This window comes from Embiotoca jacksoni, unplaced genomic scaffold (genome assembly GCF_022577435.1).
Source record: "Embiotoca jacksoni isolate LCO1_2020_lvr unplaced genomic scaffold, fEmbJac1.0.p SCAF_15, whole genome shotgun sequence".
Classification (NCBI taxonomy): Eukaryota; Metazoa; Chordata; class Actinopteri; family Embiotocidae; genus Embiotoca; species Embiotoca jacksoni.
The window spans coordinates 5,039,460-5,181,513 of record NW_027185285.1 but is presented as its reverse complement, the minus strand read 5'-3'; the positions used below and the strand labels follow the sequence as shown (position 1 = coordinate 5,181,513).

Below are 142,054 nucleotides of genomic sequence, written 5' to 3'. Positions count from 1 at the left end.
TTCAGCTCATCCTCGAGTCCAAGTGAAAGTTTGTGCCAAATTTGAAGAAATTCTGTCAAGGCAGAGTTTCTGCATTCATAAGAATTGGACAGACAACCCAACAACCCCAAAAACATAATGCCTCGGCTGTTACTGGCTTGGAGGCATAAAAATATATATTACATCAAGCTGGAACTGATCAAACTGTCAGAGTCCTTTATTTTAACAAAGAGCTTAATCTCGGAAGACTGATGGGAGACTGATATCCACTGCACACGAATGTCGCTAAAAGCAAATCATCACAACTCATAATCTAGCCTGAAAAGCTGACACATAAATCACAGGTTTAGTCATCCATGAAGGATACATGAGGCTGTGACACCATATATTTTCCTCTAACAATGGAAAGTGGCTCTTGATAGTATCATTAACTGTTTAGTCACAGAAAGACCCAAAACTTCAGTGTCTTGCTGCAAGGACGTCCCAAAGAAATTACATCAGCAAATATGTAAAAATTGTTGTTAAGGTAAAACATTTTCAGCTCCTATAAATCCTTCATTGAATATGTTCAACTCTTCCCTTCAAAAACATGGTTTCTTTTTAGAGAATTCTAACATTTTGAATAGTTAACACATCAGCAGTTTGGTTTTTACAGTATATGATAAGCACTAGCTCTTTTTTTTAGAGATAATGTTAGAAATTCAAATATCTGTTAAAGTTTCACTTTCAGGAGCTCATAAATATCATACACGTTACCTTCTCGGCCAAGAGACTCACTATTTTCCTTATCGTGAGTCTGCCTTGCAGGGCAGATGCAGCCATAGCGACTGCTGTCCATGGAGGAAATTAAAGTGAAATACATCTCCCTGCTTGACTCTTGCACCTCGCACACCCATAAAGCACTTCTCAGTGATTGTCATCTTTACAGCCTACATATGTTGCTATAAACATAATTTTTCATGTGACTGAATAAATCAGAGCTCAGATACTTGAGATCTGCCGAGCAACAACAATCAAGTGCAGACAGCATTGCTGACAATAAAAATAAATGTTTTTTGGGCAGCTAAACTGATTTATTTAAACCAGGCAGTGCTGAAAATGTTTTACCGTCAGCTTCTGAAAGTGCGTGCTCTTACATAACAAAATGTTAAACCTCAAGTTCATAAGTGTTTGTGTTTGAAGCTCAGGTTGGTAGGGACCAGCCAAGCACTGAAAGGACCTTTTCATCCATGACAGAACGAATCAGATGTATAATTTGGAGAGAGCTGCTGACAGAAAATCAGTTAAGAAAATATTTGGAATGTTGATACACTCTCGCAAACACATCACATGTTAAAAATACAGACAGTTCTGCACGTGCATGTGAGAGACAGGAGTCAGGGTGCCTGACCACCCTCTAGTCTCACTCTATCATCCCCACATGCTCTGTAAATATCCCATAATCCTCAGGTGGTGGAGACACTAATCAATGCCAGGAAAGTACCAAAATGATGGACAGATGTCTTACACTGTCACTCCATAATACCCCCACAACCAATACAAGAGACCGTCATTTTCATTCATCAGTGGGTGTGGATACATGAGAGAGTTAAGTTTATGAAGTTTGGACTATATGTTTAAATGGATTCAATGAACCCCTGTCATTTAAAGTATCAAAGGAATAATTGTCTGTAGAGACATATTATTGCAGATAAAAAAAAAAAAGTTATATTAAAATGTGATCTTATTAAATCACAATACAAACTAGTGGTTCAAATCTTAAGTGGTTCATTTCCTGAAATACATACAGGCACAACACTCTATAGTAACTGTAACCACAATTTTACTTGAATTGGCCAAACTGCAATTGCTACTCCCTAAACCAAGACCCCAAAGATATTTATATTGTACCAAGAAAGTTTTAAACCACTACAGTGAAAATCTGGGCTAAACATAAAGGGAAAAAAATATATACAGAGATTACACATTGGTTATATTTGAAATTAGGCATAATATGATATAAACATATGATGATAAAGAATTTCTTCTCATGACAACAAAGGAAACTAAATTGCTAGGTTTTTGTTCACTTGTTTGTTTTGTTTTGTCAAGTGACTATATCCTTTATGGCCTTTCTGATGTATTATTTGTTCATGATGCATAGAAAAGTGCATGCATGAATAAGTTCCTTGTGTGTACATGCATTTGAAGTTCAGCCAGTTATGGAAAAAAAAGTGTATAGAAATGCTTGTAAGTAATTATACTAAAAGGCCATTGATACGTATTCTATTCAATTTAATTTACATAACACCAAATCAACGCATAAGTCATCTCTGGGCACTTAACATAGGAAAGTCCTTACAAAAGAACCTTACAACATTATAGAGAGGAACCCAACAATTTAATAATCCCCACAGTTGGAAGGAAAAACTCCCTTTTTCCTTTTCTTTACGGATAAAAAATACAAGGGAGAAAAAGTATCCAGTAGGGTGTTTTCACTTTGAAAGTCTTAAGGATTAAAAATGACACGTCTGTAATTTACAACAGGATCATCAGAATATATTAAGTTTTTTTGTTTCATGTGCTGAAAGGAGCACAGTAAAAAACTGAAGCCAGAGATACAAACATTTGCATTTGCACAAGTCTGTTTTTTACTAACGCAGTGGGACTGTATACAGTAAGGCTGCCATGGTCCATAAATGTAAATCAACAGGGCTTTTCTGAGAAAGAAATATATGGTCTGGTTGTAGCAGAGGCCTCTGAGGACTAACCTTACTCTACAAGCATCCTCCAAGATGATGCAACATCCCAGGAGTCACATGCAGCTGGCTGTCCACTGCTCCACTGAGACCAAGGCCTGACATGATTAGAGAGAAATCTGGTTTTAAATCATTTCAAGTGGAACTTTAGTGTTGTTTGGTACCTACAGTAAAGTGCATTCTTACAGGGGCTCATTGGTTCCTGGCCCTCATGAGAGACACCCGTGAAGAGCTGTATCACAACCGTCTTTAATGCTTGAAATGCTCGAGGGAAAAACAAAAGCGCTCACAGTGGACCCACGACTGAATGAAATGAAGCAGAAATCTCAGAGTGCTTGTGTGTGCATGTACACGTGTGGTCATGTGCCTGTGCATTGACATGTTCATTTCTACATTTGATGAATATTATGTCTTTGTTGTCTCCTTCTAGAAATGTGAAATTACCACTATGAATGCAGACCCCAGGACAATATATATCATATGTTTACATATGCTGAGGTCATTATATTGTGAATTTGAAGGCCCAATGGCCTGAGTTGAAATCAGTGAAGTATTTGGAATCTAAGATCTGATAGTTATAGTTGGTGACACAGTTGCTGGCACGGCTTGAGCTCATGACTTACAGAAAACAATGTGTAACAACTCTGAATCTCTAAACACGGTGACTTTGTGCAAATGGACTGCAAACGTTCGAGATAGACATCACTCAGATACTGAACACATTTGCTGATCTGTGGATGAAATAGTCAGTTCAGCTATTAAGAAAACAGGGTACGTTTATGTGCTATTAAGGCCATTTATGTTCAAAGAGATGGAAACAACAAGCTGATTAGGTTGACATCGCACCGCCCTCGTTTCAATCTACAGTAAGAGCCTGTCTGTGTGTTCGGCCAAAGTGGGAGGAAAATATTCTTGCTTCAGATTGGATAATAACATTGCAAATCTGATAAATTCAATCTTACTCAGCTTATTAGATCTGGTGAATTTAACAGTGAATAATGGTCATTTAGTTTTGACCAGCCATTTTGGGTGCATTCAAAGGTTGTACATATTAGTTTAAAGGACAAATCCAAACTTATTTTCCATCACACATGCTGTATTTAGATTTTTTTTTTTTTTTTTTAACTTTCACTTTGCCTTTTAGTTATTTTAAAGCTGTTAATATTACATTACCATTACAACATGTTAGAAACCCAGTGCAAAACTAATAACACAGTGTTGTGTCTGAACTGTATGTCTGTTACTCTGTGACTATGTGTGTGTGTTTCTGTGTTCTTACAAATTCCTGAGGGATAATCCCATAATTAGAGCAGATAGCACAGGAAGTTTATTCAGGTGGGCTTCTTAAACAGGACTGTCTACCTTCTTTACTGTATGAGAGACAGCCAAACACAAAAGCTTCAAAATGAGACACTGTTTAGGTGCTTTCCACAAGTACAAGACGGTAAGATTATGCACAAGAATCCAATCAGAAAAAACTTTATTGTACTCAATGCCTGGAGGTTTATCATGTTATTTTCTTTGCAAATAACTATTGTTTGAATAGCTTTCATCAGTTTTATGATAGTATTACACACAAAAATGATACTCTAAATACAAAAGGTTTGAGCTCAATCTCCCACAAAATCAAGGCAGCTCTTTGGACCCCTAAAACAAACTTTCTGGGTTAGAGACAGGAAGCAGATGGCCTTCCTTCAACCTCCATGTGGGATCATATACCCTCCATAAGCCCATTAACACCTATGATACAGTAGCCACGCTGCCACGCTGCCACGCTGCGCATTAAACCACCGTTGCACATCTCTAATTCAGTGAAAGCTGTTGTCTTTCTTATTCAATACAAACAAATTCACACTGAGGCCGGGTGAAGCCATTAGTTGTAAACTTAAGAACAGTGTGAAAAACCCCATTGCAACCATGTGGTTTTAAACTGCCTCCTCCTCACCATGTTTTTGGAATCACTTCCAGCTGCTCCACAGCCACTAATGGCACCTTGGGCCCACACTGCTGTTTTAACACTGGCCAAGTCTCAGCCCCCTCCTGCCTGCTAGAAGCTAAGGAGGTTTTCAACTACTGTTGAACAAATGATTTTAGCCCATATTACGAGCAATAAAAAAGACATCCTGCTGAGTGTCCTGAACGTTGCGTTTATACACATGAGCACATCTTACAGTATAATTTTTTTTTCTTTTCGAAATTTGCTACCTCTATAAATTTGAGGAAATCCACAAAGATGTGCGGTAATCCAGTGGAAGTCTTTGATAATACTTTCAGAAATGTTGTAAATGTGCGATACAGTTTTATACTTTCCAAAATGACTCCACTCATCCATGTGGTTGAAGTAGATTGCATCCTCGACTTTAAGAGGGAGCTATGTAAATTCATGTTGAGTTTAGTTTTATTCACTAACGACTCTGTAACTGCCTCTGTTCAGGTCCAAAAATATGTACAGCTGTGCACACAGTCTATGCCAAAGTGTGCGAAAGACGTTCACTCAGTTAATAACCGTCAGACGCCCACTGTCTATCTGTGTGTTCCAGTATGCGGGCAGTAAGCAACTGTTACAGAATTACGTGTCCTGAACAATAAAGGGTTTTTATGTAGAAGGTCAGACAGTTTGGAGGAGCAAATGAGCTGCTAAAGGTTAACTATCCTGTGAAAGTATACTTTATGACAGTGGTGATCATAACCAGATACCGTTTAAGGGACAACTTCAGAAGCACGCAGCCCAAATACAAATACACGGGAAAGATCTACATAAACAGCCCTGGGGTGGAAGTGAACGGCAGGGACGTTGGTGCTCAGCTTGTGTTTATGTGGAAGGGACCTCACTCATTCGGTTAGAGGCTATCAATGACATCTGAGAGAGAGAGAGCTCTCCCTGATAAACTTTTTACCCCACACTGCTGTCAGTTATACAAACAGCCGGGGTTTACAACTGAGTGTGTGTGTGTGTGTGTGTGTGTGTGTGTGTGTGTGTGTGTGTGTGTGTGTGTGTGTGTGTGTGTGTGTGTGTGTGTGTGTGTGTGTGTGTGTGTGTGTGTGTGTGTGTGTGAGGTGGGGGGGGGGGGGAACTTGCACAGTGTAAAACAATCCAATTTACAGCACTGCAGAAATACTACCTTACTGAAAACTGTGTCCAAGGGATTTGTTTATTTGAGGCTGCGTTATGTTGGTTTGCATATTTCCTCATATAGGCTATGTTAAAGAGACTAAATCTGTTCTATTTATGTATATACTTTTATTTTGTAATAATTGAGGGAAAAAATATCTTACCAATTAGAGCCAGAGATACAGTATGTTTATCTTGGTCTTTGTATCTTGTGCATTAGTAAATGTAGCCAGGACTCCCGAGAAAACAGTACTGATTTAAAGTGGCTTGACAGACACACATCGTTTATCACAAGCGAAATAATTTTGGTTCACTTGGTACCCAGATTTTATTCATAGTCCCTCACTAATCGTAAATCACAATTTTCTGCATTGTTCTAATTGTCATTTTGGTTACTCAATGAAATCAGTGTGTATTAGTGAAACCTCCAAGCTTGACATATGAATACACACAGGTATGCTCACATGCATATGTGCATGTGTTAATGACTGCTTATAAACTACGTTGGCTGGTCAGATGGCCAATTAGTACTTGGACCTTTTTGCCCCGTCTGTAGAACAGGGGCAGGGCACATCTGGTGTCAATATATTTTAATAACTTATTGTAATAATCCTTTTCCTGGACTGAACATGCTGGGACAGAAGCTCTTTTAAAAACTTGTCAAGCAGCAGAAGTGAATGTGTTTGAATGGAGCCAGATTGCCATCACTAGATCAGCAAAGGTACTGCAGGGCAGAAAGCGCAACTTAATTTTGTTTTTATGTTTTTACTTCAAGTAGAGCACTTTGTATTTGTGCTTTACAAACAAACTTACCTCAACATGTTTAATGGTTGGCATTATTTTTTCTGTTGGTTTGAAGACAAGTTGAAGGTGAATGTTTGGCTTCATCGGCTTGAAAAAAAGGTGAGTTGTGGTGTCACTGTTTGGCACTGGGCTGCAATTTCCTAGATTATTTCTGCCTGTCTGGTTAACTCATCCCTGTAAGAAGAACAATACAAGTTGATTTCCCATCATCCCATCATAATGGACATGCTCTCTGAATTTTTTTTTTTAGTTTTCTGTGAAGTGTTTCAGTTATACTTTAACAATGCCATAAATGTTTTCTGGGCATACAGTGTTTACTTGCGCAAATCATTATTTCAACCTTAGAAAATCTCAATAACAATGGCTAAATGTGCAGCCAATACTTACACCAAGGTAAATTTTAACAGATGTTTCGGGAAAAAAGTGGAATACTTTCTGTCAGTGAAAGCTTTTGGAATTTCAAGGTCCATAGAAAATTAAGATCAAAACATCAGATAAACAGAAATATGCTGTGTAAGTTAGAAAAAATCTTGTATCTTTAGGGAGCTTAGAGAGGAAATTTATCCACCATGCAATTTACTGATCAGCCTTTTGGCTGGCCAATATGTTATGAAACTAGACAAATGTCTCATTCAGTCAAACATACTTATTTTAAGCAACCAAAACTATATAGTTTATGTGTCTTAACTTGGCTCTCTTGGATGTGACAGAGCATAATGCATGAATTTCAACAATCCTAGCAAAAACCAAACGGGCCATTTATAGTATCAAAGAGAAAACCAAATACTGACGTCAAAGATGCTGAAATTGCCGGATGCCAAAGGTAACGCCTGGGCAGAAATGAAAGTGGTTTAAACACGAGCAGAAAAGACCAAGAAATAGACCACAGTCGGTCTGTGACAGGGCCTCTCACTCGTTCTTGCCAAGCCCTAAAGGACAGAGCACAGGGAGGAGTTCCCCAGAGCACAGATTACCTCATGCTGTCCCATGCCGTGACAGCAGGCATGCCATCATCTCCTGGCACCCTACATCGTCCTCAGGATGTGATGATTAGGGAGGCTGACGTCTCTGGGATAAGACAGACATCCAGAATCACACTGCAGACCACTGGGTAATAGAGATGCTGTGTCAATATACCACTGGCAGTTTCCATGGCAAACACTGTGAAAATGCTATTACGGTAAGTGTTGCTGTGTCCACACCAGGTCCAATGGCCTGAAATAAGCCTCTGACTCAGTGGTAGATTTAGGTATGGTAGACATAGGCAGGAAACTACCGGCATGACATTTAAGCAATTGGTTTTCTATCACTCCTTTGCTTGTCAATAATATCCTGTCATGGTCAGTTAACCTGTCAGGGTGGGCCTGATTCTTGTTATTGAGGTAGACTGGCTACTGCCTGTCAAGGTTTCCGACTTAGTCACTTAGTGAGTCACTGGTTCACTGAATACCTCCCCTTCCTGTATTGTTTTCAAATGAAAAGCCCCCATTTCAAACTAAAACACCATCTGTGTTCCATGCATGAACCAAGCCATATACCAAGTTTTGACCCGGTCTTGTTCTCTTGTTTTTCTTCTTTTGGGCACTCTACAAACTAAAACTACCACTGCTCTGACTGCAGTACAGAGAGTTGAGCAATAATAAGCTTTGTAAAAGTACTTTACACCTTTCTGATCATTGTCACTGGGTTATGATTCACAATTTTTTTATTTTTTTATTTTGATCCATTTTACCGGTTTCATTGTCACATTAGTGTCATTTTCTTATGCGTATTAGTCTCGTTGTTTTACTGTTTGCGTTTTCTTATCACCAAATTTTTAGAGAACTCTAATTTGCATACAAATGTTGTTACATTGATTCAAGAAGCATATGAAATCATTGTAAGATTTATCTAAACATTGTTTTTAAACATTCCTTTTTTGCTTTTGTCACAGGACATTAGTGTGTCATAAATGCCACTGCAGTAATGCCATAAACTAAGCCAATCTATGTCTGCACCGTGGCCTGCGGTTCAGATACTGCCAATGCTTCTATTGGCTCACATATGCAAGTGTGTGCCCTTGCATGTACTGAATAACACCATGCTGTAAGTGTTAGAGTTATTTCTAGCCATTAATTGACAAAATATTCTGAGTGTTCCCAGTGAGCAGCCAACGACATTTGACATTGAATAGACCTGCTACGAGCTAAGCTAAGGGCCACAGATTTCACAGACTGAAGCTCAAGCTGCTGTTTCTGTGAGCTCAGCCAGTGCAGCAGATAATGTGGTAAAGTGGCCACTCCTAAACCACAAGTTTCAGCCATAGTACAAAAATGTGCTGAAAATCCAGAGATCCTTGTGGTTGACGCAGAGGAAGTCAAGTTGGCTTTCCAGCAACACGCCTTAATGGCATTCAGTAGTAACTTTTTCAGAGGACATAACACAAGAGTCCAGGAGCAGAGCCTCCACTTCCCGTGTCTCTCCTGTCGCCCGTGGCCCTTCATGCTCAAAGCTATTCAGCATCAAGAGAGGAATTTATCTGACATTTAAGTTGCAGCGCTGACAGACTCAGAGAAAACAGAGGGAGGGATACAGAGCTTCCTGCCACAGACATGAATCCCACCGCTCCACCATCAGGATACACATAAACACACAAACTCTCCCGGCAGCTGCTGAACACGTGCAGTTCCACGCAGCTCAGCTAAAGACATGGAGACAGTGACACATTCACACCTGTTAGCACCGGCAGCAACAGCCAAGCCTGACTGACAACTTCCCTTGGGCCATCATCACCTCTCAATCGCGGCAGCACTGTCCAAGCAAACAGTCTATCAGCGGCGCCTCGGAAGGCTCTGCCGTACAGCATTAGTATCAACAACCAGGCCACATCTCTGCTGATTACCACACAAAAGCCTCTGATTGTTAGAAGAAAGTTGTCTATTAGAATATGAGCAACTGGCTGGGAATAACTGTTTATGATATCAGACATAAAGTATTGCTGTGTGTGATGTTTGTGTGCAATATGGTGTTAATGTATGTAAAGTATGTACAGTTGATTATAATTGTCTGATAAAAGGGCTTAAGCATTTAAAGGAGGCAAACATTTGGCTCTGTGGGCAAAATATTGTTGTTGTTTTTTTTTTTTTTACAAATATTAAAAGTATAAATAAAATAGTATTACAAAACAATGTATGCTGCACAGATTTAAAGGAGAGGGATTATCAGTGATTATTTTCTTTAAAAAGTACTAATTCAACTGATTGCTAATCTTTATCATTAATAAATTAAAATCCACATCATTTTTATCATAACAGAACCACAAATATATAGTTTGTTTGTTTTCACGAGTAAAAGAAACCTGCAAAAACACTGAAATGTATTTGATATGCTGGGAGGACTGGGTCTTGTCATTGATAAGATATGAGGAGATAAACTGTTTGTTATCCTCGATCAAGGAGTGGACAGACAAGACATATGCACAGGTATAAATCTATGATAGGTCCTCTGAATCTCGGAGCCTCAGAGGTAAATGACAGATTTACAAGTTTGTAACGTAGAAACACATCAACAGAACCTCACTGTTCCGCAACACATGCCATGGTTAACGCACAGTAGTATATCCTATGTATCCCTGTCTCTCTTTATAACAGGTGATTAATTGTCAGCTCTTACTCTGCATCAAGGGAGTCAGTATGTTAAACGCCTCTCTGGCATGAACCCCGATCCCTCATTGTCTGCTTATCTGCACTAAAGACCTACAGATGGATGAGTCTAAGGGGGGACGGAGGCTGTGTGGTAAAGTCATCACGCAGTGATGTAAAGCAGGCACATGCCGAGGCTTCTCCACAAGTTCAAAAGGAAATGAAATACTTATGTGAGTTTTGATTCACCTTTTTTTCCCCGAGCCGCCTCCTTCCCTTCCATCCTGCCCATTACCAGATTTATTAATGTTATTCTAGAGTCATCTGTATAATGTGAATCAGAGATTTACATGGCTGACCAGATTTTGGCCAGGTGTCAAGGCACAGAGTAAGGCTGACTCAGAGAGGTGCTGAGGCCCGAGTTTGACCCACAAGATGTGAACTACTGATGTGTCTAAATGTCTTTAAAATGACAAACTGCTCGTCTCCTCTCTGTGAATCCTACTTGTTTTCAAAGCAGAGGTACACAATACTTAAAAACTCAATATATTACCCACTGATAATAACAACAGATAATACGGAACATTATAGGGGTTAAATAATAGCGTATGGATATTGTGTCTTTTGTATATACTTGTCAATTGTCAAGAAAGTGTATTCCTTGCTAAACGTTGTTTGCACTTGTTTCTATGGTACTTGGTTGAAAAGTGTTTTACAGGAGTTGCAGATTTAAATTGGCCATTTTTACAGACCAATTATCCTAAGAATTACATTTTTGCATGTTGCAATGTCAATATCTATTTCTGAGCAAAACAATTTACTATTTACGTGAGCAAAACAATCACATTATTTTTAGTGTTAAAGTTTCCACAGAGAGAAAATGCTTACATAAAAAACACTTTGCTAAAGCATATATCCCTTTGTTGTTTTGACAGTCCATTTTGATCTAAAATATTAGAGTGTGCATCATTTGTGGGTGAGATGGCGACTCTCCGCAATTTGCCTTCTATTGAAATAAATAGCAATCGATCTCCTTCAGTCAAAAAATATGTGAAGATGTGGACACGAGTCTGAGGATGGCATGAGCGGAAGCAGAATTACACAGAGCACATTAAGAGAGTGCATTTTTGTTTGTTCTATGTCATGAATTGTTGATTAAGTTGGGAAATAACTACACAAATTCATCTGTTGGCCTCAGTGCAGATGTTTAGTATTTCGTATTGGTACTACACTAATTTAAAGGCACAAAAACAACCCAGGCTTGACTTAATCACATAACAATCAGCCTCCATTTGAAGTTCCTCATTTTGCTTAAACAAGCACTTAAACAACAATTTGTCTTCCACAAGCTGAGCTGACCTTGGTTATCTCACAGTTAGGATACGGTTATGTGATATCTGCGTGGGCTGGAGGCCATCCCAGGTTATCACTTGCTCCTCCTCTGCGCATCCTCTCGGCCCAGTGAAGTTTAACTGTTTGCATGGAGTCCCAACACTACTGATAAAGTGTTTTTTGGTTCGCTTGGGGAAAAAAAACCAACACTCTAAACACTAGCACTGTATGAGGCTATGTGTTCAACATGAGTATGAAATCAGCTACTTTTATGAGCTCATAGTTGTTATCCTGTGTAGGACCTCTACAGAAAGACCCTGAGGTCAAGAGGCGAGCATGAACCTTCCTCCCATCTATGAGTGTACTCTGACACCGTAGGGCTGCTCTCCTGCTGGATCACAACAAATGCCTCCTTTCACAGCACAATACATGCAATCATAATGCTAAAGAGAGCAACAGCAGCATTTTCACCAACTCACTCCATCATCATGACTTTAAAAGTGCATGGAGTGCAAACACATATACTCTTATGCAATCCTGTCTGTTGGTTGATGGGCCCAGCTGCCTGTGGCCATTAATTCAGCTATTAGTTCTCTGTTGGCATAAAGCCCACACAACCGGCTGTGTTATCAACCAAGCCAACTTTCTGATGGACATAGCATACTGATGCTCAGCTGTGAGGATGAACCTCCTGCCCCTTAAAAACTTCAAGGCTTTTTGGGCCAGGTCCAATTGTTTTTTGTTACAGCTATAACTATAACTATACATATAAAACTAAAACCATAACTGCAACTATATATCAACATATAGAAATATGCAATAGTTATAAATAGTTACATATTGCCTGTAAACTGAGTGAAAGGTTTTTTTTGTGCCAGTTTCATTTGTTTTTGTTATAACTATATATAACTATTTCCATAACTATGAATATATATCAGTTATAGATAGTTGAAATGAGAAATGAGTTGTGGCTTGTTTAATTGGGGACGCGGTTGTCAAACTTACTAGGATTTCATAAGCATCCAGATGTGTAAAAATGTCACTGACTCCTTTAAATACATAACATTGTTAATATTTAATTCCACAAATAATATCAAACTGTTTCAGTTTGAATTTCCAGTTAAACAAATTGCCGTTGTGTGTTCAACACACAAAGAATGGAAGCTCATTTGGTTGGATGGTAATCGAGGCAGACATTGGCCCCACCAGACCGATGAATTCTACAAATCACATTCAGAAAGAAAGGTGGAGCTGATTTACTTTAGATACTGAACGTTCTAACAGCATTCATTTTAGTCAGTACACCCATTAATAACATTTAATTACATGTGACCTTCCTGTTATCACCAGCTAAACATCATGTAATTCAAGATACCTTGTAATTAGTCAGTATTGGTTGTGTAAGCTTTATGTATACAGTTTGGAAATCCATCCTATGGGGCATTGCAGGGTAGAGTAAACAGGCTATTTTTCAAAGCCAAGAGCACTTCTAGAGAATATTTATAAATGGTCCGATCCAAGCATTTCATAAATTTCATTATAAACTCGAGTTTTCTAAGACCCCAAACCTTCTTGAACCACAATCTTGATTTGCCTGGTAATATTGCTGCTGTCGACAAAAGAAAAATATACATGTTTCATTTTGGAAATCAGAGACAGAACATGAGCGGGCTGCCAGTGAGCAGCAGTAATAACGAAATGACTACCCCTGGCAGGAAATGACACGCATGTCGTTCCTGGGCATCACAGGGTGGTGCTGACTTGCCCAAACTAGGCCATGCCAGTAACAACAATATTACACACAGATCTCTCTATGTGTGTGCAAGTTAAAAAAGCAGGCGCTGGCAGCCGTTCCTTCCCCTCATTATTTCCATCTATTTCCCCTGTAGAAAATCCTCAGTCCTCTGATGCCATCTCTAATAGCCAAAGCAACCAACAAATCACAGACTACTCCTCGAAAAGGGCTCCAGTTTATACTGGATACTAGCTGACCAAAAATGAGATGGATAATCTGGAAGACAAACCAGGGGCCACAGTTTGAGGCAATAAGGTCTATAGGTAATGGGACACAAATACTCTCTGACTGGCCAAGTTAAATACTCTGTATGTACAAATATTGGCTTCTCACTAAAAGTATAAGCCATATTATGAGGCTCCTTCACATCAGGGTACATTAGCCTGACATCACGTAATAAAGAACTTGTAGCAGGATTATTTGGTTGCTGAGCATATATGAAGCAAATTTAGCATATGCTATTATGTCGCAAATTCATCACTTGAAGTACGGGAGTTACACATAAATGCATCCATTACATTCGAACGAGTTTCCACAATGCAGCTTAAACCTACCACCACCAGCGCTTAAAATATGTCCTCTATATTTCACAGTGTACAGAGTTTGTACATCTGGTGTCTGGTGAGACATTCACGCGCTTGTCAGATGATTGCGAACTTATTATGCTCCATCGACAAAGCATGCGTACCAAAGATTACCATCAGCAGAGATGGCTAATTCCCGGTGTAGCTTTACGGTAATTTTCTAGATTCTTGTTGGCTATTCAGTCCCTGATTTTTAGTTTACTGTCTTACTCTCAACTGTTCTTGAAAAAAAAAAAAAAAAAAAATTGGGCCCAGCAAAGTTAGACATAGTGGGGTGTTTAGCAACTCAAGAGCCATGCATTTCATGCAGGTGTTTGTAGATATCAAACAGAGAGTGAATATTGGACTCTGTAAATTTGCTATATAGACACAAACACAGCTCCATTTTGCCAGACAAGTAATTGTTTGCGAACAATTTAGTTCTGCCGCTGAAGTACAAAATGTCATTCAGAGGAGTCTTTACCAGCATCCCTGCTACAGCACCTTCATTTCTCATATCTGTACACATGTATTTGACAGATTTATGGCTTCGTGGCCTGTGGCATTCTCTTCACCTGAAGCCGTTAACATGTATCTTTGACATTGCCTAGTCTGAGAGGTTAATGCAGACGAGGCTGCGGCTAACAAGAAGCTGGACTGATTTATTTAAACTATGACCATTCCTCACATGCGACACTACTGTGTATTCTAGGTGGTTTCACATTTCACTATAGTAATGCATGCACTCATCACAAGGACAAATATACAACCAAGTGATTCTGCATTGCACTGGAGCTCTTAATGGCTACATTGCTTATTTTTGCCCCACTGCTGGAAAGAACATAAATTGTCTGGGGTTCACGAAGGAACCCACCTCAGCAAGGCCTAGTTGTGGGCTCAAGGCTGCTCTGCTTTGTCTGCTGCCACTGTACTCCACTCAAGAATCCATATCTGTGGAATTATAATTGAGGATAAATATTATCAAGTGCAATCGGAGAGGGTGTTGTGTATTTGTGCTGGGGCCAAGAAGTGAGGCGCTGTGAAACTGAACACCGGCATGGGACCTGACCACAGGAGAGCTTAGTCGGAGGCAGAGGAACCATCATCTCCCTCTTTGGGCCGCCATCGGCATCAGGGAATACCGAGGTGAAGGTCAAGGTAGAAAGTGACGTCATTTCCACGACCGAGTCTGTGTATCATGGACTACAGCTAACACAACTCAGAAGACCGAACAAGCCAGTGTTCATAAGAAATACAGGGGCTGGGGATTACTTTCACTCAGGACTGCTTGCTTCTCTGAGTCTTGGCATTGTGACGCTCAGTCTTTTCTTCTAGTCTCTCATCACCAGGTGGAGAAAAACAACCCATAATCCAACTTCTCTAATCTTGTACAGGATAACTGTCAGCACCTCCGTACACTGTGAAATGCTTCCCGGGCTTGTTACAACACTGGCACCAGTAGTAATCACTCTAATCCTGTTGTATCCATGGTAAACAAAACCTCTTGCACAGTCATTATCTATTCACAGCCAAAGGCCGTCAGATAACAAAGCATGTCAGGGAAAAAGAGAATGAACGAAAGGAGATGCAAAAAAGCTGGAGCGAAAGAGAGACGAGTGTGAGGGAAAGCAAACGGGAAGAACGTCAAGGAAACAAAGAGGAGAGAAAGAGAGAGAATAGTATTTAATTGTATTATATAACTCTCCGTGGTGTGCCAGGCAGCAACTGTTTTCTCTCTTTCAAAGGAGAGTTTTTCGGTTGAAAAGCTCCAGGCACTTCTCAGCCTTGATGTACATGGATACTCTGCTGTTTGATTTTAATGCAACAAAATCCAAACGCCTCCAAGAATGAAAACACTATGCTGTCAAATTTCTGGAAACCTTACATAATAACAAGTTAGTGACATTTATAGCTAAGCCATAAAAGTTTAATGATGGCAAGCAAGTTTTCAGCCCTTCTAAAGAACAGATATCCATCACCGAGCAGAAAAGAGAAACAGAGCCGGGGCTTTTGGGGACAAACCGACGCACACAATCGGAGTGGCGAGGCAAAGACTGAACCTGGGTGGGAATCCGAAAAGTCTGTTAAGTGCTCTTCTGTCAAGTTTTTTTTTGCCAAAGACCAGAAAGCAACGTGGCTCTAAACACCACAATAAATCCATTCCTCAGTGCAGTCTGCGCTGCTTCTTCTTGAGTTTGCTGGAAAACAAAAAGAAAAAATCTGAAATGTGGATGCTTCGCATACATCTTCAGCACAGAAGGTCTATACAATCACCAATGGTGTCACCAATTCAGTACCCGACCAAATGTGAGAAATGGTTACAATATTCCCTCTGTTCCCGAGTTGCAGCATCGCGCTCATAAAAATGGGATGGGCGTGAGGTCACAGCGAACTTGACTTTTGACCGCCAAAATCAAATCACTTCCTTCCTTCAAGTGAAGGTTTGTGCCAAACCTTAAGAAAATTCTTCAAAGCGCTCTTGAGATATTGCATTCACAAGAATGGGATGGTTGGAAGGGATGCAAGTGAGTGAGGTCACAGTGGCCGTGACCTTCGACCACCGGAATCTAATCAGTTCATCCTTTGACAATTTTGACTGTTCTTGAAATGTCGTATTCACATTTTTGTAACTTGCGCACAAACCAAAAACATAATGTCTTCAGCTACGGCTGTCACCAGCACAAAGGCATAAAAACGGTCCAAGATTTTCAAGGAAATGTGTGATCAGAAGTGCTGCAACCACACAAACAGTGATGTCATGGTGTCTCAATCCATGCCGACGTACATTTTTACATCGTGGCAGCGATATAAAAATAAAAAAATAAAAACTGGAGATGAGCAAAAACGATAATTATTTCATGTTAAGCTGCCCTTGAAGCAGGCATGTCGGTGTCAGATGCGCAGATTCAACAGGTTGAGGTGAGCAGCTCAGTACAAGTCGCTTTATCTTAGGAGGGCAATGAGGACGTTTTCACTCCCTTTGGTCGACTCCTCCTTTGGGGTGGACTTTCACGTCCCTGTGTGATATGAAATGAAGCCAAGGTGGGCCATTTTTGAGGCATTGCTCTTAGCAAGACTTACCATCAAGAAGCAGCATATCTCATATGGATGACTTCTATAGCTTCCAAAACACAGTTGTTCAGTTCTTGTCTTTCAGCCTCGATAGTGCTCCAATTTGTTACCCTTCAAACTAAAAGCATCCTCTGTCTTGACCTTTATGCAGCATCTTTCCTAAAAATATTTAATACTTTTTTTTTTTTTTTTTTTAAGTCAGTGAGAGCAGTAGGGGTCAACCATCACTAAACGTAACCCAGTACCTGACACATAACCCCCCCTATTGTTGCTTCTTGGTATTATTTAGGAAATGGCAGACATATTTCTTAGCTTCTCAAACACCCTCTCATCTTACCATAACAATCTAATTCAATATGTGCTGTTATTGTTATGGAACGCAGAGGCCGAGTTGTCTCGCCGCAGCAGACAGTTTGGTATTGAAATTCAAGCTTTAGTAACAAAACAGGTAAAGTTACGATTTCTCTGCCCGAGGTGACTTTTGTTACGGACTCATTACTGGGCAAAATCAGACATTTTCAAGTGAGGAAAGTCCGTAATTTTGCAGTTAAAGGATCTCTTTAAAGCCTTTAATTAAGTATTTTACACCAAACATATAGAAGAGGCAACATACATTTTAGCGGCAATCAAATGCTCTGTAATACTGTGGTCTGTTTGCTGCCTTCTGTTTGTGGTGCTGCTGGGAAACTGGTCCAAGTACATTGCAAAAAATTAAAAGTCTGAAATCCTAAAACGCTGTGCCTCTCGTAATCCCATGTGGTATGTTCCCACTTAACCAGTAATTGTATTTTCTCTTCACGTATTTAATAGAACAACATGGCAGCAGCTCTCTTAATTTCTTCCTTGTGCTTGGAGGACAACCCAAGTGTTGAGTGCAAGCAGAAGTGCACACAATTAGCTAATATAATTCACAGATGTGCTCACTGAGGTTTTTCTTTTTTCCTCTTTTCTGTTCTTCATCTCAGCAGCAGGCGGGGCAACCCAAGAGTTCGGACACGGTCTCTGCACTCACCCCATCGTGACCCACCCTGGCACATACATTTCAGATGACGTAGTAATTAAAATTCACTAATTTGATAATAATGCAATAACAGCAGCACCCTGAAGGGATAATATAAAGAAAACATTTCCCCAGACCGCCAGTAAAGCCTGATGCCCCCACAGAAAATACAGTAGCCTGTTGGTGTGCTTTGGAGGGTTTCGTGGGTATTTCAGAGTACTGAATTCATACCAAAGTCATTAAAATCGTAGCCGCCTTTTGGCTACGAGCGCCTGCCTGGCATCGGAGCTTGTGAATGATATTGGATGTCATAGGTGTAAACTTGATGAATTGCCTATCTGAGGCTGTTGTGCGAAGGGTTAAGTTAGAAACGTCTACAGATCCGGGCACAGTTCACATAGGACATCTCTGAGAGGTCAATAGATGCACAAGATTAACTCAGGACAAAAATGAAATGAGGGTTGATTTAGATTTAACATTTCTATGTTTCAAAAGATTATTTTGTGACATTTCTATCTTTTTTGAAATGTGGTTTTGTTTAAAATGTGGTTAAAAATAATATTAACTAATATTAAGATTTTTTTTTTTTTTTTATGGACAATTCTGATGCAATAATTACATTAATGATGCAGCGAAGCAATTCATTTGGAGACAAAATGTCCTCTACATGCCCATCGCTGTCAGGTTTTAGAAACCAAACCCAGTCTTCCCAAATGTCCATCAACCATCACTAAATGTGAGCCATGGTGAACAACAATTTTGCCCCCAATTCCTCCTCATCAGGAAACAAGGACAAAAAAACAAACAGCGAGCAGGGAAAATAATTTGGCCTCTTTGTCTCCTTCCCTTTGTTACCAAAGGCATTGTGGCTTTGAAGCCTACAGAACTGGAAGTGAAACTGATTGAACTTGCTCAGTGAAGCTTGTTCCCCAGGAACGAGTTGCGCAAATCACGCCTGTGACCCATTTGTGGGTGTGTTGACCCCATACAGTACTTGTACTAACTTGTAGAGTTTGCTAATGAGCAGCGAGGACACGGCTAGATAGGCCACGGTGTCAGCATCACTCGTTCCTCTTGAATTCTGCCAGCTGACAGCTCTGGCTCTCCACATGAAATGAAATACTTCACGAGTATTTGGTGATTAAATTCTTACATGCGTCATTATGAGAAAGTGTTGTTTGAGTGGAAAAGGTCGAAATTTAAAGTGTATGCCAGACTTGTCTTGTGGATATCTTTTACTGGCTGCAGCGGGTGGTCGCTGGCATGGTTTACTTTCACCAGGCAAACGCTTCCATTTGTCATTGTTATGCTAAACACTACTTTGGCATAGAGGAAATTGAATCAAGGAGCCGTCCAGCGGCATTCTTGCGGCTGTCTTGTCCTTATCATTTCCATCAGCCTGATCAGAAACACATTGAGCTCCCACCAACAAAGGGTCAAAAAGTCACAAAACCTTTGGCAGTCAGACGTTTCCTGAACACTGCATCATACGTGGCCTGTGCTGGCTTTTGGCAGTGATGTAACGTGTAAATAGGGAGTAATTAACTTGTGACCTACAGTATGAGGCTGCTGAAAATCTACCGCGTAACACCTACGTGCGAGTTGAACTCCATATAGATTCGATAGGAAGTTGCACAGAAATGTGTTAAATATGTATTTGGTAGACAGTCGATCCCGTCCGGTCATGTCTGTGGATCATTCAGATATTTGTGAACATTTCTACAGAGGCACTGCAGTTTAATTAATAGAACATGAGCTTATTAGCACCAATACTGAACTTTCATTCAACACAGCTGTATTGGGACATTAACAGAAATGGATATTTTCATAACCTGATTAAGTAAAACGAAACTATTTCTGTATGACTTTGTTTTGGCTGTTGTTTTTTTTTTGTACAGCATCCACATTTGTTGCCAAATACCTGCTGAGCAGAATATTCCACTATCACACTCAGTTAGGACAACAGCGTTTAAGACTAACCACAGTCTAATTTATAGCTGATTGAGGAAATTATCCAATTTGTGTACAATGGCAGGAAGAATCATTCACCACACATTAAAAGATATTGCCGTACCACGCTGACAAATAATGAAACAAATAAAGGGCATGAGTCAGCACTGAGACACAGCAGCATGAGTTGAATAAGATGTCACATTTGAAATATGTTATTATCTCAGAGTACACAAAATAAACATGAACAAGCACACACAGGTGATATTTATACTTCAGTGGAAGCTGTGCGTCTTACGAAGCACACATGGAAAAAAAAAGAAATATGAATTGGAATATTGAAATGATAACAGAAAGTACATTGTTTTTATGTGATAATGCTGAATAGCAATGAAAAGTCAAAGAAAATTAAATTAAAAAAATAAAATAAAATAAAAAACGAATGTAAGGCAACAAATTTGGAACTAGAAAAAAAGACAAGTCGGGCTTGTACTTAAGACACAACAGCAAAACACAGCTAAACGGTGATTAAAATGGGATGGAAATGAGAAAAACTGACCATTTAAGATAAGAAAGAGATTGTCTGAAAGACACATTATTCTTGATAAAGTGATTGAGGTCAGTTTCACTTTACTACACATTTTGTACCTGAGTAAATTCAGATTTCTTTCAAATTCACATTATCAGTAAAGGAGTACAGTGCAAGCGAGAAGACTTCAAATGTGCAGAAACTTTGTGCGTGTAGATTCTTAGGAAAATAGAAAGTAACACCAAAAAAGATACAACAGATAATCAAAAACCGTCTTCATAAAGATAAACTGTAAATGAGAACTGCACGCTTATTCTGTGGCACTATGAAGCTCAACATCAGTACTTTAAAAAAAGGCACATCTCTTCTGCATAAATATGTGTAAAGACATGATATATCAATACTGTCATTTCAAGATGTAAACTTCATCTGAGGGAATAAATGATATCAAATAAAGAAGGCAGTCAAAAAAAAAAACACAATCATCTGTTCTTCACTTTTTCTGACCGCGTTCCTGCTTGAAGACGACAATGAACTTCCAGGCTTCGACATAATGGGACAGATAGATCTCCTCTGGGAAGAGCTCCTCCACATCAGGGGGGATGTCCAGGTCTTTGCGCTCCATGTAAGACACCAGTGTGTCTTTCAAGCTTGAAGAGACGAACCAAGGACTTTAAATAAGATCTCGCAGTCATTCAAATCATAACACGAAATACATTTTTAAAATATGTAGCTAAAACACCTAAGATAGTGTTTTTGTTATATGTTTCCAAAAGTAAAATGGAGGGCAGAGCCTTCAGGCTTAAAACTTTCCTTGAAACTTTCCTCTTTGATAAAGCTTATATTTAAAGTGGGCTCAGGTGCCCCTGAGTCAACCCTTAGTCATGCTGTTCTAGGACTGGACTACTGGAGGACCTTCTATGACGCGCTGAGCTCTTCTCATCTCCCACTCTCTTTCACTCTCCATTCAATTTTTATCGAACCATTACATCTCATTAACTTCATGCATTCTCCCTCCCATAGTTTTATTTCCGGATTGTGGTCATTCAATGTAGTTTTGTGCATTTTTTTTTTTTTTTTTTTTTTTTTTTTTTAGGGTATCCCTGACACTGTAGCTGCATGTCTCTGCAGATGGCCGCCCACCTCTGAGTCTGGTTCTGCTGGAGGTTTTCATCCTGTTAAAAGGGAGTTTTTCCTTTCCAGCTGTCGCTCATGTGGGAACTGTTGTGATTTGGTGCAAAGTGTTTCAGCTTCAGGTTTTCATGAGAATATGAATTTTCTTTGTTCAAATAAAATGACATTTTTACAAAACAACATTTCTCTGTGGTTTTGCCTGAACAACCAACTTGCTTCACTAGTGAGCCACACTGACAGAATTTGACTTCAGTTTTGCGCGTGTTCAACACGATGTGGCTTAAAAGGGAAACTAAACTACATTCACCGTTTTTGTTTAGATCAACAATGTAACATGTGTTAAGTTACTTCCACCTTCATCACTTTTCTTTGTTACCCGTCATTTTAAAAGCCTGACCATAAAAAACAAAACAAAAAAAACTTTACTTCTCCAGTCTTTAGTCACCGTCACCCAATAATTCCTCTACTGTTTCAGACATGAGAATAATTTTAGACTTTATCTAGATTTTCTCGATTTTAGTGTGCACCTAACTAATAATTTAACAAATATTTGCCTTACCCCCAGTCGGGCCTGTAGGTATCAAGTGCGTTGGGCTTTTTGAGGACCAGCACCAGGAACTCGTGCATCTCCAGAATGAAAGTGTCAGCGCTGCTCTTGGTGAAGAAGCCAGTCAGCAGCCTGTGCTCGTCTTCACCCAGGGCCTGTTTGTACTTCATTGAAACTCCCACAAACGGATCCTGAAGAACAAAGAGAATAAAACAGGTGAAATAATTAGACATTTTTTTGAGTAATTTATAATATCAGAGATCACTAATACTACTACTAATATAAATAGCAATACCATTTCCACTTTTGAATCTGTACACTAGCACCAGAGTGTGGTTTCTTACCCTCTTGAGCCGCAGCATATTTTCTGATTTGAGTGAAGCCAGCAGCTGCCATAGTGCCACACAATGCTTCAGACAACACATGCCCAAGGCCTGTGGGCAAAACAGGGAGTACATTAGGTTTTATCTTTCTAGCACATAAACAACACATAAACTAATTAAGATCTTGTTTATTTAAATCCAATACTCTGAGAGTAAACATAAAGAATGGTATAATTTAAAGTCAGATAACAAAAAAAGCCACATTTGTTGTTCTGTGGAGGCGAGAGAGCGTGCAGCAGGATAAAATAACCGGTGTCTGAGATTGGCCGACCTTGAGGATATGCTGAGCCAGCTGGTTTCCCATCCGCAGCACCTCCTCCAGGTAGCAGGACAGCTGCATATGAGGCTCTCCCCCAGTCATGGCGAGGAAACCGAGGGCCACTTCCAGCGTGGACAAGGCTTCACACACCTCACTGTAGGAGTGCAGCTCACCAGCCACAGCAAAGAGGGTTAGATTCTGAAGAGGCTCCTGTGGGCACAATGAGGGATAACTTCAGCATCATGTATGCGTGATGAATAAAATGATAGATTCAGTGGGCCACTTAGTGTGTCACAACTTACTTGGCTGACTTTTGCTTTTACATCCTTAAGGATAATGTCATAGTTGCGGTCCTGTCTGTTCACTAGTGTTGGAATGCCCTGTGGTAAAAGAAATACAGACATGAGGGAAACCGTATTTTTGGGCAAAGCCGCTGTGCCTCTGCTTTTCATTTGCTCACATTGAGAGTGATGAGAGGTTTGCCCAGCAGGAAGTGGGAGATGATATGCTGCTGGATCTTGGGCAGGTTGTACTCATGAAGGGTCTCCTGGCCCCTCTCGATGCTGTACTGGGTGTTGGACAGAACCAGGGGGATCACGTCCCTCTCCATCTCATAACGAATCACATGCAGGTCAGTCAGATCTGCAGGGCTCACTTTGTAGCTGGGAGACAGATAAAAAGAAAAATCAGTCACCGGACAGTCAGTGTATTATGGGATGCTGGAAAGCTCTTTTCCGTCATCAGCTCTCTCCAGCTATGATGTTGACATTTAAATGTTACCTTTCAATCCTTCTATTATCTAATTGTGCTGTAAATCACGTGGTATGCATTTGTTTAAGAGGTTCACTGACTTGTCTTTTCACTGCCAAACTTGTTTAAGTGAGAAAAATGTGACATGAGCGCCCCCACCTGGTCTCCTCTCCGGTGTGCTTGTCAACACAGTAGACCAGGTCGTTATGCAGAGCAATGAGGTAGCTGACAAGGGCTGTGGAGCACAGGCCCGGGCCTTGTCGCCGTGGTAACAGCACCTTGAAGTCACTGTCAAGGTCCAGGTCCTTCTGGCAGAAGTCCGCTGGGATCTTAATCTCACCTGAACAACATTTTAATTTGTGTCAGATCATGAAGTTGGACTGGCCAGCGTTCGTGTAAAAGACAGGCTTGTATGAGCTGTTAGTGTTTGGATTTACCGTTGGTTGCCAGAGACACTCTGAGCTGATTCCAGGTTGTCAGAAAGACTCGTATGTAGTTCTCATACCAGGCTTTCAGCGAAACTGCGTACACGAAGAAAACCATTTTTTTTTGTGTGTTCAGATGTTAATCAGGGACAAGAATTGCAGCACACTGGATCAGCATATTAAAACATAGCTGTAAACATGAGTGGATCGTCTCTTTTAAGAATACTCAATCGTTGTCTCCTTTCAGGTTAAAACAACTCACTTCTTGGCAGGCAGGTCTTTAACATTGCCAGATAATTTACCATGACATTTCTGAGAAAGAGGTAATTAGGAGCTACGTGGAACTTTTTTTTTTTTATATCGTATGTTTGTGAGTCATAACCATTTAAAAGACTAAAAAACAGAGGTGTAGAAAGTTTCAATACCTGCTTTCTGACTGCGAAGAAATTCTGCAATGGTGCCATAAGTCAGCTCAGAGATGTTTTGACACTTCTTGACCAGATCCCTCTGCAGTGTGAGGATGTCAGGAAGGTGCTTCACCAGTCGGACCTCTGCTTCCTAAAACAAATTAATAACATCCGTGGTAGGGAGTTCACCTCAGCGCCTGTTAGATGCTCTTAAATTAAATTGGTAAAGCGTGTGAAAAATGAAAAATAAAATTTTTCTGAAAATTGTTGTGTAGCTGGGCTAGTCATACAGTTACATTTTTAAGCTTACTTGTTATATTTTCATATTTTAGTGCAATTGTTTGGCCATATACAAGTGATACATCATTTCTGGACATTGTGGAACCCTACATACAACTTCAACACTTTTTAACACTGCTGTAGGACCCCCAAAAGGAGTCCACTTAAAGTAGCTAATAATATAGAATAAACCAATGGACTTTGGTGTATAAATAGACGATAACGTATGACTCGCTGTTTTAGGAGCAATCTCAAAACCAATGGGCTATTGGTCTGATGATAATTAGCCTCTGTGAACAACGATAGCCAATGCATATCGGGGACAAGACTTCCTCTCCGTGAACAGGCTATTTACAGTCTAATGAACAACTGGAGAAACGATGCTAATAAAAAGCTAAATCGTTATCAGATGAACGTCAACGAGTCCCGAGATTAGACATTGGACAAAACATTCCTACCTGTATGGATCTAAAGCCCGCTTTAATGCAACTGCTCAATACTACTCAGACTACAAACTGAAACCAGAACACGAACGAAATGTCATCCTTCAGCAAACCCTTCTGTCTGTAGAGATTATTCTAAGAGAAACCAGCCATAAGTGGAAGACTAAGGTTGTTTTTTTTTTCGTTGAGTTTAAAAGTGGACTTGCATGTTCAGTCACTTTTTTCTTACCCTGTGCAGAAATCTCCAGAGGACAGGCAGGGTGTCTTTGCCATCATTCTGCTCTACAATGTGGGTGAGGCTCAGCAGAGACACTTTCTCCCTGCAGCTCCACACGGCAGAACTGTGGATCAGAGAATTTGGGGGAAGCGAAGCCAAGAAGAGATGAGGAGCGCCAAACATGAGCTTCATGATTGGGTTGGCAGAGATGCGCGAGTCAGCCCGGATGAATGTGTTCACATCCTTCAGCTGTCTGTCCAAGTGCTGTGGAAGACAAGGTAACAGAACAAACAACATGTTATGTAAGGATCTTGTCTTGTCTTATGAGGCGTAATTTGCTCCAAATATCTGACTCTGTGATGTATTTGTTCCCTTTTGGAAAACATACAGAGCTAAAATAATTCTACCTTTAGCTGAGGGGTGATGATGGCATTGCTCATTTCCATCTCCCATCCATTTCTAGCCTCTTTGCTGGTGAGCAGATTGTCGTAAGGAGCAGGCCCTGAAAGAAAAGCCCAGTTGTGTTTAACAGTGAAATTGAATCCAGTGAATCCAGCAATCACACATATTTTAGAGCTGTCTTACAAATGTAATCAAATTACTTCATCAATTTATAATAGATAGAAATACCACAGGATAATCCGGGCTAATAAAAACCTCCATTTACTGACTTGAATGACTTTAAATATCAAAACATAACTTAACATCTTCATACCTTCCCCATTACACATAAATAGTAAACTGGCACTATAACATGTTTGACCACTAGAGGTCCACCTTTCTCTGTTCTCTTGTGTCATTCTCCTGCAGGCTACAGTAAAGACAACAAAATATACAACAAGGGAGAATGGCTCAGTAATAACTAAATAGGAAGAAAAAAAAATAGCTGCATAGTTGGAACATACTGGACTACGACACACAGTCAGATTCAGATTCCTCATACTAGTGTTAGAGTACTGCAGCATTTGTTTTCTTACATTTCTGTTGCTGGTGGGGTTTCAGGAGGCTGTTGATGAGCAGGTGAACAGCACTGATTGTGTCATCTGTCCCTTTACCCAGAGATTCGATAAGATGCTTCATGTCCTTTCTCAAGTGAGCAAGTAGAAATGCTCCTGTGTCAGCGACTGGAGGCTTGATGATTGCAGAGATAGACTAGAAACATAAAAAAAAAAAAAAAACAGCGGATGGCTTAACAGACTTCCACCTCTTTGATGCAAACAGCAGAATAATAACACTGCTATGACGCACTGGGAATTTACGGATTTTAAACACTCAGTTCTGTCCAAGCCGCTGTACCTGTGGTTGGATGCAGGCACCGAGCAGCATGGCCATGTGAGTGAGCATGCGGACGATAGTGAAGGGAACAGGGGAAAGGTTCTTTGTGTCCAGCATGTCTGGATTGTCCCTGCGTCTGGGGTCACCGAGGACGTGGCCTGTCTGAGTGCGGTCACCCCTGTCAGAAGGCAATGAATAAATACATACCAATTAAAGAAAATACACATGAATCAAATTATAATTAATTATTTTCTTTTGCTTCAATTTGAATTTGAATTTTGTAGACAACTTACTGCAACGGAACAAATTGAAAATTTGGCACAGGAACGTGGTCTTTGCCTCCAATCACAGCACCACAGTCTACACATTTACTTGTTTCCATGGGCTGGCCGCACTAGAGAAATAGAAATAAGAAGCAAGAAACGTCACTCAAAACATGAGAAGGATACTCGAGAAAAAAAAAAAAAGAGTACTGAACATGACATACCTCGCCAATGGTGCAAGGATGACCATTTGGACAATCTGTGGAAAGAGTAAATCAAAAATGACTGTGAAAGTGTTTGGCATGGTTGGGCAACAACTTCAACTGACATATTTCTACGACGGACTATTAGGGCCACATTGAGAAAAAAAAAAAATTAGAAGAGGAAGACTATTTTGTATTTTGCATTTTGACAATAAAGTGGAAGTGACCAGAAAAAAGAGGAAAAGTGTCAAATAAAGATTAATTAGGTTTTTGCGAATAAAGTAAAAAAAAAAAAAAAAAGCGACAATAAAATTGAAATTATATTTCTAGAATGAAGTCAAAATGTTGCGAAGCAAAGGAAGCGCGTATGGATCTCTGTTGCGATGAAGCCTGCGCCTCAGACGCCGCGCTCAAGTGGGTTAAACACCTTCGGGATCAAACAGCTTGGTAATTTGTCTTATTGTGTCTTGTGATACAACAAATCCTCTTTGTGTTGCGCACAGGTGTAATCATCGATACCTTTGCATCTGTTAATTTACAGCTATTTTAGTTTGCACGAATATAGCCACTTCCTCCAAATTCAAGCGGTTTCTCCTTCTGAACAAGATTTTTGGCACAATCTCTTCAAATTCCTAATTACCAAACTGTGTTTATGAGCTAAAAGAGACATAATTTCCTCGTCACTAAAACCAATTTTGAAGCACAATTGTACAAGTTCGTCGACAGAAGGAATCATGCAGAACCACATGCACAAAGCAAGTAGTTTGATTTATTCTCAAAAGTTTGACTTTAATCTTGAAATGTAATTCTATTCTGGGAATATAACTTCAACTACATTCTCAACATTCTGACTTTTTTCTTGACATTTCAACTTTTTTCTCAAGAGCAAAATAAAAAAAAGGAATTCTCCTCCTTTTATTTTATTTTTTTATCCTTAATGTGGCCCAAATAATCCAAGTGCCACTCTTTTGTTTATTACTTACTGTACCACCGCAATGGACCCAGAGCTTGTTGAGCCGCAGCTAAAATGTCCTCCGGCATGGTGGGCAAGAAAGCTGCCTGTAGCAACAGATTGAAAAAAAAACACTCAATTCATTTCAGAGAAGAAGAGGCCCAGTTGCAGTCATTGATCATAGCTATTATACAAACCTGCATGTTGGCCGGCGCCAATGCTAGTTGCTGCAGGGGAGCTAAGATGCCCTGGTTTCCACAGAGCAACACAGCAGCCAGGTGAACAGTCAAGTCCACCGGCAGACACTGAGCACCTGAGGCCCCGGGATGGACAACCAGGGGCCCGAGTTGGTTGGTCACCAGTGCCTGAGCGAAGCCTTTTACCTCTTGACTGTGAAGGAATTTGGATTTCTGGATGTACGTCACCAGGGCTTCTAATTGCTGTTGGTACAAAATTATGTAAAAATATGAAAAATGTACAGACAAAAACTACTTAAAAATTGTTAGATTACCTCATATTTCAGTTTCTTAAAACAATAAAATAAGTAAATAAGCATGTGGATGTGTTAACACTGCAATAATTAACACTTACTTATGGCGATATAAGTTCGTAACGGATCTGATTTCTAAGTATAATTAACTGCTTGTTGTCAGATGATATACTGAAAAAAAACTCTCATATAAGAAACAAAACAAAATATTCTGTAAAATAGTGAAATTTTCAAATTAAAAGAAAAACAATCCCCCCTCATAGGTTAAGCAAAAATAACTTGGTAAGCTTTCTTAAAACTAGCATAATAATCTGGCTACTAAAAAAAAAACAAAAAAAAAAAACGTTCTAAAATGATCATTTAAAGACCCACCGTAGGCTTGGGATGGAAGCTAGGTTTGGTGTCTCTGTAGAGAGTAGTGACTTCTCTGTACAGCGCCAGCAAAAGGTAGACTGTGGTCCACTGTGGTAGGCATTTGCACCCCTGAGATGAAAAAGCAAAGGAGCTACGTAAACAAAGGCAGAGTCATGACCTGATTCTGAGTTACTAATACGAAAGTGATGTAACGTTACCTCACAAGTTTCATCCAGTCCGTCCAGTTTGCCTTCCATCATTCCCTTTGCCACAGCATTTCTGATAGTCTTGTAATCATCTCCACACACAAGATACTGGTCTATTGGTGTTGTTTCTTCATTCTGGGTGCAGTGATAATTAAAACCACGATATTTAATTACTGCTAGCGTGACATCTAAAAGTAAACATTGCCTTCATTTGGCCATTAGTGCTGAAAATCATACTGCTGATTACTGAACCTTTTGCAGAACTTCGTCAGGGAAGAGCCAAGACATTTGATCCACTCTGAGGAGTTTCAGGACGAACTCCACTCCATGTTGGCTGCAGATCTTCCGGATCAAATAGACTCGATACCAGTCGTTTCCACTGCGCTTACACAAGTTCACTACACTGGTGTGGAAGGCTGCGGTTCCACTTTGACCACCTTCCTGGGAGTCTGGTTTGAGATTAAAAGGAGAAAGAAGAATTACTTTTTTGTAAAATGTACATATTCTGAATGGGAAGCAAATTATGTTGACACACAATGAAGTGTATGTGTGCAATAGAATTACACACCTGTGGCTCTCAATCTTTCCACGATGAGACTAGCAGCCATATCCAGGTCCATTCGCACTCTGGCCACCTGCTGCAGGTACTCTACAGTGGCTGTTACAGCAGACTGATCATGTGGTCGAACGAAGTCAGTCAGGAAGGCACTTTCATCCTGCAAACAGGCCTGCTGATCTGCAGTGGACCTGAACTGCAACCTCTCAAACATGGAATCCTAGAAAAAAAGTTAGAAAGTAAACCGAAAACATTAAAAACCAGCTGTATCACAGTGCAACATACTGAAGTCCACATGTAGCTCGCATATTCATGTGTACCTCCAGGCAGTTGATGTACAAGCAGTAGAGTTCAGTTTTGTCAGTCTCCTCCAAGATGTTGCTCTGCTCTACTGCCACCAGATGCTGCTGCAGGTAATCTTTGACTTCATCAAAGCTTCAAAAACAGAGAAAATTAAACAAACACGATAAACACGGTTACAAATATTAGAAACATACACGAGTATGACATATACATGGTGTAACCGTAGCACCTCACCTGTACTTCAGCAGGAGTTTAAGCACTACCGATCGAACCACTGGATTTTTATCCACGGAGTCATCAAAGGGCGACAGCACCTTCGTCAGAATTTGTCGATTAACTGGCAAAAAAAACAACACAAAAGGGTCATCCGGAGATGATAAACAAAAAACTAGTACACACAGACATGGATGTAGTCAGCAGGGTGAGAAGACTTTAATACAGTACCCCTGAGAATGGGAACAGTGCTGGCCTCCACCATGAGAAAGGACAGCAAATGAAGAATGACAGCTGGACAGGGTGGAGCGTTGTCCTTGAAGCACACAGTAGACACCAGGTCGATGAAGAAAGCATTGCACTGCTTCCTAAACTGAGCGTGTTGGTTGATTAGAATCCTGCACAAAACAAAAGTTAAAACAGAGTTTAGTTCAAATGTGTTACAGGCCAGATTCACACGGTATGAATGTGCAAAGAACCTATGGAACTAATAACGTCCAAAAATGTGTGTTTGCGTGGAAGGAACTGCGTCATATCTTTGCTCGTAATGAGGATCAAAACACATTCAAGTTGATTTTTTTTTGGTAATCCACACACAAGTACAAACCTTATATCCTCTGAAGGGACCATGGGCAAGTCTTCGCTGACTGGCTGCATGCAGAGGGGACAGTACATCTGACCTGGAGCCAACCACTGTTTGATACAGGCTACACAGTAGATGTGTTCACAGGGCAGGCAGAGTGGATCTTGAGGGTCTCCCATACACACCGGGCACACTCTAAGACCAAACCTGAAAAAAACAAAACACGAAGGTCAATTGAAGACAAAGGGTTTGATTGTGGATTTCAAGAATTTTACATTATTTACCAAAATAAATCCAAAAGGTTTTTAATACCACATAGGACAACATTTTATGCCTTTTTTCGTGTCTGTAACAATTGAATCCCCAAATTACAGTAAATGGACATAATTCATATATTTATAATACTTCCCAACTGTATATAACCATGACTGCTTTTAAGATAAAAAACAATATGAACTGGGGCAAGAAATTGGATGAGTTAATCACAAATGTATAGGTTAATCTCTTTAATACTTTCTGAGGCCAATGTTTGAGGGAACTAATGCATTTTAAGATATTTCCAGCCCTGCAGATACCCTGTTATAAGTGCAATAAAGTAGCAGAGATTCTGATGAATTGCAACAGGTATAAAGTTGAATTTCTACCTGAAGATGCATTCGACGGCTCCATCTTTGCAGGTTTTGAGCAAACCAATTACTGCCTCAAATGACTGCTGGGTTTTGAGGTCTGAATTTGTTTCCAGTATCTGGATGGCAGAGCAGAGGTAATGCATTTTTATTATCGATGGAGAAATGATTGGGGTTTTGGTGAAGGCAGTTTTATGGTAATTCCCTGTATTGTGAAAATTGTGGTTAATATAAAGAACGCAAACCAACCTGGCAGAGCCCTCGTGTGTTCTCCAAAACTAAAGGTGTCAGCTTTCTCTCCAACTTCTCGATTCCCAACAACATGTGCTCCACAAACAGAGAGAGAGAAAATATACGATTCCATCCGGCTCTAAGAACAAAGACACCCAACAAATAACCATCCATGTTAATAAAGCTCAGTTAGTTACCTACAGACCTCAGACCTGAATCTTTTTAGATGAGCTTGACCTACTGGACTCTGATGACGATCATCTTGCTCCTCTCTCCGTAATGTCTCACGCTGTCCTCTGAGCAGATCAGCTCAATAGGAACCTGAAGTTTTTTCACCTGCCTGAGCCAGGCTTGTCTTTGGGCATCTGTGCCCAAGACTGTGGGCTCCAGGTACTCCACACATGCAAAAGCAGCATATGCATCCAGTACCTTAGAGACAGGGGGAATATGATCAATACACATTACAGGCCACTGAAAGGGCAACACAAATCATATCTAGTATTACATTAACGTTGTATGACGAATGTAAAAAAAAAAAACTTGAACAAAACAGGAAAAAAAAAACATAATAAATAATTAGTCAACTGAGGCTCACCAGTTCATCCCCGTCTTTGGCGTAAGGACTCTTCAGGAGGTTCTGGGTCACTTGGGGTTCGATGCAGATCATTCTGGAGAGGTTCTGCAGCCGGTTCTTGAACTCATGATAAGCAGCATGGACCAATGGCAGAGATGGTACTGTTTCAGTGTCATTTTGCTGAAGTCGCAGCTCACTGACACAACAGTTCAAGGCACCACACAGGAGCTAGAAAAGCACATAATATGCATTAGCATGTGAATGAACAGATGGATGAAAACCCTGAAATTTAAAGGCTTCAAGTGTTATAGAAAAACTACCTCGAGATCTTCCTGACAAGTGATGTTCATCGTCATGGAGACGAAATCCTGAAGGTAGCGGTGGAAATACTCTGTCTGCATCTCTGGATCTGCTTTTGCTATGTAGCGTCCCAGTGGTGTTTTCCCAAAGAACTCATCAAACTCGTGTTGAGTGTGACCTAACAGACATGAAATTCAAATTTAAAATCATAACTTCACAACATCCCTACAGCAGCATGTATATTATGGAGAGCACCTGATAACAAGTTAATACCTTCATGTTGAAGTGCATGAACCCAGAGTTCCTCCAGGTAGTCCTTAATCCTCCAGCTGAAGGGCATGCTGCACCTCATGTTCCTATCCTGAGCAATGTAGTTCTGAACAAGGATTGTTCTCGTCTCGGAGCTGTGAACAGTGTAATCAAAGTAGATAGTACGTTAAATATTACTAGCTGCGGGATTTCGGTGATACAAAGTGCAGAATTAGCCCCACTTGCCTGTGGCCCAGTGTGAGGTGGGAGATTTCCAGCAGCTTGTCATTGCCAAAGATGTCCAACCACAGCCTCTTAACAGCTTCATCACAGTTTCTATCAAGCAGGAGGTCCATGTTTTGGTCGCGGTCGATGACTGAAACCAGATGTGCTAAGACGGGGACAACCACAGCCTGAACACGCTTCCATAAGGTGTGCCTGTCATGAACATAAAAAAAAGTTAGCAGTGCTTTTAAAAAAAAAAAAAAAAAATAGGAACATATAGGCAAACAGAAATTTTGGTATTGTATTACATTGAGACTGAAGCACTTACCTGAAGGTCCCTCCTTCTTGCAAAGCATCAATGTTTGAGGCCTCCTTAAGGACCCAGTTGCTCTTGATGGATGAGAAGGTGTTGCCATCATGAGTCAGCAACAGTGAGTGAAGATGCCTCTTCACCGTTAGCAAAAATTCACCTGGCAACAGTGAAATAGACTGATGAGCAATGCAACTGCTGTTAGGATAAAAATGAATAACTGAAAAACTTTGCTTTTTATACCTTTTATTTTATCATCGTCACTCAGGAGTGTTAAAAGGATCTCAACTCTCTGAGTACTGCGTGGGCTACTTTTCACCTGGTCCCTGAGCATGCCGACTGCACTCTGCACACAGCTGCGCAGGAGTGCTGTGGTGTCCACAACGTTGCCCATGCCCTGCAGAAGGAGAACATACAGGTTCAAATCCAGTTTCAGAAGTAAGCCAGAACAAAATGACATGTCGTTGTTGTTAGAAAACAGCGTGCGGAGAGAGGTTAGCTGACATTCTAAAGTTAGATGTGTATGTTTAAAGTTATAAATGTGGATTTCCAGTATATTCTTTAGTAATGTACATCTTCACTCACACTTTCTTCTGATGCTTCCTCCTCCTGCTGAATGTCAGAGTACATGTCTTCTACCTCCATGGCTGTAAAAAGAGCTTTATAATGTAACGCTACCAAATAGTTTATCGTGAAGCCAATTTATAAAGAGGTAAATGTAATTTTCAATAAATAATTTATCAATCGGTTACCTTCTTCCCCTTCATCACGGCGATCCATGCTTGTTTCAAACATTTGACTGATTGTCATGTTTTGCAACGTTTTGATGTCTGAAACGATGTCTTTTGACCGCCTGAGGTCATCGATATGAACTGATCTCCAGGGTCCTGTAAAGATAACCATATCTCAACTTATTCTCTGTTCTTTACACCGTGTGAGAAGAAAAAAATCCGCATTTCGCATTGTTTTCACCTTACCTCCATGAAAGCCAATGTAGGAGGTCCCTCCTTCCATTCTTGGCAGTCTGGTGATGAAGTAGACCAACACCTGGCTTCCTGTTCTCTCCTGAGTTATCTTGTTGATCTCATTTATTGATGAATACCTGAAAGTGCACGGCAAATTCAGTAATGCAAAACCACACAGTGGATTGCCAGAAACAGAAAATGTTGGACCTACTTTGCAGATGCAATGAGATTGGCACTGTGTGAGGCTTCACCAAAATCACACTGAATGATGAGGACCCTGTTGCGTGGTCCAGCGTTTCTGCTCCAACTTTCGGCTGTGAGGAAGTTCCTATAAGACAACAGGGATTTGAGCTTGACACTTATCATTCCTTACCTCATACCCTAAGATCATAGCCAGTTATATTCCTATAACAATTCCGTTTTTTTGACCATACCATATTTACTTACAAACCTATTCTAGCAATACAAATGTCAAACTATCTGAATAATGGTAAAACAACCAAAATAAACAGTTGTGGTAAACATACCAGTGTTTACTGATACAGTACCTATTTCATAGCTTTGCCGATTGGAATTTAGTGTACGAGTTACTGTGTAAACCAACATGTTTCAGGTTACCTGCCCATAACCATTATGAACTATAAAAAAAAAAAAAAAAACATTACCCAGTCTGTCAACAAACCTGATCTTCTTCAAGAAGGAGTGCTCCGTGTCAAACTGCTGGAGTGAGAGTAGCTCAACACTATGCAACATTTGCTCCAGTGTTTCCAAGTCAAATGCAGTCAACAGTCTGGAGAATGTGGTCACCTGTGGTTTAAAAATACAATTACACCCTGTAAGCACTTATAACCGCAGGATATATTTGGAATTGGTATGAGAACTTTAAAGTTACCTCTGTGAAGGATGAGCTGCAGTGGATTTCCTGTTTTGTGTGAGCGAGAATGTAGTCAGCCAAACAGCTGTTATTCTGCTCCTCAAAGTAGATCCGGGCCAGATATTCACTCTCCACTTTTGGAAGACCTGTGCAGTCCAACCGCACCACTGAGTCTGGTGTAGCACATTTGAGCATTATGAGTTTAGCCTCATCAAGCACTCTCCTCTCAGAATCTGAGATTTCCAAACTTTCCCTTTGCTCCTCTATTACTTGAAGAACCACAGAAGCACATGTGTCCGAGTGGTAGCCAATGAAGACATCTGGGGGTTGGTACTTGTGTGTCTGAGCCACTGCTGCATGTTGATTGTTGAGCGATACAAAAAGTTTCACCCATCTCTCCAGTTCCTCCACCATCCTCTTCTGTTCAGTCTTGAGGACAGTGTGGATGTCCAGGTAATGTTTCTCCAGCCTGTTGATGAGAGGTATCGGGAACTGTTTGTAGACTACCTCTCTTTCTTCAATGACGATTAAGCGGAAGTTTTTGTGCACCCTGCATTTCACACGATGGGTTCCCAGTCCAAGGTCCACATATTTCTGCCCTCCCAAGTAGACGTAGTATTGGTTGAGGGCATCGTAGAGGCTTTCATAGAGGTTCTGCAAGTTTAGGAGCACGACCGTCTGGCCTGTCTCCATGCATATCTTTACCCTGTTGATGTTGCGGCAGATTTGTGTGTACTCTTGGTCTTTTGGGAAGCTGGATCCAAAGATTATTTCTGGTTGACCACTTTCTGAAAAGAAGGTTTGCTGCAGGATCTGAAGGGCTGCATAGTTTTTTGTGAGCACCAGGAGATAACGACTTTCTTCTTCCTGTCCAACTGCCTGAATGTTTTCTCTCACAAACTCAATGGCACTGATGTTTTCCAGGTTCGGCACAATATGCAGCCTTTTGGTAAAGTCACTAACTGCATTCACATCATCCCTGCCACTGAAATTTCTCAACACTGCCTTCACAGTCTCCTCTGCTGTGGGCTTCCGTTGAGAAGCTTTGGCCACTGCAAAGATCATCTTAATCAAGCTGTAATAGTCACGGAGACCAAAAAACCCTTTACCTTGTGTGTCGCAGATGTACAAGTAGGCTTTTGCAAAGGGTTGGAAGAAATGCCTGACCTTCTCCAAAACCATTGCATCAGATGAGCATATGCCTTTAGCACTCTCGATGAGTTCCTTCTCGTCAGGGTCACCACGGGAGACAAAAATACCTCTGTTCATCTTTGCAGGGTCGAGTGCCCAGTTGGAGATGCCAATGAATCCCACCTTTTTGTGCGGTAGTGGCTCGTCGTCAATGCATCCCTCCTCCAGCAATGGGTGAAGAGTTTTCAATGGCATCTTTGGAGAGTCCTCAGCCAGCCCGATCTCATCAAGTACCACAACTGAAATGTACTCGTCCAGGTTCTTTCCTTCTTGAAAGCGTCCACATTGCTTGAATGTATTGATGATGCCGTCCGGTGTTGAATGAGGGCTACATTGGAAGGACACCAAATGGACTTGCTTGAGCAGTTTGTAGAGGTCAGAGTGAGCAGCTTGGCCCTGCATTGCATCTGCCACCAGAGTTTTGGACAGAGATTTTGAACTTCCAGGTTTTCCAACTAAGAAGAGAGGGATTCTCAACTCAATACAGAGAACCATCATGAAGACATTCTCTTTGAGGGCATTGTTTCTTGCAATAGTATCTCCCATAGGCACACCACTCAGAAGTAGATCCTGCATGATTGAGATTTCCTGCAGTACCCTTGCTGGGCTGTATGCTGGGGGGAGCCTTTTGCTGATTTTCTGTCTGTATTTATCCTTATTTTCTAGGCAGGCATGGTAGCACACTCCAATGGCCATGACTAGGGACCAAAGGACAGGTTCCCTCAGCTCAGATTGTCTCTGATACCTTTCATTTCTGTCAGCATTCTGATTACTCTCAAATTCTTCAAGATTTGCAAAAAACCTCAAGTGGTTGTCAAAGAACCAAACAAAAGTCTGCATGCAGCGCTCTACATCTCTCAGGCTGACAAAGCTGCATTCATCGTTTCTTGTCCGCATGTACTGCTGTGAAGCTGAGAGGACGTCAGTGATGCACTTAATGTAACTTTGATTAATTGTTTTGTTTTCAACCACTCTTTGCACAATCTGCTGGATGTATATTTTCTCTGTGTGGTCATTTAACTGCCCAAAATCCCACACAAGCGGGATCATGCTTGGTGGCAATGCTTGAACTCTATACACCAACTGGCGGAGAGGAATAGACCCAAGCTTTTCATCTGTCTCTTCAGCTCGAACTCGGTAGCCAAGGCCTGCGGACTCTAACCTTCGAATCATCTCATCTGTGTGTTTTCGGTAAGGGTTGCATGCAGCAATAATCTGCAATCCACAGCTGAGTGTCAAGCTTTCCCCCTTCACCGTCTTGTCACAGAGGACCTCCTTGATACTGCTGATGGCCTCGGTAGTGTTGGCCTCATCAAAGAAGAGGACAGAGTCAAATCCATAGTCTTGTTTGTTGATAGATGCAATGTTTTCTGCCTCTCTGACTTTGGTGTAGATCATCTCTGAAGTTGTTCCTCCATGCACCTTGACCAGTTTCATGTTCTCAGTTGCCACTCCACTCCTCTGCAATTCACAAAGGAACTTGATGAGCCTTGTTTTACCACACCCTGTCTCCCCCATGATAATGACAGGGATGCCACACCTGAAGCGCATGTGGATTGCCAGCATCTTCAGTATGTTGTCAGTTGTAAGTTCATATGTTTCATCAGGGTCAAGAGGCCACTGGATGCCAAGGACATTGCAGATACGCTCTATTTTCTCTCCTCTGGGAAGACAATCAAAGTCAATGTTGAAAGGGACTCTCTGTAAGTTTAGGCCTTCGTACAATGCCCTTGTCATCACATTCTTTTTGATCACCCTTTTAGAGGTGGGGTCGATGGCATCAACAGAGTTCTGCTCATTGGGCTGCAGATGAAAACCAATAAAGGTCATGGACACATGGTCATCATTAAAGAAGATGTACGGATGTGGTTCTGTTTCCCATCCTTTTCTGATCATAAAAGGAGCTAAGTCTTCATCTCGGACACCAGTTAGATCGACTTGCATCCTGCCAGAACTCTGGTCAGAGATGCTGAGCGATGGAGTGGCAAAGTCCTTTGCCATCAGAATCATGAAGTCCACCACAAAGGTTTTGAAACCAGTTAGTGTGTCTCCAGTGAAAGTGGCATCACAAAACACAGACGTCTCACAATCTTTCAGCTGAAAGTTGAGGAACCGCGCAAAGTTTCTTAGTTCTGCCCAGGATGGGTCTATAGTGCCACAGTATAGGAGAAGCATCTGAAGACATTCCACGTGTGTCCCCTCAACACCCTGATAGGTGAACACATCTAGATCACTGTGGTTATGAAACCGTGTGAGATACTGGTATGGCCGCTGAAAGGCTTCACTCCTGAATTCTTCATCATCCATCAGAGGGTCATCTTTGCTCACAATGAGAGGATCTTCTCGCTCACTCATCTCTATCATTAGCACCTCTTTCGGTGGTCGGCAGAAAATATTTGGGAACACGTCTGTGAATGTGCTGTTCACTGTTTGAGCCTGTTCAGAAAATAGATATAAAAATACGTCAACTCAGCAAAGGTTTTAAATCATATGATAAATGATTAGCGCTTGTAAAAACTTCTTACCTGCCACGAAACATTTCTTGTTGACTTGACAGTGGGCTCCAAGATCTCTATGATATACAGCTGCTTGTCATTGCACTTCCACATCTTTCCCTCAGAGTCCATCAAATAGTGCAAAATCAACAGTTTGAAAAGGAACTCGTGAAGACCTTTCTGCACCTATTCAAGAAAAAAAATACAATCCATTAACACAATACTGCATGTAAGCTGTCAAGACATGTCCTATTAAAAATGCTATATAACACTAAGGAAAGCACTAAGTCCTTACCGATGATGTGACGTCAAAATGGAACATCGTGAGCTCTTTCCTTTTAGGGGTGTCCAACAGCGATTGCAGGATGACATTCTCATCAACCTTCGGTTCAATCAAGCGAATGCATTTCATCGTTGATGACTTTTTGGTCGAGTCCTTCAGTTTTTCATACAGCCTCTTGATGTAGAGAGATTTACCTGCAAATAAAAAAGGTCATTATGGAAGAACAATAATTTTCAGGGTAAAATATTGCCCATTAGTGAAATATATCACTTTGAAAGAATTTGTATACACACCAACACCAGCCCTTTTGGATGAGACGACACCAACGCAGAGTCTGTCTTTAAATGCAGCTGCAGCGCTGCACTGATCTTCTGGGACAGCATAGTGTTTGTGGAGGTACATCTGAATCTTCGCCAATGTCTCCTGAGGAACCATGTGCAATTTGTACTGGCTGAAAGCTGATGGAAGGTAGGCATGTTCTCTCTCTGAGCTGCAAATGATAACAAGTCTGTAGTCTTTCCTACTCTGCATTTTCATTCGCTGAAAAAAGTTCTCAACTTTAGAGCTCACATCATAAGAGAGGAGATCTCCGTACAGTAGAGAGTATATCTTCTGCCCTGCGTAGCCAGAGCTAAGACAGCGTCTGAGGAATAGCTCCACATGTTCGTATGGTGTCGAGGAGTTGCACAGGAGGACTTCATCATAGGTGGGAAGATTCACATCTTCGCTGCTCATGTAAATGGAGATGCAAGACGTCAAGACCTCATCATGCGGGCAAACAATGAGGTTTGGGTTTCCAGCAGCCAGACCTTTAGGTAGCTCTCTCGTTATGAAGTTCTCAGCAAAGTCATCCGAAATGTCTACGTCACTCTCATCCTCTTCATTCACATTATTTTTGTCGGCCAGTATTTCCAGCAGTCTTCCAAGACTTCTTATATCAAGAATGTGCAACAGAAAATTCTTCATGTCTTTCATATAAGCATTCCATATGTGGTCAAATGCTCGCAACCCATTTTCTTGTTCCACATGACTTGGTCGAGGATCCAATTCGCTGGTGAAGTCTGGGTCTTCCAGCTCACTTCTCGGCACTGCAACAAAAGTCTGAAAGTCAATGTCCTCGTTTTGCTCCTGTGGTTTGGTGATGATTTCGTACTGAAGTGCATGCCAGACTTCCCTCAAGTCTGAGGAGGTGCAATTGGGCTTGATGAAGGACAGCATCATGAGAACTTGATCCTCCACACTGGCCACCTTTTGCTGAGACAGCTTGCTGCATAGGTAGACAATCTGTTCTGCTGTGTAGTAGTTCAGATAGTAATGCTGGGATCTCTGTTTGTCCACAAAATCCATCCAGTAGTCCAAACATTTCTCCATTTTTCTACAGAGTTCAGGAAGTTGCTCTTCAATACTGCCCTCCACGATAACACTGGCAACGCTGTCCAAGTTGAAGTCCATCATAATGCTGTGTTGCTGACTACTTGAAGAGCAGTGGATTTGCACTTCCCAGTGTCTGAACAGAGGATTCCCAGCAGTGTAAAGAGCAATGAATGCCTCCGCTAGTCTTTGAACACTGTCAAAAACCTGGAAAACAGAAACCAACAGTATTTCATTTCACAATTACTATGCTTACTGAAACACTCAAAACTGGAAATGGTTTGATATCTAAGCCCTGATTTATGCTTTACCACAATTTTATTGCCGTTTTACATAATTCCTTGAACTTCCTGGCTTTGTGTTTGTCTTGATGTGCAGTGTAAAGTGCAGGGACTTATTAACAGAGGTGTGTATCTACATGTACAGTCAATTCAATTCGCAACAGGTAAACAGGTAGACTTTCATCAAATTTTAGCTACATCTCAAGGATAATTAAAGCAATTAGGTAGTACCTGACCTCAATTTAGTAAGCCACAACAAAAGGTCTGAATACTTGTGTAAATAAATATCTAAACTTATCAAAAATAGTAAAAAAAAAATAAAAAAATTTAAATTTAAAAAAAAAAGACTTAGATTTTTGGGTAAATTTGCAAAATAGTCTAAAACTGATTTTGACATTTCTCATTATAGGTTATTGTGCATTGAATGTATAGTGTAAATAATTGTATGACTTAACTAATTCTACAACACAACAAAGTGTGCAGAAAGTGAAGGGATCTGAATACTTTCTGAACCACTTGTACATGAAAAAATATACCTCTGCAAAGCGATCAACATCATTCTGCCCTTGATCCGCTTTGCCAGACATGAGCATGAGTTTGTTTTGAAGCTCTCTCAGGTCCTCCAGAGAATAGTAGCGCATCTGGCAACCCTCATCATGCTCCTCGGGAATCTGCAGCTTCAGGACGGTGTCAAGACTCAACTAGATTGAAATACAGAACACACATCATACATCATTTTGTAGGACCTTTGCTGTCAGAGTTAACGTCTGTTCTGCATTGACATAAAGATACAATAATCTTCGAATCGTTATTTACCTTTTGTGCAGTTTGTGCACTGATCAGGTAGATACCCTTGTTGTTGACGGCTGACGCTAACGAGAGAGATGACAGCTCCACTGAACCATGACTGTCCTTCACAGTCTTCAACCATTCCAAATGACGTGCACTGTCCCGCTGCAAGAGAACACACTCTTCTTAATTGTGCTGTGAAATACTCATTTCTTAGGGTTAACGCAAGTCGGCAAAATGTTATCAATACAGTGTGTTCCAGGTGGAAGCACAATGAGCTGCAAAAAGCGTGAGCTACCCCGGAAGTTGCACATAAAAGTGTGTGGATAAGTGTGTATGATACTTCAGTCATATGAATGTTCGTTGTTTATTTAGTATTTATTTTATTGATTATATATATATATGTATATATATATATGTATATGTATATATATATATATATATATATATATATATATATTTCTGGGGGGAATCCCCAGCAGACCAACAAAACATTAGCATTTTTTTGTGAATGACAGTAAAATAATCTCAACTTCTGCAGTCGTCCTGCTAATAACACTCTCTAAGAGCCCAGAAGAATGTTGTAAAGTAGAGAACCCCAAACATTGTCAGTGATTACCATTTATATTGTCTGCAATGACACAGCGGCCTAAACTAATCAATTCACAGCATCAACGATATTATCTTCAAATCAAAGGCTGACTTGTGATAATTTTATTGGAATCCTGATGATGATTTTATTTGCAGCACTAGGCGGTACTCTTACCAGTTTTTTTGGGAGGTTGCCGTCATTCTCCAAAGCTCTCCACAGCTTTTTGAGCACTTCTTTGAAGGCATGAAAACCGGAGTCTAGTTTGAGCTCATAAAGCATCGCAGAGTAGCCGCGGACCGCGTCATGGAAGCAAGCGACACGATCCACATCCATGTCATTCTCTCCCGCAGAGATGGAAGCCAGATCGACAAACACCTTCAACTCATTGATATCTAAAGAGAATCATTCAGAATATTATTTTTTTTTAACTACCATTAAATTAAACACGTGCTGAGACTAGATAATTACTGTACTTACCTTCAAGGGCATCCTTCACCCATTTTACAAAGCGTCCTCTGAGTCCCAGCTCCTGCAGACACAGTCTTCGGGGCTCGGTGATGTCCACCAGAACCATCTTTGCCTGCATCAAGTCATTGTCAATCCGATTGAGCTGCTCTTTCTGAAAGTCTGCATGATTCTGAGGAGAGTAAAGTCAAGTTAACTTTGCCGAAACAAATTTGAGAGATAATTATCATGATTGTCATCCATGAGGGTTTACTGTGATGTCTAAATTGTAATAATATTGGCCACTTACAACTTCTGTGAGCGTCTCCAGCACACTGAAGTCCCCCTGAAGACAAAGCGTCTCTTTGACCGTCATGATAATTTGAGCTGACACCACAGCGAGATGAAGTTCGTGATACTGCTCGATCTGTTGGACTCTGCTGTGGATCCACTGTTTGTCGGTAGATTTATCAACTTTGCACATGATGTCCAGGTCCAGTGCGAGCTCGTCATACTTGCCCTTAAAAGCTCCGAAGAGCAGATTGACCTCTTCAAGCCTTATGCTGCCATTCTTCAGACGAATGTAGATGTCTTTGTACTCAGTAAAACTATCCATGAAAATGTCCTCATTTATCATTGCTGGTGTTGCCATGATTTGAGCTACTTCGTGCTCAACAGGATCCTCGTTTTCCATCTCTTCAGCGGCCAGGAGTTTGGCCTGTTTCTCCCAACACGTTCTGAATACATAACTGTCTCTGAAGGTGTACAGGACCTCTGCCATCTTTCTGACTTCTTTATCCAGATCGAAGTAGGTGACAACACCAACCCTCGGAGAGGCTAGTTGATCAAATTGATGAACCTCCATGAAATGACGCAAGGTCATGCTCTCAATGTTTACTTGCTGTTTGTCTTCCATGTCAGCAACATCAACTATCATGGAAATTGAAGAGGCATGTGTTGAGTTTGCAGCAACCGTATAATGAAAACCACAGTGACAAAGTCTCCTGACATGTTCAACATACCTGTCATGTGTTCCTCAAGTTTGTGGCTCATTGTTAAGAGGACATCCACGAGCTCCTTTTCATGGTAAACAGCTTTGACTTCGTCCTGTCTGCACTGTAACAGCCTCTTCATTTTGGCATTGTCCTTGTATTGTTCATTCTCAGAGAGGCAGTCTGGTAATAACACACACAAACATCTTAATATTACGTTCACCGTTATACCAGTGTAAACCATTACATTTTAGTCTCAGCTGACTATTATACTGTGATTACCGATCTTCAGCAGTTCTAAGAAGGCGTCTCGCCGCTCCAAAATGATGCTGAGCAGGCTGATTTTAATGTTCCCTTGGACGAGTTGATTGTTCATGGCAGTGAACGATGATATGGCTATGGCGATTCTGTCTCTGGCATCTTGAGTGAGTTTCTCAATCAGCTGTTTTTCTGCACCTGCAGAAACAGAATTTACATTTCAGTGATTTATTTAAAACCACAGTACTGATTTACTTGAGTCAAAACGTGCCTGGTTACCTACTAATGGAGGGTTTTTTTCTCCTATAAATTAGAGATCACAACCAGGTGTAGCTTTTACCATTACTTTCCACATTCCTACACCACCAATTGTTTCTGTCAGGGTGTTAAACTTTTAGTGATTTAGTTTAAACTGAGGAGATACCGTGTAGTTTGAAAATGTCTTTGGCAGCTGTCCAGGAAAGGAGGTGCTGAAGGACCACCTCTTCGTCTTCATGATAATTTCCTTGACTGTTCCTTGGCCAGGATTTTTGGATAATGGCAGAGATGAGTTTCCCGAACCTCCAGTTGATCTTCAACCTCTCAAAAAGCTTGCCCTCCGACTTGGTCTGCATACAGATGATGTAGAATTTAAAAAAAACATGATGGTTAATCTTTAAAATAGATGCAGTGAACCTGTGACCTGTACAGAACCTTTTATTTCTACCAAAACATTCTTGTGAACACACTTTCTGATTTGTTGACCTCTTTTTTTGGGGATATAAGGTGGTATTGTTGTTAAATATGACTAGAACTGCCAAAAACTATGCCACAAATGTATGTAAATGTTAAAACAGAATGAAAAGTCTTCATACCTGGCACAAAGAAGTAACAGCCTCAAGAGCACACCTCTCAATACTAGCAGCAACATGTGGATGGGAGGCATTAAGTTCCTCTATCTTTGCACAGTAGAACTCAATTTGATCCAGAGCAGATTCCTAAAACGACACAGTCACATATGTAAATAAATGACCAAAAATCCAAACTGAAATCTCGAAAATATGTATCACCTACCTGTTTGTACTTGCCCTCAAAATCCATAGTGAATGTCTGCCTCCAGTCTTTCGTGCAGTCTTCATCTTTAAAATTGATGGACATTATGTTGTTCCACATCTGTAACACACATCAACATTTCAATTTAAGTCTTATTTTTCCAACACTCTCGACCCACGAGTGGTATCTGTCTGTATATTTTGTGTTTAATTTGAACAAATTAAACTGCTCACTTCAATCTCTTCTGTTGCCTTAACTTGGTAGAAGGATGTCAGACCCCGGCTGAGCAAACCCTGTCGAAAGGACCGAGTCATCCATTCTCTCATTACGACCATCGCCTGAGAGATCACCAGGTGTTTTGCATATTGTTTCTCTCCATTTCCTTCTTGAGTCTCCTATACGTAAAGTATTAGTACAGTACTTCAAGATCAGCAAGGATTAATTGTCAGTTGTTTCACAACATGTGCATACTTCACATACCTGTTGCTTTTTACACTGAACAAAGTCTGACACTGATGCGACCAAATTCATGCAGGCAACAGGAATATTAGGGTAGTTCTGGGTGTATGATTGCGGTTTGACACCTCTGCAGATCTTCTCCAACAGTCTCACTGCTGTTGCCAAGCACTCTTTCCTGTAAAGCTCTGTAAAATAACTATGCAAAACAAAAAAACAATGAAGGATACAAACATAAATACTTCCATACGTACAAATTTGCTTCCTAAATGAACACGTTGAAATATTCAAGGACAGTCACAGAAACAAACTCACAACACCTGACGTTAAAAGTATTAACATAGAAAGTTAATCTCGGTGCTTCTGCAATAAAAATTGTTTAAATAGCAAATATATTTGCGGCCATCTGAGCGCCCACTGTTGGTCTTAAGATGAGGTGTAATCAGGCATATTGTTGCCAGAGTGCTGTATTGTGGCAACTAAAAGGGATTGCACAATTGACCAAAACAAATCCTGTCTTAACTCAGTATTTTACTGTTATTTTATAGGTGTATCATTCATTTAATCTCTAACCTGCCTTAGATAGATGGTAGATGATTAGTTTGTTTCACGTTATGCCCAAAACACACCTTTGACTAATTAAGAGGCAACCCATTTGAACCATGTACCTTCCTTCCTTTACAGCTATCTAAATGACAGGGCAGTGCAACACACACAAAAAAACATGTAAAATGCATTGTGGTGTATTCAATGATAATTTCAACAGACAAGTACAACTTATGTGTTTTCAGACTTCATGTCTATGCTGTTCAATCAAAAACTGTAAATTACCTGTATTTTTCCTCAATGAGCTTCCCTTGAATATGTGAGAGAATGTCAGTCACTTCCTGAAAAAAAAAACAGAAAATCATGAACATTAATTCATTTCATAACATCATCACTAACAATTCTTGCTTCTCACTGGCTGCAGTTGCATATTTATCTCTAATAACTGGACAGTATGACCAATGATGCAACTATTTCCAGTTACAAAATAATGCTGACAGTCTATAATATGAAGAAATATGTGTTAGATTCCACTCACCTGAGCGTGGCTCGCAGAAATATCCTGCGGAGTCTTAATGGTGAAAACTTGGAGCATATCCAAAAGCTCATTGTTAATGTTGATGCTACACTCCATCAGATCACTCAGTGACATGAGGTATAAGCAGGATCGAGCTGAGAGTGCATCCACCTCCATCAAGTGACTGCGGTTTTTCATCACATTTATCAATGCTCTGAAAATACAAAAGCAATCAAAAGATGTTCAGTAATACAGATCTATTTTCAAATAAATGCTCATGTTTGTGGGCAAAGGCAGGTGGAATCTTACTTCTTGTCTTGACTGTTCATGTGTGATGAGCTGCCTATGTCAATGTCTTGCAAACCTGCCCAGGATGATAAGGACTTCATGTTTCCAGAAGTTGGTACTTCGAAGGGCTTTGTGGTGCCTTTGAGGAGGTGGAGAAGCGGCAACACCATAAGCCAACGAGGCGTTCCTGCTGCTTTCACAGTCTTTATCAGATACAGCAGCTTTTCTGGCAAACTACATCAAAAACAATTTGGGCATTTGAACAGAACATGTATTATTAGAGCAAATATAAACAGTAAAGTTATTACTCTTGAGTGAGTATATGATGAGAGGGATTACAATGTAATTATAATGTGTGATTCCAAGATGAGGTACTTACTGTTTGAGAATAGACACATCCTGAGAAAACTGTGTCCAGAACTGAAGGAACTCCTCCTTCTCGAGTTTGGGTAAACACAGCATAGGACAGAGCCGACCGAGCTCAGCCTCATCAAGTCTGATGCCATGCTGTCTGCATGCATGAAGCATGATCACAGCCGCTCTCATGCGGTCCTGAATGTAGAGACTCTTTCCGTCTCCATCCTTCAGAAGCTGAGGAATCACGTTTGTCAGCATGAATGTTTTCAGCATCCTCTTCACCTGAGAAATTAGAGACGCAGACGGGTGAGCTGAATCAACCGTACCTGAGGGTGTCTAGACGTTGTACACAAAGATTGTGAACTTACATCATTTTCTCCGTATTGTAAGGAGGACCACTTCTTTTGTTTATCTTCAAACACATAAGGGTCCTTATAAACCTCATAGAACTGATTTAGTTGCATCAGAAAACTTCTCAAGTTGGTTTCAGTCCAGCTCCTGAGAAGATCAAATATGCCCTCCAGCATTATATTCCCCGCGATCTCTCTGCCTTGAATCAGACTCTTCCTTTGATCAGGCCAGATTGTTTCCTTGATGCGTTTGAGCATGCTTTTTGATGGCTCAGCACAGATGATGTCATCATACTGATGCCAGTCCCCTTTCATAAAAAGGACACAAGACAAATTTAACAGTGAGCAACACAAATGTTAAATAAAATAGTAAAAAGAGTAGTATGCAGACAAATATAAATAGAGATTGACCAAATAAAAGTTTACCGTCATTGATAAGGTGCGGTTTCACAAACAAACATCTGTTGGTTGTCTGGTGTGTAGAATCCAGCTTGTATATGTACTCAAACTCATACGCCTGCTTTTTATTCCTATGCACCACATATTTGTACGGTATGGACTCAGATACAGCTTTATTTCTGAAGGTCGTCACACTGCCTTCGACCAGAAACCCATGTTCTCCAAGATTCCTGCGTGAAAAGGAGAAAAAAATTCAAATGTATGTGGTGCAAAATCAGTGACACAGGAGCCCTCCTTGTCCACATCACACATCAAAAGCTACAGCAATTTTTTCTATTTACGACCAGGTGAGGCAGCTTAACTCCGAGTTGGGGATTGTATATGTAGTCAGAGATAATTTGTCATCCAACAAGTAGCAGAGCATGTGTTTATACTTTACAAATATAGTACCAGGCAAAAGTTTTAGGCACTTTGCACGTTTAGATTGTGATCCGTCACAGAATACTATCAGTGATTGGCCCCACATTCATTCTGTAGCATGATAATGACCCAAGACATACAGCCAGAATCATACAGAAACTGTCCTCCGTGACAAGGAAAACGCAGAGCCCTGATAACAAGATTATCGAGTCACTGTGGGATCACGTCAAGAGGCAGCCGAACTCCACAGAAGATGCTCAGAACAACCCAACAAACCAGGACCTTACAAAACTTTGCGCACGAGTCCCTTGAAGACTTAGTGCGGTTTTAAAGGCAAAAGGATGCTAAACCAAATATTGATTTCATTTGTTGTTGTTGTTGTTTTTTTTTTGTTTTTTATATGTTGCACTTCATATGAAGTTGTGATAAATAAAAGTACCCTGAAGGTATTTTAATGTTTTAACCATTACATAGTAGTGTATATAAAAATGCATAAATAATATGGTAAATGGTCTGCACTTATATAGCGCGTTATCACCTGTCTCAAAGTGTTTTACAGTTTTCCTCCCAATCAAACTCGCATTCACACACCAATGGCGGCAGAGCTGCCATGCAAGGAGCTCGCCTGCCCTTGGGCCACTCTCTAAAACAGGAGAAACCAGGAAACCTCCAACTTTATGATTAGTTAGCAACCTGTGCTAATCAATGAGGCACAGCAAACCCTTAATATGAAATAAAATCTGAAGTTTACAGTTAAACAAGCATAAGCTGTACAACGTTGTTGTCCAAATGACAAGTGAGGTTTTTTTTGTTGTTTTATTTGATTTGATCATTTGATGTTTCCCCAGAAGAAGAGACCATCTAAACCTTGCTGACTATTAATTCAAGATTAAGTACCTGCTCACAAACAGCTCAACTAAATTGTCTTTCCATTCCCCAATGCAGGAGCCCGCCCTGACGAAGACACTGTCTTCATCTGGATCAAATTTGAAATCCTTCGAAAGAACAGCATGGAAGTGAATTGTGAGTCTGTCACGTGCAGCGATGGTGTTGTTCTTGGTTGGCCTAAAAGAAAAAAGGAATGAATACAAAAGTTGTGTTTTATATATAATGCACAGAAAAAAGGTTGAAAATGATGTAAAAGCAATGTAGACAATGATCTGAGAAAATATGATCACCTTTTGGGGGGCGAGCCTGTTTGTGTGTTGGATTGTGTGTTGGATTTTGTGTTGTCTTTACTGCCATCTTTACTTCCCTTGTCATCAGCTGAGGTCTGAGCCGAGTCTTGCCCGCTGTCAGACTGCTGAACCGCCATGTTCTCCTCTTTCACCTTTGGAGCCACACTGGAGCCAGTGCTGTCAGCCTGTAGCATTAAATGTGCACGCTAAATATCCACCTTCAACTCAAGTAACTCATCTCTGTATTAGAAGAACAACATGTTGGCTAATGTTTAGCAATAATCCTTATTATATATAAATATTAGTCAGCGTTACCTTTGAAGGTGTTTGAGGGCCAAAAACCATCTTTTGTCCAGCTTCTGCAGTCGCCTTCTGTGTCTGGTCCTGTTGGTTTTTTCCCTTCTGCTTGGTTTGTCCCGTCTGTTTTGCACTTGGATCCATTTTGGCGTTCTGTTGCGGCGTTGTTTGTTTGGCGATGTCCGCTTCTTTTTTGTTCTTGGAGTTCTTCCTCTCAGTCTTTTGATCTTTCGGGTTAGCGGTCATTGCCCCCTTATCTGATTCTGACAGAGAAGTTGCACTCTTGTTGTCCTCTGGGATGGGACGCTGAGTCGGAGTGTCAGCTGGTTCTGTCTCGAGTGTCTGATCCTGGGTGGATTTCTGTGCGTTTCCTTCTCCCTCCTTAGGTTTACCCGTGGCCTCCTCAGACCGCCCTGCTGTACTCGTCTCTACTGCGGCGGCTGTCTTTTCACTCTGATTGACTTCTGTGTCTTCAGACGAGGCAGCAGCACTGTTAGCCCTTAGAGAACTGGGCTGGCTTTCCATGGAGGAGAACCCATCTTGGAGTGAGTCTGGTGTTTCTTCTATCGCATTATCTGAGCTTTCACTGCCAGAGGAGTCTTGTCTGCCCTGTGTCTTCCTCTCCGGCTTATCATCCAGAGAAACATGTGACTGGTTAGACTGGTTCTGATCTTGGTCCAACGACACGTTGCCATCTTTCTTCTTTTTATTCTTCTTCCTCTTTTTTTTCTGTAAAGGCAAGAAAAGAAGACCGGAGGAGGCGCGCATGACATCAAGCCCATCACTATGACAATTGACTATTAGATGTTTTGGAAAAATTTCATAACGGTGTCTATTAAACTTTGCAATCATTTTGGAGGATGTACTACTACTTTTTGGTCCTAATATATTACTTTGCATTATACGTAGAGGTGTTTCTGTTGTTTAGTCGACGCAGTAAAGCAAATGTAAGGGCAGTCTCCAAAATGACCTTACAGAAGAATACACACCCCTCTTAAACAATTTTAAAGTAACTGATGATTATAACCTTCATGTAGGTAAAATGAATTGCAGCACTCATCTATTAGACTGAATTAGTGCCGATAGCAAAGTCATTGCAGACCAGGAGTAAGCAAGCAAAATAAAAGTTGGTGATTACACATAAACTTATATGAAGTTGTCCATGCAAAAAAATGAAAAGCAGGACAAGACAGTGATAGTCCTCCTCACCTTTTTCTTTGGATGGCTGAAGGCCTCATCATTTTGTCGTTTGGGGGATCTATTGGATTCTTTGTCGTCCTCAGAAGGGACGTTCTTCTGAGACACTGATTTCTCCAAGTCTGCTGCCAAGGATTTAGGCTGATCTCCTGCATCTGGAGTAAAGATAAAGTAAAGGTGGTTAAGACTGCATCCAAAGATGTGTAAAGACCACTGTGACAGATTTCAGCTGATTCCCAGAAGTGAGGGAGTTGTCAACATTAGTGTACCGTGCTGCTGTAGATTCATTTGCATTTGAACTGAAGCCTACTCACATCACCTGACCAGTGGAAGATATGCAGGAGGAAGCACTCAACACTAAAGATTTGTAAAGAATATATTTTTGACATCAATCTCCAAGTTAACGAACACAATCAAATAACAACCCATCTGGGCCTTTTAGTTGTTTTGTTTGTTTGTTTGTTTGTTTGTTTGTTTGTTTGTTTGTTTTACTTTGATTTTAAATATAAATTACAAACAACGCACCTTTGCTTGCTCACTAAATCAGTTTTTTTTACATAGTACATCCTGAAACTTCATCATCCTCAGAGTGTGAAAATGCTGTTTAATACCTTTTTACTTTCTGGCACAATGTGAACAGATAATACAGAAATACAGACATCATACACTTGACAGACATGTATTTGTACCTTGTAATTTTAATTTGATAATTGCGACATAATTCATGTAAATGCTCATGTCATGACAGATAGATAGATTACTTTACAAACGTACTTCCCTTATTTACATGTTTTTAGCATTATTCACTCAGGGAGAAGTGGCATTTAATTATGTCTCCAGATTTCTATGTTCAAACCAAAACACGACCATGAATCAATTTCTGTAAGCAGCTATATAACATTAGAGAACATGTCAGGACTTGTCTTCTTTACCGTGGGTGTTTGCAGCTTGGACAGACAGCTTCCGGCCACAGTGACTGCAGAACTTGGCTTCTTTCTCCAAAATATTATGGGCACACTCTGGGCACTTCATCTTCAGGCTTCAGTGATCTCTGCAAAGGAAGAGAACAAGTCTGAATCCTTTCACTTTCACTTCTGCCAATCCAGTTCTCATGAAACTGCGCAACAATCCCCCAGAACAAAGTAGGTCTCCCCCCTTCCTCTGAACTTTGAACAGTCTTACTCAACAAACCGGCATGCAAACATTTTATTCAGTGCCCCAATTGGGAATAACTTTGCTTGTGTACCAGTGACTGTAGGCCCACATTCAGTCCAGCAAAAAAAAAAACATCCAGTTATAAACTGGCTTCAGCCAAAGAGGGGAGAAAAATGAAGAGCTCTCACACCACACTAGAATATTACTCCCACCCACCCCCCCACAAAAATGATTCTACACTCAGGATTGAGAAAGATAACACTGATTAAAAGTAGGTCAAAAGAAGAAACATGTCCAGCTTCTCTTTTGTAGAAAGCATGAATTGTATAGTTGCCTTTACATAAAATAGTCACTGACAAAAGATGTTGCTGCACCAAATTACACCGGAAGGTGCTGTTAACATGCGGGACTCATAATGAGACAGGGTGACTTTCTTTCTTTTCCCGTCATCTAGACAGATGGCAGACATTACTTGCTCAGAAGCTGAAAACTTTTAAAACAATATAAGAAAGTAGTCACTCTAAACCCAAAATAATGTGAAGTCATGAATTCAAACAGGAGTTAAAATGATGATAATGGTTACAATAATGACATACTAACATATTATTCTTCGTTTAGTTTTGTTGTATTGGATGAAGCGTGTCAAATTGATTGGTGTGTTATACGTGTTGAGATTCATAAGTGGAAATGATATAAGATTCCGTGAGTCACATGCAGTGGTTCAGTTTCATTTGTTGATAATTCAGCTGGCGTCACTGCTGGCAACACCACGAGGCACCAATTAACTTTGGGAACTTTGAACCAGTGTTGAATCAGTTTTATGACTCGGTTATATGACTCAAGAGTTTAGCACTTCATTTTCATACAGGCAAAAACAAATAATCATCAGGGCCAGTGCAAAAGGACATCGACGTGTTTAAAGTCTATGACTCCCAGATCAATATTTTTTTTTTTTGTTTGATAATTTTTCTAATGTTAAAAAAAAAAAAAAAAAGGTTTTATATGTCTGCAAATGATTACTGTGATTAAGTTAGTATAGGAAAAACAAATGAAAATAAACTGAACATGTACGTATGTATATATTCATTTCCTCGTTGCTGGGAAAATTGGCAAACAAGAAGATCATTTATCGACTACAGAGTGATTCCTCTTCTTCGTGAAAATATCTCTGCCTGTATAGTTCGGCCAATCACGCGCTTCCGGAAGGGAAATCCTGGTTTTTTTAGGTCACTTCCTGCTTCGATCCAATCCCATAACCTCGTTTGACAGCCAAATTTAAGAACGCAAACAAAACGAGCGCTTGAGCGGCGGCGAATATCACGGCGGCGTCACGACGCATTTATCAAACACAGGAAAAAAAAAAAAAAAAAAAAAAAACCCGTAAAGACACACGAAAACCGGCGGTCTTGCTCAAATTAAGCGGCGGGTATGCTAACTCGGCGTGTAAAGCACGTTGCGCAGCAAACATTAGCTCCAGTACAGAAACAACAACAACAACAACAACAACAAAACGTCGACAATAATGTGTGCAGATGCGACAACAAATGTCGGGAGGTGTTGACTGCATTTTGAGGCAGACTCAAAATCAGACGCGTCCCGTGACAGCGACGTCTGATAGCTCATCCGGCTAATAAAATTAGTTTATTCCCACTTTTGTCATAACGTGAAATCCTGACGCTATCACCTCCTCCTCCTCCTCCACCTCATCCTCCGGCTTTACAAAACACCGACAAACATCTCGAGCGCGTTTACCTGAGCAGACAGCGGAGCGTCCTCTTCCTCTCTTCCGCCAAAGGGGAAAAAAAAACAGCCCGCAACTCGTCTCCTCCCGGTCCCGCCTGCTGCTGTGCCCGACCGGCGGAGAGTCGCATCCAAGCTGCTATCGTTTCATTTCCGCATCTCCCAAACTTTCGTTTTGTCAGAAATGGGCGTCAACTAATAAACGTTTTAACTTTCATAATTACTCGTATGACTAATTTTTCAAGAGAGGGAGGGGGGGGAGTTTTCATTCGCAGCTGTAACTGAAAAGGACTCCTGTTAAACAAGTGGTCGCTTTTCTAATGACACTCTGCAACAATCAGTGTTTACATTTTGTTGTTGTTGTTGTTGTTGTTGAAGAACTGACATACTGTTTACCTTTACTGTGGCACAATCTGTGGAACATTTGTTTTCCTTGTAATAAAAGGTCCCACAGCAGAAACATCACTGGATATGATTCATTATCCACCTGAGGGGGTTTATGAATGGTCTGATTTTCTTCTTTGTAGATTTGTGTTTTATTATTATTATTATTCCTGCCAAGCAAAGCAATGTCAGAAGAAGTATTTAGGTGTTTTGCTTCCGTAAAAAAAAACAAAAAAAAAACTGATACCGCACAGTGAATGGTACTCCATTACAAGTGAAAACGTTACCTAAGTAAATATGCAAGATTCATTTCAGCAAGATGTACTTAGAATATCAAAAGGAAAAGTACATATTATTTATTCTGCGATCTATGTCAGTGTTTCACTGTTATATAAGACATTTATGGATCAATATTACAGTTGCATTAGTGCACATTTTGATGATGCAGTTGGGCTGTGCTTATTTTAACTATGTATACTGTTGGTTAGTTTATTCAACAGTAATGTATCATTTTCTATGAGATTATCATATATTTGAACCGTCTCTGTTCTTATACGATTCACATCTCTAAAAAGTCAACAAGCACAGAGAAACAATCTATATTCACAGCAAATTCAAGTAGGTTTTAAAATGTATTCATTTTAAAAAAAAAAGTAGGAAAATATTCTGAAACCCTAAGGGACATCTAATCCCTAAATTTATTTAAAAAAAAAAAAAAAATCAACAAATTTGGAGATAAATGTTTCTTTTATGAAAAACAGTAGGCTACTATTCTGACCTTTAAGATAAGGCTATAGTAACTAAAGCTTTCAGACAAGTGGAATACAATGTCCCACATTGAGATTTAGTGGAGTCATTGTATAAAGTTGCATGCAAAAGAAATACTCAAGTGTAAATATCTCAAATTTGTACTGAAGTACAGTACTTGAGTGAATGTACTCAGTTACATTCCACCACTGCAAGCAATAAAGTCTGTATTGTACTCTCTTCAGAAGAGCTTTCCTAAAGAGTATTTGTCATTGAGTTTGATGGTTTGTGTTGCATAAAAACACAGTGTTTGCTGCAGTTATTATACATTTTTGTATTTTACATTTTTGCCATTTTCCAGATCTTTCTTTAACTTAACTAGGGTTGTGGGAAAAGTGAGAAAAAAACTATTCAACAATACATACAGAAATCCATTTAAACATTCATTGTTCAGTGCAATCACTAGTTAGACAGCATATTACATTTTACTTTACCTTTTACTTTGAGAAAACAGAGCGTTGTTCGGTAGCCAACAGCAGCACATCACTGTAGGCTACTGGAATTACCCTCATGACGTGTAAAAGTGAGGGACTAAGGCGTCTCTTTAAAAACCAATAAATGCAAGGAAAAGTAAAACACTGGCAAACTTGGACGGATGTGTGTATGACTCTTACAACAAAAAGAATGTGCAGTGAAACATGTGTTGTGTGGTTTCCTGTATAAAATTTGCCCTAAAAGGAGATCCACACCCTACTGTTCCTGTACATGTTCAACAAAGCGTAACACTCAACCTGCAGAAGTTTATTGTTGAGCATGACCTTTTAATCCTGTAATGAACTGTGCCTCTCTATAGCTCTCATACCACACCCACTCATCTACATGAGAGTTGTATTTTGCATTTATAAGAGCAATGGAGGCTCAATACTCATTCAAATTCAATGCCATGCTCTTCAATTTTCAACAGAGGGCAGCATAATCCAGAATTTGACCAAGTGTGTAACTATGTATCATTGGGTTGTTTTTTCTTTTTCTTTTTCTTTTTTTTACCAGCTGCTGTGGTCATTAAAAAAAAACCTCACCCAAGTTATCTTGCCAGAAACACCAATCTTGGGTGTCTCAGCAAGATAACTCCCCTTTGGCTTTTCAGTTTCACTCTGCAGGTAAATTACCATGGTAACCCGGACTGCCCCCCCCCCCCAAGTAAGGCTACATTCAGGCTCGCACATTCAATTGTATGAGAACCTGTCTTATGCAACTTGTATAAAATATTAAATAGTGGCCCTATTAGCAAATAATAATACTAATTTTAGAAAACATGCACTGAATAAACTGCATGTATTAATCAAGTTAAAAAAAATAAAACAACAGGAGTGAAAACTACTGAAAACAGAGGAGCAAAACTGTGGCAATTAGAGGTGCGCAGTAGAGCTGCTGCATCCCCTGGCGGATAGTAGAGGACCTGCAAGCCCACAACTATACATAAAAAAAAAGAAGCAATAATAATTTAAATGATGGTATTTATTTGTCCAAAAGAGCACTTCGTCGCCTTCATTAAATTAAGCTTTAAAAACATCAGGAAAAAAAAAAAATTGGTGGATACAGTAGGTAGTTGGGGGGCAGAGTGTCGGCCAGTTTTCTGCGCAAGCTGATTGGTTAAAATTAACCACAAGTATAGCCTACGCCCAATAGGAAGGAACTTCTCCAAACGATTCTCTATGGACCATGGCAGGACCCATATATTTACGAATAAAATTCACACCAGGCTAAGTGCAACATGGACAGGATGAAGATATCGCTAACATGGCAAGGTACGTTTATTTGTGTTGCACATTTAATACACAATTGCAATTCAAGGTTTACTTCAGGCATAAAGTGACATTTAACCCTCAGGTACCTCCCAGACCCTTCCCAATTCACACATAATGTGTCATCCCCATAACACCCCCACTAGAAACATGTTCCCTCAGCCATGAGGAGAGGGTGTTTGCAGGGTTTTTCTTCTTTTTTGAACTCTGATACAGACTATAAGAAGCATTGATAACACCATTATTCCGACTTGGTGAGGTGTTACACTGAGGAACTTGCACACATTCTTGCACATGCAACACTTATTTTGTTGCAGTTGTATGTTCTTGAAATTAATAATAAAATATCTCTAAATGTTTTCGTCCAGAATGTCATTATTACAGAAATACCCTGTAATATAGTGACATTATTTTCGGACCATGTTGCCCACCCCCTGTATCAAATCATGAATTGTTTGACCAGCATGTTGACGATTTGCATCACCTTTAAAGAACTAGCAGAAATAAAATGGGATCAGAGTTGAGGCCGATAACATACTTCCAAAAATTTGCTTTAAATCTCTTAATGTTTTTATTTCTATTAAAGTTTCAGTTATGTATCTTTAGTGCCAAAAAAAATAAAGGTCTTTTAAGATTCTGCTTAATTCTGTTATGGTCGGTAACTCTTGGTGGGTTTTTTGTCTTTAGAATAACAAGTATCACTGTTGAGGAATATATGTTTGTTGTTTTTGATATTTTTTATGTTTCCTGGCTTCCTGCATTATACTCGTTATCGTCACTGCAACGTGTGAACAATACATCTTACAGATTTGTAAAAAGGAAAAAAAATAAAACAGATATAACAACATGTAACAGATATGTCTTCAATTCAAATTCAAATCTACATTGTGTGTGTGTGTGTGTGTGTGTGTGTGTGTGTGTGTGTGTGTGTGTGTGTGTGTGTGTGTGTGTGTGTGTGTGCATTTATTATTGAGAAATGATATTGGTTGGTGTCTGAGGTTTAGGACATGAAGGGTTTCGCAGTTATTTCCTGAAAAAGAAAAAAAACAACGACATGTTTGCACTTTAGCTTATGTGAGCTATGAGAATATGTGTTATTCATAAAATATGTGGTTGTTGAACCTTACCTGCACACTGTGCTGTAAATCACACCGTCTTCATTCTTAGGGGAGTCCATCTGCTGCAGCCTGCAGGTGATCCAGTTTATGAGTGACTCTAATGCGGCATAAATTATTCTATGAAAAATATGTTACAGCTGTAAAAGTTTCTCACGTGTCTGACTTTCTGTTACTGTGGAAGTCAACAGTAGCATAGCAGAGTTCTTCTGATTGGCTGGCATCAAGCACGGGCCAGTTGAGGTATGGATTCTAGACACGATCATGAAAACATATAACAAGAGAAGAACATACTTCAATTTTGAGCAACTGCTTGGTGGTTTTAGCTACAACCCTGCAACAAAAACATCTGCCCTTCTATCTGATGTCAATAATATCAGAGAATCTGGATATGGCTTTTGTTTTGCTTCTGCTAACCTACTTAACAGAAAACCTCTAACAGCTTGATCCTGTTTTACAACAGCGACAATATTTGACTAACTGAAAGCAATAGAAGCAGAGTTACTTGAGGCAGTAACGATAGTACCACCTGTATGTCCCCCTCACAGTCGGTATCCAGTGACTGCGTCTCTTTTTTTCTGAGTCTGGAACATATAAACAGGCTTTGTAACATCATTACATGATTGTTGTGTATGAGATGTAACAGTGTAAATAAGGTTTACCTTCTGATGGGAACAACAGCGGCCAGAATAAGAAGCGTAGCAACAGAGAAGCCTATGATAAGTCCATCTCTGGTAGCTGTTGTCTGACGTGCTGAGGTTCAAAGGCACTGCATTAGCTTTGTTAGCGCACCGGGTTATTAGGATATTTTTAATGTCTCACTTCTTTTTAATCCAACTCAAAACATATAGCATAATATATTTGATTTTGCTTTATAAAAAGTGATCATTTCAAATGAACTTCTATGTTTCTGAGTGTTCACTTTATGATGAACATCTATACATTCAGATACAGTCCAATGCAGCTGTTCTCTTTCAGGATCTGCTTAAGAACTACTTTACGATGCCTTTAAAATATATATATATTTTTTTGTCATAAATATATCGATTCTTATCAAATGTATCAATTTAAGATATTACTTTTTTCTTTAACATTAAGGTCACAGTGATGCATTGCACTGGACTGCATCATATTCAAAGGCGTTTCTAATATTCTGCCCCTTGATTTATGTTAAAGATAAGAACAAAAATAAGATATAATCTGTACAACGCCACCATTTACTATGACCTTAGGAAAAACTACAAAAAAATAGAATTACATTTCCTACAATGGCAACAAAACTACCATTTCAATGCTATAAAAGTACACGTTATGGCCTATGTTTTGTATTAAATCACCATTGTGTTTAAACTATAAAACCAACGTTTCAAGCAACTTTCATAGTTGTCAAGTTTCATAGTTTAATCACTGAACAACTAGTAATATAAATATGTTAATGTTCCTGTTCAATACTCACATTCAACATCAATATGTACGACTCTAGAGGTAGTTCCTGTCTGTGATTTTAGAGAACACGTGTAGTTTCCAGAGTTTGTGGCGGACATGTTTCCTAAATAAAGCACAAGTCCTTCATCTACTGGTTCTCCATTCTTAAACCAGGTGAACGCAGATGAGAGGTTATCATGGTCACAGCTGTTCACGCAGGTAAGATTCACAGAGTCGCCTTCCTTCAGTGTTTCATTTCCATCAGGTTTGATCACTGAAATGTTCAAATCTAGAAGAGCAAAGAGCAACTAATGTCTCCAACTTTGCAGGTTAAAGTCCAGATAAGATTCACTCAATCCTGTTCATGGAAAAGAAAAAAACTTACCAACAATATTTATTGTTGAGCCAGAGATACCAGTCCATTTGCCACTCGTGTGGTTAGTTGTAAACCTGAAGGTGTATTTTCCTCTATCATTATGCTCCACTTGTTGCATGTTAAATGAACAGTTGTGATCTTTGTCACCAATGTACTGAAATCTTGAGGAGATATTATTAAATTGGCTGTCAAAAATAAAAGGACCATTATAAATATCAGAGCTTTCATGAGCCCACATGACCCTTTCTACTTTCCTGTCGCGTGGATGTAAAAATGAACAAAGAATGACAACAGAAGATCCTTTCACTGCACAGATGTGTTTCTGTTGATAGTCCACTCTCCACTCACTGCAGAGAACACCTGAAAAATATGTATTAATCTTTACTTCACGTCATTATTTTAACATTAGCTTAAAATGAGAGATTACTGTTGTACTCACCACACAGAAACATCAGCGTCAGTGTCCATTTCAGGTTTCTGTGTTTGCCGCACATGTTGAATTTCTGTTCAAAATACATTGAAAATAAGTTGAAGACAGATTTACTGTGACTTTTCTCGTCTTCCTCTACTAAGCACTGCTCTCTGTTAAGTTTTTGATCGTGCTGAAATGAGGTCGCACACACACACACACCACAGACTCAGGCTAAATTTGAATAAAGATTGTATACATGTGAAACCAAGCCCTGTTCACACGAAATGGTGTCGTTATTGTGTGGGTAACAGAGAATAGGAAATGTGGTGTTATGATGGGTTTTTTTTTCAATAACAACCAATTCTGTGTTCCAAATAGCTTGCTTTACCGACTACCGCTGAATATTTTGAGTGCATAGGTGCTTTCACACTGTCAAGTATGGAAACACGCAGCGCACTACAAGGACCCAGATGGTGTACTGAAGACAGGTTACTAACAGAGTGTGAGACAACGGAAACTTCTCACCCTCAATGGCCACCATTATGGTAACGTAGCGGAAACGGGGCAACCGCCGACCAAATATTATCAAATTAAGATGACTTAGTTGTTGCAGAACACAGCAAAAAAGTGTTTATTTTTTCGCTGTCCTATAAAACTGCTGCTGGACACGTTAATTTCTGGTTAAAATAATTCAAACCGGCAGATTTGTTTGTAGGTGATGGATTATAACGCCAGACTTATTTTCTGTAAGTGCACAACAACAGTGTGCAGTTTGATACAACACTTACCTGTCAAAATACAAGTACTACACAAGTATGTGCACTCACATGTAAGAGTGAGAGTGTTCTAAGGGAAGTACGTCATTTGAAATACAGCCTATGTGTTACTATAGCCACTATGGGGAGTAACCGTTGTTTAAGCTTATTTATGTCTTACTCATTTTCATATATAGATAAATAAGAAATGCTTTGTTTTTGGAAACATTGTAAGGACCTCAAGTTAAACCCATCACGGTTGCAGTCACAGCTTTATGTCTTAAAATACCCAAAGTCCCAGCAGTGCTGGTTGAGTAGCTCGTTCGTGACAGAGATGATGTGACTCCACCGTTCAGGGATGGTGAGTTGCCCACACGCTCCCTTAAGTCTGACGGTGGAAACAAAGACATCCGATGATGTGTCAGCGGAATCTCCAGCTCATCGTTGTCAGGACTGAATCAGGCGCGAGGAGAACAATTACTGGAAGTGTCGCCCTCTACGTAGAAGACGTGTTCATTATTCTCAAAGTCCACCAGCAGCAAAGTAGAATTATTGCAACCGTGGAGAAATGATGCATTTCAAAACATGTATTGCACATCTGGCATATTGAACTACATTTACCATGAGATCGTCTTTGACAGCTAACGGCGGGTTTTCTTTGATGTGCTCCAAAAAAATGTGTCAGTCCTCTTAATTTACATAAAATTTCCTGTTGATTTGTCCTTAAGATGATATAATAAATTGTCGACTGCAACCTTCAGCAGTCATTGAGACAGTGTTGATCTTTTTTTGGTGATTCTTAGTGGTGGCTTTTCTCTTGTGTCACAAATAACGCACATCAGAAATTATTTATGTTTACTGCATAGCATGATTGCTGTCAAATTAGGACATACTTTTTTTTTTTTTTAAATTAAACTGTACAAATTACATTAATATTCATGAATTGTGCAAGTGCTCTTTGAGCTTTACCTGCGCACCGTGCTGTAAATGACATCTTCATTTTGGGAGTCCTTCTGCTGCTCGCTGCAGGTGATATACAGTCTATTAGTATATGAGCCTCCAATGCAACATCAATTATTGTTTAAGATTTGAAAACAATCTTCAAATTATCTCACGTGTTTGACCTTCTTTGGCTGTGGAAGGAAATGGCTGCGTAGACGATTTCGGTGGTTAATCCCTCATCCTGATCTCTCTCGTTTGATTGGTTAGTGTCACACATGACCCAATTGACATAGTCTGTGTCCTGAATGAGAGAAATAACACAATAATGTCCTCCTCTTTTATTTCTATTACGAGCTTCTACACAATCCTGTTACCTGCAACCACACAACAAAAACAACGCCTGCGTTCTCTTATGTTACGGGCCCACTGTAGTATTTGGTTACCACTTAGATTAAGTTCAACATGCCGTTTAAACTCACTTGCCGATAACCTCCGTACATCTGACGGCCCTGACTGTAATATAGACTAGAGTATAGTTGTGTGCCACAAAACAAAGTCACGTAACGGAATGCGGAATTGAAATTTGAGAGTGCCACCTGCACGTCTTCCTCACGGTCTGACTCTGGTGCCTTCATCCTCTTTTTGCTCAGTCTGAAATAGATAAAACAGAATTACTTTAAGATGGTTGCGGTTTGACTGTTTTAAGACACAATCATAATCATTTATTTTGACAGTCACTGATGACATACAGTATATATACATACAGTACATACAGCTTACCTTCTGACAGCAAAGATAGGGGTCACAATTAGAATCACTGCAACGGCAGCGATGATGATAATTTCTCTTGGAAATGTTGCCCAGTATTCTGTGAAACAAAGGTAGTTTGTTGGAATTGGAAGAAAGTAGACCTTTAATGAACACTTTTTTTTTTTTTTTTTTTTTTAATCCATCTCAAAACATGGTTGATTTAGAAATGATTATTCTGGTTATTGTTACACATCGAGCAGTGGAACCCTGTATGCAACACAAAGCTATGAAACAACTGGTAATTGCACCCACACTAACCGACCTACCTTTGCTGTGTAAAGTGACCACAGAGGAGTTCTGACTCGCGTGTTTGTTGGTGGCACTGCATAAATACCGTCCAGCATCACCAGGGAGGAGCACAGGCTGATGTCCAACTTTTGTAATGTCACCAGCAGCTATTTTAAACCAGGTATAATTCTCCACTGGAGGGTTGGCATGACTCCTGCAGATCAGGGTGAGGTTGCTGCCAGCGTCTACTTCCACTGATGTGTTCTTGGGGCCATCTGCAAAAGCATTTTAGCATGTTAAGTTTTATCTCTGGAGTGCAAACATTTACAATGACAGTGGGGACTTTGGGATGAGAGAGAGAGGCTTATAATTTACTTCATATTTTACTAATATTTTACAGGCTCTGCCCTTGATTTGAAGAACAACCTGAAAACCTCTGTCCCCTAATATCCCCAAAAAAACATTTAATCATTTAATTGATTCAACTCTTTTAACCAAATGAGAAACGATAAGGCTTACAGATTTAAAATGATGTGGCCACTTTTTCATATTTAAAAATATGAAAAAGTGACGAGCAGTGACGAGCATCCTCGTCTCCAAAATTACTAAAATCACGTTCACTATAACTACATTTACCAATTTTGCTCAGGTGTGACGTAATCCACAGCTGGAGAATGTCAGGGGGCATTTTTTTTTTTTTTTTTTTTTTTGTAACTAACATTAATGAACTCCATTGGAGTCAATAGTTGGTGGTTGGGATTGATGATGGGCACACAAAACACACAACCCTTCCACAAAAGACTGAGGTTTAGATCTAGAATCCCATCTGTGGTTATCTTTAGGCAACAAAATCACTTCAAATAATGTTCGGAAAAAGATTGCTGTTTGATGAAATATTAATACATGCGCTTGATCTCAACTCAGATGAGAACTTTCTTCTGTATTAAACTGTGCTGTGAGTGTATAAACATAGCCATAAAAAAGCTAAATGATGCTGTAGTCACGAGTGAATATTGTACGGCAAGATCAGATACTTTGGCGAATGAAAATATTTTGCCGAGTAGGCTGAAATAAAACGCAAATACTCTGCGCACTTCTCTGATGCGCTCTTCCACAGTCACGCGGTCTCGATTTAGTCATGTAATGCATTTATCAATAAAAAAAAAAAGAGCACTCAGAGACCAACGAGGAGATTTCCTCTTCTACACCGAAGACAGTTTTCAGTTACTTTAAGGTATTGATCTTGTGTCCAGTACTCACATTCAACATCAATGTGTACGACTCTTGAGGTCGCTCCAGTGTGTGTTTTCAGAGAACACGTGTAGTTTCCAGAGTTTGTGGAGGACATGTTTCTTAAATAAAGCACAAGTCCTTCATCTACTGGTTCTCCATTCTTAAACCAGGTGAACGCAGATGAGAGGTTATCATGGTCACAGCTGTTCACGCAGGTAAGATTCACAGAGTCGCCTTCCTTCAGTGTTTCATTTCCATCAGGTTTGATCACTGAAATGTTCAAATCTAGAAGAACAAAGTGACACCTTAGTTTCAGTTGCTGACAGTTGCAGGTTTATAGCTGGGTAGATGTTAAAAAGAACTTACCAACAACCTGTAATGTCAGGACAACCCTAGGAAACAGTATGGCTTTTGTGTTGGGATTAATTCGGACAACGTATTTCCCTGAAAGATTGTGCTCCACTTGGTGTATTTTCAAAGAACAATTGTGACGCTTGTCTCCAATGTACTGAAATCTTCCGGAGACGTTTCCCACATTGCTGTAAGAAATGACCCGAGGCTTGATCTCATGAGGCTTGATGTGACCCCACAAGACTCTCTCCGCTCTTTTCTTGTCAGGATGGTCAAATGAGCAACCGATGACCACAGACGAGCCTTTCACCGCGCAGATAAGTCGCTGCTGATATTCCACTTTCCACGCCTGGCAGAGAGCAGCTGAAAGAGACGGATTCAGTCACATCCACTGAGATTTAGTACTTTAAATCCAAGTGCCACACGTACCTGCTAGAGTCAGTAGCATCAGTGTCCATGTCTGGTTTTTACGTTCAACACTCATATTAAAACTCTCTCTCCTCTTAGAGTCAAGCCAAATCTTCAAGGTAATTCCTTTTTAAATGCTTGTAAGGAGCAGTTTAGGCGGGCATTTGTTGTGTTCTACTAAAGCAATGAGTGAAGGAGCAGTTTCTCTCATCATCTGCTTTTTTTTTTTTTTTAAAATTTGCTTTCTGTAAGCACAGTTTCCTGTAATAAAAGAACAAGGACTGGGCGGCCCCGAACTATCTCGACCCCTAAAATCAGGTCACACCACAGATTCGATGTGCGCTTCGGTTCTTCCTATTTGAATGCGAGGCGCGGAAAGCCTACGTAGTGTGCATACGCTTTGCAAAGCGATACTGTATGCTGTGGTCACAGGAGAGCACTGTTTTTTTGTTGGTGTGACAAACGTGTTACTGCGCTTCATTGTTTTGCATATTAACCGCTGACTGATACTGGAAAATAAAGTCGGGGAGGAGGGGGTTAATGTTTAATGCGCGTTTGTTATTTAACTACGGTGTGTATTTGGCTGAGTTGACATGGTTCAGTTTACTAGATACCTGCCTTATTCTTAAAATTAAAAAAATAATAATAATAATAAATGTTGCAGTGGGATTTTTCAACCTTTTTTTTTTACTAAGATCTTACAGAGTTATATCCGTGTAACTTCCACGTTTATATCTCTAATGTTGAACATAAATATGTTTAAGCAAACGTCTCCAGAGACACAAACACGCGGACGCACAGGACGGGAAAGATCGCCCACCACGGAGCAGTTTTCGTTGACGAAACTGGGAGGATGATCACGGGTGCCCTATAAGTAGACTCCGGAAAGGGGGGTACGAGCAGTGAGCGGTGCCGAGACGAGCCGTCACCAGTCGCACAGGACCAAGCTTCGCCGCTCGACATGGAGATGCCCACTAAACTCGCGTTCCCTATCGTGGTGCTGTCCGTGCTGGTCGCCTGCAGTCCGACGCTGGCATGGTACAAGCAGGTAGCCGGTCCGAGCTACTACTCGGTGGGCAGGGCGTCCGGCTTGCTGTCCGGAATCCGGAGGTCACCGTACGCCAGGAGAGAGGAGCCGCAGCCGTCAGACGGCGGAGAGTCCGCAGCCAACAGCGTGCTTTCTGATTTGACTCCGTACAATTCCATCCTGAAGACGATGGTCAGTGCTCATCGATTATTTTTTTTTTATTTTATTTTATTTATTTTTTTTTAATCAACGTGGGATTGGCTTTATACGTGAATGGGCGCACGAGCGCAAATATATCCACTTAGCCTATTAAATCTGACTTCTTTTTTTTTTTTTTTTTTTTTTTAATGTCCCCTTTTTATGAACAATAGGATTATTGACAAGTTTAGAAAATAGGCTAATACACGTGACTAGAAAGAAGGGAACTAACTAAATTTTGAAGTTTAAAGTTATTTTTTTTTTAATGGACTCGTGGTCAGTTCAGTCAGGAAGGAGCGGTCCTTTCCTCATCACTGGGACTTTTTTACACTACCAGACTTTTTGAAAGGTGGTTAGATTAGAACAACGAATGGATTTCATGAATTGGGTTAAGATTATTGGGGAAAGACGTATTCACATCTTTTTATGTCAATGTCAAATGTAGGCTACAATGTAAAAAATATTACTGCATTAGAAGTCTTACCTACAAAGTGTAATTTAAATATATAAAGTAAAGCAGCAAATTGACCTGTGTCAGTTTCACAATGCATTGCTGGATTGTCATTACTGATGCACCATGAGTACAGCTGAATTTTAATATATTGTACACCTTTGGGCACATAAAACTTGATTTAGGTAATGCAATAATGCCTTCTTTTTTTTTGGTCAAACTTTTTAACCTGCATATTAAGAAGTTGTAGCTGAGGCAAAGTATTCTAAAATGCAGATAAGTTTCAAGAACAGTATTTACGTAAATTTACTCTGTAGAATCTGGCACTCTCTGGAGGAGATACAGATAATTAAAAAAAACATGATTGGGTCCATACTTTTCACCATGGATAGCCATTATTCTATGCAGAAGTATTTGTTGCAACATAAAACACGGTGCCTCTCACCGTTTCATTCAAGCTTACAGAATTATAAAGGCTGTACATTCTTGGCGCACCCACTGATGTAATGTCATGATTTGTCTTTTTCTTTCCAAACAGCCCGTGTGTATCAAGGATATTACACCAAACCTGCAGAGTTGTGAAATCTTCCAGGAAATCAAGGGTTCATTTAAGTGTAAAGCAGATGTCTTCCTTTCCCTGGACTCGTCAGACTGTGCAGGAGACTAGGCAGTCAAGACGAAAGCTGGGCTGGATGATGAAGTCTACTTCTTGAAGGAGTGACATTTTAAAAAGTGTACGTTTAACTTGAGAGGTGTTGTAATAGATGGAAGATTCTACGTTTTCATGTACCACTCACCAGATAAAACATTTTATGAAACCTGTCCTAAAACTTTAAGCTGTAAAAGTAATGTATTAATGTACATATTTGATCTGAGTTCTCATTAAATTAATCATATTGCAGCCCTTGTGGAAACTGCTAAATGCAGAACACTGTGATGTTTGTTTCTTCACTAAAATGAGTTTCTGCCTTTTTCTTTTTTCATGCAAGTATTTTGTCGTAATACCTTTGCTCATATATCAGAATGACAAATAAGTTATTGTTCTTTAAAATGCATTAAATGTTCCAAAAATGAAAACAAGACTTAAAACACTGAAAGTTTGTGTATTTTTTCCAAAGTTAATATGCTGGCATTAAAAGTATAGAGTACTTAATGCACTTTTCTAACTCGGAGGTTCTCAAGAGTGGAATTAGAGTAAAACAATAAATGCTATTAAAATGGATCATACTCAAATATTTTATTCAAAATGTTTTAAAACTAAAAGGACAAAATACATAGCTTGAACCTTATTTGCCAATTAAAAAGTATTTAAATGCTAAAAACTTATTTTAAATGCTAAAAACAAGGAAATATTTAAATAACATCAAATGACAAAAAACACACTAAGGAGTCTTTGGGAGACTTTTACAGCAGCTGGACAGCTGCGAGGTTCTTCTTGGTAATCTGATCAATGACCATTTGGAAGACCAGCTCTATGTTGGCCGTGTCTGTGGCATTGGTGAAGTGGTGGTACACCGGTTTGTCAAGACTACCGTTACATGTTGAGAACATGGCAGTGATGTGATGAGCTGCAGCATCCACATCACCATCTGCTCCTGGATGGGATCAAAAGAAGAAGAAAAAAAAAAAAGACAAATCAATTTGTGACGAGTCACTTCAAGTGAGAGACTATACAGAATCTGTCCAATTCATGAAATGTTAATAAAACAAGGCACTGACTGGTTTTAATTTTCAATCCCCAGATACACCGATACAGACTCAGCTCCTGTCAATGAGCTTGAAATATGTACAACCAGAGTGACTGGTATAAACAAAAGGCCTATATGTGAACACTGACGATCTCTGGCCAGAAAGAATCCTGATTACCCCAGAGACAAAAACAGCAAGAAGACAGGGGAAGAACACAAGTACGCCCTGTGGACAATATATAGAGTGCAACAGGTTTGGGATCATTGAGGCAGTTGTAATGTAAATGAGAGATCCCCAGGGCCAATGGATTGATACTGTATGTGTTGTTAAAGATTAACTAAATATGTTTTAAATGTATCCCTGTTTATGCAGCCATTTGAACTCCTTTAATTCACAAAAAACAGAAGGTAAAAGTAAAATTTGCATGAAAGTTTGGCCGTTTTAAGTGGCTTCAAACAAAGATATTTACACAAGAAAATAATTAAGTCGAAGGAAAAAAAAAAAAAAAACAGTCCCGTTTACCTTTATAGTTAGACAGGTAAAATCTCAAATGTCGCCCAGACTGCAGGATCTTCTGACGGAAAAGGTCGATTTTGTTCATGAACAGAATCTGAAGGAGAGAAATGAATAAATAGTAAAAACGACAAATATTAAACGATGATGATGTTTAAACAACCATCCAGGTGATGTGTTTAAGTTCAGTTTCTCACAACATGACTCGTGGGATCAAAAATGTATCTCAGCTCCATAGAAACATAAAACTTTATATTAAGTTCTCCATCCACATGAGGTGCATCGTTTTTAATCTGACAATTAAGTGCCATCTATTTAACTGCCTTGTAACATCAGTATTGTGACATGCTGTTTTACTTGTTGTTTATAGCATTATACAGCATCAGCCTCATGAATAAAACTATCTCCATACTGTGTATAAAACACTGAATGCATGCCAACACTTTCTAGTGAAATACATCTCCCTACTTAGAGGGGACACCCAAAACCAGTCAACACATTACACTGCACATCTACAGAGCCAACGCATACAAAGTCACTACATGCGTGTCAGACAAATTCAGTCAATAAAAGACAGATAATTTGGTTATACAGAACCGAGTGGTGGAGTTTACATTAGTGCATTAAAAATATGGCAAAGTTTTACAGGAAAGTAATCTCAACATGTGGCTTCTTCTTACCATTATTATTAGTAGTAGTATTGTGATTTGATATGGAAAAATTTCAAGGCATCCCCAGTTAATTTGCAATTCTGTCATTTGTAACCACCTGTACAAAATCTCTTCAAACTGCTGATAAACAAATGGCTTACCAACATTCAAAACAAGCATGTATAAATAATTGGAAAGGAAAAGGCTGGAATATAACCCTCGCCCCTATACGTGCTGGCTTAATTAAATCCATACTGACCAACAACAAGCGAGTATTTCGTGTCTATATAAAAAATAGTCCCCACACTGTCTGCATGAAAGAAAAACAAACCAATTACAGTGGTTGTTCATCAGTGCTCGCAGCCAACTTACTAAACAGAAATCACCTTCCCTACATCTCCGTTAGACTTTGTTTGCTGATTATGCGTGTCAGATGTAATCATAGCTCAGCTGCGCCCTGTTTGCTTGGCACGAATGATTACTAAAAAAAGATGCTCGGTGCCTCATTCAACATGCATATATTTAGATGCGCTTTAAACAGACAGCTGAGAGTCAGAGGTCTTAAAAACACAACAACAACAAAAAAGCCATTGTACGTTTGAGAATCAGATTGTTAAGAAATTTCCAACTCACCAGGGAGCTTTTCTTGAAGACTCTGTTGGTGCAGATTGATGAAAAAAGTTCAAGACTGTCCTGCAGTCGATTCTAATGAGGGAACATGTGAAAGAAAGTTAACGGCAAAGGAAACCAAACCCAGAGTCCATTCTGCAGAGTAGGAGAAAAAAGAAAAAAAAAAGGCATTACATTTGATAACAATCAGTCTTTAGCAACATACCACAGAGGAATACTCCAATAGTGACATATCATAGCTGCTGAGGGCCACAACAAACAACACGGCGTCAATACAATCGAAGCAGTTAAGCCACTTCTGCCTCTCAGTGTGCTGCCCTCCAACATCGTACAACCTGTCAAAAAAAACACCTCAGGATTTATCCATAATATTAGATGATGAGAAACTGCAGACAAGGAAGAAAAAAAACAACAACAACAAAAAAAACCACGATTCATTGCACCTAAAATTACAAATCTATCTATAAAGACATGGTATTCTTCTGTACCAAACTAGCAGGTGACTGGGCCCAAACAGTTCATATTTAGTTCTAGAAATGACATAACGCAACTTACAAGTTAAAGATATTCTATGGAAGGTAATAATTTCATTAAGTGTCATTACAGTTTATGCCAACATGCGAGGCCTTGTTCAATAAACTATAAGCCATCTTATTTGTGTAGCAGTGTGCTTCACATAAGGAGATAGCATTGCATTGACAAATTCACACCCATTTCAAATATGGCAATCTATTTCAAATTATGATCTGGCACGAAGTGAAGCCGAGGGTCTTGGTGACACTGGTAATGAGTTCCTGTTTGGGCCAGAGAGTCTCCAGGTGCATGATTGGAGGACTCATGTCAGAGGCAATGAAGCATTTATCCCCTGGGTCAGGAGTCAGTTTTAACAAGCTGGGGGACAATAAGTGTTTGACAGCAGCACTTTACAGAGTAGAGAAAAGAAAATCATTGCTCAGGGCCGCAAGAAGGCTTTTATGGCTTTTCTCGTGTAGTAAGAGAACAGGAACACACCTATAAGCTGATACTACTGGCATAAAAAAAATTAAAATAAATAAAGCTTTGAATTTAGTTTGGTACAAAAGATGTATCCCAAAAAATTATGAAATGGGAAACAAATTTATGAAATGCAAGGGCAAACGATAACGCACACACAAACATTGCAGTATTCAGACAACATATATTTGAATGCAGGGAAGATCATATCAGCTGGCATGAGAACATTGAGCTAATTCTTTTCACAGAATTGGTTAGTTTTTAGTCACCACTACATAGAAACGTTACAGTACAAAAGGTTTAGTAAAGACAAAAGGATTGGATCGCTGCAGTAACCAGAAACATAACGAAATGTATTTACATTTTCTATACTTTAAAAAGTGACGAATGTTGTTGGCAATCCTCAGAGAAGCTACAGTACATGCAAAATTGATGAGGTCTTGGTCTTTACGGATTCCGTTTCTTAGACTGACCCACACACACACACACACTGAATGGCGTCGTAGCACAGGAACAGTTGACAGCGTACATGAATAGTTGGCTACTCTGAAAACAACACATCAAACGGGGAGAGGGAGTTTCAGTGACTCATTCCTATGCTTTCTAGACATTTGCGTTAATATTCCTGGAATAACTAGGCGGAGTGAAGGCATTAATATTTCATATTTGATTCATCCCTGGAAGCTGCCTCCCTCAGATCAGAAGAGTTCAGCATTTGTTACAGAGAAGTAGAGTCTCCAGGGCCTCAACAGACTGATCTCTGATGACAGCAGTACATGTTATGTATTCAACTATTATTTATTGATAATACACTTCAGTTCTATTATTGATGAATTTCTTACCTTCTCAGTGGCAATCAGATTACATGAAAATTAAGAGTTGCGGTAGATACTCCAGCACAACCATTATTTGGTAAAATTTTCTTTTGTTAAGTTGCAATATTTTGTGCTAAAATCCTTGTAATTAGTTGTCTTCTGCGGGGTTTAGAGACATACTATGACCCGGCACCGTTCACACTTAAATTCCTCATGACATTTCCTCCTGCCTCTGCTCAAGACAAAGAAAAAAAAAAAAAAAAAAAAAAGCAGAACAATAATTTGTAGAAATGTTTTTTTATATTGACAACGGGCAGACTGTATCCTAATAAACTTTTTTTTTGTTTTATATTGACGTGTTGTGTCCAAGCGGCAACCGATACAGACGTCAACCATTGGGCGGTTTGACATCTCAAGTTCAGATTTTGGCCGTCACCTTCCTGTTATTTTGAGAGCCAGAAGTGACCATATTTGGACGAGCTGGGGAGGAGCGAGCGACGGATCCGATTGGAAACCCGGGGACACTACGCCCCTCGCTTACAATTGACTTTGTATTTAATGAGAGCTGTTGAATGGGAGTCTATAGAGCCGACCTCTAGCAGCACTCGGCGGTATTGCAGTTGAAGGCACTTCTGCGTCGGCCTCGTTTTCCAGACCCGGACGCTACATCCACTTTTATACACGGTCTTGTACATCTACATAATGAAACGTGTATTGTGTGCTATACAGTATAGCCTACAGCCTGTGTTTTCAAATAGATCTCGAGTCTTGTGTGAATGCGTTTTAAGTACATGTGGTTTTAGTATCCGTCTCTATTTGTACATATTGCAGTGAGAGCGTGTGTATGCACTGCAGTGATGTGTTCAATGCTACTTTCGGGTTTTAGATCCAGTTTATGACCAAGATTCCTTCAGTGGAATTGGAGAAGTGTTTCAGGGGAATATGATCAACACTTCAACATAACGACTGTTCATGTCAGTTAATCAAATGCAAAGAGTTCAACACTCCCTGGAAAGTGAAGGAAGGTGAAATATTGTTTTAATATTACTGCGTAAACAAAGGAATTAAACCGTGACTGACAATAAACGTTAAATGTAATACTTATTTTATTCAGAAAAACTTCAGTGGCCCAGTGTGAACCATTAAAGCACCTATCTTTATAAACTCAATACACAGCATTATGCTGGTGTTGCAGGTGCAGCTCTGTGTTGCCGAAATTAAATTATAATAAACCTTACCGATACAGCTTTTCATCAACTTCAAACTGCGTCTTGATGACTCCACAGGTTCTCACTCTGACTCTCAGAACATCTGTCTCGGTGGGGACATAGGTGGGTCCGATGATTCGACTCATGTTCTCAAAGAAACTGGAGAGGGAACAGGAGGAGAACAAGAGACTCATGAACTGATGAGAGTTTAACATCTCGATAGGCGAGTGATCTCACACACACACACACACACACACACACACACACACACACACACATCTCATCTCATCTCATCTCATCTCATCTCATCTCATCTCCTGTGATTCTCTATTCTGGATATCACTTCTAGTTTTTTTAACCAACATAAGACCAGACAGCCAGCTGCTACATTTTTGGGACAATATAAGCAATAGAAGAAATTAGGTTGAGAGGGAAAGTTATTGGGAACAAGCATCACTGGAGCTTCAGCCACACATACAACGGGGCATGGATATTTTTACTTGCAGGTTTGTTAAACGAGGCATACTGTAATAACACTATTTTCAACATTGATTTTACCCAATCAATACATGCGAAGGTGAAAATGTTTGCCAAGTTAGCTATTACAACGCGAGACATGTCTTGGGGCCAGTATAGACCGACTATAGTGTAGGTCTAACAAACGGTCAGACTTTAGATAAGACATCCAAATTCATCTGTTCAAATTCTGGGTAGATATAAACATGGCTGATTGAGCAAAAAAGTTCAAACAGAAAATATTTTCATCCTTGAAGTATTCAAGTGTTACAAGGAGATTTTAAAATGGGAAAACAAGCAGTGAATAGTGTAAAAATGGAAAGTATATTCAGCAGCAAAAAAAAACTTTGACAACGCAGACCTGTAGCATTACTTCCGTTAACATTGGAATAACGTTGGGTTATTGCAGAGTCTCTCCTTTCTCAATACTCACTCTGAATCATGGGCAAACCATAAGCCATTTTTTCATCATTTCATACAACTGCTTAGCAGGTGTCACCATTAAAACATGACTTCATGTACAGTAGAATCCGGATGTATGGTGGCCAAACGCAAAAATTTTATCCTGTCTGCGTGAATGTAAATGTGTTGCCTGGTATTTTCTCTGAAAAGACTTTATTCTTTTTTTTCCCCTTCAAACATATTTCAACATTAAATTTAAATTCACAATAATGTGCTGAACTCACGGAAAAATCATTTCCGTGTGATTCTACCTGCCGATTTCCATTTAAAAAAAAAAAAATTATACACCCCTCAACAGCTGTGACTTCACGTTATTAAAGCTACTTTAAGTAGAATGGATTTCTAAAACACACCATGTCAGACAAGTCATTTCACACGTCCGGGTGCCTTCAGGCTTCTGGGGAAGTCAAGTGTGTCACAACAGTCTAAGGCAACATTTCTGGAGGGAGAAATCAATGCAGGGTGCAGCGAAGTGAGAATACTGAACGATAGCAAGCTGGGTTTCATATCCCCCTGCAACTTTACCGAGTTCCAATAATGAAGCTGTCACATCTCCATCTTTCTCAGTCTGACCACCCGGAGTAAATTTTATCTCGACAGACCTCCTCCCCGTTGCCTCGAAGATAAGAACTTCTATTCAGACCGTTTATTCCACCTTCAAAGATAACTAGAATTACTGCCTCGTGGTTGTATGTTTCTGCCAAGCAATCAAGTTCCAGTTTACATCCATGTCTGTCCAACTCATGTAATGAAGACTTTGGCCAAGAAAGCGAAATCTGATCGAAGTATTTCATCATTAAGACCTAGTGGAGACCCAAGCTAAATTGTAAGAAATTCCCTCAAATTCCAAGAGATATCCCGTTTATGATAACGGGACGGAGGACAACCTGAAAACATAATGCATCCAGCATTCACTGGCACAGAAGCGTATAAAAAAAAAAAAAGGAACAACACTTTACTGCTGCACAAACTCTTATTGATAGTGCTGCATTATAACCACTAACTGGTGCAAATATTAACATCCCTGCCATGATCACCTTTCTGTGAAAAATCAAATGCAATTCAATGTGAAGAATCTAATGGGATCCAAAAAAAAACAACTGTTATGGTAAAAAGTTTCTTTGTATTGTATTGTTAAAAAAAAAATTGTTGACACCGACATAAAAAAGGGGTTAATTATTGGTTTTAGCACTGTGGGTATAGTTTGTGGTAGACTGAATTATATCTAAAAAGCTCGGTGTTCAATTATAACACCACATTTTTCTTATAATCAAATATAACTTTTTACAAAACATAGAAATACTGCATCTTAAAAAAAGAGAATTATGCAGGCTGTCCACAGAAATATCAAACAATCAGCAGATAATGTATTACCAGTTGTATCAGAAAGTGCAACATTTATGAGGGTGATATTTGAAAAAAAAAAAAAAAACCCTGCTTCATACAGTAAATGCAGTTGAAGGAAATTGTCAGCAAAAATAATAATAATGCCATTTATTGAAATTATTCCTCACTTCAGCTAACAACACTTCAGCTGATGATGCAACATGCACTCAATAAATGATCTATGCAGAGGAGGCAGGTGTGATTTCATGCAAGCTGCTTTCTTTTTAATGTACTATTGAAAGGGCACAGTAACATGGCTGAAGGACAGCAACTGGAAAAACAAGTTCTGCCCACATAAACATAATGTCCCACACAGTGATGTGGGGAAAACACACTTGTGCACTCTAATGACTTCTGTTTCATAATTTATGCACATCATTTGCGATCACATCTATTGTTTATGAAATCCAGCTCAACTATGAGGCTACAGATTCAATCAAACCGTGATATAGAATTTCAGCGGTATAACGCCGTTTGTTTTATCATTAAACAAGGAACTAAGTCTTTAATCGTGTTCGCTTCATCTGCTCCACCTTAAGTCCCATCCTCCTGAATATCTGCAAACACTGCTTTTTTTTATTTTTAAATGTGGTCCTAATTAAGCCTCCCATTCCACAAATGTCACAGAAATCATTTCCTGAGGGCGAGTTATTCTCAAAACTCCCTTTGCTGTTGCTCTGTATTGACGAGATGTGATTACACGTTTCTTACTGGGCAATTTCCCTTCACATTTCCACTGTCAGTCGTAATTAGGGTCGTTGTGCGAAGTAAAATCACTTAAGGTCAATCTACTCACTAGAGTGCAGAGTCGTTTAGTTCAAACTCGTAACCTCTGGCTGCAGCTGCTCGCACTCCTTGGTCGGCCCAGAGCGAACAGAAGGCATGAGCCACGAAGGGAAGCAGCTCCTGGTCGTCCCCCAAACACTGGCTGCAGGACAGGATGGAGCGGGCGTGCAGCTGATGAAACATAAGGCCGTGACACTTTGTAGATTTCAGATTAAATTAAATGAACACACCTGTGAAGCAATATCCTGCAGATTGTACGGTTGGAAGGTAGAAATGGATCGGCTGAATTTATTGGCCCCATTTACACCTTAACGTATGATCTGCAGCTGGATAATGATAGAGAACAATAAAAAGATTTACACCTGGTATTAAAATGTTTCGTTATTTCGATTGTGCCCACAATTTGATCTGATCTCAACACGCAAATCAGTCTGGCAGGGCTGTGGTCTGGCTGATGCCATCGTATTCCAGATGCGCTCTGCATGCATTTACCCCTGGGATTGATATTTCTTTACCCTTATTCCATTTAATTTTTTTAATTTTTTTTTTTAAAGTGCTAATGTGTAATCATGATCAGCCATCTGGACTGATGCGGTGTTATATATGGATGAAGACTGACCTCTAGTGTAATAAAGAGGGATTGCAATAAGAAGTCAACTACCAAGACCTCTACATCTCACCTTATTCTTCTTGTTAGCAAGGTTGATCCTCAGCATGCCCATTCCTGGTAGAACAGTCTTCATAGATGTCAGGAGGTTGTCAAATAATGCAGGCTGTGAAGAACACCAACATTTTGTGATTTATTTAATGTGCTTCCAGTGATGCTGAGAAAATTGTTTTGGCCTAGGATTTAATAATTAAGGGGAGAAGTAACTAACAATGCTCCAAATGTTTCACAAGTGTCCAGTACCTTGAAGCTAATGAGCTCCTGTTTGGAGAAGCCACAACTGTGCATTATCTTTATCTGCTTTATCACTGTACTTTTTCCACTCTCTGCTGCTCCTGACACATAAACCAAAGAAAACGTTTCAATTACAAATTCCAACACTTAAAGCGAAACAAAATGCCCCATTATAAAACATACCGAGCATAAGGACCGTGACCATGTTGCTCTCCGTCCTGGCATGTTCACAGAGGTCTTGTTCTATTTTAGAGCTCTGCAGTTTTGCCTTTTTGTCCTCCTTTGCAATGCCCTGGTGAAGGCACGTTCCCATGCAGATCTAAAGGAAAAAATTCACAGTTTTCACATTTAACCTGGATGCTTTGGGACTATATTAAAGCATGAACGGCCATTAGAACCACAGCTGATTAATTCCTATATTACAAATACTGTATCATACATGATTTAGGACGCAGTGAAGAGTTTTCAAATAGAACAACTGACAAGGGTCTGCAAAGGAAGAAGGTGTATTGTGGTAATCTGAACTGTCATGAGAACGATCTTCTTTTTTTTCTTTTTTAAATCAATGACAAAAGTCCATAATTAAAATAAGTCACAAAAGTTTTCCACAATGAAGAAGTAACAATGGTACGATTTTTAGGCAGTAGCTCAAATGGCCCAGGTAAATCTTAAGGTTTGTATTTTTTTTTTAATTTTAAAAAAAAAATAACTTTAAGAATTAATTAATGAATAAATTGGATTTCGGAGCAAACCTGTGGCCAAAACTTCCCGAGAGCTTATATGTACTATACCTTCACACAATCCTGCCCAGAATTTATATGCTTTTTTTTTTTCTTTTTTTTTTAGATTTAAATTAATTAATCCAATGATTGTACCTGCAGCGAGGATGGCAGTACATTTAGACAACAAAACATCTTGTTGCTGTTGCTCCTCTCGTCGTGTGTGTCGTTTGGTTCCCAGTAGAAACTGCTAACAAGTCGAAGGAAGTTTTTTTTGTTTTGGTTTTTTTTTTAGTCGTTTTCGTGACGGCACGAAACGCAGGAGCTCATTTATTTAATCAGGGACAGGTGACGTGTCTTTCAAAACCAAAGTTGCTTTCGGGACATTTCAAAGAGAGACACAAAGGGATGGGCAGACTTCATCCTTTCAAAATAAAACTCCAGTTAGAACTTGCGTTGACATCGAAAGCTATTTGAAAAGATACGAGACATATTCAGTTGAATCATTATTAATCATTATATAAAAAAAAAAATGTATGAAATGGTAGGAATTTTGCTGTGTGACTTCAATTTTAACAGATTTTAGCACACACACACGCACACTCTCTTCTGCTTAAGGAAAAACAAGAACACAAAAAGCTTTAGAATAAATTGTTATTATTATCAGCAATAACATACTGTAGTCCAATCATTTCCTACAGTATATGCCAACTGAGAATTGTCAATAACATAGAGATTATAGCCTACACAGAATACATTCCAACTTGACATACAGATATATTATTATGCTTTTGAAACGATATGAAACCATCTATACAGTAGTTAATGGAGAGGAGGTGAGTAAAATATACATCTACAAAAAATATATTATTTAATCCCATTTGATATTGAGACAGGTTAAATTGTTCAGGACTCAAGTGACAGTAAGAGGTCTAGTTTATGATCAACAACACTGAGCATCTGTCCTTTAGTTATAGTATGAAAACTAAAGGTAAAACAGTAGTTTTCTCTATTTTAGGATAAATCCAAGGAGTGTTAGTTTAAAAAAAAAAAAACACTATTGCACTCAAGATGCTGGACCTTCAGGTCTCTACAGTGTGCATTTTTTTTTAGTTAAAAAACAACTCAGTCAGTCAGAGCTGGTATGTACATGAGGTCCCGCTAGAGTCAGAGTAAGTTTCAACAACTTCTCACTTCTAACCCGGGTTAGAACAGAGAAGCGGTGATACACCTCCCTGGACTCTTTAGTGGTTTCAGCATCCTTCAGAGTCTGCAGTCACTTTATAATATATACATACAGTATACAGTATATACAAAGATTGATTAGTTGTGAGGCTGAGCCCATTGTTGGGCAAAAAGCAGCAACAGCCCCAGGGAAATGACAAATCAAATCACTTCCTTGTTATGTAATTAAATGCCAGACCGACATCTCAAGCCTCCATGCTTCCTATCCCCCAGAGCCCCATGATAAAAGTCAACATTTTTTAAGGCAAAAAAATAAACGTACTTGAGGAATTAAAAATATCCAAAGACACAAAATAGACATTTGAAGACTTCTGACTTCTTCTTTGTTTCGGGCTTATCATATATCTTATTATACATCTGTATGTGTAATTGCTGACTGACATGAACATGTATTTGCATATTCAGAATATATTAATACACATCCTCACCCTACGCACACATTTATAGTATACCTGATGATCATACAGCAGACTACTCCACCCTGGTTAAACAACGGGCCGCTGTAAAGACTACTGTTATTAGCCAGTATCATGTGTGGAGGGTGTCAGAACACTTACAAAAGGGTTGGTTTTACTGTACACGAGTTTATATTAATTGAGCTTGTCGGTGTTATGTTGACACTCGGTTGATGATGCCTACAGCACAGCTTGGGCTCTTTCTTTAGTCTTCTCCTCTTCTTTTCTCTTCATAGCCTGGATCACAGCGATCTCTTTGGCCTCCTTCTTCTGGTTCCTCGCTTCAAATAGCAGCCTAAATATAACAACAAATAGTGTAAATGGTATACAGGGAGCACTCAGATGAATCTTGTGTATTATTTCTGACAGAATTTCTTAAAAAATACTGAGAAGGATAGAGGACATTTTATGAATTTGTATCTATTTTTTTTTTTTTTACCTGTTTTTGATTATCCTTTGTACGATGCCATACGTAGTGAGGGTGTTCCCACTGTCGACAGTACGCAGGATTCCTTTCCTCCTGGGCTCCTGGGTGGCATGAAACAATTGTGAAACAAACCACCACTGCAGACTCACAAACAGATCTGTATAATGTGACAGTGATTGCATTCTTACAGCATAAGGGTCAGATCCATCTTTGTCTGGGTATATTTCTGTCTTTCCATGGCAAACAAGATCCACCTGTGGACACAAAGTCATGTGTAAGTCAGTTTATTAATCTCTGATTGTTACCTAGTAGTGAGAGATAGCTGTATTTATTGTAGTTACCTTGAAATGGTCCAGCAAATCTTTGGTGACAGCAAAGGGTGCACCGATCACCACTTCAGACACATACTGTAAAAAAAAAAAAAGAAACATAAAAATCAATCGTGGATATTAATACACCACAATAATACAGGCAATGTACTGTGTTGATTGATAAATTAAGAAGAAGTACACACTCGACAAGCAAGGACGCTGAGTGTTCTCTCGTGGACATTCATGATGGGGTAGTTTTTCCCTTTGTAACGGTTCACCTCCTGAAAACATGGACAGATAATACCAACGCTTAACTCAACAAGAAAGCAGTAAATGTGTCACACAGATAATAGAAGCACAAAAACACTCACCTGATCAAAGTGCAACCCCACTATAATGTATGGCTTTTCTGCAAGCTTATGTACTGCTTCCAGGAAGTCCACATGACCGATGTCTGACAAGACAGTCAAGGATGGCAGTGCATTTTATATACAGCGTAGCATTTTGTAGCAACAGTTCACAGAATAGTAATAATACAAACCATTCTGACTGTGACCCTGCGGCTATTATATAGACACTGCTCCCTTTACAAAACTGAGCATGCTTTTTGATTCAAACATTTACAAGTTTTCGGGGTTTTTTGTGAGGTTATAAAAGGATACGGAAAAGGTCAAAGGCTCCTGCAACATAGATGATAGTGTCTCCGGGTTGAGGCTCCTGGCCTGAGGCGAACTGGATGATCTTCTGAGAAGTCTGCAGGAACTGAGACACCCCTGTCCAGGGACTGTGGCCCTTCTGACCATGGGACCCCCGCAATCAAGAAACAGACAACATGAGTACAAAGTGATGGAGCAGCAATAAGACAGATGTAATTCAGTATAGATCAGTATAGATCTCCCATATGAGACCAGGATGAATCTTTCTGCAGCTCACTCAAAGCTGGCCCATAAATCCAGAATGCATTTATTCAACCCTCGCCAAAGTCGCAGCATTACTCTTCTTAATCTTACATGTTGAAATGTGAAGAAACCCTCCGCTGCTTTCACGCTACTTAGTGCCGCAGCATGTTGGCTCCGAGCTACTGTCCCTATTCGGGAACAGAAGTGGCATTGAGTGTTTACTGGCAAAGTCTACCACTTGATTAGAAAGTGGGTTCACAATATAACAAAAAAAGGCCATCATTTAATAAAGGCTGACATCTGGCCCATCAGTGACTTTTGCTACTCGAATGACAAAACAGTTCATGAAGAGGAAGCAAAAGAGCCCAGATTCGGCAGCAAGCTGAGCAAATTCAGCTGGAAACAGATTTGGTACTTACCTTTCCAAAGTTGTCTGTGTGCTGCTGATAGTCTGAACTGTCCTACAAAGAAGAGAGGAGAAAATTGCAGGCTTGCACTCTGAACTGAGGGCTTACAGAGAGAACCAGGCGATACTCACAATGTTGCTGTGGTGTGTTTTGGTCATCAGCAGCATCCTGCCAACCAGGTCTGTGGTGGAAACTCCCTGGGTTCTCTTACACTCTCTGTAACAAACAGGAGCCACTTTGTAACTTAACACACACACACACACACACACACACACACACACACACACACACACACACACACACACACATAACATCCCACCCTGACTGTCAGCATTATCTTCTGCATATTTCAAAAGGAGAGCTCACCTGTACCGGCCTGACTTCTTCACCTCTTCATATGTGTCTTTCCCATCTACAGTTAGTGTTATATCATCTGAAACGACAGCACACATGACATGCTTCCTCTCCAAAATCAGTCATATCGAATTATTTATGACTATTAATCCATTAATCCACAGACTCATTTGTAATTTCATCTAAATTTACAATTGAGTGTGTGGAGATGCCTCGACTATCATCTACAGGATTTCTGGGAATTTTTGTTGATGAGAATTTGAGTTGGAGAGAACATATTGACTGGGTTAGCAGACAAATAAATACATCTATTGGTATAATAAACTACATATTAGACTCCTTAATATATATTATTGTTTGTCTTTCATATTGTAATATAGTTTGGACAAGTACTTTTCCTACTATTCTCAACAAAATCTTGATCCCCAGAAATCTTTTGTTAGGATTGCAACCCGATCAGAGTCACACCTTTCATCTCTCCCTCTATTTCCAAAACTCCAGATTCTTACTAATTACGATATAAATATTTTTCAAATATGTGTTTATATTTATAAAATACACTCGTAAGAAGGAAATATTCCTTAAAAGTTCAAGATTTTATGCTACTTTAAAGTAAATTCACAGGTCCATTCTTACTTTTTAGATCTTCCCTCCCCTTAATTTCCCACCTGCGAATGTCAATTTTCAATGACAAACTATGGAATGACTTTTCCCATCTGGCAAAAGGCTGTTCCTCTATAAAAATTCTTTACAAAACATTTTACTGCTGGTTTGTAACTGTAACATACAAATCACAGGCTCATACTCACATTTTCTGCTTTTATATTGATATTATTGTTTATACATTTTGTTTTTATTTGTTTTCTATTTTTTTTTATGTAGTCATATTATTTCTGTATGCAGACTTTGCGTTTTCTATAACCTTGTGAGCTTTTAACATTATCTACGTGGGGGCTATATATAGGCCCAGTTGTTGTTGGTTTTTTTGCCTCCCCATGCACTGTACAGTATTCGTTATCTTTGTAAATTTTGTGTTTTCAAATATGTGCAAAAATAAAACAAAACAAATTTGTTTGTCTAAAAAAGGAGAAGAGGTGTCGATAGACTGTACCTCCGTGCACACAGAAGTCACAGTTGTACTTGTCCAGGGTCTCGAGGGTGGTGACGTAAGGAGCTCCTTCCACGATCTCGTCCACCCACTTTATGGCGCGCACCATCTTGTATCTTTCATCCTGAGTGAAGACCGGCGGACCCTTGTGCTTTGCAATCTCACCTTGAAAGCAAAAGAAAAAAAAACAAAACACGAAGATGACGCTGCTGCCACCGAAGGATAGCGTAGACGGAGATTAACAGAACAGACAAGACAGGAAGCCTTTACATAACAGTCTGATAAGCAGCCTTTGAGTGAGTGAATGCAGCATTGCCTCTGCCACCGAGGCGTCCTCTTATTATCACCTCAGTGGAGGGAAAGGTTGCTGATATCTGTGCCGGCCCTGACGGTGAAGTCACTCCGTGTTATCGCAGATTGTCCCAGTGGGCCACAGGAGGGTGAGGGACAGCTGCGTCGCCCCACGACTGTCACAACAACCCTTCCCAAGTGTGCAGTGGACGCAGCTGGTGCCTGACTGGTAATGACGGGACTGAGGAAACTATAAAAACCCTGCAGGTGCTGTACCTCCCCACACTCAGCAGGTAAAGGTAGGATGATGCATGGTAAAGAGTGATACAGGGGAGGGAGGGCAGAAAAAGTGGGGAATAGATGGCTTCTGTTGAAAATGCATGTGGAGGAGATGTCTGCACCGTAAGGGTCGTGGTTTTGATGCTTACTGTCTTTGTGTACTCCAACGATGAGGTAATCGCCCATGGCCTTGGCCTGCCGCAGCTGGTTGGAGTGGCCATAATGCACCATGTCGTAGCTGTGAAGGAAAAAACACAAGAAGAGAGAATATGAGGTACAGCAGCTGTGGCGATTGTTTTAAAAACTTACAAGATAAAGGATCACGTGAATTGCATCCCTTCTTCAAGTACAGTAATGCGGCAGCCGCTCACCAAACAGCTTCTCTCCAACATACCATTTGTGGCCATTGCAACATAGTCAGAACATTTGGTGAGTGAACTATGGTATATTGAATAACAGCTGTGTGACGTGTCTTCAGTTTGAAGCTTACACTGTTCTCACACTTAGGAATGGCACCCGGAGTGTTTGTCTGACCTTTGATCAAAGTCAATTATTGAAAAGCTATCACCTCCCCATAAGGAGGAGATCAAAAGATTTGTTACCATTGGTTAAAACATGCACTCCTTTCATATTTATAGTGTTCTGTTAATATCAAACCGTCAATACAACCCACACACACATTATGTGATCAGTCTCAACATAAAAAAAAAAAGGTCAGTGGTACAGAGTGTTTTCCTCTCCCCTCCTCTCTCCTCCCAGGCTATGATACCATCTGTAGATAATTAGATTAGCACAGATTTGAGACTTGAGATTGTAACACAGTAATCTAGCATGGTAATAGAGAACAGATGGGCTTTACCCCTCACTCGCTATCACTTCTGCCAACAGCTGACATCAGTCTGATATTCTTTTTTTTTTTCCTTTCTGATCCACTTTGAACATGATATTGGCAAAACGAGAAGGAACGCACAGCAGGTATCACCGAATAATGCACTGAGTTTAATAGGAACTGATCACAGATAGGCTGTCACAATTACTACATAATCACCTCATCCCAATTATTTGAGCTGACTGCAGTCATTTTGAATAATTGTTGCAATTTTTTCCATTCCTCCGTAAAAACTAAGAGAAATGTCTTAGTTTTACCGGTGCTCTTTAAGATCATATTTCATTGCACCCTCTTCTTCCGTCATGGTTTAATGGCACATGAGTGGAAAATTAGTGTCACCGTACTACAATGTTTATTTTGACTACAGATACCTATCATTGTCAGGCATTTGTTCATATTTGTGCATATTTCAGTAGTAGGCTTTGTACATAAGGGTTGATATTTATGTCATGGCTCAACCTGTGCAATTTTTGTTTACAAAGCCAAACAGTCAAACAGATATCAAATCTTTATATGTATATATGTTCCCATGTTCAAAGCTGGCTCTTCTTCATAAAGTGTATGTGTATTATTAAACTATGATAAGTGTTATACTATAATATTGGCCAAAAAAAACATTACCAAAAAAAACCCAACCACATTAATTTCACGTGTGCAAAAACTCATGATATTATGTGACCACGTGACACATATGATTGTGCACATGTGAAACACGTATTTTGCCCAATGGGAAACGTGGTTTTGGAACATTTTCGTGGTCCCTATGCAGATTCCCATGTTAAAAAATGTTCACATATTTGACCCGTTTTATCATTTGTTGCAACGTGTGCTGAACATCTGTCATACGTGGAAAACATGGAAAACTCATGTGTTTTTTTTCTGTAAAGGAATGAACAGTTAAAAGACAGATTGCAATTACGTTGTGTAACAATTCATCATCAACTAAACTTGCACATCTTCATCTGGTGACAGCCGCTACTATAACTGTCATCAATTCTGTGTCACAATAAAACACTAAATTGGCATCCGAGTCCTCTAATAGATTTATCGCTGCAAGTTTACACTCTGAGGAGTAAGCTGTGGAACAGCACTATGAATAGTATCTTGTGAGAATCAATACAAACACAGCACTACCACATGGACTCGCATACGGGGCAACAACAGTAACAGAATCCCTTTCTGTTTTCAGCCCTGCGGCTATGCTAATGAAAGACAGCACCTCACTGCAGTGTCACTAAACACAGCCGGGCTGCAAACGACCTCAGACGCATTTCAGCATTCAAATAAAACACATAAAGAACAAACTGCAAGTACCATTTACCAGTCAGATCACAACTCACTATCACCAAGTGCACTAGAGTAAGAGGGAGGCTGGTTGTCAAGGAGCTCATCACAAAGAGGTTGTGTGTCTGTGTGTGACTTGTGCTGTTAATCTGTTGAAATGGGATCCACGTGTGCAGGTTTTCAGGCGACAGATCGGGCCAAGAAGAACGTAACAAGGAGGAGCGTCTGTCAGTCTGTGAATGAGATGAGATGAAAACTCTGCGACCCGGACAGAGTTACATAAAACCGGGAGACTGCTGGAACTTCGGGTGTTATACTAGCTAGATGCCCAACATGTGACCGTATTCCCGTTGTTGTTGTTTTTTTTTTTAGCAGGGATGGATCGGGAGCGCACCACCGTGAGACGATGAAATATTAATTAGAGTAGCCTGTTAGCAGACACCCAAACAGCATCTGAGCTTCTCGAGCAAAAACTGACAGACATCAGTGCACATAGCGATAGGTCTTAATGGACATGTGAAGGAAACACCAGGAAAGACAAAAAAAATTGAAGGCAACAAGGAGCCCAAAACGTATAATCTTTTCATTTTGGTGAGGTTTGAATTGAATGCCATAATGTGTGAGAGATCATATTAAATCTAAAATACCTGGGAAAACAGTGTTAAACTTTTTTTTTTTTTTTCACTGATAAGTCAGTGGTTAACTTTCAGGACACCAGTCAGCCTGAAGTGAACGAACAACACACCGATACTTCACCGAGGCTTTCAAGAGCGGGTTCATAGTCTGTGTGTACATGCAAGTGCCTCAGCTGATAGCAGAAGTGGACTTTACACTCCTCCTTGATGATGCTTCCCTGAGAAGCAATCTTTAACTCCTGACATCACATGTGAGGGTGACAAACGAGAACAGAAAGCCCCCCCGGGTGCACGGGGAAGAAGGGGCGGGGTCACAAATGTCTCAACAATTGAACTCTTTCTTTGGAATTTTCCTCTGCTGACAAAGCAGGGTGTCAGTAAGAGCGCGGCGATGCCGAGTAGGGCTCCGGGGAACAATGTGCTCAGTGACGGTCACGGCCGCGCCAGCTACAGTGGCCTTAGCAGGTGTGGGCCGGAGGGGTTAGAGGGGTTAATGAGATGAGCTCTGTTGACATTGGCTCTCTTTGCATGCTCACCCCACCGGTTAATATTCCGGCATCCCAAATATTCTGCAACATGCCATCAAACCACAGATAGGCCAGCCTCACATAAATGGCAGGAATTTTTAATAGAGAAAGCCACCGTAATCCTGCCCTTCATACACAGAAATTCAAAACATCTCGCTGCAGCGCGGCGCCACCAGGGCTTGGTCATCCTCCCAGTGGAGATTATCAATTAATCTGATGATCTTTTTTTTTTTTTTTTTTTTTTTTTTTCTTCAATTAATTGGTTTAATTGTTGCATCTTTAAAAAAAAAAAGTTAAATACCTGCTGGAACTGCAAACAGCTGAAACAAGTGAACTAAAAAAAAAAATGTCTCAAACTGAATAATCAATTTCCTATTAATTGACTAATCTTTCAGTCCACCCAAATTCGGGAGATATCTGCTGCAGAAGAAACTGCCGTCAGCTCAATACAATAAGGGTGAACAAAGTTATACTTTTGATGAGCTTCAGACTTCAGTGTCAACAGATATTATTTTCTACCTTCACTGGAAAACACTCTGCTCACACAGAGGTCTGCGTGACATGAAATGAGGGGATGTTGTTGGGTTTTTCAAATGCCACGAATACCACTAACACAATTCCATTTGTGTCCATTGTTTTTTGGGGTGGAGGCAAAAGTCTGAGCCCAGGAGATGCCGAATAGAACCAAAACTTTCTGCATGGTTAAACGTACAGAAACCCTTTAACTCCACCTGAACCGGCCCATGAAACCTGTTCAGTGTGTTCATCTTCATTACATGAAGAGTGACAACAATTTACTGTGACTATCATGGCTCATAAAATAAACATGGTGAATACTGCTGCTGCTGCTCCTTCTGCTACTGTTGGGTGTCCAGCTAAGTGTTTTCCTTGGATATTGATGCGTCCCTCCTCCTCCTCCTCCCCCTCCTAAAATAACTTTGTTGGAATCTGTTTTTGATCAGCTCAACCCACTTCAGTCATTTTTATTGCAGCTAATTGGAACTGTCAAGCAGATATACTGAACAACACTGTCATTAAAACCTGTTTCACTGTAAATGTTTCATGAACTTGACATATTGATTTACTTATCTATATAATAAAGTATCAAAACTTGGCATGCCTGTATCAAGACACACAAAATATCGCAATAGTGTGCTTTATCTATGTGGTTTTCCTACTGTGACATGTCGAAATGTCTTCCATGAAAAAGTCTGTTCGAGGGACCAGTGAGAACACCATGCACTGGTCAGTCCAGTCAACATCTTTGTAGTTGGTTGGATTCCACAGAGGTACTCATACCTCACACCAGCAATTTGCAAACCGCCATTAATAGGATTATAGTAAAGTTGATCATTTTCTTATACAAAAGGAAGCCCAAGAGATAGCACAAAGGACAAATGCATGCCGTCTTTACACATTTATCAGAATTAATGATTGAGAAAACATGTTTCGTTAGAAGAAAAATGTGGGTTGCACAAGTCCAATAATTTTAGCCTGGAAAAGTCTTGCTTAGAAAATTGAAATAGCTGCACACATTTACCAATAAATAATACTAATTTGTTGTTTAACTTGAGCATATCACCTGTAACTTTAGTAAAACTCTGCATGAGTTGAAGCAGGAGCATTCATTTGGCAGACACTATGTTCAAAGCACCTATAATGAGGTTATTCTTCACTGGCTACCCTTGCTACGGAGTATACAAAGGTCTGGTCATGGTTAGAAGGCTCCACACAGCACTGACTTCTGATGGATTCCAGCAGCAAAGATCAAATCTACTCTGATGTAATTATGTAACAGTGTGTCTACTGAGATGGACATTTAAAAACCCCACAACGGTATAAAGTAAACAGGCGATAGTAGAATATACAATATGACAGAATATAGGCTTAAAGTTGAGCGTTTGCTGATGCCACTGGAGAATGAAGCAGCAGCTCTGTGAGAGTCCTGTAACCTGCACCAGGCCTGTTCCCTGAGGCAGGTGAAAGGTTCACGCATTCATAAACGTGCTCGATTCAAACGACGAAGACAGTGTTTGCGGTATCTTCATCACAAAATCCACCATGCGGGAAGTTACTCACCAGCCATCGCACCACACCCGGATTCTTCGCCTCCTCTTCTCGGGACTGCAAGCTGCAGCGCCGGGGGTCGTCCCTGCGTCTTTCCCGGCTGTTGTGTTCACTTGGTGATGGTGATGCCCGTTCTTGATCATCGCAGAGCTGCTGAATGATCTCTATTCATGTGCAAATTACAGCTACAGATTCGACTCTCTTCCGACAGAGGTGCTTGCCGGGCCGTGTCAGTTGTGCGCCCCGTCTCGGTTGCAGGACAGCCGGTTTCAGTGTCAGCGGCGGCAGCAGCAGCTGCGGCGGAGGCGGCGGCAGCAGTAGTAGTGCGATGCGCCAACGCCTCCTCTACCGGCGACGCAGCGACGCACGACGCACGTTCCGTCAAGCTGCTCAAAGCAAGCAGTTGAACCGCAAGGGAAGAGAGCACCCTTTATTAAAAACTCCATCCACCACATCGCTGTACACCGGTTTTATTTTGAAAAAAATGCAACCCGAGCTCCGTGTTTATTAAGATGTACTTGACGGAGTGTCGAGTCGTACGATGAAATGCCGCTGCCGACATGTTGTTACATAATAGCGGCGTTTTCCACTGTCATGTGACAATATCTGGATTCCCACAGAAAGAGCAGGCTATTTTGCCAGAGACTCTGGCTTTGATTACACTCCAGGTAGTGATCCACTTCCACTTTTCCAAGTTATCCCTGTAAAAAAAACAAAAACAAGAACGACCACTTATTTAGGCCCCCTTTTTTTAACAGTCAAAATGACAAGCAAAAAAAAAAAAAAAGGATGTAAAATTGTAATAGTTAATAATAACATTGGTATTATTATTAATATTATTATAAATAATAATACAATTAGCAAAAGCTTCAAGAAAAGAAAAAAAAAGTCATCGGACAAAAAAACTCCAGTTTCCTATGTATAAACAGAGGCACTAGCCAAATTGAATCTGAATTTATATATAAATCATATGGAAAATATAACATATTATATATAATGATATATATTGGACTATTAATGCACATTTGCAGTGACCAACATGGGGTGGTGCAGAGGGCTTATAACCAAGATTTAAAAAAAAAAAAAAAAAAAAAAAAAAAAAAAAAAAAAAAAAAAAATTCACTTTATTTATTTTGGGTATATCTTTAATCAATAACATATATGTCGTCCCAACAACCCTGCATTAAATATTTATGCTCTTAAACATTGTACCACTTAGTTATTGTTAGCATGGTATAAGCTTGTCTGTTTATTCCTATTTGAAGTCATTAAGTGGTGTGTCGATTGCATTAAATTAAAAGTTGTGTCTAATGACTTTTTCCATTTAATTATTGAAAGAGGGACAGTATATTACACATGTCAAAAACACCTCTTAATATAATGTAATATAACCAAATACAACAATATGCCCTCAAGCAGTACTTAATATCTTTCTCGTACAGAAATACTTACAGTATAGACCTAAAGATTTGCTGTAGAAGTCGAATTAGACTGTCCCTAATAAAGGAGTAAGTTACAGCAATGCATAGGGTCAGGTGTTGTACTATAACAACAATAACAACATAATGTGTGACCGCTTGACAGTCATTAATAAGCAGTGAGTTAAGTCCCCGGGATTCTCTTAAATACTGAATGAACTTGAGCAACCTTCCATAATGTCATTATTTCAACAGGTGAGGTGAAATCAGTAGTATGTTCTGCTCGGTAAAGGCGCAGCACTGTAGGGGGAAATCCTGGCGATCACAGAATGTGGTGTCATCTTGTGGAAAAACCCTTTTAAGTCACATAAAGGCTTTACACTACAGTGCCAGTAGAGGGAAACCCAAGCCCACATGTCGCCAAACAGGTACACCGTAACTTCCTGCCGACCGGTTTATATTGAATATCCTGTTATGTGTTGCTTTTAGCTCTTTAGTTTGCCCGAATCTTTCATGAGGGCAGGAATACGCTCTTGAGTTTGTTTATCTTATTGTTGTCATCATCCCTAACTCTCTTAAAAAAAAAATAAATAAATAAAAAAAAAAAATCATGGTATATCTGAAGAGAAGAATTTCTGTTGCTCCCTCACGTGCACCATCGCACTAAGTGATTCAAATAGTTGCTGATGTGAAGAAGAGGGAGACACACCTCAGCGTAGTATCTCTGAGGAAACAGACGTGTCCTGTGCCACGGTGACATTTGCAGAGCGGAGCCCCGCGCCAAGCTCCGGCGGTGCGGACGTGGCAAATGAGCGGCCTCGCTGATGGGGATGGCAACATTAATTGTACGGCGGGGGTTGTGGTCTGAGAACTGGGGCAGGCACCTGCTGCAGAAGTGGGTGAAGATGAAGAATGCCGTCCTAGATTGCCCACCAGCTCACCTTAACCCAACCCACCAAATTAATCAACTCTTCGGAGGGCCGCGCCGTTGTCTGGGGGCGGGCGTCCGAGGAGGGAGAGTAGGAGCCCGTTTTAAGGCACAGGTCACGCAAGACCTGTAGATTGCCTCTTTCATTTGAAGGGAAAGGGGAAAAGAACAATGCCGCGCCGCAGCCGTGCCGAGGCACTGGGGGGTTTACGCTCGCCCCGCAGGACGGAGCTGTAAGACGTGGCTCGTCTTCGGCCATCTGTCTCTCCCGTCTCTGCGTGTCCTCTCCCGAGATGCGTTTTTGAATTGTGCAGGGGTTGAAACGCTGCTGAGGAGGCTGATGTTTGATGAGGTGCGCCGAGACAGAAAGGGGGTGGGAGGGGGTTAGGAGCTCCGTAGGGAGCAGAGATGACTAACTCACTACTCCTCCTAATCTAGGACAAGCACACCTAGACATCCTTCATGACTCTAATGTTTTACTCGTGTCGGGCCAAAAATATGTCCGCTGAGGTTAGCCAAAGTGGGTCGCCCAACGGCTTTTTTTGGATCACAGAAAAAGAAATTGTGCCATCTAAATGATCGCTGTCTTCTAAAACCCACCCTGGACTGCAAAAAGCCTTCCCCGCCAGTTTATTTTTACAAGTATCAAACTGGGTCAATGACGCCACAGAATGTGACAAAACCCCATTTCAACAGTGTTTAAAAGAGCCCGAAATGACAAGAGGAGCCGCGCCTTACATCCTTTTCCAAAACATTTTATTGGTCTTATAGAAAATAAAGTAAGCTGTATCAACAAACATACAATATATACATCAATAACTTAGACACCTCAGAGAATCACGTTTAAATCCACAGTTGTTACTGTATATATGAATACATGGTACTTATCTACAGATTGCAAAAAGTACAATAATTTAATTTATAAATAGTTACAATTAACTACCGTTTGTTTTTCATACAAAGTACTGCAATATTTTTATTACAACCCATACAGAAAAATAACAAAACAAATTATTAACTTTGTATTACTCGCTTTAGTCAGATTTGTATACCTTTGAAACACAGACCCACTCCATAGAGCAAAAAACCTGCACAGTCAACCGTTTACAAAGCATAAGTTCATGAAAAAAAAAAAAAAAGCCAACGTCTTGAGAGCTATTAAATTCAACGGCCACACAAGTGGTGTTATGTATCCTCTCTAAACATGTCGCTTGTGTAAAAAAAACAACAACAACAAAAAAACAACAACAACAAAAAACAAACAAGAAAAAAAAAAAAAAAAAAAGCCATAACCAATTAAAAAGTAAATCTGCAGAACAAATTACAGTGTTAAGATCAATTTCAAATACACGCTCGACACATGATGAGTTCAGAAGTGCTGTGGGTGATGCTACAGCAAACAGCGAGCATTAATGACTGGTGTAGCAGCAGAGGAACCTCAATCGTACAAACACGCGCGCACGCACACACACACAGGTATACCAAAGGAAAAAAATAAAATAATAAAAAAAAAAAAAATATTGCAAGTGGCCCTTGCGACAGAATCTATTGCAGCATCCACTTCGCTCAGTGCGCAAACATCTATATGGTAGCGGTTACTTTCAGTCAATATCCAAGACCAATTTATGGATGTGTAATTCAGCTCATTTAAGAGCAGAGGAATTGAAGTAAGGCTTTGAGTGCAGCTGTCCCAGGATTCCTTTAAAAACGTTGTCCACTATTACAGTTTTGACACGTTTGCTACTATAAACAAGGGCCAATTGCTTTTCCACACAGGGGGGGGGAGGGGGAGGGAGGGAGGGGGGAACTAAAACATATCTCACAAAAAAAAAAACCCCAAAAAAAACAAAATCCCTACAAAACAGCAAGAATTATTAAATAACAGACCACAGTAACTTTGACAATATTGATTACTCTTACATCGACTCTTTCACACCTTTTTCCACTGAGTTGCATAATAAGGGTCACTTTTTCACAATGGTCATTAATACCTACCGTAGCTACATACTTATACACCTGTATGCGTGAGAAAGAGAGTCGCCATCTCTCGAGGAGAGATCGGTCAACAGTGCCGCTCGGAACACCTTTTAAAAAGACACGGGGGGGAAAAAAAAAAAAAAAAAAAAAAAAAAAAAAGATTCACTCCACAAGACTGCCACAGCAATACGGACGCCAACATCAATACTGGGCTATGTCAAGAGTCAGATATATATTATTCTTCTTTTTTTTTTTCTTCTTCTTCTTCCCACAGTCAATGCGGGATAGCGAAGCACGTCGACAAAGTGAGGACAGGATACTTGCGACACGGACGGCGGAACACCGGCAGCCCCGAGACCTCCGGCGCGGGGTGGGGGGTGTGGGGGTGGGTGGTTTTCGCCGAGGGCGCGGTTTTGAGAGCGGCTGCGGGGTTATAACGCCTCGCCCCGACACCGTTTGAGACGTCGCCGACCGGCGGGGAGAGCGAGAGCTGGGTGAATCTGTGCATTCTGTCGATGTCATTCCGCGACCGCTTTCACCTCGAGGTGTGGAGCTGCATCAGTGTTCAATTCCTTTCAGAGGACCGGGAGAGCGACGCAGCTCTCGGCACTGGGAGGAGCGCCGCTGGCAGCGGCTGTTGATTGTGACTCTACGTGGTCGTTTGCTTGCGTCTCTTTCCGACTGCGGATTGAAGCCCTTTGTGACATGCTTATTATATATATATATATATATATATAGAAAAACAAAAAAGAAAAATACAAATAATAATAATAATAGTAATAGTAAAACGGAGCTGCCATCCCTGCCTCCTCGCTTTTCATGTTTTAGTGACCTGTTTTGTCCTGAGCAAAACAAGCAGCAGTTTAGTGCATACAAACCCTCGGCCGGACCTCGCCGCGTCCGGTCCGACGAGCCGAAGACCGGCGGGGCCAATTTACAGGAGTGGATACCTTTCGCTGGTTAAAAAGTTCAAACGAGGCGATCTCGCCGAGAAACGGCGAGCAAGCGCGCGTCCAACGGGTAAAACTGTAAAAAAACAAAAACAAAAAAAAAACAACAACAACAACAACAACAACAACAAAAAAAAACGGTTCGATTTAAGACAAATTTTAAAGGGTCGTCCGTCCTCCTCCCGCGATCGAACTCAGACCGGGTGAGTCGGCCGGAACGAACGTGAACTCTTCCCCGTGAAGGAAGTCGTTTACTTCCGGGTTACCGGAGGATGTACTCGGGAAAGAGGAGGGGGGGGGGGGGGGGAGGGGGGAAGTCCGGCACCGGGCGCAAAAAAAAAAAAACCCCCCGTCGCTCGGCATCACCGCGAGCTTCAAGAGACTTCCGAGTCGACGTCCGCCGGACGCCGCTTCGCCGAACGCCGCCGACTCGCCACGACAATATGATTTGTAACTAACACCGAGGAAGCGGAGGATATCACAGACGCCCAATACGCACAAAAGACAATTGACCTTGTTTACACCATCTAGTTTAGCTCTACAGATTTGTTTTAAATAGCACAGCATTGACATCTATACAGTGCACGACACTGCCGACTTTTGTCACTTACACGTCACGTCACGCGCTACCCCACAGTACGCGCCTAGTCACTAGAAAAAGCTATCAGACTTCAATAGTAAGCCACTTTCGGTACAATTGCAAAAAAGATGTCACAGGATTTTTTTTTTTTTTTTTTTTTTTTTTGGACATTTTTTTTTTTTGTTGTTTTGAACGTTTTTTTTGTTTTTTTTTTCGTTTCTGTATTTCTATAAACAATGGAAGGTAACCTACCTAGTAATAAAATCGAAGAACTCAACATTAGACAAAGTTTTTCTACACCTTAACAATTCAAAACGGTAAAGCTTGTGTAAAGATTTTTCTTTTGGAAATATCTGACGGCCCCTGTTCACAAGTAATTACAAAAAAAAAAAAAAAAAAAAAAAATGCAATATATATCTTTTAAACAAAAAAAAACAACGTAGTTTCTCTATGAGCAAAAAAAAAAAAAATTAGGTTTCAAAATGTCTGTGGATTTCACTGTCCCCACAAAACACGAGGATATTACTGTAATAACATTCAGGTTTTCAGATATTGTAGAAGAATCTTGTCATATTGGAATGGCACTCAGCTCTGGAACGACAACATTAAGAACTGCTGATCATTTTTAACGTTTCCACTTAACCGCAAATACGCAAGACCTCTTTGTATTTTCAGTGCATACGTGTATTATTGCATCTACCGGTCGTACCGATTAACGACGAGTTCACTGAAGCCCGCCGCCGAGGCGTAGGCGAGAAACGGGCGCCGTCTCGGGCGGCGCCGTCTCGTGCTCACGCCGGGCGACGGGCGACCGACGGGAATCACAAATTGAACTAATTGACTAGTTTGTTTTTTTTTTTGTTTGTTTTTGTTTTTTTTTTTGGGGGGGGGGGGGGGGGGGGAGTCAGGTGGTTCCGGAGACATCTGTAGCATTGAGACCGAGAGTTTGTGACTATTTGTCATTTCCGACTAATTGAAGTCAGTGCATGATAACGAAGCGAAAACGGCTTCGCCGCGCGATGCGCGCTGGTCTCGAAGTCTGTTGGAGGGAGGGAGGGAGGGAGGGAGGGAGGGAGGGAGGGAGGGAGCGGTGAAAAATAGCTCCAATTTATTTGACCGGTTTTTTTTGGGGGGGGGGGGGGGGGGGGGGAACCTGCGAGATTGCGAATTCCAATTCTCGGGACGGAAAAGACTTGAGAGAGCTCGCTCTCAAGGAGACGGGACGCAGGCGGGTGTATCTCGTCGGGATCGGCGAGCGAAGCAACAGTGGGGGGGGGGGGAGTGGGAGGGTGGGGGGGGTCTGTTGCCGCGTCCTCCTTCCTTTTAGACTCCCCGAACGTTTGTTTGCGCGGCTCGGCGTTTCGACGTCGCCGAAACGCTTCCCCCTCGTTTAAGCGGCCGACCGCGATATCCTAAAATGGCGCCGACGCGTCGCCCCGCCCCCCCCCGCCCCGGCGGCGCCACCGAGCACCGACGCGTCTGTCGACGAGAGCGAGACGGCGGAGTCGCGCTTTCGAGGTGGAATTTGGGAAGCGTCCGGGCGTCGGCGCCGAGGGTACAAAGTGAGGACTTCCGCAGGTAAACCCGCGCCGTGTTAAAATGCACTGACCGGTTGTTTGTTTTGTTTTTTTTTGTTGTTTTTTTTTTGTTTAGTCTCGGTGAATGTTCTTCCCGCCCTTTCTGCTACTACGACCTGGCCCCCGTTTTGGATTTGACGATGGTGATGACGCTGGTGGCAGCTACTTTACCGGGGATGAGAGGCCCTATGACGGAGGCCATGGGCCCCCTTGCTGAGGTGACGGGGTTGCGGGCCACAGTCCTGGCGAAGCTCTGCAGGGCCTCGTACTTTGAGCGCAGAGCGTCCAGCTCCGCCTTCATGCTGGCGTTCTCCGTGGCCAGCTTGTCCACTTCCTGCTGCAGCTGAGCCTTTTGCTTTTCCAGCTCCTCCTTCTGGGTGACGCGCTTCACCCGGCAGCTCGCGGCGTAGCCCCGGTTCTTCAGGGTGCGCCGCCGCTGCTTCAGCTGCACGATTTCTTCTTTCGTCAGCCCCCGTAAATGCTGGTTCAGTTCCCGCACGGACATGGTCACCAGCTCGTCGTCTGTTAGGCTGGTGCCATTTTCCCCGGGCTCCCGCTTCACCTGCAGATAGAGATTACTTTAAGTGTTGGTCCTTCGATTCTTTTTTTTTTATTTTTTTTTTTTGCATATTAAAAGTCCGCGCGCTTTCTTTTGTCACGCCGGCCTGCGCTTTTACCTTCAAGGCCTTGTTTCCCTTGTTTGTGGTAGTCATGCCCCGAGAGCAGCGTCCGCCCGTACTGCTGGTTGGTCTGTGAAAAGAAAAGTCACCGGCAAAATATAAATGGAGGGGGGGGGGGGGGGAACTAAGAGCAGCTGTCGAACAAAACATTTCTGGGGAAAACAGGAAAAAAAAAAGAAAGAATATATTTTCTGGCAAAGAGGCTACGGCGTGACTAAATCCATAAAATATAAAGTGGGTCAAGGACAACAGACTCCCCTCTAAGTGACGCTAAATCTGCAGAACAAGTCGTACCTGGACCGTTACTGCACCTGTCACGCAAACAAAGAACTTTGCGGTACGACTTTCCGGCCCGCGCGGCGGGTAAAAGAGGCCGAGGAGGACCCGGCTTTTTGTTTTTGTGTGTGAAATAGATCTCCCGCTCCGCTCCTGAACTTGCATTTAAAAAAAAAAAAAAAAACGGCGGCGTGGCGAGTCGCGAGGGGAACGACATTTAATCGGCCGCCGGCGATTCGCGGCGATTTCTCGGATAACAAAACTAAAAAAAAAAAAAAAAAAAAAAAAAAAAAAAAAAGCGAAGTCGCCCCGATGCGGAAACGGCCCCCCGACGCTTCACGTCCGCCCTCGACTGAAACGCAAGTCGCGGGGGGGTGGGCGGGGAGGGGAGGGGGGGGCAGATTTTCACCGACTGCGAGCTGCCCGGTGTGCGATAATATACCTGTAATCCCCGCAGATCAGCGGAAGGAGGGGCGGTGGGGGGGGGGGGGGCGCTGCGCGGTGCAACTGCCGCGTGGCCTCGGTTGCCATCCAGAGCAACGAGGGCTGCGGTGCAGTTTTTGTTCACGTCGCGTCGGTGCCGAGGGAACGCCGAGAGGAGCCGGCGCAGGCGAGAAACCGAACCTACTGGTGTTGAGGCAGACAGGAGGTCGGGTGCCTTCCGCCTTGCGAGCTCCGTCACAGGATAAGTACGCAGACGCGCGCACACACAGTTGTGGCCCTGGGTGCTTTACACCGCACACAGCAAACGCTGTGTCAGCGACACAGGCACCCACCACAGTCAGCCCAGCCAGCACTTTGCCTCGGTAAGCTGATTTACGCAGCCCGGCAGCGCGCGTTCCTACCGAGCACATATACAAGTGCTATTTGGCTCGTATAGCTTTTTTTTTGTTTGTTTGTTTGTTTGTTTTTTTTAACATGAAAGCAGGAAACAAAAGCAACACAACCCCCCCCCCCCCCTTCCTCCACACACACACAAAACGACGACGACGACAAAAGATTTCTAAAATAAACTACCGTCAGTGGGTGAGTTTATAGCCTCCGCGGCCGTTGAGCTAGTTATCAGGTGCATGTTTGATGTGTGCAGAGAAGCTCGGCGAGGGAAGAAAACCGATGAGTCGTAGCTCTGAAGTGTACCAAGATGGCCAGGATATTTCCATGGCAACAAAAGGGTGCTACAGGTGGACCGGTCACCTGAGCCAAACCGGGAGAGACAGACGCTTGTTAAAAATGACCTAAATACGACACTATCACACAGGCTGGGGACATAACATGAGGTCAGATTGTGACTTGAATTCTTGATGCTTTCACTTCAACAAAAAAAACAAAAAAAAAAGTCCTCTGGCTCCTCATAAAGCAGCAATGTTTCTCTGTGGTGCAGATGCCCATGTAAAAAAATAAATAAATAAAAAAAAAAAAGCCTTTCACGTTCTGCGGAGGACTTTTTAAATGCGATACTTTCATCCCTGATGGGCCGGCTATGAATAGCTGTCTGATAGTAACACCTACCTTTCACCGGCCTTTGTGGTGACTCATTTCCAGTAAGCATTTGGACCACAGATGCAAAACATAATGGGATAATGGTCTGCCTGATGATGCACAGATAATGGACACATAGACAGGAAAGCACTACACTAATAGCTACCACGAAGCGAGTATACAAAAAAAAAAGAGAAAAAAAAAAAGGCTGCATCTTCCAAATTTGATATTAAGCCTATCATCCCCCTTCCCCTTTCCCCCTCCCCCTCCCCCTCGGCAGCCTAAATCCAACATTGTTCAAAAGACCAGTTGGAATCTTGGAAAAAAAAAAAAAACGCGGCGAGATGGCACATTGTCCGGGTTGAGGAGGCGTATTCTGTCACACAGCTGTGTAGGGTAACGTAGTGGGCACGGCTTGGCACGCTAAAGCCTCACCATATGACACTGTGGAAAGACCGTGGCCAGGCTGCAAGCCTCCAGCACGGGCTGCTGCCAACAGACGGCTACCAATGACAGGGCATGGCAGAACAACACAGACAAGGTCCAATGCACAGCTGCTCCCTTCCACTACCAGGCATGTCATACCTCACAGAGACAAAGAGGCATTCTCACGCAAACACACACAGACGAAAAGAAAGCGGCGGCAGCAGCAGCAGCAGCAGCAACAACAACAACAACAAAAACACACACCTATAATCCTCCATGAAGATGACAGGAAATTTACAACTTGCTGCGCCGATTTAATTGTCACAGAATGCCCTTGCATTTGACAACTTCCAACTGAAGCAGTCACAATCGAGGACAGCGGACAAAATGTGTCTCCCGTGCACTCGTATATTACCTCCTATTAATCATTTCAGGTCTTTTGGTGTGTGTCTAGCCGGAGGAGCACGAGGCGAAAAGCTGGAGCCCGGAGCACAGGGGCATTGGAGGTAGGGAGCAAGTGCAGGGACACAGACGTCTTTTGTAGATGCTTGCTGAATTTTTATGAATCGCCTGGAAGAACGCTGACAAATCAGAGCTGATTGCTTGTGGAGGAGAGACATCACACCCACAGGAAATGGAAAACGCTGAGTGTGGTCACCCAGAGAAAGGGAATAGTGAGAGACGGACAGAGAGGCAGAGACAGAGAGGGAAAGAGAGGGTGAGATGAAAAGAAAGAGAGAGAGAGAGAGAGAGAGAGAGAGAGAGAGAGCAAACAGCCTCGTGTAAAATGCACGATCGACACATTTAGAGGAGCTTGAGTAGAACAGGTTGAGAGAGGGGGGGGGAAGAAATAAATACTGATCTCAGCAAGGACCAAAACCAAGGTGCCAATTAGGAAGTTGTGAAGTTGAACTAACGCGACGAGAACAACCCAGCCAACCTTCAAAGCTGTCTTTGTTCATCTGAATCTATAGAGGGCAGCTCGCAAAGGTAGGGTCGACTTAGGTTGGATACTCAAGGGAGTGGGGAAAAAAAAACAAAAAAAAAAAAAAACCTCTGGTGCGATAAATGCTGATGTGACATGATAGGTCCGGCCTTGAGCCCGTGGCGTGCCTTAATGATCTCGTCCCCTCCATAGGATCTCTCCGGGGGGGGGGGGGGGGGGGGGGGGGGGATGCCAAGGATGGACACCATTAGCCAGGGGACTCTTTGTTGAGGGGTGGCGGGGGGGGGGGGGGGGGGGGGGGGGGGTGGCGAGGCTCCGGCTTCCACGCACTGCGTCCCCCCTGATGAATATTTATCACTGTCGTTCGCCGCCTAAGGTGGGGGGGGGGGAGGGGAGGAGGATATAGACGGGGCGGGGGCGGGAGGCTGAATAAAGATGCTCAGGAGGTTATTCTTCAAGGATACATCCAAGGGTCTTCCATCAACGGCTGTCTCAAAATGGCGGTGGGCTGGCGGCGGGGGCTGGGAGAAGGAGGAGGAGGAGGAGGAGGAGGAGAAGGAGGAGGGGTGGGTGGGAAAGGGGGGGGGGGGGTTGGATCGGTAGTACTGGAGGTGGCACGCATGGTGGTTCAGGGCTGCAGGGAGGGCCAGCTCCACTTGACAGCAGTGTAACAAGATTATCAGGGCCATAAGAGCAAACAAAAAAAAACAACAACAACAACAACAACAAAAAAAAAAACCAGCAACCTGCCTCGGAATCCAGATTACGACAGCGGCCGCTCTCTGCATACTAAACGCGGCCGGGAAGGACTAACAGGGTACAGGGTTTCTGAGACAGGACAGTGGACTGCACGTCACGCAGCCAGTCGCGCGCACGCGTGTCCACACAGAGACGGATTACCAAAACCGCACAAGCGCACATGAATTTAACGTGTCACGATCAATTGTTGAAAAGAAGCGTCCGAGCACTCGGCACCGGCAGCTCGCTAATGAAGTGAATAAAGCCCGACAGCGGAGGTGCATGCTGATGAAACGCCGCTTTCAGGAAAACACGGGGCAGCCTTACGGTCCCACAGCAGCAACTCGGTTCGGCGAAACCAACGGCCGAACGACGCGCCGCCGCGCCAGGCGGTGCTTTTAAACCGATCTCACTCGCGGACGCGCAAATGTGGCTCATTTTTTTTTTTTTTTTTTTTTAAACTCCCGCGGCCCGATAAAAACGTCTCCTGCGGTCGGTTCGGTTCACTTGTGCGAAGGGTCTGAGCGAGAGGACCCCGGAGCCCCGCGGCTGAAATGTAAACCGGGCCGTACGGGCGATCGGCGTGTTTGGCGCCGTTTTTGAATTGGTCGTCTTCGCGGAAAAAAAAAAAAAAAAAACAACAACAACAACAAAAAAAACACAACACAAATCTTAAAGACGATCAACTCGACGCAAAAGGAGAGCGCTGGATGCGAAGTCGGTACGAACCCCTCTTCAGTTTCCCCGATCAATAATGTATGAGGCTTGTAGCCTCTCGCTCTACTGCCACGACCGTTTAACAGGAAGTAGAATGATGATGACCGCAAAGATACTTAATAGCCACGTGGTTAAAAAAAAAAAAAAAAAGGGAAATGATTTGGCTCATCGCTTCCTACTTTGTGCTTATTTGTTGTCTTGTCCACTCGCTCTATCGCGGTTGAGATGCTTAACGCAGTCAGCCAACATCCCCCCCCCCCCCCCCCTCCTCCCCGTATACCCACGAACAGCCAACTCTCAACACTTCATGCCTGATCAGAGCCTCTACTTCCAAGTCCCTCCCTTCTAATTCGGAGTTGAAAAGATCGCCTGGATATTCAGATCTAATCATTCCTCCCGTCAGCTGAGCTAAGTCAATTATCAAGCAAGCTGCATGTGTCGGGCGCCATTTAACTGCAAATTAAAAAGCCGACTCGTCTGATAGCTCTGGAAGAGATCCTGGAAGGGAGGTGTAAAGTTGTGTACGGAGGAATAGCGGCGCGCGAGCGTGTCTTGTGTGGGAGAAAGGTATGACGGGAAGAGGGGAGGGAAGCTATTAACTACTAAGTATTCAGAGCGTGAAATAAGAGTGACAAAAAGAGGGAGAGGGGGAATCATTCAGCAGCTTTCAGAGGGAAATCTGATACGCTTGTAGTAGAGGGGAAATACTAAGGCAGTACTTTTGAGCAGTGGAGGTTCTGGGGCCAACCTCAAGTAGCAACAAACCAACCATTGATGTCGGTCTTCTTTTTCTTTTTCTTTTTTTTTTCTCCAGCACTGAACCCTCGAATGAACGGTTCAACAGTAGTTAGCGAAAGTCTGTAGATCATCCTCATATCGCACACGCTGCCACGCCAGAATAAATCCTGAACACGACCATTAATTGACACACGGGACGATCGAGGTTAATATAAACCGGCGAGGAGAAATGAAATGAAATATAGGAACGATGTTTTTATCCAAGGTTCACTTTTCCTTTTTCCATGCCGTGAGTGAAATTTATAAAAAAATAAATAAATAAATACTTTTTTTTTTTTTTTTTTTTAAAAGACAGCCTGAATTTTGACCTGCTCTCTATTAAAAGCAAGAAAATTTGAATGGCTGCTTCAGATTAGACTGTCGGCTTATTTATTTTTTGCACATAAACCTGGGCGAGTGGCTTTGGAAGCCTGCGTGTTTCTAATTTTACAAAGCATTGCATTTTACCCGGGACCGGGACAAATGCTACGTAATGCATGCGCTCTTATTCTTGTGTTTTCATGTAAATATTCGAAATTATTACGAAATAATAATAGAAAAAAAAAAAAGAAAAACACTGGTTGGTGTTTAAATTGAAAGAATCAGAGCGATAGAAGATGTAACTGGTCTTCCGGGATTAAGGCCAAATAACTTCAGGGCGATAATTATCCTGTATCTATTGTGTCTCAGGTGCTTGAGAGAATGATGACAATGTAGCGCAGATATTTTGTTTGTGAGAAAGAGGTAAACAAATACTGACGAAATCGTGCGTCATTAAATACAAATATACTGTGACTTTATATAGTTACCGGGTAAAAAAAAAAGGAAAAAAAATAAATAAATAAAAGTCACATGCAGAAGCTAGAAGGTTATACCATGCAGAAATGCATGTGGCACATTTATGTCTGGAGTTTGCATCCAGTTCATGTCTGTTAAAGTGAAAACATGAATCACAGCCCTCCAGGGACTTTGTATTTTTTTTGTTTTTGTCGTCACTGATAATGTGAGGCTTATTTAAAGGGACTCGGGTTAGACTGGTTTGCGTTAACCAATGTTTCGATACGTACAGAAGCTATTTCCATGCTCAGCAGCTGCTATTTACTCTGGTAGTACAAGCATTAGGACAGGAGGAGAGACTCCGCTGGCCGTCCACGGTCTCTGCCTGGAGGACCTGATTAAACAGGAAGAGAATAGCTCTTGATACTTCAGCCTTGCACTGGCAAAGGAAGTAAGGGTTGCAGGCAACCCACACACTGGCAAAATATCGAGGAGCTTTATTACACCGGTTGCATACATATTAAATGCATATTGCGCTGACCTGAGAAACACTGCAACGCAGCCGTTGCAGAACATGGGCTAAAAACAGCCGCTCGACGCATTTATAAGGAGACACGCTAGTGAAATGAGTTACTTCTTTCATTAGTGCCGCTGCACAGCTATGATTAAAGGTGGATTCTCTTCGATAGAAACACCCCTCTGAGATACGGCCATTAAACAAACAGAGCTGAGCAGCATCATCATATTCAAATGAAAAAGAAAACAAATGTGTCATCTTTTTTTTTTTTTTTTTTTTTTTCCCCCGCGTAGAGCTTTTTGATTCAAATGCAGTCAGTTAGCAGAGTTATTACCTGGAAATAGCAAAGATGCTAATTTCTATTAATAACGCTGACACGGCTCCCTTCGCATGAAGTGATTGATGATGTCTGCCTACGGGATATTTGATGGAGCCTCACACTCGTGTGATGTCCAGAATCTTTTTTTTTTGTGTGGATTATGTTACTCCAGAATACGCTGAATAAATAATAATGAATTTAGCGCGCCAAGAATTTCAAAGTCTAAGCTATCGTCGCGAAATCTGTGGTTTTTCCTTCATGAAACCCTCCTCTCATCTCATCTCGTCACATATTTCAACCTGAACTAAAGCTTAAAGTGCTGGAACAAATTACAACGTTGAATCACAGCCAAAGAGGCAAAGACGATTGTTAAACTATCTAATGGTCAAAAAGATGATTTAATTCGACGAAGATCCCAAGTTTGAGTCCCAAAACACAAAGGTTTGATGCAAAGGTGAGCTGAAATACTCTTTGGCGAGCAAGACACAGACCCCCTTCCTAGTCTGTATAGGACCGGAGCGTCAGCTAAAAAAAAAATAAACAAAAAAATTCAATAAATAACTGAATTCAACAACAGACACTGCCCAGCAGCGTGTTTTGTGTTGTATTTTTTTTTTTTTACCCTTTCCATTAGTTAATTAGGAATATTGTCTATAAACAAAGACATCACATTTATAAAATGAGCTCATTGTTATTTTGTCGACAGGTGTCATTTACAAGGTGCTGGCGTCACACGGCCACAAAATTAGTAAAACCTTAATCCTGGATCCAGCTGCATGTACAGCATCAATCAATCAGGTTCAGTAGATACTCATCCGAGAAACCCGCCATCATTCGCAAGGAATCTGTTCATCCTATCAGGAACTAATACAGGCAGCTGGAATGACAGTCGAACGATCTGCCCGAGCTCCTTTCTAATGTGGGTTATACACGCCGCGCATCTTGGAACAAGGTCCCACCGTAACCTCCTTTAAAAAAAAAAAAAAAAAAAAAAAAAAAGATACATATCCTGCCCAGAACATATCAGAACACGGTGGGAACAGACTAATTGTGTCTCCTAAAACTCTTGAAAATGCAAAGAGACTGACCCCGAGTGATTCACTACTTCCGTTTGGACCGAGCGTCTTACAGAAGTAAATCACTTGTTCTTAATGTCAGTTTACTGCTGATGTGTCCCACGCACAAATTAGCCAAGAGAAAAAAAAGAGAAAAAAAAAAAAAGAAAAGAAAAGAAAAAAGTAGGTTACAGGAAAACCAGCAGCCAGTGAACAGCTCTGGACTTACGCTCAACATGTTCTGTCCGATATTGACCGATCTAAATAATGAACAAACAGAGGTCAGTGATGGACGTGCCGAGTCTACTTCATGTTCCCGAACAGAATTCATCAAACGTACTTGTGCTTCTCCGTCTGGATGAAAGTATTACTTTGAGAAGTGGAGCGGGCATATCGCAACGCTAAGCAATCATAATCCGCACTACACTTGCAAGAGGTTTCATCACCGGCTCCCTCCCTATTGCTTAAAAAAAAAAAAAAAAAAAAAAGGGGGTAGGAGAGGGAGAGGGAGAGGGAGGGGGTAATATATTGATCTTTTTTCTCCCTTCCTTCCAGGCATTCCCATTTCCCTGTGCAGCTTAAGCAGAACTTTTGTGGACAAATCCCCCATTTGTGTTCCTTTCTGGAGGCGTTTAATTGTCCTGAATAGGCGTAACTGCTCCCAAGGCACGGCCGCGTTGGCCATACAGGAGGCGTCGGTGGCCAGACTGCACTCTGCGCCGCGCAAAGTCTTGCCCTGCGTTTCATCAACCTCGAAAATATCCCTTCCCGCCCTCCGCTGCCCGCCCGCCCGCCCGCCCGCCCGCCCGCCCGCCCGTTCCGAGCGACGCCCGCCGGGCGCGAGTCGTGCGCTCGGTTCACCTCTGTGGTATCCAGCCTCGTTTGATCTTCGCCGCCTCAATGAAAGACGCGATAAATCTAAAGAGCTGATCTCCACCACTCCCTGCCTCCACGCGCGCACGCCGTCGCCAGCCCCGTCGGGCTCTTGTAACGGACCCCCGTCATCCGCTCTCGTTACCTGCGGAGAAAGGCAGAGACGGGCATTACGCTTTATTGCAAAGCCGGGCTTGTGATGCGGAGCTGGTCTGTCTTGCTAAACACACTTCAGTGCCCCCCCCCCCCCCCGCTCGCATGAACGGAGATGATGAAACAAGTTGGGATATCTGAGCAAGAATGGGCAACTTCTATCTGTTTAGCCGCGCCGATGTACGCGCTCAACAGTTTCCAAGGTGACTTTTCAAATTGCACAGAGACTCTCCATGGATAATTCATTACCTGCGCCCTCCATAAGTGTGCACTCTAATAGGCAGCAAATTTCATCATGTCACACACAGGGAAACAAGAGCATCTGCCAACCCGGAATAAGAGAAATGAAGTGTTACGTTGCATTAAATGTCATAAGGAGGGCCAGTTCTCGCAGGTATTTAGCGACGATAGAGGGCATTTACAGCCAGCCAAATCTTTCAAAAAAACAATTTAGTATTTTTTTTTTTTTTTTTTTTACAATTACAACCTTAATCAACTGTTGCCTTTCACTTCCTATACATCCGATTATTACACATGACCCAATTTAAACATCCACTCATTACGACAACACATGCAGAATATCTGCTTATCATGCATTTTTAAAAGGATTTGACATCTCAGTTGACACCCAAAGCACTTAGTCTAAATGTACTCGCACGCTGTCTGTTGATGTAATTCATGACAGCGCTGCAATAAAAAAAAAAAAAAAAAAAAAAAAACGCACCTTCTCAGCTGAATGTAGATGAGGCTATTGATAAATGCATGATGGTCATCACTTGATGCTCACGGCTTGATGACTGACTTGCACGAAAGATCAGCGCCGTTCCGATCCATCTCTCTCCCTCCCTCCCTCCCTCCACTCCCCCCCCCCCCCCTCCACCCCCAAATAACGGCGGCTCGGTGATAAACATCGACCCTTATCCACCGAGCAGACCTTTGTCCGGTGGTGCCATGTTTCTGGGTGGATTCTGAGAACGTCTAAAATACATCATTGTGATGATTCAGCATGATAAAAAAAAAATTAAAAAAAATAAATAAATAAAAAAAATACACCGCTACTTGTTTTGTTGCCTCTGATTATAACGAATTACTGAGGCTTACTTGCACGGCTGTGATATTTAAAGCCAAGGACGGCGGGTTTGATTCGCCTCTGCCATTGTTGCAAATTTAACTAATATGTATTGTCACTTCAGGTGAAGCAATTCACGATGGCTTGAAAGCGTTTCCTGGAAGATATATACACACACACACACACACACACAAAAAAAAAGAAAAAAAAAAAAAAGAAATCCATGCAATTGCATAAAAGCTGCACACACACACACACACACACACACAAAAGACAACACATTGCTTCAGACGCAAAAGCATCGCGTTCGTCTTTGACCGAAATGTCACGAGGAGAATATCGCAACCAACCTGATCACCCGCTACACCGCCCGGCTCGGCTCGGCTCGGCTCGGCTCGCGCTCGCTCCCCTTTCACAAACGAGGTGATGAAGCAGCAGGTTTGAGCAGCAAGAAAAGCGCATGAGTTGACAAAGCACCGAGGAGCGCCGTGACACGGCGGACGCGCGGCACGTCCTGGCGAACTGTTCGTGGCAAAACCTCGCACAGGTTTCCACGGCTCTGACATTCCACGACTCCGGTCCGGTCTCCTTCTCCTTCTCCTTCTCCCCCTCTTCTTCTTCTTCTTCTTCTTCTCTTCTCTCTCTGCCTCCTCAACGCCCGCTCGCGAAAGTGGCAAACAACTCCCCGCCTACAAAAACAAGCGAGTGAGGAAATCCCCGAGCTCAGCCTGGACGCCAGAACTGCAGCGCAACACGCGGCCGAGCGGCCCGTCGACCCCGGGGAGGGAGGAGGAGAGGAGGGGAGGGAGGGAGGGAGGGAGGGAGAGGGGGGGGGGGACCGAAAACGTCAAAACGGCCGGCCGTCCGTGGAAAAAAAAAATATATATATATATATATTTATTTTTTTTTATCCACGGCGTGCGAGCGTGTTACAAAAGATTAGCCGCCAGCTCACCATAGTAGGAGCGCGACCTTTTGTCGGCTCCCCCCCCCCCCCCCCTCCCGACCACTTATCAAAAGCAATTCGGGTAGAAACTTTCAAAATAAACCCCTCGTTTTGCGAGCGCGTGTGCGCAGTAACGCTTCGAGTAATGCGGGCGCTTTTAGTTTGAAAACCATTCCTGGGTATAAATCAGGCTGACTTGACGAGGACGGAGATAGAAGAGGCTATGCTATGCTAAAAAAAAAAAAAAAAAAAAAAAAAAAAAAAAAAAACCTAGCCGCGGCCAGCTTGTCAGCGGCGAGGCGAAGGCATGCACACTCAGCATAACAACACCGCCTCTGTGTTTGCTTTACGGACCCACCTGACTTTAAAGAAAACGACGCTCTCCGAACTCGCAGCTGCCGAAGTCCTCTTCTTAATCCCGCATGCGTGCGACCAGACATTAAGAGGTGCAGTTGAATTTTCGTTTTCACCCGACAGAAGCGACGGCGCTTTCCACAAACGCCAAGCTCGTGCTCTCCTTGTTGATTCCTTTCTCTTGTATCGAAGCCAGACGTCATCGTGTTTGGTCACGTGCCTTCATTCATGAAAGATCTTCTTTCCTCACAATAATAAAAAAAAAAACACACACACACAAAAAAAAACACAGAACAATTCGGGTTTTTTTTATTTTTTTATTTTTTTATTTTAAACAAAAATACACCACCTATGGTTACTTTATAGCTGCTTATATTTGTTAGGCGGTACTGACAAAAGTATTTAGATCCTTAACTTTAATAAAAGTACTGTAAAAAAAAAAAAAAAAATACTCCCATTACATTAAAAATCTTACTATAGTAAAAGTACAGAGGTATTAGGAGAAATGTACTGGATCCGTCCGTCTGACTGATATATGATTAAAAATGTGACATCGTTAGAATATTAATAGTGAAGGGTCAATGTGTGAGCAGCTTTACTGTTGCAGCTTCTGCAGGTGGAACTAGTTTGAACAGTTTTATGTACAAGGACAGCAGATACATCTGAGGGGTTGTTAGATGATTACTGAGAAGAAAAACAATGTAAAACAAAGTTCCGATACATAAATCTTTTTAAGGTTTTTGTACTTGTTCTTAAATCTTAGATTTCTTCATAACGTATTAGATAATTTGAACATTTGTTGAAATGAAAACCATGTGAGAAGTTCAGAATAACTTTTTTTCAAACTCTGTTATATTAACCTTTGTGTCAAATCTTAATATTCAGACTAACTCAAGACATCAAATGAATCCCAAAAAACTACAATAGTTTCTTAGTGGAGTGGAATAAAGGGACTTCAAATTGTAATACTCAAGTAAAGTACAAGTATCACATAATTGTACTTAAATACAGTGCTTGAGAAAATGAACCACCACTGCTGTTAGGTAACTTGAAAACAGTACTGCTTGCATTTACTGAATCTAAAAAAAACTGCTGCCCATGTGCATTGGCACAAATAAATCACCATAAATTTTTTTTAAAAATATTTAATAATCAATGATTTTAAAAACATATTTCTATCAATGCATTTTAAAATACAGTATTTATATTTTCAGAAGAGTAAAATATTTGAACACCATGAATTTGGTATACAGTACAGTGTAAGTTGTACAGTTATACCACCACCAGAAAAACCCTAAAAACTAATTTCACATATATATATATAAATATAAATATAAATATATATGGAAAAGGTGGTGGAGAGGAGGACGCTGAGGAAACTATTATCCATATCGGATAATCCTGACCACCCTCTCCACCACCTGCTGCAGGGACAGCGGAGCACGTTCTCCAATAGACTCCTCCAGCTCCGCTGTCACAAGGACCGATACAGGAGATCATTCCTGCCCACTGCAATAAGACTGTACAATAACTCACCTCTGGCAAAATCCATCACACAAAAATAACACTGTTGGTTGTCTGTTTTCTTGTTTGTTTAACTCTTTGCACTATTGTTTAGTTAGTTTTAATTTAATTATTCTATCTTGTTGTATGTACTGTGCATTTTTATATTTAATATTTTTTTACTGTTGTTTTATTGCTTTCCTGTACCTATAATGCTGCTGTAGCAAAAAAAAAATTCCCCTTGTGGGATTAATAAAGTATCTATCTATCTATCTATCTATCTATCTATCTATCTATCTTCACACATTCACTGAACATCACAGAATCGGATTGATCATTAACTTTTTCATCAGAATGGAACACCTGGAAATAAGATTTAGAAATTCACATCAACTGCAGATACGGAAACTATTATTCTAACTTAAAATCCATGACCACAAGCAGATGACTCAGACCTTAAATTGGAAGGCCACCAGCTCCAAATATAAAACATTGCCTTGTGATGGAAAGGCATTTTCTTACAAAACTAAATTATTGCTCACTCAGTTGGTTTATTTTTCTACAAAATAATCCACTAGTTTAGCTTGTGTGCTTATGTAAACAATCAACTGCCAGTAGTGGTTTATTGACAGCCTATACTGCATTATCGTTGAGGTGAAACGTCACATTATAATTCAAAATTTCTCTGCCTAACAAAAAACGATCAGGTCTTCTTGGTCCTGGGGTTACTGCTGTTGAAGATACTGATCCCCCGAGATCTGACTCCAACAGCTCCAACAGTGACTCCAGGCTGCTGCAGCACTTTGTCCAGAGTTGTCTTCTTAATGGCAGCGGGGGAGATCTTTTCTTGGTCAGCCAAAAACTGAAGCTCCCTTTGGAAAGAAGGGCAGGAAGACGGAGACATTTACAACACTGTATGCAAAATACATATTTATAAACGCCATAATACACCAGCATTATAATTTTACAAGCACGTAATAATAAACATTACCAAATTATTTGCGTATAGCTCCATCTGCTGTCTGAATTATAAACCTCAACAAACATGACTGCATAGCACCCTTGGACCATTTAAGTAAAACACTTAACTTTTCTAATGGTGTCCCTGTGACAGCCTATATAATTTGTTTGTTTGTATGCATGACAACTCTTATCAACCCACCTGGTCCGAACACAAGAGGCCTCTACTGCATCGATGAGAAGGCTGCGGAAGCCACCGCTCTCCATAACATGTAGGGCGTGGATGGTGGCGCCCCCTGGTGAGCACACATTGTCCTTGAGCTGCCCAGGGTGTTGCTCCGAGTCCAACAACATCCGAGCGGCCCCCTTTGAAGAAACGCAAAGAAAGATCCGCTTGTGCGTCATATGCAGCAGCACACAGTTTACCTGCATCTTTATCCAGATACTGAATATCCAGATTGTGTCTAGAACCTGCCAAGATAGGCTGCAGGTCACATCTGGTAGAGTAGTATCAGGTTTATTTATTTTCAGATTTTCAGTGACAGAGCACATTCATCACCACTGGAATGTAAACTTGGGTGAGTCACGACAAAGACTACTTAAATGTCTGCAGTTTCTAGGCAGAATGTTAAAATGACCCTGTTTGAAAACATGAAACGATTTGAAATAAATCTAACTCGGCGCAAAAAAAAAAGAAAAATAGACTTTCTAACTACTTGTACCAACGGTAAGACAATAAAACTGGACAAAAATTCAACGGGCACCATCTTTCGATGCATGATTGGATCTTCAAGGACTTGTGTATGAAATGCGTACGAATTTGAACCAAATCAAGACAACTCGGAACATTTTATCTCCTCACGTCGTTCCAGGGTGCTCCGGCAAAACAACAGCCGTGTTCCTACCAGCAATGCTTGAGCTCCAAGGCGTACAGCTAGTCTCCTGGGGAGGCCCATTTTCACTCCACCATCAGCAAGAGCATCGACAGCTGTGAATGCCTGCAAAGCCGAGATCATCAAAATTATGACGACGGAGAGAAGGCTACAATTTTTTTTTTTTTTAAAAAGGACACATCTTTCACAATTACGAAGCCAGTATTGCAAAACGCACCCTTGGACACCATGTATAACTGACTCACGTAAGCAGGGCCACTGCCACTCAGGCCAGTGACGGCATCAATCAGGTCCTCTTCCACTTCCGTGCAGTAGCCAACACTGGCCATCAGCTGTTCCAGAAGCTTTCCGTCCTCCACGTCTGCGTAGGTGCCTGTGGCGTAGACGGTGGCCCCTTCACGCACCACCACTGGAGTGTTGGTCATGCAACGCATTACTTTTGGAGCGGTGCGATACTGCTGCAGCTTCTGCGAGGGGTGACAAAGCACTCGTTTCATGGACCGGTCGGGCAAAATTAGGAAGAAGCGATCATTAGTATTTATAATTTTGAAAGAGAACGTTTAGAATTGCTCGCGGTTCTCTGACAACAACAGACAGGTGCTCGTATAAACAGCGAAACAGTTTTTGCTTACTCAAATCAAACCTTGGCTTCATTTTAACCCCTTCCATCCCGGGGGTCCCTGTATTGATACCACGCTGTGTCTGTTGTAAAAACATAACCTCGCCATTTATTTTTTTTTGGAGGTTGTCGAGCAGTGGCATTTTAACTAAAGAAGCCGCCTACTACTATGACTAAAGTGGATGTTGCAGCGTTTGTTGTGCTTCATTTCTGTTGCATCAAATTTGATAAGAGTTGAGAATTTTTAGAACAGGTTCAAAAACTCAGTTAAGCTTTGCAGTTCTAGAGCTCTTACTTAATTTTAGGATGCTTTTTCAAGTTAAAAAAAAAAAAAGCCTTAGGCTTAAGGAGTTAATTAGTCAAATCAAGTTACTGTGTCCAAAAGTTATTCCTTTTGGTACAAAATTCACTCCTTGATTTATATCATGAATATTCCCTCTTCTCCTCAACAAAACTTAGCGCACAAATAAAGGAAAACACAAAGCTGGAATTCTGTGCTTAGAAGCAGCCTCATACATTTTGCATGAAAACATTTCAGGAGATTTTGTTTCCAATTTCTTACATTTAGAAGCACATTAAGAAGCGGTTATGAACTTGGAGAATGGTTAGAGCAAGAAAAAAAAAACCATAACTAGTCACTACCATTTGAGCAAACTGTCATGTTACAACATGAGACTGTTTTTGCCTGAGGGTATGCTGAGATCACCAGACCATTAAAAACACCGAGAGACAGTGTGAGCTACCATCATTTTGGATTTGAATTATCATAATGTTGTGCTAAACTACACTTTAAAAAAATAAGCTTCCCAGGCTTTACAGGCAGGATTAAAGTTAAGTGGTCCCGTTTTTATTTCACTTTTACAGCTAACAAATAATGGATGCATCCACTCGCAGCGTACACACTGCTGTTAATTCCTCTCAGACAACATGCCACCTATAAATAGATTTTAGGAGTTTGGTTAAATATGTGCAGCTGTCATTACCACTATTATTTTTCCCATCCCCGAACCACCAATGAAATGCACAGACCGAGGACCAAATGACTTGCCTTCTCTATGGAGCTGATGGTGACACCTGCAGCACAGGACACAATAAGGTGACGGTCTTCAATATCTGGTCCGATCTCATCAAGCACAAATGGAATGATGTGGGGCTTCACAGCCAGGAAAAGAACATCACTTTTGTTCACGGTTTCCTTGTTGCTGGTGGTGAAATGTACACCCCATTTCTGGACAAATGACAGAACTTGGTACTTCTCCACTCGGAATATGTTAAACGCATAAAAAGCATTTAAGAATAACAACAGATTATTCACACACACAAAAAAAAAATCACTGACGATACAACTGTCTACCCACCCGCAGTTGCTGCACTGTGGGGAGATCTGTGTCTGGAGAACTGGCTGTGATTCTGTGGGTGGCAATCACGCCTTGTGGAGGGGGGGGGGATGTCCAGAAATCATTGCAATGTCTGATTGCAATCTACATTGATGAACAATTGAAGTCAAATCAGTACGCACACTATGTTTCAAACCTCACCTGCAGCTGTGAAGCCTCTGACCAGAGCGTGGACCAGCTGGCCCGCTCCGATGAAACCCACACTCATTCTCCCTGTGAATACAAAACATTATTGGAGATGATATCAGCAGAGACAGATGATCTGCTGAGTAGTAACAAGAGGAGAGCGGCGTTGTCAGCTTCGTGGATCTGTCGCGCAGCAGTAGTAAACAAAGTCTCGCTTCCTGATATAACGAAGCCGAGGGATATTTTTTTTTGAACACACGATGGCAGCAGCCATATTCCTAAAAGCAAATACGTTTACGGAGAAAAACACTTACGATTAAGTAGAAGAATCTTTAAAATTACCAACTTACCGACCAGAAGAGCGAGCGCGCGCGCGCGTTTCCCAGAAACACCTGAAAATACTTCACTGCCAACGTGGCCCGACTGTCTCGCGCTTAACTGTACCTGCGGAGTTAACTTTGACTGACAGACGAGCGGGCCAATGAGCTTGCACCTTGAACCGGGGCGTGTATTTATTTATTTTTTTTCTACCAATCGCGTCACGTTAGTGGCGTTAACTTTCAGTCGGGTGCTGTAAACCTGTAAAGCCAGAAAGCTGGTTGCATCAGTTTGTGCCCCGGGCAGGAAACGCTGCAGCGGTGTTTTACTATCATCTACTGGCGAAAAGCTTGAAAAGCATGGTAGAGACCAGCTGGGAATGGAAACAGACATCTTACCCTGACCCAGACTGCCCGTGGGAGTCACCTCCCAGCATGATTAACAGCCTGAGGTAAGTGGCCTAGTTTGTTTTGGTGAAGACGAGGGAATTGGTCTTTCTCTCAGTCCTCTGCTTCCTTTGGCAAACCTTTATTTCAACGACTAACTGTAGGAAACTTTTGGCCACGTGTGAAAAAGAAAGCAGGTTTAAATTTGTCTTTTAAAGTATACCGAAAAAAAAAAAGATGACATACATAATTTCTCTGGTAACAGCAAGTCTGAAAGCTGAGACCAAATGTTCACTACTTAATTTCAAGAAATGGCAACAGAAATTAAAACCCACAATTTGGCATTTTATTGAACTTAGAAAATACTGCAAACATAGCAATAGAAGGATTTTCACACTCATGTTTGTGCTCAACATGTAGTGTACCAACAAAATAATACATTTTAATACTGTTTTCAAACGTTTGCCTTCAAAAATGTATGTATTAAATACATGTAACATTCAGGAACGGGAAAAGCTTGCTAATTTCTCACGTGTGGAATATAATACAAATTGGCAAAAAAAAAAAAGAAATACAGCAAAATGGCTAGAAATCCAAACAAAGTCGATGTTCAGTGCAAATTTTAGACTTAACATATACTAGCCTATACATCTTTATGAGATATATTTTCATCCTGTTTATTGTTGAAATACAATAAAATAAGTTGCTGACAACACTGTTCTAATAATTTAAACATCCCTCGCTCCCACAGGTCCGTCCTCTTACAGACCACCGCAGCAGCAGCATTTGGCGCGAGGATGGGCATGTTTCCCGGGGTCTTCTGGACAAAGTTGCTGGGATCAGCTCATTGATGCGCCTGGCGGCCTCTCAATGATAGGTCACTTGCAAAACTGGACAAATTCCTTTTAAGTTTGTAGCACGTGCACTACTGCCAACCACAGAGACTCAGCACTAGATACATACTGATGATAAAAAAAAAATGTCACACATATAGAACACCATGAAATTATGGATTCAAGGCAATTAGTCCTTCTTTACACACCTGAGTATGGAAAGCATGTTGGATGTGGCCTTATTTGGCTCTCAGGCTGAAAGGGGGTGGGGGATGTTTTTCACACGGCAGAGCTGGAGACGAAGCGAATCCTCTGGGAGTAAACGAGATCAACAAAATATAATACCAGGTTGACATTGGTGAACACCGTCACCACCAGCTTACTATCCCAGGGACACTCTCCTCGCGGGCAGTCCTCGGGACGAGTGGTGGTGCCATACTTTTTGTCAAAGCTGAAGATGGGCCAGATGAGTGCGCTGCTGAGGTAGAGGACCACAGCAAAGAAGGTGTAGACAACCACAAAGCGGTCAAACGGGAAGCGCAGAGCAGAGGTCCTGCCGGAGACTGTCAGTATGACCACTACTACGGTGACAGAGAAGCACAGGCTGTACACCACTACGCAGTACTGGGTCGCGATGTACAGGTTGTATTCGCTGTCATTAGCCAAGGCTCCGAAGATGATGCAGGCCGCAAAGCCCTGGACCACCTTGAGTAGACCAGACACTGTGGCCATGTAGCCCACCACGGCTCCAGGTTTAGCTCGCGTTAGAAAGACTTCGGCTCCGTAAGGGAAGCAGCAGACGCAGGAGCAGACAGTGACAGCGATGCGGTAGAATTGGACTTCGCAGCTCTCGTCAGGGCACTCTGTTTGGAGGAAGTAAACCGGGTAGACCACGGAGGCGGTGATGTACATGAGTGTTGCCAGCATGGCAAAGGCCACGGTGAAGTTATCCCAGGAAATCGGCATACAAGTGTGGAGCCGCGTAATGTCCAAGGTGAACACAACCAGTGTGACCGCAAAGCAGAAGCACCACACAAACATGCAGAAGGTTCCATAGGTGGCGCTGTAGCCTGCACTGTGGGAGACAAGGGCCATTATGGTGCAGCCAAGTAGTAGCTGGCACATTCGGGCTATGCCTAAAGGTGACAGCACAGCGTCTTTGTTAAGGTAGTGTCCTCCATGAGCGTCCATGTTGTGTCTTGTCCCCCAGAAGCAGCTGTTCCTCTTGTTGAGACTAGTTTTCTGTGTTGGTGTCCTTGTGGCCGACTCGTCTTTTTCACACAGACCTCACCCTGGTTTCCTTTTATAGATGGACCTTAATTACAAATGTCTGTAATTTCTTTCCTGAGCTTGCTTTGTAATTACAGCTGTGCTGAAGATCAGGTTACATTTGTACAACGTTGTGTAGAAGTTTGAACAGGCGCTTACAACACTGAAAGATATTCTGTTGGACGCCAAGAATAAGATATATTTTTGCTGTTTTGTTTGATCGATGTGCTTCTCGTTGGCTGCATAAGTCTATAAAATCTACACAATCATTTCTGTAAATCACGTAACGCTGGTATCAGTCCACTTATAATGTTTTCAAAAGAGTTTTTCTTTTGTAGAATAACAATATGATTCTGGTCTTACTCAAGACTGCGGTGTACGTCCTTTGAAATCTCAGTTGTCCAATGTGTCAAAAGTTGAAGTAAGGTCTTCTCCAAATAGCTTTCCTTTAAAAGTCGTATCCAGAGATCAATCTTGGATCAGTAACCCTCGGAAACAAACAGGTGAACAAGTTTGTTGTCCTCTCAGTCAAATTCCACACGTCATTGACTCAGTCCTTGGAATGTCTTCACTGCAGGCCGTCAAAACAGTTGGCTCTGTCTCTTGCTCTTTGTCTCACTGCTTCTGTCTTCTTCTGCCTCCCAGATTTGGTCTGCCACACTTCTGCACTCACAGAAGCACACCCTGCTCCTCCCGTGTGCGTCAGTGTGCACTCAGTGGATTGCCAGGGGTGGCTGTTTAAATGAAAGTTTGTGCCGAGCGCAGGGTTAAAGGCCTCGCCAGCTCTATAAATAGGGGGTCTATATTCCACAGAGGGGTGGGAGGCTTCATGTGGTGGCCAGTATGGGAGTCGTATTTCTAGGGAGCACCCAGAGAGGCTGATTCAGAGCTCCCTCTGTAAGAAACTGGCATTTAGACGCATAGTAATGACAGGGAGGGAGGTTCAGACTCGCATCAGAGGCAGAAATTGCATGCAGGTTGAGAGGGATGATTATACCCAAGTGATGGCAGATTTGCCCTAAGCATGAGAGAAGGAAATGGAAATGAATTGGCAGTTACTTAAAATACTTTAACCTGTGATATTAGTGTGCTGGGGTTTTTCCATTTACAGAGAAGGCGATAAGTACATGAAACCACAACCTAAAAGAGTTTGAAAAGTTGTTAAATGACACACTGTCCATACTGTGCACACATCTCTTCATATTCCATTTTTCAATCTCGTAGTGTTTTTTGTAAATAACCTATTGTGAGAAACATACAAGGACTGGATAGGAATGAAATAAGAATTGTCTCTAGCTTTGTATTTGTTAAATGAAGCCTTTTCGATCTTGTGGCTCAGGAGTAAGTTGCTCAAAATCGGATGAATTGCCTCAACGGATGTCACTTGAAATGGCGCCATTTGGTGCTGAAAACAAGGATATCTTGTCGGTGTGTAGTTAGAAAGAAGCTAGCTTAACATCCCCTATGTTTGAGGCTTGCAGCTTGAGGCTGCATTAGCTGCACTTAGCATAACAAAAACAAAATGCTGTGTCAACAGGTTGTATTTTGGGTAATGTAAGCACAAAGGAAAAAGAACGTGGAATAGAAATAAAGGATATCTATACTCCAGCATCATCGATTTTTATCCTTCCTCATCCCCAGCCTTCCATAGTGGGTTCACCCATGTTATAGGAGCGCTCTAAATCAGTGGTACTTAACATCCCTGAGTTGAATTACTGCGACTACAGGGTCTGATGTAGTTAGATTAAGGGTCTGGTATGTGATGGAGTCATCATGAGAGGCAAATGTCCAATCCCGCTGAAGAGAAGACCGGTGTGATCCTGACAAATGACGGATCATCTTACGGAGAGCTCGCTGTCTCGTAGCACGTTGCTGGCACTACCAACAGGCACAAACTGAGAGGCTGGCATACTTAGATCGGCAAAAAAAAAAAAAAAACGAGAACACGATAAAGGTCTAAAAAGATGCATAGAGAAGCAGGTGGAGAAGGTTCACTGGTCTGGTGCTCAACTCCCCGTACCCACGAGTTGAAATGCCCTCGAGACACAGAACACCAAATTATTCCTGATGTTTCGATCAGCCTCTTGCGTGGTGATTTGCTGCCATCAGTGTGTGTGTGTGTGTGTGTGTGTCTGAATGGGTGCATGAAATGAAGTGTGCAGTCCAGTTCACATAAATACTCTGACTGCACTTGACATAAATAAGGGACACAACTTAAGAATGTGGCCATTTACATGATGCGGGGGGGGGGGGGTCACTTTTCAATCGTTCGGACACATTTTCGTTCATGCGCCGCGGAGGCGGCTTGCTAAGCTGGTCAGACCTTCAGTACTGCAGAACCGGAAATGTATTGCGATTCAGTTATTTCATTATTCATCGTGCCTCAATTTCATTTACCTCCTCTTGTTTACTTATTTGAAGACGTCACCGCATTTCTGATCAAATATCTTGAACTGCCTTCGTGAATACACCAAGCATCATGCATATTATCAAGCATGTCAAGATAGTGACAAACTGTGGCGTGCCTATTCTACCACCACCACTACTGTTAATGTTAAGAATTATTATAATAGTAATAAAAACAAGACTGCACACAAATATTTACCTTGTAGTATATGTAATTTGTCTTTTCTTTTGGGTCTGTTACAAAGACATGCAATCAACACAAAGAAAAAAAAACAGCAATGTATTTACAATTTACAAAGAATCACTTCTCTGTGAAAATAGCACTTATAAATATGATTTACATAACAAAATAAATATGTAAATTACCAATGTAGCTTGAGTTTTTTTTCTGTTAAAAAATATGTTACAGAATAAAATTACAATTAGTAATACTTTCCTTTTCTGGTGTGATGCGAAATAGAGGTCCATCATTTATAAAGACATCATTACATACAGCATTGTCATTATATTAAAAAGTGATCTCTATTATGAAATATAAGAAGGGAGTTACAATAGTGAACACTTGCAAGAACCTATACAAATACTCAAAAAAAAAATATACAATACACAATATTTGTCTCCCTTTAAATGTTCATTGCATTGATTTGAGGATTGAGGTGACCTAACATGAATGTGTACCCTTTTATCAGGTTTGAACAGTCCGCCCATTACGACGTGGCCTGTTGAGAAAGAGGTATAGACGAGATGTAATGGCACTGTGGTGTGTGTATGTTAAGCGACTGATAGACGTTGAAGTGTGTCCAGGACCATTTTAGCACCGCCATTTCAGAACACGACAAAATTGGACATCGTGACGTCTTCACTAAAGTCAAAATCATCCAGTTCGATTGCATCACTGTCAGGAATAAGGGAGCTTTTCTCTTTTCATGTGATCAACACAATAATACAAAGTATGGAGGTTTGTCTGCCTGTGGCACAATTATTTTCTTTTTGACCTTTTTCATTTGAAAAGAATAACATCTGACATTTGTCTGTTTTTTTTTTTTGTTTTTTTTGCCTTCAATTTCAGTAGCCTAACTACAGTATGTAAAAAGTGTGTTTATTTCACCGGGCATTGTCTTATTCTATGAGTATCGGTGTCAGTTGTCTCTCTCTCTTGCTTTTGTTTTAGAGGTAAAACGTTTCGTTCCTGATCCAGTGCTTTTCTCCTCTTATCACATTTCCCTGTTTCTGCCTTGATGTCGGTGATTTTGTGACGAGATATCTGTAGAACCAGTTATAAACCAGTTTGGACAAAGTTGTACCGTTATCGACTCTATATGGGCTACTTAGCAATGACAGCATCCCAATGTAATTGTGGTGTTGCTTTTTTTTGTATTTTCTTTCTTTTACAACGACTAAATATAATCTATACCAAAGGATGAAAATTATAAAAACAAAACATCAATGAGCATCCTTAAAACTGGATTACATTCATGATATTTTTTTTCTTTTACAAAGCAAAGGATAATTTCAATGGAGAGTAGCAGAGAGTTGTGCCTTGTCGTGGTGCCCCTGTACTTGTCGCCGGTTTGGGACGAAAGGGATTGCGGGGCAAAATCGAAGCCACCTGTGTTGACTGAGGTTTGGACTAAAGTAAACAGGAGGTCAGAGGGGAAGAGATTATAGGTAGGGTGGGTTGTGAAGTGGGACAGGTAGTTGGAGGTATCAGGGTTGGGAGACTGGCCAGGGAGACCAGCCAGCTCTACTTGGGTTTAGCTTGGAGATACTGTGCATGCGTGTCCCTTTAGCTGCCGCTACTGAGCATGCCCAGTAGCTTGCTGGGGTCCATGCCCTGCTGCTGGGCCATCTTCTGCACATCGAAGCCCATATGCATGAGGAACTGAATGACGTTCATCTCTTGGCCCGTGAACTGGTCTCGGATAGTCGGGCAGGTGGGGTTGCAGTGTGGCCACGGGCAGCTGTCAATCAGATGCACGGGGCACCCTTTGGGCGGAGCCTTGTTGTTCCTGTTGTCGTGGAGGCTGCGGTCCCAGCAGTGCAGCGCTCGGGGCAAGGAGGTGCCTTTGACCTGCACGTCAATCCAGTAGCTAGAACAGGACACAAGAGGGCGCTTTAAGCTCACGGGTTGAAGGTCTCAAACACAACGTTTACCGGTGCACTGCAAAAGGGAAGCTTTGAAAATGAAATCAGACTCACTTTCTGGTGATAACTTCATGTGACAGGCATGCTGGAGCAAACATAGCCCTGAAGACAAAAACAAACATACATCAGCCTGAATCCAGGCAACAACCCTACTTCCATTGTTCTTCCTGAAATTCAGAAACACGGCCTTACGGGACATCTTTGAGTGTGTTCCTCAGCTCAATGCCCAGATTTTGGATGTAGCGCCACTGGCCTTCCTGCACGGGCTGGCCTGTTAGCTGGATGTTGTCCACTGTCAGCTGAGCCTCATCAAACAGCCACTGCACCACAAACACAGGGCCTGGGCAGGGAAGATGGAGGTGATGAATGTAAGAGTCTATTCAGGCTCATACATGCATCACATCAATGTGCAAATTGTAATTCACCAAAGTAGTTACCAAACTCACTTTTTATTGATGGGAAGACTCTGTACCCAAAGAAACAGTTCCACTCCTCTCCCTCATGGGTCTGCCTGCACCTCTCTGGGACCACTCCTCCCCAGTATCTGATATTACAGACATGATACGAATATTAGCAACCCTGTACAGCTCTATCTCGATAAATCATTTCCACCGTCCTGACTTTTATTATTGTCCCATACTTGATGCCTCTCTTGATGGTCTCAGTGGGGGCACAGCTTACAGTGTCCACACAGTCAGTGCAGTGGTACTGCTTGTTGTCCAGGAACCAGCCAGAATCAGAAAGGCCTCGCACCTGTATGCCAGTATGCCCCAGTCCCTCCAGCAGCTCTGCCACACGGTCCACGTTCAGGAGAACCCCAGTACCACCCGCACTGCACACAGACATACGGCACGTTCTTATAAATACACAACAATGGGAGGGGGGAGGGAGGAGGGAGAGGGGCGCAGAGGATTTTTGAATTTAACAACCCACATAAAATGTTTTACACGTGCACATACCTGCTTCCTGCTAAAAGGAGAACCTTGGCATTGTCCAGACCTTTGTTCAGCAGGTCTGTCACAACCTCCTGAATAATCAGTGAGCCCATAAAGGCATAACCACCTACACACAACAAAGAGACAGAAGAACTGTAGGACAACGACCTCTTTTTTAAGGACAGATACGATATGTAACGAATCGTGAGGATTTAGTGATCTCTTACTTTGCTCTGTTTTGGCTGTGACGCCGCTCCACACGTCACTGGAGCAGTAAGGAATAAACCTGCACAGCCAACACAAGAGTTCAAGTCGCCAGCGGGGATTAAAACAAAAATTGAGCATCAAATAAAAGCAAAACAATGCGAGTCAACTTACACCATGTTGGCATTCCACCAGTGAGGGTTTTCCTCAGGCAGTGGAGACAGGATCCCCGTGCCTGCAGAGACAGATCAGCATGTATCATTAGCCGTTCTGGCTCCCCCAGACACATCCTCTTCTTACTCATCATCATTACCACGTGGATTACAGTTATTACAGCGCAATGAGAGAGGGAGGCGTCTCCGTTCCTATAGCAGCGGGCGCCAGGTAGCCCCGCGCCGCAGCGACATTATAACCGGGTGTCGGTCTTAATAACACCGTAAATGAGCACAGGTACATCCGATCCTTTTAATCATTCAGGCATTAAAGGGGATGATCTGCGTGCGTTTTTGCACATCGTGATCGCGGTGTTGCTGAAGGCCACGGGGAGAGGGATGTTTGCGATGTTGGGAGGGCGGTGAACAAACTCGCTGAGGCCGACCTGTTTTTGTTTGGGGCCACTTGGATGAGCTCATCAATCTCCTCATGGTCTCGTATCGGCTGTCACAGTTCTCCTTGTTGAAGCAGTACCAGCCACCTGCACACAGATGTGGAAAAAAAAACAAAAAAAAACACAACAGATACTGTTATTTCTCACGTAAGTTCTTTATCATTCTTAATTTTGGCATGAAATGAGAAATATAATGAATTTAGTTCAATTCGTCTTAAATACCGACCCTCTAAAAATATCAGCCACCGTCTGCTGCCCCGAGATTCCTTTAGGTAATACCTGCAAGAGCCCAAAGAAACATACAACGAGCGCATTACAGCAGGCATGTAAATTATACTTGACTTGCAGGAAAATATTAAACATGCGTGAACATAATTCGAAATTCCTCAAGGTTTTTTTTTTTTGGTTTTTTTTGCACCACCTGCATGACAACGATGAGATACAGTCTCATTCCACAGCTTAGAAATGATGTAGTTTCTTACTTTGAGAAATGCGATAAAAACTGAGAGGTCATACCCTCATTGTTTCTGCATCAGTGATGGTACCCGGGCATGACATACAAACACACATTACATCATCGGTTCATTACAAACAAGGATGCGCTGTTACTTTGTTGATTGCGATCTCTGAAAGGTGACAGGAAACGGCAACACAGAAATTCTGCCAACAGACATTTGTGTCGCACACAGAAGGGTAAAACGAGCTTGTCTGTGATTTCTGCGAACTGATATCGTGATAAACATCCTTCTTTCCCCTATCGTGTCGGTCCTGCCGATGCCAGTATTCTACGAGCATAGGTGACGTACCATCATCTCTTCACCCTGAGCTCGTTTTCTTCAGCCGCTACCCACAGGGTGGATAAAATCAAGACTCCTTATCGAAGCAATGATGCAAGAGAACTAAAACAACTATATTTTGCAGGTATAGATGTCAACACATTTGTGTAGGACCCACGTACGCCCAAGTTGAAGCCCTTTAAATGCACCCCGGGGTAATATGAAGTAAATTTAAGCTGTTTATTTTTTTTATTTCAGACTAACTACGTAGAGAAGTTACGCACGCAAGGATTTAAGAGGTCAGTGCTTTATGTCGTCAGTCCAGAAGAGGGCAATGCTATCTTGATTCTCCCGTTCTCATGACAAAAGCGTCATCATCCTTTGATCAACAGTGCTTTTATTCAATATCAATACTAGGAAAGGAAAAAAAACAAGGCAAATTAAAGATTTCTGGCTTTTAAAGTAGCTGTAACCACAGAAACAAGAGGCTTTTAAATGCGCCTCTGTGACGCTCAATGAATATCCACTCAACTTCGGCAATGACTCAACTTAAGAGACTGCCAATTACATGTCAGTGACTTTAAAGAAAACAGATTTGGCTTAAGCTCTGAGCTGCTTGCTCATGGACACTGAATCACACTTTGGCTGCAGTCGATGTTTGATGCTATTATTGCGAGCCACAGTCGGTGATGTGGGCTGAGGGCAGTGCACTTCCAAACAACAAAATTAAGGCAGACTTGGCAAGCTAAACAAGCCAAAAAGGAAAGGTGCTGCGTCCACCCACTCACTCAAGCAAGTGCAACTCCAGACGATGAATCACACGCTTTGACCATTCCTATCCAGTGAATGTATTTTTATTTATCTTTTTTTTTTCATATTTTATCCATATGTATGAATGTGTTATTGTGGCAATATCTCTCTGGAAAATAGTAGTGTTAGATGGATTAGCATTCTAACTGATGACTGCCAGAGTGAATGAAAAGGCCATCTGCCAGTAACTGTTCCCCGCGTGCGTCCTCATGCTGCGTCTCTAAAGAGCTTACTGCGCTTACAGACAGCTCTCATAGCTGGCACTTTGGGGTTTAGCAGGAATTAGACAGGACTCTAAATCCATAAAGAGACATGTATATCACACCCTATTTCTGTCAAGCCTATCCATCACCAAACTGCTCTCAGACTAGTTCGTATGCGCACAATGACGAACTGTCATCAAAATCTCCTGATACGGCATGGACGGCACTAATCGTATTTAAAACAATTTATATAATACTGAAAACTGCAACTGCGGTGCTTATATATTCAACAGTTGTTGTTGTTGTTGTTGTTGTTGTTTTCCAGTTTGACCGTATCGGACATGTAATTCAATGTGGTTTAGTTTGTATAAGATATGAAGATTTTATTCTTGTACTGCAGCATAATATGATGTCAGTATGAGACGCAGACATACACGAAAAGACACCTGAATGTGAGAACGTACACCTTTTACAGCTTCCCACCTGAGTCATCAGTATTATTTGAAGAATAATTATAATTTGACACCTTGCGACCAAATTAAAAGCGCAGACTATATACTTGAGCATTTTTGTATGCATTATACAATAGGACAGAATAGATGTGTAATGTTAATATTCTTTTAGGCCATGGCTTATCCCTCTTTAGTAGAGAAATCATGCCGGCTTTAATGCTTCCAAACGGATTTCTGCTTAACAACAGAGTCAACAGGAGGTAATTACTCACAAATGTGATCTATCTGTGTGCCCCCATGGGCCATAGACTAAAATCATCAAACTATAAAAAAAAAATGTTTGTTTAAATCAACTTAAAAAGATCATACCGTAAACGAACCTGGGTCGTTGACAGACAACTACATTTTACAGTTTGCCAAAAAGAAGAAAACTTGTTAAATTATTGTAATATCGCAAGTCAACAGTTTGAGCACTGTGCGCACTCGCATAGAGGGATGGGCGAGGGTCTGAAACCTTTAGAAATCTAAACTTTCTGCAGATAAAATCCTGCATTCTAATTTCAAGCAAAGGAAATGAAGCATAGCCCATGTGGCTATCCGCAAATTTCACGCTTCGCTGACGCAAAGCAGCTGTCTATCTCATCCCTGCTCAGCCATATTCAGTATTAGGACATCGTTCAATTTAGATTTTTACCGTTTTTGGCTGTTTTTTTTTTTATTTACATGTTTTTATTTCTTTTTTTCAACATTTAAACGGTTTATTATCGGAAATCAAACTTGGGACATTTGCAGATCAATAACTCGAATACTGCGAAACTCTTTTGTCCTCAGGCCAGATATGTGGGTTACTTCGGATAGCCAAGATGAGCAGCAGGACGGGGTGTGCCCGGTTGAAGTACTCTTTATGCAAAATACCAGTTTCTACTTGCACAGTGCACAGCTGACCCTGCTCTGACCTGCTGGTGATCCAGTCCCATGAGAATCTTTATCACACTGCACATGTTTATTCACATTTGGTACTCACCCCGCAGGACTTCCGTCGTTGCAGGTGACTGATGTGTTCTCCAAAAAGTTCAGCTTCATGTCGTAGTCAAGCTTCTGCGCCGAGCACGGGTAGAGGGACTGCGCAAGGTTCTTCACTTGTGTCATGAAGTTATCCATGTTCTCCTCCACCGCGGTGAAATCCAGAGGAAAGCTTTCCGTGGTATCACCCCGGTCCGCCCGGTATGTGGGAGGAGGTGATGAGCGTCGCGGTTGTGGGTTGCGGCCACCCCGGAACCTCCGTGCGCAAAGAACTCCGGACTGCATCAGCACCAGCAGCAACACTGATGAAACCATTCTGATCGCTGTCATCTTAGAGGTTAAACGTCCTCCTTACAGATGCAAAGTCTGGTCAGGGTTACAGAAAATGTTCCTGATGGAGCTGAGAAGCAATCGGCAATTACGCACGAGTTTAGAGACGCCACAATACTTGTTGTCCGCTCCCAAAAACACAAATTTAACTTCAGCTAAAATTCAAAAGTCCCCTGCAATCAACCGCAGTCATCCGTTGAAATTTCGGGATATATTTTTGAACTTCCAAAGAGTGCGCCTACAACTCTTTGCTCACCTACGTAGTGCAACTCACGCGCTTCTGGACCAAGCGCACAAGCTTGAACGACAACACTGGTGCCATGCTCTTGTATTTTATTCAAACTTTCCCCCCTTGTGTGTCCGTCCAGCCAATCGCTGGAGCGGGGCAGGACTCGGGGCATGATCAAGCGTGGCGGACTACCCCCCTTTTTAATTTATCGAGGGAAAAAATGTCCATGCGTTGGTTCTTTTGATCCGCAATGTTTTATTTGATGTGGTGGCTTTTATTGGCCTTGAAATGCCAATTTCCCATTCCACCACAAATTTATGAAGTGAGAATAGGCATCTTGTTACACACTTGAGCGAAAAACAAGTGGGGGAAAAAAACAAAACAAAACTGGTGCAAAGAGCCAACAATATTTAGCTAGGAAGACAGTATTGATTTTACACACTTTACCAGGCTATATTATTATCATAATTATTATAATTATTATTATTGACAGAAAACTGATATGTGATATTTATATTTTACTACTTAGTATTTTGTGTCGGTATCTGTGTTCTTTTAAAAATAGCTGAAAAGTAAATTAAATAATTCTTAGGAGAAACTTCCAGTATCATTACCCCCCTCGAAAACAGCGCTCCTCTTTTTAAGAATCAATTCCAGTTTGGACTCGTTGAGCTGCTCAAATTTGCTTAAGGTTTCTAAAAAGGGACTTTGACGCTTTTCTTTTCTTTTCTTTTTTTTTTTTTTTTTTTTTAATCCAGACAGGGCCTCCAAAGATCAAAGCAACCATCACTCTTTCTCCCCCCCCTTTTCGCCTCCTCCCTCCCACTTCAGTCTCTTCCAAACTTTCCTGCTCTACTGTATATTTTAAGTCGAGCAGAGCATCCTGATGTGAAGCCAGCTTTTTAACACAGGAATGCCTCGTTACGGTTGAGGTAGGCTTCCCTCGAACAACCTCTCATTTTAAGGACACATTTAAGTTAAAGTGCAGCCCACAGGGCAAAGGCGATCATTCGTCAAGGTAGCACTTCATGATGGTGTTTTGGTGACTTTTGTCTGACTTGAGCTCATTCTGACCATGTGAAACCGACTGACGCTGTAATTCAGTTTAGTTTTAAAGAACTGGACATTGTAGGGAAATCTGAAGTCCAAATGCATTTTTGATACTACTTTTGCACTCTTTATATTTATTTCCTTTGGATAGTATTTTTGTATTATGTTTCACGGGTTTAAGAGGATGACAGCAGTTCTGATGTGGACCTCGGCCTCAGGTAGCTTATTGAACAATGCTGTGTGGCAGCAAGATGAGCGAGAGCTGCGGGGATCCGATGTCATGACATCTAACCGAGCCCCGTGTCTTCACTGACACGGAAAACGGAAAATAGTTCAAATTTAGTGTGAAACATTGCTGGGAAAGGACTGCGACTGTCGCAGCGGATTGCAATCAATGTGAGAACAAATCGATCAGATTTCTTTTTCTTAAATAAAAAGACTTTGACGAGGACATTTTTTGATTTTCCTATCCTTAAGAAGTCATACTCTGGGGATATTGTTGGAAGGTTTGAAAACGTTTCTAGAACGTTATCACATTAGTTTGACTTCGACAGTTCAGACAAGCCCGCAACAAACGGCACCTGATGTCCTCAGGACAACCCTCCTACTGACTTTGTCCCACGGTTTATCAGTGTGCCTCAGGGATGTCAAACTATTTTGAGCCAGGTAAGATGGATATGAAGTCACCGGCAGGACTGATGGTATTCATTGGGAACTTCAAACAGATGCTTGTATAGATTAAAACATGTGGTAGGGCCCAGGAGGAGAGGCTTTGTCACAGATTGAGTCTAGTCACTTTGACCCACACTTCCCTGTTTTATCACACGTCATCCTCAAAAATGTAACCCTTAAATCACTCGCAGATGGACGCTGGCCTCTGACACTCACTGCCATGAAGACGTGCCCCGGCGGTGAGACGTCCTCTGACCGACCTGCAGATGCCCAGGCATCCTAATGTGTAGATTCAGAGAGATAATGTGATGGATTCTGTTTAAAAAAAAATGATCCAACAGCACGGCGCTGGAGATGAACTTCGAAACTCTGGTTAGCGCCGCCGCTACTGTTGATGCACAGTGGTTTGCTCTCTGAGCACTAAGCCTTTCTGGCTTTCACCAGCGCTTCTCTCTCACCCTTTTTCCTTGCCTCCCGCCCTCTTTGTGTAGCATAGACACAAATTTAACCATGCAAGTCTGAATGGATTATTCCTAGAATTAGGTCATTTGAAAATGACCCAGCTGTTCTGATGGCAGTCCCTCAGAAGTGCCCCCGTAGCCCCCACCCCCTCCAGGCCTCCTGTGAAAGTCAAAGCTTGTCTTTCATCTCCGATCAGTTGCATGTGCCCTCACAGATCCACAGGTTTTACTGCTTAAGTCTGGGCTGGCAGCATTGATCATGTGACCATCGCCTGCCTGGCGTTTAGACACATCATAGCTCCGTGAGCCCTCTCTGTCTGCGCAGTCTGCCAGTTCTGTTCACACATCCCCATCGTCCATCTCCCCATGCCTGTTAGTTTTGATTTGCACATGCTGTTGTCGAGGGTCCATCCGTGATCATCAAATCCTGCTAGTTGGAACTGTTAGGTCAGGTTACATCAAAGAGATCAGGAGGGATCAGCCTCTTGAAAGGGACAGGCTCTGGCTCACATCATCAGAAACAGGTGGAGGTCCTCATTGGAAGAACAAAGGAGAGATTACCATCTATAAAACTTTTATATTTCATAGAATGGTTTCTTTAAATTCCTTTAAATTGCCACCCTCTTCCACGCCGAGCACACACAGCACCAGCATAAAACATATGATGGCAGGTTAGAGATTGTGGGACTCAACCGCAGTACTAAATCCCATGAAGGTCACAACAGCAAAGCCCCGGACTTAGTGGTATTATGCCACAAAGTGTTTAAATGTGGAAATCTGCTAAAAGCCAGGACAGAAAGGGAACTGGAAATGTATGGGATACAACTCGGGTGTTACGAATTAGATGAAAAGTTTTTCAGTCCTTCAGAGGTTTTGTGTATATCGGAGTAATCACTCTTAATGTATCCTGTGGCAAACATTTCTCTGCCGTTTTTTTCAATAAAAAGATTAAAAAAAATGATTGTTGGTGTCGTTTATGCAAAAATATATCTATTTTAACGACAGTTTAATTTACAAGTTATTGTGACCGTTATGTCGGAGAGCTTTGACGTTTGAGGCAATCTGACCCTGCGGAAACGTTTTTAGCTTCAGCTTCTGTTCTGCATCACCTTGAGGCAAACCTCCGGAAGCAGGTCCCCTTAATTTCAGGTTGAAGCTATTGTTAAAAACCCAAAACAAACATGTACAGAGGGTTTCGGGTGTTAACACACAGTTGAGTTCCTTTCATGTTCCCTAACCACATGTTCCTGATACTGCCCAGAGAAATCGGTAAACAACCTTGATCCTGACTTAAGTCAAGAGGTGCCATCTTAGATGTGGATGTAAATGGGGAGCAAGAGAGAGTAAGAGAGGCAGGAGACATCTGTCGAGCAGGCTCTCATTTCGTAAGAGGAGGCCGTCTATTGGTTACAGATGATGCCCTGTTTGATAAAAAATGAACTCTTTCAAGATAGGACAGCTTGCATTAGGGGTCTCTCTGGCACCAAGAGGTAATCAAATAGTTGAGCTGACAGGTCAGCTGTTTGTTGTTGATCTTTTATCTGAATGATGGTCACAAAGTAGCTGCCGTTGCCTGTAAACAGTTGTGTCAAGTCATTCATACTAATCAAGATGGATGTTTGTGTCTGTCAGGGTGAGGGTGGAAGCGTGTTTTGTGCCTGCATGTGTGTAGGAATGTGTTGGTTGCACTGGAGGATGACTGAGGTGGACCAGGCTGTGGTGGAGGTACTGATGCGTGAGCGTGCGGGCCTTCCGCCAGGAGTTTTCCATTCATACGTAGTGCCTGAATCACCCTTTGCAATGCCCTCTATCAGGTAGCGGCGGAAGAGGGAACAGAGAGCAATTACCATTCAAGACCTGCTATTATTATCATCAGAGAGGCGGCAGCCCTCCTGTCCCTGCGCCTATTCTCATCTCCACCGAGACAGCGGGAGAATCAGTCTCCGAAATGTTTATTTATGCCACAGATTTGCCAAAGGACATGAAAAAGCCCTTATTACAGGTCATGACAGTAGAGCCACAACACATTATTCACTTTCTGTCCTTCAACCTGGTAGTGTCTGTGAGGGAAAATCTTTTGAAGTCCACACCCTGCTGTAAAACATGTTCATTATTCAATTACATGAGAGCTGTATTTGAGGCTGTTTTTAAGACTTTAAAGAGGTAAGATAGGAAGACTTGATGATCACCATTATTTGTGTGAAACAGTTGTCGGCATGAAACAACAGTCCTATTAAAAACTATCGGTGCCTGTTTTTAGGACACGGAATAGGACCAGCCCATCACTAAAGGTAAAATGTCCTCTAAAAACATCATAGTTTAAGACTACATCTCCCTTTCCTAGAATATCTGCCTGTACTGTTGTGAGTACACGGTATGCGCTTCAGTCCACTGAACCACTGGGACGCCATTAGCGCCGGGTATGTGCCTCATTATGTTTGACACTCTTTTAACACCGAGCAGCCGTTTTCTTTTATCCTCTCACCAAGAAGATGAGGCTACTGTAATCAAAGAAGACAATGATCAGTGCCAGCCTCTTGGCCTGGCCTGGTACCTGCTTTGATGTCATATTTTGGTGTATAGCGGGTTGCGGCCGATGCCAAAGAGCACCCATCGTCGCCAACTGTCTGACAGGCTGCCTTTCATCAAAATGACATCAGTCTGCTACTTGATTACTTTCCACGGGCTCTTCCAGGCCTGGGAATTTTCTCCCAGGAATCTGAAATCATCATCCCCGCCTTTACACCCTGAGTTTCAAACTGAAAGAAACACACATCTGAGACACACTTAAGCTTGTGTGGGATACACACAGTAGTTATAATCAAAGCTAAGATTTGTTTAGGCCGGCCAGGAGAAAAAGAGGCCTTTCTGATGACGAGTCAAGTTTGAATTTTGTCATGCTTGTGAAACCAGCTCATTAACTATTAACAGACAACACAAAATGTGGAAACTAAAAACGAGTGGTTCACACTACAATATTTCAACCGAACATTTCCCTTCCTTTGATTTTCCCCAAACGGGGGAAAGAGCAGTAATAAATTACAAGGTAGAATCTGGAGTGTTTGCTTTTGGAGGAACCTGAGGAAACTGCAGCGTGAGGTACATATTTCTAACCACCTTCTCCGGCGGCGGTGTTGCCTCTCTGCCCAGCGTCAGCTTCACAGGTCCGTAGTCTGTCTTCACCTGTGGCTCCGGAGCCGACCGAGGCCAACTCCCCACATCATACAGCCTCTCCTGTAGACGCCCCGGGGATCAAGACGTGTCAGCGCACCCCTGACCATCCTGTGACTGGAAACTAGAGTTTCAAAGGACGAGAAAGTGTTTGTTTATTCCCAGCGGAGAGGATGTAGAGAATGACTGCGTATCTTCGAGAGCCTGACAGTACATAACTCGTGCGGCTGCCAAGTCCACACTACTGTTTGATGTGTTCCGATGCAAGAGCTTGTATCGTCTTACAAACGCTGGTAAGTAGAAGTATCATTGTGTGAAACACGGACTGAGATCAAATAAGAAAAACAGTTTAAAGAGCTCCGTCCTACAGAGACGTCCATGCCGTTGGAATCTGTGCGTCATCCCGCAAAGATCTCATCTCTGGTCTTGAGGTCCCCTGTGGTTGGCCGGTAGAAACATTTATTCAAAACAAGGTAGAGTATCTGTTTGGGGATATACAACACCCACTTCCCTTTCTCCTGCGGCAGGAAGAAGGTGGTCATTTGTGGGAAGAAGAAAGTGTTACTCAGGCTTTACTCACCGTGTTCGAAAAAAGCCGTGGCTGGGAGACATCATGTTGTTTTTGTGATGACTAATGAGCAGATTGCTACCAGCACCACACTATGTCTGAAAAGTTTTGATCTCTTCATAACTCACATTCCTGCAATCTGGAGATGGAGGATCCTTCTGAACATTCCCCGACAAACAGCGAAGAAGGCAATAAATGTGGACGACACAGTCTGGATTGTTAGTTAGTCTTTTAATAATTCCATTTCAATTGTTGTTTTTATCTTCACTGTGGGTCTCGAAGCTGACAAAATGATGGATGTGCATAAAAAAAAAGTAGAACTCTAACTAAATAGTAGTTACTACCATTGTCAAGTAATGATCCTAAAGTAAGAGGTAGAAAAGCAATTAAGACAAAACATTCGGAGCACAAGATGAAATTCCATCAAAGCGAATGCCTTCACATCTGGAGGACAGGTGGAGTCCGGTTCTCGTGTGTCAGAAATTCTCCTTAATTTACTTATTTAAGAGTCCACAAAAGTGAGAGTGAAGTGGGTCTGTACCTCTGGATTTGATACGGGAGAGTCTCTGGGAAAGTAAAAGGCACGGTTATCCCTCCAAAAGGAAAGCGCGGCAGGCAGGTAGGGAGAGGACAACTGTAACGTGTCTGAAGCGTAACCTGTTCTCCGGCCCTCACTTTGAAACCAGATGAAGATCGGCTGTGGCCCTGAAGTCATTACACCTTCAAAGGTAATTAACACATGGCTTTTGTTTGGGCCCGATGAGCCCCAGATTATGTAGGTACAGATGGTCAGGGGGGCTGACGACAGATACCAAGAGCAAGGTGTGCTTGGATGTGCTTTCATGTCAGCAGGAAGTGCTTGACCCCTGGCCCCCTCTTGACCTCAAATCTAGGCTGTCAACACCACTTCCTTGAGTGCCCTGTAAAGATTAACATGTGGACGGAGACAGAAGGCCTTCGGACCCCTGCGCGATGAGCAAGCGGACCCAGCTGGCATCTCTGCCCCAGAACACCTTTTGCCAGTTATGCTAATGTGGAGTTATATAAGATCAAAGGCTTGTTTTTTTTTATCTATTTTTACTGAAGCCTTGTGTGAAGCTACGACATTAGAGTGTGGAGCGTGAGAGCTGAGATCAGAAATGCATTTCTAAATGTTTGTCATGGTGAACAGGTTTTTTTTGGTTTTTTTTCTTCCCCTGCTCTGCTTTCCTGCTTTGAGCTTGCGTCACCCCTTGACGTATCTCTCGAGGCGGTAAATAGCAGCACTTCCTCTAATGCCGTCAAAAAGAAGGAGGTGTTGCCTTGACCTTGATGCCCCACTAAGCTACATTTGGGGACCACTCAGATGAGCCACTTTTCCCTTCCGGTCCTCTGATCTCTGTCCCGGTGCAGATACCACAGGGATGTGTGTGCGTTTCATCATGTGTAGGAAGATATTTTGAGTCATCTAATACCGCCAAAGTTTTCATCTGTGATCAATTCTGCTATATTTACTGTGCATTTTAAGGGAATGTCTGATCTGTATGCATAGTATGACGGGACTTGGCTTTGCATAAAAACAGAAAAACAGCTTTCCAGAAAAACAGCGAGGCTAGCTCCGTCCAAAGGTAATCAAATCCAGCTAGCAGCACCTCTAAACTTAAACTAATTGACGCCTCTTTTGTTTGTTTATTCTGCACAATCAAATGACTATTTGCAATTTTACCTACGGCATTGGGCAATAGTATCAAGCTTTTCAAAATTTCCCAAAATCAAACCTTTCCTCTAAGGTGGTTTCTACTCTAAAGTTTTACTCAACATGATGAAGCACAAAGTCTACACTGGGAGCGGTAATGGCCTCGAACCACTGCGTAATGGCATCCTACGCATCCGGAATTGCACTGGTGCCACGATGCTTTGCTGGATTACTTCACTGTGAGCTTTTGATGCTGCGTGACAAAGAAATTGCAACTCCAGGGTCATTCAAATGAATGATTGATGCTAAACAAATAGCAGACTAACTTCTTGGCAGAATGTACACACTGTGAAACTCTGACAGCGTACAGAGGTATTATAAAATGGTAAGATTCAGATTCAGATTGCAGCAGTAAACTCCGCATGCTGTCAGTCGGGAGGATCAGACCGCCTCAGATCGACATTATCTGTGCGCCCGCAAGCATCAAACACACAGTGATCCCTACAGTATAATGTGAATTATCTCGAGCAGACACTTGGATCTGTAGGTCAGCAGCCTGTCTCAGGAGAGTGTTTGATGATGGCATTTTATTGTTCCAGAAGGTCAAGATCTTCAAAGCTCTCCTTCTGTTCTCCGCAGGGCACCCGGGCAGCAGCTGTCAGAATACACTCGGCTTTGTGTTTTTATACGAGAGAAGAGGTAGGTCAAACCCACTCTTACAGAAATGTTTTTACTGGAGGGGGGGGGGGGGGGGGGGGGCAGGCAGGCAGGCACTCAGCGGACACCACAATATTGTTGTTCCACCCTTTTGTGCCGAGGAGCGCGGAGCGTGTGAATCCTGTCGGATGGGACGTCACCTCTCATGGGTTTGACGCTGATCAAATAGCCCTTTTTTTGGCATGATTCAGCAGTATGAATGTGTGTGTGTGTGTGTGTGTGTGTGTGTTACAGGCAAAACAGACCACCACACAACTTGGGCTTGAGATCAAATGTCTCCTCTGTGCTCCTATAATGCACCGTGTAAGAGCTTTTACACTCAGTCTTGTAGGACCACAGTTATTTTTACAGGTTTCACAGGAGATTATTTGACCTGACTTTCTGATTGTGGTACCAAAAACACTTACGGATTTACATGTCAACCTCTTTACTGCCCTTGAAGCCGTTGTGGTTTAGATTACGGTTACTAATGATTTTTTTATTTATAATGCACACCTTAGTACAGTGATAAATGTGGATATGTGTTTGGGGCCCCTGCGCTGCGTGGACAAGTGAGGGTCTCTTTTAAAAGAATGGCTGAACTTGACCTGGCCGAAATAAAGGCTGGAGCGTCTTTAAATGCAGATAAGCCGTGGCAGAACTGAAGCCTGGCACCATTTTGTTTACACATAGTGCTGTTACACCACATACCGCAGTCAAAAAAAAAAGTTCTCCAGATTAATCGGTGGCGTCTGTGAGTTGCAACAGAAGGCCAACTGAGAAATGTTGGTGCTTTCTTCTACCGGCGATTCAGATTGAGAAAAAGCTCAAACTGAGAATAGACTAAATGTCGGTGGTTTAGATTTGTGATGAGGCTCGATGTCCGCCCACTTGTATGGAAACTGATAAGACCGGGGGTGATGTGGCCCGGTGTGTAATAGTTCCTGCACTGTTTTTCTGACCTCTTACACTCGCCGGTTGACCACCCTGAAATGCTGACTTTCCTTAAGGTCGCTGTGACGCTGCTCCACCCGCACCCTGCTCTCTTGACAGGATGTTCATGAAAGACTCCCTCCTGCCCCCCTCCACCTGTTTTCACATCCAGTAAGCTGAAGAGGCTCCTTTTCATGCTGCTGCTGCTACTGCTATTCATTTGAAGTGTCCAGTTGCTGAACACATACACTTGAGATGGTTTGCGGTTTATGCCTTTGATAGCTGGAATGCTGTTTTGGAGTTTCTTACGCAACCACGGGTCAAAATGCACCAACCCTCAGCCAGTTTATTTTCCACCTTTACAGACATGTAAAATAAGAATTGCTTTGTACGCCGGTATATCTCATCCCTGCGCTGTAAAGCCCACTGAAACAACAACAATGACAATTTGTTTCCACTTAACCCGCTGCAAATCATCACAAATTGAGATGATTAAAGAAGCGCCCACTCTCCTCCACAATGCATAAGTAGTCTGTCACAACTATCAGACAGTTTTCACCCAGGGTAAAATGAATGTGGTGTGAAGTAATTCCTACTCTACCCTAACAGAGCTGTTTTATGTTCCCCTCCGAAAGCCACGACTCAGTTTGCCATATTTTCTTTTGTATATCTGCAATTTCCAACATTTTTCTGGCTTTTTGTTTTTTTGCGGTGCCAAGAAATAAAACACAGATTGCGCACAGGGCGTTCGGATAAATTTATCAGTCTATCATCTTTGCAGGATCAGTAGAAAATGGAAAATAAACACTGCACCAGGCCAGACTTTTGTCGTATCACGTAGGGAAGCAACATCAGTGAACTTGCTGAGGAGCGGGACACAGTAGCAGAAAGGGATTAGCGCTCAAACAAAACGCTGTCACTTTGATCATTTCCTGCTGCTCTTTGATCTCGGCACTCTTGAAAGGGCTGATAATGATGTTTAATTGATTATGTAGAATGAACGAGCTTGGTTTGCCCTCATATCATTCATCCCTCCCCCTTTTCGTGTGTTCTCTCCAAAAGAAGATCGCTTGCACGCCATATTGCCCCTTCGCTTTCTTCTTCTAAAACAAATAAAGACGTCAAACATCAAAGCCGTTCTTGGTTAATAAAAGAAGACCTCAAATATTTTCCATTATGTTTAACATGGTTTTGAATTTCGCCATCCAGAGGAATAACAACAGGACCGAATAAAATGACGCTTTTTTTTTGTTGTTGTGCTCCATTTCTGTGTTACAGAGGTTAAGCAGACCAAACTTGAGCCTGTCCTTTGATCTTGTTGGCTCTAATTATTCAAAGGTAGTCTTTCTCTCTTCTACTTCTCTTCAGAGACATAAGTCCCCCCCCCCCCGCCGCCCAGCCCGCCACATACTCCTCTGCTCTCTCTTCTTACTGTCCCTTTCCACCCTCCTGATTATGATATCCAGAGTTCCCGGCTAAAACAACAGCCTGTCAGAGGATCACTTTCCTTTGAAGTTGACGTCAGTCAGTTGCGTTTGCGTCTTGGGCCAGAGCACTGACCCCTGACCTGCAGTGATTACTTCCGTGGCGCAGCCAAGCAGAGATAACTGTAAATGCAGGCCTTTGATATCTACTTGAGAGCAGGAGGTTGAGCCTGAAGGAAAATACAATGATGCTCTGGCCTCTTAGCATGTGTGTGCACGTGCTCACGCAGATAGACGAGGCTGCATAAGGCCGAGGCCCAAGGAACACGGGTAGCCCGTGACTTCCCGATGAAAGTCGTACCACAATGATATTTAAAGCTCAAATAAGATGGTGTCAGTCTTGGGCGATGATTTAAGAAAGCACTCGTGGTGATTTTAATGCGATGTCAACCTCAAAGCGCCTTCTAAAGTTTCACTTCATTTCAACAGTAAACTAGAAAATGCGCCGACGTAGGGGACAGTCATGTAGCTGCCACTGACACCTGTTGAGGACATTTTTTTATTTAATCATGCCATGTATTCTTTTTTTCTTTTCTTCTTGTACAAAATACCTCCATAGCACAATATTTACCATGTTATCCCTCATTTCTTTATTCCATATAAAAAAATTACCTGTAAAATGATACGTTTGTGTTAGTGGTTGGATCTTTTTTTCCTTTTAGCCAGAGGCGGGATAGCTTGGTTTCCCCGTTTTAAGTCCTCGTGCTAAGCTACGCTAACCAGCTGCTAGCAGTAGCTTACTATTTACGTCAGACATGAGAGTGGTATCGATCTTCATCTGTCGCTCAACAAGGAAGTGTAAATTTCCCAAAATGTCCCAAACTTAACCCGAAGCTCACATTTATAGGCATATTTGTTGCAACTATATGAATTAATGGTTGCTACAATGCTACTTCTACTCAGAAGATTTTGAACTTTTGCAACAATACTTTCAGTAAATTGCTTCATGACTGATATTGAAACGTGGAAACTGAAAACTGTTGACAATTGGTTAATACTTTCCTCGAAGGAGCCAGGGTGCAGAAGTTTATTAGAAAAAACATGGAATGAATCAAAGATAAGAATACTGACTTTAACAGCCATCATTCAACATGTGCATCAAAGAGCCTGTTTTTATTCTGTAGTTGTTTTTTTTTTCATGCAGATGCTTTTTTTTTTTTTTTTTTCTCCTGTGGATGCTCTTTTATCTTTGAGATGAGTATTCAGTCAATGTGACATTCTATTTTCATCTGTGTCCAGATGGCAGACTTAAAATCACATCCACAAAAATACATGGATAACATCCATTCTCACATGCATAAAAATCTAAACAATTGTAAATATTCAAGCCGCACGAGCCAAACCCGCTGTGATAGCTGGTTAACCCCTGGGGTGTTGCGTTGTAAAGCTTTTATAATCATGTTTTGTTTAAATCAACCTGAATGAGTGGATTTAAGTCTTCAGAGGACGCCATTAATGGCCCAACAGTCTGGCGTGGGCATATATAGTCATTACTGGAATGACTGCTGACATATTCTGCTAAACAAGACCGCGCTCTCATGTGAGGGACAAATGAAGATGAGCAGATGAGAGGTCTTGATGGAGACTCACTCTCTCTCTCTTCATCCTCAGCTATAATTATGGCCTTTCTTTTTTCACTCTGTACTTCCAGTCAGCTGTGGTATTTTTTTTTTTTTTTTTTTTTGTGAAGAAAAGAAAAGAGCCGAAAGACTAACATGCTGCTGAACTGAATGTCATGTTCAAGCTCAGAATAGTAAACACAAAGCCTTGTAATTTGCAGAATGCTTTTGTCATCTTTACCTCCTTTTTTTTTTTTTTCTTTCAGCACAGTGAGTGCCACATATGAAAAGCAGCAATCAAAGGAAGCTGTGGAATGCGTCAGGGTAAACAAAAATGAATGACGGTTGTTCAGACCGCTGGTCTTACTGTCACTGCGCTTTATTTCACATCCAAATGATATTCAGTTCGTGTAATCTTATAATAGATCTGTTCCAAGGATAGATTGATTTGCAGCAGACAAAAAGAAGACAGGCAAGATACAGATGGAGAAAAAGAGAACAGTAAAAAAGGCTGGCATTAAAAATACAGCGTGGAAATTTCATATGCACACAGTCCAACGCCAAAGTCTGAGCCGTAAGATTGTGTATTACACAGCTCTGACAGACATACTGTGTCTGCTTTGACCCCATGGTTGTTGTCGTGTGACCAACAAGAGTGAAAAGCAGCAACTCATGAATATATTGTAGAAAACTGACCCAACAAAAGGCTTTAAAACGATCACCCTTCATCTTTTTGATCTCAGTCATCCAGCTCACCTTTTTACACCACTGTGGTTCTCAGTTCTCACGAATTCATCTTCCGTCTATTATGGGACTGATTCACACCCGGACTCAGAATAAATGCATTTGGACTTTTAGTTAACTTTAACCCCTCCTCACCATCAGCTTGCAGCTACACGGCAGAAAAAGAAAACGGTAACGTCTGAGTCGAAAAACAGTTCCTGGTGTCGTGAAGTGTTTTCATTTCAACTTGTCACTCCAGCAGGTGATTTTGTACCCTCAGTTTTAAAGATAAATGATTTAGCATACCAACATACAGTAACTATAAGCATTGAAATCATCTGCCCATAGTTCGTGGTGAGATTGAAATCTGGTATATTCCTGCCTTTATGCACATTTGTTACATTTATTGAGATGAAACCTTCCCCAAGGACACTGACTAAACACTGTTCTGACAATCACTCCTGCAAGTCCCTGGCCAAGACTTTCATTTTTTGTGAACCTTAGAAGGACGAGGTGTGTCGAGCAGCTGTTGCTGTTTCCAACATCTACCTCAGGAGGGAGCTGCAGCTGCTCATGAGTCTGTTCTAATTTCAGCCACAACCATCCGACTGCAGGCTCCATCACCTTCTCTGCACGCCACCATCTTATTCCTCCTTGACGTACGCAATAGATGTGTTTGTAAAATACGAGAGACCTCCACGAAACATGTAGCCATAGACTCACTGGAACTGAAATGACAGCTGTGTGTCAGTGTTTGAGGTCTTCTTATCTCTCTCCTGTTGTGTCGATACTCTTCCTCTGATCTGTCCATGGTTTCCTTTGATGACGAGAGTTAGACAACGGCAGCCTTGTTCAGTGTCTTCCTCCAGGGGACAAATGATGATGTCAAAGTGTGGCAGTTTGTTTTCATCTTTTCATTCTTTCACATGCGTGTACCTCTATACCGCCCTCGTATTGTCTTCGTTTTCATATTCATCCTGTTGTGGTAAGTGAAGAGTTGATATAATGCACTTGTTTAGTTGACAGGGTAGGGCACCTCTTTCATGTCCCTTCTGTAATTACTTCAATTAGTCATGCGAGGGAGGATGGTTTCAGCTGCTGTCCCCGAGAATATAATTTACTCCCATGCCATGATAAAACTCCTCTGCCAACCGTGACATATTCATCATTTTAATTCCTGTCTTTTCATTTCAGGGGTAACAGGATGAAAGACACCCAAAAGTCATCCCCTCGTTCAGAGACATGATATTAGGTTGTTACTGTGTTTTATAAGTAGCGTCGTTTTAAAATGAAGGCCTGCTCTTTCCTCCTTCCTTACATTAACCCTGGCGTTTGTCCTCTGTCTTTGAAATGTAAATAATTTGACCGCTCCCATGGTAACACCTCCCATGTAAACAGCCTCAGCAGCACCAGCCCTCCGCAGATATGAACTTTGTTTAGGGGTAGAATCGGGTCAGAGAGAGGCGGCTACTCGAGGAGACTTAACTTTTAAAAAAATCCCTTTCATGTTGTGTAAAAGCGATGAACTTCTGTTGTAGTTTATTGCCGGTGTGATTTTTAAAAGCATCCCACTGGCGCTTTGAAGTGAGGATGGGTCTGTTTTTTCTCTGCAATGGTGTCACTATGTCACCACTCGTCTGTTTCTTGTCTGTGATTGGATCAGATGAAATCCTTTTTGAGTGTCCAAACTGGTCAGACTGTTCTACCAAAGAATTACAATTAAAAATGTAATTCTGTCAAACAGGTGTTTGAACAAATCTGGTGTCTTACCCAATCTGATATGAGGAGGATCACAGGAAGTGATTTGTTTGAGACTCTGCTGTTACTATAAAGTTTATTTCAACATTAGCAGATATAACCTTTGAAGTAGTTTGATCTTTTTTAAGAGTCGATAGCACTCCCATTTCTGAGTTTAGCTTAGCATAAAGATTGGAAACACGGGTGTGTGGGCTTCCAGTAAGTTTGTGCCACATTTCTGTGCATCTGTCCTGCACATAAACTGTATTATTCATCATTTTAATATGATTTCGATTTGAATGTCAGAAATCTATTTTGTCCTCACCTCAATGAAGTTGTCTGTTTGCTAGCATTCAAATAAGTGCACAAAGATAACCTCTTTCACTTAGTTTACTCATGTCCTCTCTCAGTGTTCCTACTTGGTTCTCGCAAACCCTTAAACACTCTCTCAGTAGTTGTCCCAAACCATCTCTGCCATGGATGTTTTCACTTGAACTGGATACCTCACTCAAAGATGGTGTTCGGTTCATTCCTATTA

General features: G+C 41.5%; 9 protein-coding genes across 15 annotated transcripts; 1 reads left to right on the top strand and 8 right to left on the bottom strand.

The window, feature by feature from the left end:
* Positions 1-20,152: 20,152 nt before the first annotated feature.
* rnf213a (ring finger protein 213a) lies at positions 20,153-53,904 on the bottom strand. Its single transcript, XM_069149065.1, has 67 exons — positions 53,731-53,904; positions 51,756-51,874; positions 50,836-50,978; positions 49,645-50,355; positions 49,330-49,514; positions 49,049-49,216; positions 47,759-47,961; positions 47,351-47,640; positions 47,005-47,264; positions 46,647-46,859; positions 46,359-46,551; positions 46,106-46,161; positions 45,299-45,473; positions 45,052-45,213; positions 44,840-44,938; positions 44,641-44,763; positions 44,211-44,394; positions 43,811-43,984; positions 43,559-43,711; positions 42,847-43,466; positions 42,570-42,729; positions 42,267-42,484; positions 41,528-41,665; positions 41,248-41,412; positions 39,353-40,637; positions 39,072-39,253; positions 38,807-38,962; positions 35,109-38,717; positions 34,899-35,023; positions 34,428-34,544; positions 34,229-34,353; positions 34,004-34,138; positions 33,837-33,898; positions 33,495-33,648; positions 33,270-33,411; positions 32,963-33,154; positions 32,741-32,871; positions 32,488-32,645; positions 32,189-32,395; positions 31,835-32,022; positions 31,612-31,732; positions 31,381-31,481; positions 30,761-30,943; positions 30,385-30,551; positions 30,175-30,277; positions 29,958-30,072; positions 29,650-29,857; positions 29,334-29,530; positions 29,094-29,216; positions 28,894-29,004; positions 28,229-28,471; positions 28,063-28,138; positions 27,101-27,135; positions 26,907-27,007; positions 26,635-26,791; positions 26,316-26,490; positions 25,746-25,840; positions 25,351-25,602; positions 24,418-24,550; positions 24,005-24,088; positions 23,727-23,907; positions 23,278-23,479; positions 23,120-23,197; positions 22,830-23,027; positions 22,520-22,609; positions 22,188-22,366; positions 20,153-21,144 (listed from the first exon to the last, which is right to left on the bottom strand). The coding sequence occupies exons 2-67, from the start codon at positions 51,853-51,855 to the stop codon at positions 20,988-20,990; spliced, it is 15,726 nt and encodes a 5,241-aa protein (XP_069005166.1). The 5' UTR covers positions 51,856-51,874; positions 53,731-53,904; the 3' UTR covers positions 20,153-20,987.
* Positions 53,905-59,907: 6,003 nt separating this feature from the next.
* On the bottom strand, positions 59,908-64,749 carry LOC138197715 (B-cell receptor CD22-like). Its single transcript, XM_069148576.1, has 10 exons — positions 64,731-64,749; positions 64,317-64,664; positions 63,978-64,235; positions 62,756-62,992; positions 62,460-62,547; positions 62,276-62,330; positions 61,853-61,980; positions 61,707-61,760; positions 60,010-60,073; positions 59,908-59,930 (listed from the first exon to the last, which is right to left on the bottom strand). The coding sequence occupies exons 1-9, from the start codon at positions 64,747-64,749 to the stop codon at positions 60,040-60,042; spliced, it is 1,221 nt and encodes a 406-aa protein (XP_069004677.1). The 3' UTR covers positions 59,908-59,930; positions 60,010-60,039.
* Positions 64,750-65,454: 705 nt separating this feature from the next.
* LOC138197660 (neuropeptide B-like) lies at positions 65,455-67,460 on the top strand. Its single transcript, XM_069148519.1, has 2 exons — positions 65,455-65,928; positions 66,924-67,460. Exons 1-2 carry the CDS (start codon positions 65,671-65,673, stop codon positions 67,050-67,052), a joined length of 387 nt encoding a protein of 128 aa, XP_069004620.1. The 5' UTR covers positions 65,455-65,670; the 3' UTR covers positions 67,053-67,460.
* Positions 67,461-67,789: 329 nt separating this feature from the next.
* On the bottom strand, positions 67,790-77,848 carry LOC138197659 (guanine nucleotide-binding protein G(o) subunit alpha-like). Its single transcript, XM_069148518.1, has 10 exons — positions 77,810-77,848; positions 77,118-77,253; positions 76,944-77,035; positions 76,714-76,806; positions 76,044-76,204; positions 72,914-73,042; positions 70,073-70,202; positions 69,871-69,942; positions 68,597-68,684; positions 67,790-67,980 (listed from the first exon to the last, which is right to left on the bottom strand). The coding sequence occupies exons 1-10, from the start codon at positions 77,846-77,848 to the stop codon at positions 67,790-67,792; spliced, it is 1,131 nt and encodes a 376-aa protein (XP_069004619.1).
* Positions 77,849-78,293: 445 nt separating this feature from the next.
* On the bottom strand, positions 78,294-89,156 carry LOC138197980 (ethanolamine-phosphate cytidylyltransferase-like). Of its 2 annotated transcripts, none has more exons than XM_069149064.1 (13): positions 88,844-89,156; positions 83,579-83,667; positions 82,863-83,024; positions 81,764-81,830; positions 81,529-81,613; positions 81,410-81,451; positions 80,754-80,886; positions 80,463-80,545; positions 80,295-80,372; positions 80,122-80,187; positions 79,969-80,034; positions 79,793-79,881; positions 78,294-79,648 (listed from the first exon to the last, which is right to left on the bottom strand). In XM_069149064.1, exons 1-13 carry the CDS (start codon positions 88,972-88,974, stop codon positions 79,534-79,536), a joined length of 1,206 nt encoding a protein of 401 aa, XP_069005165.1. In that variant the 5' UTR covers positions 88,975-89,156; the 3' UTR covers positions 78,294-79,533. The 2 variants fall into 2 exon arrangements, with proteins under 2 accessions (XP_069005165.1, XP_069005164.1); XM_069149063.1 differs by having other exon boundaries at positions 80,754-80,902; positions 81,411-81,451.
* Positions 89,157-91,916: 2,760 nt separating this feature from the next.
* On the bottom strand, positions 91,917-108,456 carry LOC138197979 (transcription factor MafG). 6 transcript variants are annotated; one of them, XM_069149060.1, is made up of 4 exons: positions 107,414-107,496; positions 105,830-105,986; positions 96,939-97,011; positions 91,917-96,823 (listed from the first exon to the last, which is right to left on the bottom strand). In XM_069149060.1, the coding sequence occupies exons 3-4, from the start codon at positions 96,972-96,974 to the stop codon at positions 96,371-96,373; spliced, it is 489 nt and encodes a 162-aa protein (XP_069005161.1). In that variant the 5' UTR covers positions 96,975-97,011; positions 105,830-105,986; positions 107,414-107,496; the 3' UTR covers positions 91,917-96,370. The 6 variants fall into 6 exon arrangements, with proteins under 6 accessions (XP_069005161.1, XP_069005160.1, XP_069005159.1 ...); XM_069149059.1 differs by lacking the exons at positions 105,830-105,986; positions 107,414-107,496 and adding an exon at positions 108,368-108,453; XM_069149058.1 differs by lacking the exon at positions 105,830-105,986 and having other exon boundaries at positions 107,414-107,504.
* A 241-nt stretch (positions 108,457-108,697) lies between these two features.
* Positions 108,698-114,317, bottom strand: pycr1a (pyrroline-5-carboxylate reductase 1a). Its single transcript, XM_069149056.1, has 8 exons — positions 114,212-114,317; positions 113,877-113,948; positions 113,697-113,767; positions 113,387-113,566; positions 111,965-112,186; positions 111,732-111,824; positions 111,029-111,192; positions 108,698-110,738 (listed from the first exon to the last, which is right to left on the bottom strand). The coding sequence occupies exons 2-8, from the start codon at positions 113,941-113,943 to the stop codon at positions 110,570-110,572; spliced, it is 966 nt and encodes a 321-aa protein (XP_069005157.1). The 5' UTR covers positions 113,944-113,948; positions 114,212-114,317; the 3' UTR covers positions 108,698-110,569.
* A 586-nt stretch (positions 114,318-114,903) lies between these two features.
* Positions 114,904-117,359, bottom strand: LOC138197658 (myeloid-associated differentiation marker-like protein 2). The gene has a single exon (XM_069148517.1). It carries the CDS (start codon positions 116,587-116,589, stop codon positions 115,678-115,680), a length of 912 nt encoding a protein of 303 aa, XP_069004618.1. The 5' UTR covers positions 116,590-117,359; the 3' UTR covers positions 114,904-115,677.
* A 1,920-nt stretch (positions 117,360-119,279) lies between these two features.
* Positions 119,280-126,843, bottom strand: notum1a (notum, palmitoleoyl-protein carboxylesterase a). Its single transcript, XM_069149054.1, has 11 exons — positions 126,230-126,843; positions 123,191-123,243; positions 122,956-123,051; positions 122,532-122,592; positions 122,381-122,439; positions 122,178-122,280; positions 121,859-122,050; positions 121,665-121,762; positions 121,411-121,558; positions 121,273-121,320; positions 119,280-121,163 (listed from the first exon to the last, which is right to left on the bottom strand). Exons 1-11 carry the CDS (start codon positions 126,556-126,558, stop codon positions 120,860-120,862), a joined length of 1,491 nt encoding a protein of 496 aa, XP_069005155.1. The 5' UTR covers positions 126,559-126,843; the 3' UTR covers positions 119,280-120,859.
* Between the last annotated feature and the right edge of the window lie 15,211 nt (positions 126,844-142,054).

Coding starts and splice junctions, on each gene's coding strand:
- pycr1a (XM_069149056.1), bottom strand. CDS start 113,943: ATGAGTGTGGGTTTCATCGGAGCGGGCCAGCTGGTCCACGCTCTGGTC. Junction 111,825..111,964: donor GTGGCAGTGGCCCTGCTTAC/GTGAGTCAGTTA, acceptor TCGGCTTTGCAG/GCATTCACAGCTGTCGATGC. Junction 110,739..111,028: donor GCCTCTTGTGTTCGGACCAG/GTGGGTTGATAA, acceptor TTCTTTCCAAAG/GGAGCTTCAGTTTTTGGCTG.
- LOC138197980 (XM_069149063.1), bottom strand. CDS start 88,974: ATGATCAAGAACGGGCATCACCATCACCAAGTGAACACAACAGCCGGG. Junction 83,025..83,578: donor CGTTGGAGTACACAAAGACA/GTAAGCATCAAA, acceptor TTTGCTTTCAAG/GTGAGATTGCAAAGCACAAG. Junction 80,188..80,294: donor TCAGCGTCCTTGCTTGTCGA/GTGTGTACTTCT, acceptor TTTTTTTTACAG/TATGTGTCTGAAGTGGTGAT.
- notum1a (XM_069149054.1), bottom strand. CDS start 126,558: ATGACAGCGATCAGAATGGTTTCATCAGTGTTGCTGCTGGTGCTGATG. Junction 122,440..122,531: donor TGGTGGAATGCCAACATGGT/GTAAGTTGACTC, acceptor TTGGCTGTGCAG/GTTTATTCCTTACTGCTCCA. Junction 121,559..121,664: donor AGTCTTCCCATCAATAAAAA/GTGAGTTTGGTA, acceptor TTCCCTGCCCAG/GCCCTGTGTTTGTGGTGCAG.
- LOC138197658 (XM_069148517.1), bottom strand. CDS start 116,589: ATGGACGCTCATGGAGGACACTACCTTAACAAAGACGCTGTGCTGTCA.
- rnf213a (XM_069149065.1), bottom strand. CDS start 51,855: ATGAAGTGCCCAGAGTGTGCCCATAATATTTTGGAGAAAGAAGCCAAG. Junction 32,023..32,188: donor CCAAAGACGGGGATGAACTG/GTGAGCCTCAGT, acceptor CCTGTCTCTAAG/GTACTGGATGCATATGCTGC. Junction 23,480..23,726: donor CACACCGGAGAGGAGACCAG/GTGGGGGCGCTC, acceptor TCTGTCTCCCAG/CTACAAAGTGAGCCCTGCAG.
- LOC138197659 (XM_069148518.1), bottom strand. CDS start 77,848: ATGTTTTGTTGTCTAAATGTACTGCCATCCTCGCTGCAG. Junction 76,205..76,713: donor TTGCTAACAAGAAGAATAAG/GTGAGATGTAGA, acceptor ATGTTTCATCAG/CTGCACGCCCGCTCCATCCT. Junction 73,043..76,043: donor CTAAACGACTCTGCACTCTA/GTGAGTAGATTG, acceptor TTCCCTCTCCAG/TTTCTTTGAGAACATGAGTC.
- LOC138197660 (XM_069148519.1), top strand. CDS start 65,671: ATGGAGATGCCCACTAAACTCGCGTTCCCTATCGTGGTGCTGTCCGTG. Junction 65,929..66,923: donor ATTCCATCCTGAAGACGATG/GTCAGTGCTCAT, acceptor CTTTCCAAACAG/CCCGTGTGTATCAAGGATAT.
- LOC138197979 (XM_069149057.1), bottom strand. CDS start 107,629: ATGTCAGAGCCGTGGAAACCTGTGCGAGGTTTTGCCACGAACAGTTCG. Junction 96,824..107,413: donor GCGGTGTAGCGGGTGATCAG/GTTGGTTGCGAT, acceptor CTCTATCTGCAG/GTGAAGCGGGAGCCCGGGGA.
- LOC138197715 (XM_069148576.1), bottom strand. Junction 62,548..62,755: donor GGTCACTTTACACAGCAAAG/GTAGGTCGGTTA, acceptor TTTGTTTCACAG/AATACTGGGCAACATTTCCA. Junction 61,761..61,852: donor AGCCAAAGAAGGTCAAACAC/GTGAGATAATTT, acceptor TATCACCTGCAG/CGAGCAGCAGAAGGACTCCC.